Source organism: Anabas testudineus, chromosome 5, assembly GCF_900324465.2.
Source record: "Anabas testudineus chromosome 5, fAnaTes1.2, whole genome shotgun sequence".
In the NCBI taxonomy this organism is placed as follows: domain Eukaryota; kingdom Metazoa; phylum Chordata; class Actinopteri; order Anabantiformes; family Anabantidae; genus Anabas; species Anabas testudineus.
In genome coordinates, this window is record NC_046614.1 from 675,523 (window position 1) to 819,701 (window position 144,179).

Here is a 144,179-nt window from a genome sequence, read left to right on the forward strand (position 1 = left end):
ACACAGTGATCAGAAATAAAAGTATGAAATTGTTTTCTCATCTAAAATGATAAGGCCTGAATGACATCCCAAATGGATGGGTGAATCACCCACGTTAATTGCCTCCAGCAAGTCTAATACACATGTAAATTAAGTTTTGTAGTTCGTTTACAATTATTCCCAACCATTAAGCATCTGATCTGTCCGCTTGGTATTACAAAATGTATCATCGTCAGCCTGCTGCAATGTGAACATCATGGTGTTGTTGGGGGTGCAATTTGAATGGCACAGTTACCCGGATGGATTCTGCTGGAGACCAGTATGGTTGTTAGTTAGTTTCTTTTTTTAGATTAGGATTAAACAGGATTAAAATGTTAACACATGGCACAGTCTTGTCGTCCCTATGAAGTTTCTGGCAACTTCAGGAAGCACTCATAAAGTTGCAGTTTAAAATATGATGATATAGTGCATAGATCACTGAATTTTAGAGGTGCTGGGTGGAGCCAGGGAAACCGTTACATCCAATACACAACAATTGGAAAATACCTTTTTTAGCATTACTAACAAAAATAAATCTTCTTTATGATTAATATACGACCCTATAACATTTAGACAGCCTATATGAACTGAATATTTGAATTTGTTTATCCCATTCAGCTAAAAAGGAGTCGGACGGCTTTGTCTGCATAAATCTAGGAGTGCTTGAAGAAGGATGTTGGTGAGAATCCTCTCTGGGCCCAAAAGGAGCTTGTGGAGGCTTTGTGCCTCCATTTTGAATATGGTGTCTCTGCAATGAATCTGTGGTTTCCACATTTCTAGTTTGGTGCTAAGCTGCTGACTGTTGCTTCATATTATGTGTACAAATATGACCAACAGGACAAACAGTGGTACTGAATTTCTTTGGCAACTCCTCCCAAGAAAATAATTTGCTGTCATTGGTAGATGAATCCATTGTTGACGGTTGGTGAGAAAGGAGAAGCGAACAGTGGCTGACATTTTGTTTATGCACCTACTGATCCCGATGTCTTTGCTCCGCAAACACCAGGCATGCAATATTTGTCATTATTGTGAATTCAGCGAGTGAGGATGACATTTTTCTTGTGAGGTTGGTCTTGTCTTATGAGTTAAAAGCCTACATTATTATATAAATAGTTATTGACGTTATAGATTTGTCATCAGGATTTTTTCCCTGCAGTTGAATTCCACTGTGTACATGCTCCGACATTTTGCCAAATAAACACAATCCTGTCAATCATGACATGTAAATTTAATAAACATTCAAATTATTTCAGGTGTCAGACACATTACTTCATGAAGTGCAATGTGCAATCAGAAATAAAATGTAAAACTTCTAGCAGAATATGGTACATTGAATATAACCAATTACTCAGTGCCATGAGAAATAATCATTTTTGTCCCTTCCTCCCCTCCGAGCGACAGCAGGAGGTGAGGAGCCTGCTGAGCTGTCAGATGGGCAGCGAAGAAACAAACATGTTGTTGTGAGCTGTTGATGGAATATAACCATGCACCTAAACTGACATCTTTTAGACAAAAAGACCAAATTCTTAACTTTCCCCTTTTCAAAAGCAGGAGAAACACAGACACTACCAATTTACATGATCACACATCCGACTGAAAAAAGAAATACTGTTGTCCTATTAAGTCAAAGCTGTACTAATGAATTCTTTTATATGAACTCTGGCACAGATTATTCATGTAACGTGAAAGATGTCACTCATAGTATCAAATGCTCAGTGAACTTTGACTGTGAGCCTGTTTTGGTGTTACAGACAGTTTTCAGTGTTAAGTTTGAGGCTTGTTTCCAAATGTTCAAGAATAAACCTTTTTGTTGCTTTATGTTATAGCCCATGACATGAGGTGGATGCTTACCAACATAATACAGACTGTCCTTCTGTAAAATGCAAGCCCTGACATCATATGTGCCAACAGGTTATTACAAGGAACAGTAACATACTGCGGTTAGACACCTCTAGCGGCTCTCTAGTAATTATGGTACAAGCAAAGGAGAAAATTAGGTGACCTAGTACTTAGAGGGAGAGACTGCACGATGGGAGTAGGTCAGGGTGGATGGATGGGTCATAGAACATTTCCGCAGGAGACCTATTGTATGTTTGAATCCAGTGTGAAATTTTTTTTTTTTTTACCATGACAGTGCCCCAATGTTAACCACATTTATGGTGAATCTGTAATATTAAGAACATCTTTATTTGAACCCAAACCATTATATTTTTGCTAGTCATGTAGTCATGTACCTAACCCTAATGAGTTGTCTTCGTGCCTAAACCAAGCAAGTTGTTTGTGTTCCTTAGTGTTATCAATTGTAACTGTGCTTTGTGATAGTTTCCATGATGAGGAAAGGTTAGGACACCAGCTTCCATTTGGGTGCTATTTCAAGAGATGTCTGCTGCCATAGGGGTGCTATTTATCCTTACTTCTTGGGGTTAGATGAGACAGTAGAGAAAAACAACATTACAGTCATTAAGATTGGGGAACTTCTAATTATAACGTAATTATAAAATTACCTTCTTGGATAGATTACAGCTTTTCCTACAGAACACACAACTTTACAATAAAAACCATTCTTTCTCTTGCTCTGCTCTCACTGAAATATTGTGCACACTGACTGATGATTGTTATTCAGAACCACTTAGCATATGGCACTTAACAAATATTCCAGTTTTATCTCTATGAATACACTTTTCTACAGCTGCACTATTCAGTCCAACAGTCACATTACTGTTTAACTATAATGCAGACCTTATGTTCATGTAAAGCAGGTGTTTGATTCTTTTCCCTGTAATATAAGCATACACAACTTTAATAAGATCAGAGGAACATTTATACACTAGCTTGTGTAACAGGGTGGAAAATTAGAAACTAAATGATAACATATCATAACTAAATCACAAAGCTGTGATCTGACAAGTACGTAGTGCTGTGGTTCTTGCTATCATTTCTAAAGCCCTGTAATGTAACACTGATAGATAACCAGTAATAAGGGCAATAAAATGTAATGATTAGAAAAGTGTGTTGTCATTGCAGAGAGCAGCAGTTTACTTTAAATATTTGATGACTTGGAGCCGGGTTAGTGTAAAGAAATGATGAAGGGCAAATTTATGGTAGTCATTTTGTGGACTGCAGGGGTCCTCCTTATAGCCCCTTGCAGCAGTGGGAATGGTTGGATACAGCAATGACTTTTGACTTTTCACATTTTAAAAACGGAGGACACAGCAATATGTTTTACACGATAACTGCATGATAACAATAACCGAAATAAAAGGCAAGAAAATGGAGTTAGCAGACAGCTATAAATGTGTTGTTGATAGCAAACTATGCCTCAGAAAACTAAACAGGCAATCTGTACAGATGTTACAACAGCGCTCGGTTTTCCCACAGCAAATGATCTCATTTGATGTGGGTGATAAAAGATGACCTTGCTTCGTCAGAGTTTTGTTCAATATGTTTTGACATTTTTTTGTTGCAGGCTGAGTTGGCACGAGTGTGAGTGTGTGTAAATCAGACTGAAGAGGGGAAAAAAACAGCCAGCAGAGGTTAACTGTAAAATAGCAACAAGGCAGTGACATGTCATGTTGACAGTACAGTGTCTTCCCCCTGTCTTCGAATACTTGTTTAGGTGCCAGTTGAAAGAGTTTTAGAAGCTCTAGTAGCAGTAAAGTATGTTTTACAAAGTGCAATTTGTCCCCACTGGTCTGACCTGTTTGTATGAATGGCTCATGTTGTCTGTTTGGTGCATTACTTGTTCAGATGTCAGGTACTTGGTTTCTTTGAAATACCTTCTATTACTCTATTCTCTTCATTTGCTGATAGCTGGTAGTAACACTAAGTAGCACAATGACATTTAACTGCTCTAATTAGAAGCAGTTACATATGTGATTAGAGTTCTTGTTTGACATTAAAAACATGAGCCATGTTCAGTATGCTTTATTTTGCATTATGTATTGTTGGCTACAATGCCCTGAGGAGCAAAATATGTGCATTCCATAGAAAATAAGTGAAAATAAGATTAGTTCCTCAAACACACAAAGTACAATGTAGAGCAGTGGACAAAACTCACCTAACCTGAAACATACGAATGTGACTATGTGTTTTTGAGAAAATGGAGGAAATGTGGCGACACCTGCCGATCATGGCCAGGATTACATTTTTCCCAGGTCCACCACAACAATAAAACCACCAAGTGGATTTCATATTGTGGCTAATTGGTGTAAATGTATTTTACATTTCAACAAATAATTGCAGAGATGATAGACAGACCAATGTGTTGGACTGATCAACCAACTAACACTGCCATCACTACAGCCATTTCACTAGCAAGGAAAAGAAAGTGTCAAATTTGATGTTGTGCCATATTAATAACCACAATAATCTTTACCTAAAGCAGATAAAGTTTGGCACTATTTTTGTCACAGTTAATACCACTTATGTGTTCAGCAACAAATCTTTGAAAGCTTAGCTGTGATTATTTTTCCCTCAATCTATTTAAATTTTGCCAAAATGCTGCCAGTGGTGATAAGGGCTGAACTAAACTACATTAGGGCAGGCTCCTGTGCAGCAATACCATCTGTCTGTCTCTATCACTCTCACACACATTTCTTTCTCCTCCTCTTTACTGCACCAAGGTGCTCCTGTCTCTTTCTCTTTTCACTAACTTCTTCTTCCCTGAAAAGGCAGATGCCTGAAATCAATTGCATTCATTCAGGTTATATCAGCTCGAGTCAACACAACTGAATGGAATGGGGAGGGGGGGGGTGTGGCTGCACAGCTCACAACAGTCTAAACAGCTTCAATGTTTTAGTCATCAATAACACAGCAGACAGACATCAGGTACAATGAAGGGGCACAGAAAGTAAACATTACTGGTGAATCAGAGATAACAGTATGCTTCATACTCCTGAACAGCAAATCAGAACACTGTATGTACTATCAATCCCACTAGCGGCAGCTACTGTCCTATAAGTGAACCTGACTGCAGTTGCAGCAACATTTCAAACCAATAGCCAGGAGGAAAAATGTGCTACACTGTAACATGAAAATAAAGGTTTTGAGAACTCATAGTTGAATTTATTTCTGCTCAGAGAAACGGAGCTTTGACTGAAGCGACTTAAACAACTAAAGCAAGCTAAAAGGCAAATTTTAGCCTGTGGAAGAACCTTAAATGTTCTGACATTAGTCAAGTCTGCGATAGGTCACTGTTAAGGGGGAGGATGAAGGTATTATTTAATCAATAAACTAGTGTTTCATCCATCAATCTCTGGTTAATATTGATATTTTAGTTTCCCATGGAGTAGGAAAAAATGACGATGTCAATAACGCAGCTGCTCATGTGATATTGAATTATTTGACAATAGAGTAAAATATCCTAATCACAACGAGGCATGTAATTGTATCATACTAAATGAAGCGTGTTTGATTTAATTCAGAACACAGGTTCTTCCTGAAAGTGACGAGTGCTGCAGAAAACAAACTCCATTTTTCCTTTAAAATATTCATAGTCATAATGTATTGGCAAACACAAACAGCTGACGCAAGTGTTCGCTTGGAGATATTGGACTGGAAAGGGAGCAGCATCTTCCCCTTGCGGGAGGGAGAAATTCAATTGAAGGATTTGGAGAAAATCCTGTCGGGTGAACTGTGTCTGCTCCAGTTGCAAATGCAGTGTTCTCCAGCATCCTGTTGTTTCCCTGTGGGCGCAGTTGAAGCGTGTGTGTTAGTGTGTGTGCCTGTTTGTCAAAGGCTCTGAGGTGAGGGGGCGTGTTATAAAATCAAACTTTTAAGTTCCCAAAGCCTCAGAACTGGAAAGAGAAGTGAAAGTAGCAATGTGGAAATAAGTGCACAAGCCTTTTCTCTATTGCTGCATAGTAGGGACTGAATCAGTGACACAAAGCCATTATGTTAGCTTCTGTCATGGTTTAAACCTGACAGAAACCTTACCTTTAATATACTGCAAATGTGCAGCCTTAAAATCAACTCAGCAAGAACATTTACCTGACAAAAAATCCTCTTCACTTGAGGGTCCCAGTTAGCTCTAACTACAGTTACCCTGTTGGAAAGATCAGCTGATGGATATTCTGAAAAGCCCTTCACATCCATTGTGAACTCACACAGGTGTTTTCAATTATACTGCTTGATTAGACTTCTACTTATGCTACATTTATGTCATAATTACTGTAATTACCACTTTCCAACCTGTAAATACAGTTTAGTCAATAACCCAAGTTATAATGACTGGCAAAGTCAGATTTGTCCAAAGTCTGTCTTTAATGATATGTACATTTTTCATTTTACAGAATACAGAGAGCAAGTAAACCCAATTTTTACAAAAACGCAGTTCTGTTAAAAATAATTAAAAATCATATGTGTTATGATATGATATGTTATGATATGTTATGATATGTTATGTTATGATATGTTATGATATGTTATGTTATGATATGTTATATGTTATGATATGTTATGTTATGATATGTTATATGTTATGATATGTTATATGTTATGTTATGATATTATATGTTATGATATGTTATGATGTTATGTTATATGTTATGTTATGATACGTTATGTTATGATATTTTGTTATTTTATGATATGTCACGTTATGATTTGTTATGTTATGTTATATGTTATTATATTTTATGTTATGATATGTTATGAGATGTTATATTTTGTTATTTTATGATATGTTATGTTATTTTATGTTATGTTATTATATTTTATGTTATGATATGTTATGTTATGTTATATTTTGTTATTTTATGATATGTTATGTTATTTTATGTTATGTTATTATATTTTATGTTATGATATGTTATATTTTGTTATTTTATGATATGTTATGATATTTTATGTTATGATATTTTATGTTATATGTTATGATATTTTATGTTATGAGATGTTATGATATTTTATGAGAAGCTACTCACTGCACCAGTTAGGGTTATATAACTTGTTACAAGCTGAAAAATAATGACCCATGTAGTAATTATTCAGTGGGATGTTCTTACCTATTTGCCCAGTTAAATCCAGATGGTGACTTTTTTTTGGAACGAGCAGTTTTAGTAGAAAAAAAAAAAAGGTTTTTTAGCTGACTACACAGTTTTTATATTATTTTTATTTCTGTTAATTTTTTCCTTATTTCCTTTATTTATGACATGAAAGCATGAAATTTTCACAGAAATCAACATTTGCAAAAATCAGCAAAACAAAATGCTAATTAATGACCTTTCAAGATTCAGGATTCAAAAAACTTTATTAATCCCAGAGGGAAATTGTTTTGCCTCGTTATAGTTGTTCTCAACACAGACAGATAGAAAGAAAACCACAACCAGAAAGGATCCACACCAACATAAATACATACAGAATATGTAAGATGAATGAAAATAGGTCAATAATATAATATAATATAGTCCAGGGTGGAATGGCAACAGATATATGTCAAGAAATGGTCAGTTCATTAAGAGGGGGGAGGAATTGTAAAGACTGATGGCCACAGGCAGAAAGGACCTCCTGTGATGTTCTGTGGAGCACTTAATGTTGATCAGTCTTTGGCTGAATGTGCTCCTTCAGCAACACACTGTGTAGTGGGTGAGAGGGATTGTCCAGGATTGAGAGGAGTTTGGACAGCATCCTCCTCTCTCGCTCCTCTACACCTAGAACAGAGCCGGCCCACCTGATCAGTTTGTTCAGCCTGTTAGTGTCTGCCACCTTCATGTTGCTGCCCCAGCAGACCTCAGCATGGAAGATGAAACTGACTCATAGAACATCCACAGTATGGTGCTGCAGACGTTGAATGGACCTGAGCCTCCTCAGAAAGTCCATCCAGCTCTGACCCTGTTTGTACAGTGCTGCTGAGTTCTTAGTCCAGTCCAGTTTGTTGTCATTTCAATCAATTTAGGTCATGGTGGTACTAATTTATCATTTATTCCAATTTTATGATTTTCTACTATAATAGTACAAAAGTTCAAAGTCCTTACCAAATTTATGATCACATCTTATCTATTTTAATAGTGGACCTGAAAATAGTAATTATTTTGCTCCTGAAATGCTGACACGCGAAAGTAAGGCCGCAACAGAAGCAAAGGGAATAGGTAAGATCTTTGTTGTTTGTCTTAGGTTGAGAGGTTAGAGGTGAAAGGGATTTTGGAAAATGGATTCCCTCATGTACACGGTAGGAAAGAGCCAGCATTTGATATTCTTTATGGAATATTTAATAAAGCATTTACCTGTTCATCAGCTGCTTTACCTTTCTAAAAACTACAGAGCACTTGGACTAGAAGTATTAGCCTGAATAAAGAAACCTCCAGACCTAGTCTGAAAAGAATGCCTGATCTCCAAGGCACTGAGATAGCAACACATGCTCTTTTAATCTTTATCTTCTCACTTATCAATGTAGCGCAGACTGAGCAAGTCGTAGTTCTGCTACATTGTCTTTAGAACAAAATGATCTAGTGTCAGAAACCTTTCATTTAAAATCCTTACCTTGTGAAGTGAGAAATGCTTTTGAGCCCAGTGATCATCCCTGCTCCCACCAGTCATATCATAACATCATGTAATACTGCTAAGATGCACTGTGTGACACTTGTCCATCACAGCCTGCATTAGAGTTTTCAGCAGTTTGTGCTCCAGTAGCTCTTCTATGGGAAAGGACCGTGCGGGCGACCCTTTGCTCATGAATGAGCTCTGGGTGCCCATGACCCTGTGCCTGGTTCACTGCTTGTCCTTCAGTGGACCACTTTTGGTACAATATGTACTGACCACTGTACACACACCATAAAATCTGGCATTTTGGAGATACTCACACTTAGTCATCATCCTCAATCATCTGACCATCACAATTTGCACAAAGTCACTTAAATCATTGTATCTGTTTGCATATTATTCGCACTTCCAACACATCATATTCAAATTTTTCAGAATTGTTCACTTGTTTCTTATTATATTTCCCGTTGCCTGTCAGTGGTTTAATTCATCTGGCCCAGGTGCTTTACCACTGTTCATATCCCCTATGGCTTCTGATATGTCATTTATTGTTACTGTATCAATTTATCTTCCTCTGATAATGTCTGAAATTGCAATTTAAAAAGGAAGTAATTTTGAAAATCTTTATACAATAGTTTATAAAATGTTCTAAAGCTTTCATTTATCTTTATGGAATCAGTAGTCAGGTTAAGCGTGTCCGAATTTATACTCAGAATGGCTTTTTCAGCTTGCATCTTTTTTTATTCTCCAAGCCAAAAGTTTGAGAATTAAGCTTAATAATTCAACCATGATATTTTATCAACCACAACCTTCCTTTGTCCATTTTTACTTTCTTTTAGAGTGAGATATTGCCTATTTAATTGACAGCTCCGGTGACTAGTTTCTTTGTAAATTATGATTTCACATACAAAGCATTGTTAGAAACTGACATATCTAATATCTCATATATATCTTGTATCTGACATGTCTGTACTATAAGAAGAATAAGCTCTACAGAGTAAAAATGTGACATAAAAATAAATGCATCAGCAATGTACATAATAGTAAAAGTGACAAAGGTTGTTCTTACACATTAGTACTTGATACAGCTTGGTTTTATTATAATTTAGATTTTTACTCAAGTTTATTCATTTTCATTCATACTGAATTTGAATACTTTATTTATCACTAGTGAGGGCAGTAATCAAATCTTATAGATTCATAAAAACTTGGCTTAGCTCTGCTATGTCCAAACAGATGTTGAAACTGACAAAATGCTTATGGCCATGTTGCATCATGTGTTTTTAAGACAATAAAATCTAATCCAGGAAGTCCACTTTGAGTAACAGACCTTGCAGGCTTCTTCAGAAATACAAACAACACAGCTCAGCAGCCCAGAATGTTTTCACTAAAGCCCCATGTGATGGCTGCAGCATTCTCATTAAAATAATGAAGATGCTTTCATTTTCACAGCCCTAACATTAGTCTGAAAACAAGCAAATCCAAAGAACTGGGCTACTGCACTTGTCCAACCTAGCGACAGCATTCTGTTGCTGCCATTGAAGAGCTTCTTTCCAGTTTCTTATTCTGACTGTTTTGACTGCTTGAGAAACACTGACTGGCTTTGAAGACACTCAAAATGCCAAAAGATACTCAAACCTCCCCTTCAACAAACAGTGAGTGACAGTGCAGAAATCCTACAGATGTGCTGTAGCTCCATGAAAATCAGTGAAGGAAACGCCATTGGCAGTGTCACACACTCAGACAGGTGTACTCTGGCTGCCACCCAGTGGCTTAACTACAGCATCACTATTATTTCAAACATTATTGTGAAGACACTGTGAAGAAGAAGGAAACATTATAATATGGAAAACATTATATTTTGGGAAAATAGGTCTCTAAAACCTTGCCTGCTAAAAGGTTATGGGAACTTTCAGGGGAGACAGCACAGTCACTGAGTTTCTGTGTACACACTGTTCTTTGAATTTAACCTCATGACATCTGATGTAGATTTGTTTAAGAAAAGACTGATGTCCAACCAGAAGCCAGAAATCAGAGAGATATTTTACATTTAGGACTAAATACTAAAATCTGATCTGATTTAACACTGTAAAGAAAAAAAGAAAGAAATTGTCTCATTGGACTTAAAGCAATAGTTCATTTAGATATATATATATTTTTATATATGTGTGTGTGTTGCCGCTTTCTTGTCAAGAGTGCCAAACTCAACTTGCTTGACTGGTGGACTACTTTTTTGGTTGCCTGGCAACTGGTCTTGGCAAAGAAATAGTCCAGAACGAAACCCCCAGTACCATAGTGACTTTTCATTTTTAAAGCTGTATGGGTTTCTTGTATGGATTAATCAAAAAAGAATGCACTGAGCAAGTAAATGCAGTGACCTTTAAAGGTTCTAGTTCTAGTAGATTTCACCTTTCAACAAAGCCAGGGTAGTTTGCTTTTTCCAACCAATTAAGCTAATTTATGTTGGACCTACCATGATTTCAATACCTAATATGTTACATGATTTTAATACCCAAGATAGACCTGCCTGCTGACTAAGACAACAGGTTGAAACAAGACAATTGACTGAAGCAGAGCCCCCCTCCAGAAGTTTATCCCTTGCAGAGAGAATAAGCATTATTAATGATATTATGATTATTTATATATCTGGTTGTTTATTACTTACATCAGGCTCCCATGTTCTTGCAGATGTTGTTTTATTACAGACCTTCTGGCTTTCTTTATGCAGGGTGTATAATGAGGGAATTAATAAAACAGGTGCAGCCACACTACCAGACCCAGCTACTGCTAACAGTTCAGCAGATTCTAATGTAATGAGAATTAGTACTAACCGTACTTTTGCCAGTGAATGGTACCACATCAGAAACAGATTGCATAGCCTACTCTGAAAGATGATGCTGTGTGTGCCATACATCATCTTATGTAACATTTAGTAAAATACTTCAGAGGATGGAAATTTGCCTTACAAAAGGACAAGGGACTGTGCAGACCTGTATCTTTTTGAGAGCTTATGGTATACTGTTGTAGATTTGTTCTGTTGTGCAGCACTGTCCAGAGTGACACCCAGTGCTTTCAGCAGCCCATAGTAAATCCATACATCCATCATTTTGAATTAGCTCTGTCAACTCCTATTCTTAGGAAACCATAGAGTCTGTAGTTTGTGCTCCTAATAGACTTGTTGACCTTCATCAAGGACCTGCCCAACTCTGCAGCAGTGGAGCACATCACTGATGACTGTGCATTCAAAGATAAACAGTCCTATTCCATTAAAATGGGCCTTTGTGACTGACTGACTGACTGACTTTGTTTGCATTCAGATGGAACAGGCTTGCCAAACCATCTTGTGGTCATTGCTGGAAGCTACAAATTGAAATAGAGTTTTAAATATATCTCAGGGTTGTTAAGGTCCATTCAGAAATGGTTGCAATGCCATTTCTATACAGACCAGAAATGTATTGGGAAATTGTTATATACGTTTTATCTGCAGTCTCTAATTTGACAGAGAGATCATAATTTTGGCACAGCCCTGACTTTATTAATTATTTACTGGATGTAGACAAATACTGTTTTTCAGAACTGTTAATATCTTAATCAGAAACATCATCACCTAACCATAATTAGGTATAGGCTCAGGCCTGGTGATAAACACTGAAGAATAAAGCTAAAGGTTTTGTTTTTCCATCTAGCATCTCATGGGACCTCTCTAAAATCATGCTAACATTTGTCATAAAATGTGACCTGATCTTCATCTAAGTCAAGAGTATTAACAAATATACTGTGCCTAAAATAATAACACAACACTTTCATGTCTTTGTTGAAAACGACCATAAAAACCTCATAGTCCTAGTGGAAAAAGTTTAACCCATGGAATTAATAACTAGGTGATGTTTTATGACAAAGTAATGCAGAAAAACACTAAATTTCAAAAGGTTCACATCTCTCTTACCACTGTATGTAAACTGACACTTTGTAGACAGCTATCTAACTTAAGTCAATGTTGTTCTGGTGGAAGTAATATAAAATTACTGACACACACAAAAAATGGCAAAGTGTTACAGTACCTTGTGTGTCAGCATCCTGGTCTGTGGCATAAGAAAAGGGCATCTTGTATAGCCAGGAGATTACATGTTCATCTCCCTTCTTTTCTACCTACTGCTCTCACAAGGGATCTGTCTCCTATTTCACGTTATGTGTTCACATTATGTGTTCATTACTCATGTATGTGCAGGTTTCCACAATGAATTTGATTGAAACTGCACAATCCAAATGTTTCTTTTGCAAAATTGAGCCTCACAATAAACATATTCATAAAAATATATTGCATGTACAAGTAGAAATACAATGAAGAGTAATTTACCTAAATAAACATTTGGACAGTGTGTTAAAATGAAACTGAATGAATTATTGCTGGGTTGACAAGCACTTGCAAACACTGTCCTCTGCTGGGTACCTGGGGCAGGTACACTGCTATTCTTCCATTATATTATTATCTGTTATATGAGAGAGGTCACATTGATTTCAATATGGTTCAGATAATTCTATAGTGCTTTGGCTCTTTTGAACCCTTTTGCTATAAATCTCTTGAGTAAAGTCATAATTATCATGTGGTCAAATTCAAAACTCCTTTGAATTTGTTAACTACTTTCCCATCTTAGCCATTTGTATCACTTCATTTTTCTGCACCATCTGTTTGTGCAGTGCAGACTTGTGAAGAGCAAGTGAAAAAATAACATAAAAGAGGTGCTGTGGGTAGACGTTTAGCTTTGTTGTAGATTTGGGAATGTGGGAATAAAAATCAATGCAAATGTTTTTTTGGCAACAGTAAACAGTGCAATACACAAGTGCAATCACATGATAAAAGATGGAATAAGAAATAGAATTAGCTGCTCATTAAAAAGGGGTTTAGAGAAGAAAACTGTCAATCTAGCCACAGCGGTTGCAAGCCAGTGACTTCTGTGCCGGTCCCAAGCCCGGATAAATAGAGAAGGTTGCGTCAGGAAGGGCATCCGACGTAAAAATTGCCAATAACAACCATGCAAATCGTCCATAGGAGAAGAAAACTGTCAAAAGTTAAAAGCATTTCTCAATTTCCTCTATGTTACACGTCTTCATTTACAACAATATCTCACAAAGCATGTGCCACTTGTGCTCTGTCTACACTGAAGCCTAGTGTGTGGAAGTGTCAATAATATCTTGCTTCTTCTTCTATATTATTTTTTATTACAATAACCTACTCATTCCATAAAACACACAAACCTGGCAACTCTTAGACTTTACTAAGTTATTAAAATGAAAATTAAAACTGCCTGAGATCTATACATTTGCCCATTACCTGCCATTAATCCTGCACTGTAAAACCTGATAAGTTAATAGAACTCAAAAAATTAGTTGAAACTGATTACATAAGAAATTTTGACTTAACATAACTTGTTTTTATAAGTCCAAAAAACAAATGTTATCAAGTGAGTTCTACAATTAGTTTTAACTGATACTAACTTGACTTTGAAAGTTGTAAATACTGCTTTTTATTTTTTAAGTCCAGAATACACAACTAATTTAAGTAGAGTTTACTCTTATATATTGATTACATGTAACAAAAAATGATTAGTTGCTCAGTAATACATTTTTCAAGTAAAGCGAACATTATTAAGAGACACGCTTACAACGCAGAGTTTAAACTCAAGGCGATCAGTCACGCAGTAGAACACGGGAATAGACCAGCAGCGAGAGAATTTAACATTAATGAATCAATGGTGCGGAAGTGGAGGCAGCAAGAAGATGTCCTGCGCCAAGTAAAGAAGACTAAAAAGAGTTTCCGAGGGAACAAAGCGTGATGGCTACAGTTGGAGGACAAACTCGAACCGTGGGTTGTTGAACAACACGAACTACTGCTTCACAGCAACTGCCAAAAGACTACCAAGAAAAGCTGCACACTTTCCGCGCATACTGCAAAAACAAGATTACCGAATCCAGCCAGAGCACATCTTCAACATGGACGAGGTTCCACTCACCTTTGTGAACAGCACTGTGGATAAAACGGGAGCACATATGGTGAATGTTGGCACCACAGGGAATGAGAAGTCATCCTTCACTGTAGTTATCGCCTGCCAGGCAAAAGAAAACTTTCCAGCCGGCATCGTCATCAAAGCTAACTCGAAGGGATGGATGGATGAAGAAAAGATGAGTGAGTGGTTCAGAGAAATTTATGTGAAGAGAACGGGTGGCTTTTTTCACACAGCTCCGTCCCTATTGATCTACGACTCCATGCGCTCCCATATCACCGATGGTGTCAAAAAACAAGTGAAGCACACTAATTCAGTGCTCGCCGTCATTCCGGGTGGATGACAAAAGAACTCCAGCTGCTAGATATTGGTGTCAACAGGGCATTCAAAGCTAGACTGCGAACTGCATGGGAGCAGTGGATGACAGAAGGCGAACACAGGTTCACCAAGACGGGGAGACGGCGCCGGATGACATACGCCACTATCTGCCAGTGGATCGTAAATGTCTGGGCTGATATATCAGTTTCAACTGTGGTCCGAGCTTTCAGGAAGGGAGGAATTGTCACTGAACTGCCAACCAGCAGCGACACTGACTCGATTAATGACGACTTTGACGAGACGGAGCCGGGCATGTTGGATGCCGTATTCGCCCAACTGTTCAATTCGAACACTGAAGAAGACGAATTCAAGGGACTCGTGAATGAGGAATGAACTGATAAAGTGAGCTTTATGTGTTTCTTTTGTGTGTTTACAGCTTAACAAGGTTGGACAATTGTGAATATGGACATTAACGTTTGAACAACGTTGAGTTATTGCTATATTGTTATTGCTTTGCACTATGTCGACTGTTACTATATTATTATTGCACTAACGTTTGATTTACCGTAACACTATCAGTCAAGTCAAACATGCTTGACAAAATAGCATCATAAAACAGTGCAGGAAATACTTGTAAACACTTGTAATAAATATATGTGACCTATGGTGTCATGTCTTCTCTCTGTCTCTGTCGTTTCCTTTTCGAATAACCACTCGGAGCTGCAATGGTTTTTGGCGACAGCAGGTTTATTCAGCTACCTGTAGTTTCACAAGGGATTAAAAAGGCAGAATGGATCATGTGTTGTGGGCAATCTGCTCATGTGAGAGAATACCCATTCATAGTTCACAACTGTCGACAATGCGATCACATAGTGGACTATGTGTTTATGAAGAAGATAAAAATAAATAAACAAAAATTATCCTAACCTTACTACAGTAAAAATAAATTAATACAAAACAAAAACATACCTACAGTGTAGCTTACACTGGACTGTTACCTTTCTTATATTTTCGTTAGAATATGAAACACACACAAGGTACAGCTCCACTTAAAATATGTAACTGAGCCCGATAACAAATATAATCTTAACCACATTTTTACAATATCAACAATATCAAGCAACATACAATGACATACCTGTAGTTTCACAAGGGATTAAAAAGGCAGAATGGATCATGTGTTGTGGGCAATCTGCTCATGTGCCCTCCGTCTGTAGAGACAGCACCGTATAGTTAGCTAGCTAGCTAGCTTAGCCTAAAGCTTCGACATTTCGAGCTAAAACACACACAAAATGCTTTATAAACCAAACAAAATCACAGCGAACACAATTGTCAAGCCGCTATTATCAGACTCGTAGTGCTGGTAAAACTTTCATATACTTTTAATAAAGTTTACATACTTTGCCCACAGACACATTCACAAGCACGTTACCTCACGGGAAATCCTCCGCGCTGCTGAGGAATACCCATAATCCCTCACTCATCTACCACATGTAGGATCAAACTTTTACCAGCTGGTGGTGAATTGCCCCTTTTTAGCTGGATTTACCCAGCATTCATTTTAACTATGTTATATATATAAGTGTTACATATCAACCCACAGTGATCAACGTAATTACATACTATGGTTAACTTTTTCACATTTACTTAATTTAAAAATGATCAAATCATTAAAAAAAATACTTCAATTGCTTACTTATTTGGGTAGCTCAGATGCAGGGCATCAATGAGTGCCAAAAGCATTTCTTCTCTTGGGAAGTTAGGAAGGAAATACACTTTGGTCTTTTAATTTTAATGTTAGTATGGGGAGCTTGTTTGTCTGGATTGTTTCAACTCCTCTTGCCTGAAAAGTAAATGTAATCTTTTATCAAAGGTGGGAACACAAAGTTTGCACCTCCAAGTCATTTTACTGGTTTCAGTGTTTTGTACTGAAAATGCACACAGCTTACCTGATTGAAAACTCCACTAACAGGTGCTTCACTTTTAGCCTAAAGAGAGAGAATATAGAAAATTTAACGAAATTGAAATTTTAAAACTTTTCTCTGACACTACAGTAGAAACAATTGACCACAACACTCCACATCATAAAATATTTTTAAAAATCATATCACCAAATATGAAATGACTTATACAGAACAGACAGAAAAAGCTTAATGACTTTGATTTAACAACAACGCTAATTGTTTCGTTGATAAAGCTAACTGCTAGCTTTATATTGCCAAATATAAAGCTAGCGCGACACACAGCCTCCCAATAAATCATTTATTCTACACAATATAAAAGAATCAGCTAAAACACCGTTCACCTCTCATATACATACAAATGCTGAGACTACAAAAGTTGATGAATCAAGTGAGACGACGAAACGTTTCTTAACTCACCATAGAAGTGGCTCAGAGTCAGAGTCAGTGCCAGCTGCCTGTCTGACCCGGTCCGGCAGGACCTGGTGCTGCCTGTCTGAACCGGTCCGACAGGAGATGGTGCTGCCTGTCTGACCCGGTCCGGCAGGAGATGGTGCTGCCTGTCTGACCCGGTCCGGCAGGAGATGGTGCTGCCTGTCTGACCCGGTCCGGCAGGAGATGGAGCTGCCTGTCTGACCCGGTCCGGCAGGACCTGGTGCTGCCTGTCTGAACCGGTCCGACAGGAGATGGTGACACGCGCGTCTTAAAACAGACTACTCGAAAGTTAGAACGTAAATGGCGCCAAACTAAACTGTTAGTATTCCAGATAGCGTGGAAGGAGAGCATCCTGAACTATAAAAAAGCTCTTAGTGCAGCTAGATCAACGTATCTCTCCACTCTCATAGAAAACAACAAAAACAACCCTAGATTTTTATTTAATACAGTAGCCAAATTAACTAGAAAGAAAACTACTGCAGATATCTCCACAACAACGTTGTGCAGTAGTGAGGACTTCATGAACTTTTTCAATAACAAAATTGTAAATATAAGGCAGAAAATTCAAGCTTTAAAACCAGACAATTTAGTTGACGCAGGTGACGAGCTAACCTCAGCAGATCAGTACCTAGATTACTTTACTCCTCTTGAAGAGAATGAACTAATTTCACTCATCTCTTCTGCAAAATCTTCAACCTGTACATTAGACCCTATACCGACACACTTTCTAAAACAGATAGTGCCAGAAATAATAGAACCCCTGCTGACAATCATAAATTCCTCACTCAGCTGTGGGTATGTCCCAAAGTGTTTTAAATTAGCAGTTATTAAACCGCTAATCAAGAAACCTGATCTCGACCCTTGTCAGCTGTCAAATTACAGGCCGATATCAAACCTCCCCTTTATCTCAGAGATTCTCGAAAAGATAGTAGCTGGACAGCTATCCTCGTATCTTCATAGAAATAACATACATGAACTCTATCAGTCAGGATTTAGGCCTCATCACAGCACAGAGACGGCACTTGTTTAAGTAGTAAATGACCTCCTATTGGCCTCTGATCAGGGTAGTGTCTCTATGCTTGTGCTACTCGATCTCAGTGCAGCTTTCGACACCATTGACCATAGTATTCTCCTTCACAGACTAGAAAATGTTGTTGGAATTAGGGGAACGGCCCTCTCCTGGCTTAGGTCCTATTTGACTGATCGTTATCAGTATGTAGATCTAAATGGCGATTACTCCACATGCTCTCCAGTGGAGTTTGGTGTTCCACAGGGTTCAGTTTTAGGCCCCCTGCTTTTTTCCCTCTACATGCTTCCTCTGGGCAACATTATCCGTAAACATGGTATTAACTTTCATTGTTATGCTGACGACACACAGTTATATGTTTCATCAAAACCAGATGAGATCAAACTGCTTAATAAAGTTGAGCAATGTGTAAAGGATATACGAGACTGGATGCTAATTAACTTCCTTCTGCTAAATCCTGATAAGACAGAAGTACTAGTTATAGGATCATCTGCAGCTAGAAGCAAGATGTTAGACCACACCGTAACTCTAGATGGCCTTTCCGTTACATCTAGTGCAACAGTCAAAGACCTTGGTGTGATTCTAGATTCCAGTCTTTCATTTGAAGCTCATGTAGATAATACACCAGGACAGCTTTCTTTCACCTCAGAAATATTGCCAAGATAAGGAATATTTTGTCACTAAATGATGCAGAAAAATTAGTCCATGCTTTCATCACCTCTAGGTTGGACTACTGTAATGCCTTACTGTCTGGCTGTTCAACCAGGTGCATAAACAAGCTTCAGTTAGTTCAGAATGCAGCAGCGAGAGTCCTCACTCGAACCAGAAGATACGATCACATCACGCCTATCTTATCTACACTTCATTGGCTCCCCGTGAAATTTCGCATTGATTTTAAAATACTACTTTTGACATTTAAAGCATTAAATGGTCTTGCGCCGCATTATCTAAGTGAACTGCTAGTGTCTTATGATCCACCACGCCTACTTCGCTCAAAGGATGCTGGCTGCCTCTCAGTACCTCGTATCCTAAAAACTACAGCTGGGGGCAGAGCTTTTTCTTACAAAGCCCCAAAGTTATGGAATAGCCTTCCAAATAGCGTTCGGGACTCAGACACAGTCTCAGTGTTTAAGTCTAGGCTGAAAACCTACCTATTTAGTCAAGCATTTGAGTAAATAGATCTGGGAAGGACTCATGGACGTAGAGCATTATGGTGAACTGGTATGTTTAGATGCTGTCTTCCCAACTCTCACTGATCACTCGGGTTTGTTGATGGTGAAGTGTTTGGTTGCTCTACATCCCAGTGAGCCCTCATGTCTGTGTTTTCTTCTGAACCCACCCTTTTAGTTAGGCTGTCACAATTAGTCCTGCCGGAGTCCCTGCTGCACTACACTAAATATACATTCACCTCAAACTTTATCTGACTGTGAATACAACTAACTGCAATCTCTCCTCTTCTCTCTCTTTCCCTCTCCCTCTCTCTTTTCCCTCTTCCTGTCTCTCTGTCGAGCTACACGTCATTCCACCCTTTGCCCTCTGGACCTGTCTGACTCGTCCTGATGCCCAACTTCTGGCTGGAGATCTCGTCGCCTGGATCCACCGTTTGCCCTTTGGGATGCGTTTGGAGACTGGATTGGTCACAAGCTACTATGATGTCGGTCCCGGCCTCGGCGGACGTCGGAAGCTGTTTCTTGGAGGTCTCGACTCAACGCTCGATAGTCAAGGAATGGAACTAGTCTGCCTGCAATAACTAACTGGACTCCATATTAACTTAAAAGACTTTAACTGTTATACTGGACTGCTGCCTACACAGCATGTAATCACCCATATGAGGATGGGTTCCCTGTTGAGTCTGGTTCCTCTCAAGGTTTCTTCCTGTTGCCTTCTCAGGGAGTTTTTCTTGCCACTGTCGCCCTCGGCTTGCTCATCAGGGACAATCACATTATTATGACTCATACACATACACTGTTCATGTACTGTTCTTTGGTTGTGTAAAGCTGCTTTGTGACAATGTCAATTGTAAAAAGCGCTCTACAAATAAAATTGAATTGAGATGGTGCTGTCTGTCTGACCCGGTCCGGCAGGAGCTGGTGCTGCCTGTCTGACCCGGTCCGGCAGGAGATGGAGCTGTCTGTCTGAACCGGTCCGACAGGAGATGTTGCTGCCTGTTGACCCGTCCGGCAGGAGATGGAGCCTCTCTTGTCTGAACCGGTCAGACAGGGATGGTGCTGCCTGTCTGACCCGGTCCGGCAGGAGATGGAGCTGTCTGTCTGACCGGTCGACGGAGATGGTGCTGCTGTCTGACGGCAGGAGATGGCTGCCTGTCACCTCGGAAATGGGCGCCGTTCTCAGTTCCCTGTGCTGCTGTCGACCCTTCTTACCTGTCCCTGAAACGTTCTCAGTTCACTTTCTCCACAATGCGAGCAAACAACATGGCGGACTTTCGTGCGCACTTCGAGTTTGAACCGCGTGACCCCAGACAGAAATGGTCAGAACATTTGAGTTCAATTACTAAATTTACTCAAAGAATTTGATCAGTATAAACTTAAAAATAAAAAACAGTTAAAATAACTCAAAATATTAAAGGTAAATCAACTTTTTTAAAATTTTGAGGTAAAACTCAGATTATTTGACAAGCATTTACTGTTCAGTCTTACAGTGTGCACTGGATCACATTAGCAGCAAGCTAAGGAAGGTAGTTTGTGCTGATAGTGTGCGAGTGTCAATTCAGATTAACCAGACAAGCAGCTCAGGAGATCAGCCTGTTCCCCCTCAGAAACCTTAACAGCATGCTGCACCTCACCAAGTATACATTTTTAATAAGGTATGGTACAAGATGTTCTATGGGTCTGTGGTCATGACGAGGCTAAATACAATTCTAGCACCTCCCACCAATCTAGGATTTCGAACACAGCAGGCTTATGGAAAGCCAGTATGTGGTACAGGTTTTTATATTAATAAAGGCTTCCTCTCAGAGTTTAGTGTGTCGCAGACAGCCTCAGATTTGTTCTGTAATTCAGACTTAATTTTGTAAGCATGGCTCACAGATTTTAATAAATTTAGTAGAAGATGCTGCTTCCAGGCTTGTTTGCTGTCTCTTTGTCAGAGGCGACTGATTGTGGAGGTAGAGTGCATTTAGTAAATAAAATTAAATGTTTAGTAGTAGAAAATGCATTAATACCTGTCCTTTGGTATTTTGTTGTGCACATACATGCGTGTAAACATCTGATTAGAAACCTTGTTACACATATACTTGGCAGAGTTCATATACATATATCATGTCAGAGTCTGTAGACAATCAGTGTTTAACAGAAGAAATACACCTGGAGAAAGTTGCTAAATATAATTTGAAAAATCTCACCAGCCAACACTGAGCAATAGTTGTGCTGTGAGAATGGCTGAACATAAGATTGATCCCTGTAGAGAGACTTGACTAGAGTTAGGGTTAGCTTGGCAGGGTTAAAACTACATATACTTTGTGATAACTAGCATTGTGGCTGTGGAGAAAATGTTAAGTTGTTGGGGAGTTCAGCTCTTTCTGGACAGATGCTTGCACATGGCCTTTAGGAGTTTGAATTTTGCTGTTCAGATATTTTGTTAAATGCCACCCAAGTACAGGGTTCCCAGGGTTTTTGTTTGTTAATTGTAAAGAACATTTCTTTCGGTTATAACAACTTTAGGTTTCTCAGCCTCCCTTACAATATTCTTTCTTCATGTTGCTCATTCAATGCTCTCTACCACCCACGAGTACAGCAGGCATCTGCCTTCTAGATATCCAGAGAGTCCCTATTCCCATTGGTGGATGGTAGTAATTAGTGCCAGCTAGCCTAATCAGAGCTCCTGAAGAAAGCAGAGCCCTGAAGAAACCACAAAACCAGTTACCAGTTGTTGGATCAGTATTTTGTCTGAAGCCACAAATAATAAATATTCTACCGTGACAAAACAAAATGTAAAAGAAGGTGCAAACTGTTATGAACACCATTCTTGTCAGGAGAACTTGTAACAGTTACATTGCCTATAAACAGTATTCATCATTCGATGTTTCTTCCTTTTATTGATATTATAAATCATGGCCCCAAAAAGTTGGCGACTTTGACTAAATCATTTTAGAAAAATACCTCAATGTCAAAGTTTCTACAAAGTAATGTCAATTAAATAACAATATGTAAGGTGAAATCAGTGTTTGCATTAATTTTCACGCCCTTCAGGTCAGTATTTAGTAGATGCACTGTTGACTGAAATCACAGCATGAACTGGCCTAACCTGTCTCTTTGGTTGACCACTGCAGTATCTACACACTTATCTGGGTGTCCGCTTGTCAGACTTTCCAGCTGGTCTAAGAGAACTGTTAACTGAACTGAAACATATCATACTTAATACATAATTTACTGTCTTCTTGTGAAAAAGACAGTAAATTATGTTATTTATTACATATAAATACATACCATGAATTAAGAAACAAAGTAAAATAACCAAGCTAACTAGCCGACCCAAGTTAGTAACTATTTCCAACATCAACATCAATCAAAAGATGCTGAGCTATTTGATACAGTTCTGACTTGCCTAACCCATTATTAAATAGTTGATATTAATGACTCATTGTGAGTAAATGCTGTTGTTGTGTGTGTTACAAGAAAGATGACGCACACGGACTTCACTCTATGGCGTCTTCATCCAGAATTATATACCAAAACATAACAAACATAGAAGCAAGAATTTTCCACAATCTGTCTATTGACAGTACATTATACGTCAGGACACATCTGTCTCAGTTGCTCAAATTCTGTCCCATATACAGAAAATGTACATATAACCAGTCCACTAACTCTCATTATGCTTTTGTACAGTAGGAACCAAAAAAAGAAATACACAGAATATCATGTGAATTCGACAACATTCTTCTGTTAAATTTCCCTTTATCCTGGCAGTTATCCCATCTGGCCCTTCTGCCTTCCTAAAGTTCACATACTTTAAGATAAGTCTTACTTTATGTGCTGAGACACAGATAGTATGGCCTGTTTTGGCAGGGAGTGGGATAGCTCTATTATTCGTCACTTGTGTTTCAAGTGTTTTATAAAAAATGGTTAAAGCTCATCAGCCAAGGAGGCACTGATGTTTATAGATGTGTACGACTGCCTCTGTAACTTGTTATCTGCTGAATGCCTTGCCATACTCGTGCTGGATCTTTAATCTTTACCTTATATGGAGTTTTTACCTGCCTTTATTTAAGTTATATCTCGCTGTGCTGTACAGTACTCTATCACCTGATCACCTGGCTCTGTCACTGCCCTTCAGTTAGACCTTCATGGTATCCAGGGTTTCCTGTGAGAGCCGGTTCCCAAACTCATTTTTACGGAGACCAATGGTGCACAAGTGAGCGAGGTGGCAGCCCTTGCTGCACATTCCCCTGTCTTCTATCATCTTAATGAATTCCTGATCCCTCTGGAACAAAACCAGTGAACTCCAGGCTTATGTCAACTACCAGGGTGATTTTGGGGATGCATGTATATTGGCCCTGACAGAGACGTGGCTCAGAGAGAAGGACTGAGACTCCACTATGTCAGCTGATGTCTTTGTTGTACTTTTGCGCACAGGCAGATATGCTTTAACTTTGTTATGGGAGTCTTTAACTACTGCTCCTAAGACAATATATTCAGGAACTTTTATCAGTATGTACCTGCTCCAATTGATAGAGCAACATGCTAGACTGCTATTATGGCTCAATAAAAGAAGATTTTGAATATGTCTCTTGTCTGATGCCGAGCCCCGCAGATCACAACTACGTGCACCTTATGGCTACTAAAAAACAAGATTGACAATGTGAATAGAGGAAGCTCTGCTAAAACTTCAAGGCTGCCCGGAGAGCACTGTGTGGGATGAATTCATTGAATTATCCAGGGATATTGATGAACTAACAAATATGGAAAGTGCTGCTTCCAGAGTTAAACTCTCTGCAGAAGGAAATCAAATGTGAAATCCACAAGGCCAAACTGAAGATTGAACATACATTTGGCACAAAAAGCTTGGGCTCTGCCTGGAATAGTATCAGGACCATGGTTGGAAGGAAACAACTGCTTTAAAGAATAATCTGAGCAATTCTTTTCTTACAAGTCCTGTCTTTGAGGATTAACAGGCTGTGCAGATTTTGAAGCACTGCAAAGCTAGAGCAAGTCCGGATCCTGATGCCATCAAAAGCATAACCCTGAGGAATTGTGCTGAGCAGCTTGGTCACATTTTTACACACATTTCCGATTTGTCCCTCAGTCAGCAGAGGGTGCCAACTTTGTGAAAATGATTGACTGTGGTCCCTATTGCTAAGTTCTCCCATCCCAGGTCACTGAATGATTATAGGCCTGTAGCACTAACCTCACTGGTTATAAAATCATTTGAGAAATTAATTAGAAAGGATATATTAAGCCACACATGTCTGCTTTTGGACCCCTTGCAGTTAGCCAATAGAACTAATAGGAGGGTGCAGGATGCCATGATAACACTCCTTAACTACATCTATAAACACCTGGAGGGGAGTGGAAATCCTGCTAGACTGTAGATTTCTCCTCAGCATTTAACACCATCCAGGTCCACCTAATGAAGAAACTCAGTGAACTATTTGGTTTGGGCAGAAATTCTGTTGACTTTTCAACCTGTAGGACTCAGAGAGTGAGAGTGAATGGACACTTCTCAGACCAGACCACAGCATCAACTGGTTCATCACAGGGCTGTGTTCTCTCTCCTCTCTTATACATCTCATACACAAATGACTTTATCAGGTGTGAAAATTTGCAGACAACACAGTGATAGTCAGCCTGCTAAACAATGACGAGCCTTCTCATAGTCCTGTGGTGGATGAATTTTTAAAATGGTGCTCTGAATATTTCCTTGAGTTGAATGTAGCTAAAACTAAGGATACATATCAGGTTCTATCAGTACTGTAATAAATTGCCAGGCTGTGTCCTTAAATACCTGGGCACCGTAATTGACAGCAAACTGTCCTTTGAACAAAATATTACTATGCTGGGCAAGAAAAGTCAACAACATCTTTTTGGTCTACCAAGGCTTCAAAGTTTCAGGCTGACAGAACTCAGTTGGGTGGGAGATCCTCCCTCAAGTGGAGGAGTTTAAGTATCTTGGGGTCTTGTTCACGAGTGAGGGAAAAAGGGAGCATGAGATTGACAGACGGATTGGTGCATCGGCAGCAGTAATGCGGTCGGTGTACCGGTCCGTCGTGGTGAAAAAGGACCTGAGCCGAAAGGCAAAGCTCTCGATTTACCGGTCAGTCTACGTTCCTACCCTCACCTATGGTCATGAGCTTTGGGTCATGACTGAAAGGACAAGGTCGCGCATACAAGCGGCCGAAATGAGTTTCCTCCGTAGAGTGGCTGGGTGCACCCTTAGAGATAGGGTGAGGAGCTCAGTCACCCGGGAGGAGCTCGGAGTAGAGCCGCTGCTCCTCTGCATCAAGAGGGGCCAGTTGAGGTGGCTTGGGCATCTGTTTCGGATGCCCCCGGGACGCCTCGTAGGGGAGGTTTTCTGGTCATGTCCCACCGGGAGGAGGCCCCGGGGAAGACCCAGGACACGTTGGAGGGACTATGTCTCTCGGCTGGCCTGGGAACGCCTTGGTGTTCCCCCGGAAGAGCTGGAGGAGGTGTCTAGGGAGAGGGAAGTCTGGGCATCTCTGCTTAAGCTGCTCCCCCCGCGACCTGGCCCTAGATAAGCAGATGAGAATGAATGAAGAACTTGGATGATACAAAGTGTCCTTACATTTTCTTTTATCTGTAGGTTTAACTCGCTCAGTGTTAATCAGAAAAGTTCATTAAATGAGATGGTTAAAGTTAGTTTTAAAGTCATTGGAACTTCATCAAGCAGCCTGTCTGACCTCCATAGGAAGCAGCTGCTGAAAAAGTTCCATGTACCACCTTCTGGTTCTCTCTTTAGCAGGCCAGAGCCAGAACCAACAGATACAAACACTCTTTTCTACCCTCAGCAATCAGTATGAAGAACTAAGAGAGAATACGATACATTCCACTATGTACTTAATGCTGATTGTGTCTGTTTTCTCTGTGTCATGTGCTAGTGTGCTGTTACCAAAATAATTGCCCCCTGGGCAACTTGTTATTGACTGTTTGATTGATTGATTGTTCGAATCCCTTCACCCCTGCTATATGGAGGTTGTTGGTGGTGGTGTCGCTAATTATAGTTTTTGTTGTTTTGTTTTTGCTTTTTTTTTCTTTTTCAGCCAAACCTTTCTGAATAAGTTGCTTAATACACTAGTGGTTTTATTTTTAGTCAAGACATTCAAATTGTTGTAATGGCTACTTTGACTATACATACCAATTTGTGACATTATTTTATATTACATAGGTTTACAGTTGTAACTAAGTGCTGCAGTGGGACAACGCTTTGTATTGCATTGTGCTGTTAATAGGACTAAACTGACCAACTGTCCAAAAACCTCTCATGAAAACTCCCAGTCTGATGTTTTTTTCACTCTACTCAAACAGCAGTATGGTAGCAGCATATACAGATACTGCTCAACTTTTGCATACTGACAAACTCTGAAGTCTCTGTTCTTGCTCCATCCTCTCGGGCTCAGAACAAATTGTGAAGTTTTTGATTGAATTTATATGTTTTTAACAGAGCGGTCCGGTATATGGACATGTATGTAAAGGTCTAACAGTTTGTGGCTGCTGTAATTTACTTTTTTATTTACTGACTGTTACGTAATCCTGGGTCACATTCAAAGTTTGAAGCAATAAGTGTTATTATTTGAAAGTGTTTTGTTTAGTTTGTTTGTTTGCCGGGTTAGCCTGTTGAACGTAGTCAGTAATGCTAAACAGCTAACACGGTGAACATTAGCTTCTCTCAGACTGGAAGCAGTCCACGACGTTTCTGTGACAGTCGGGATGTCACAGAGACGTCATGTGAAACATTTAAAACTACATTCACAGGATTAGTAGGTTGGAGGGTGTTAAAATATCAAGTTTACATAACACTGTTATATCGAGCAGATCAGCAACAGACACTGACAGACACTGACAGACACTGACGGTACTCCTGGGACAGCACAGCAGCCCTGTGTTACTAATAAGAGTGAAGTTACACCAAAAAGGACAGAAACACTGTCTCAGTTTACTCTCATACTTTTTTTAAAATTCAGCAATAAGTGACAATTTTAATCCACATCAAACCACCTTTACTGCAGTACAGTACTGACAGACCACTGTAGTACTGTTACTACTGAGAACACTGCAGTACTGTTACTACTGAAAACACTCCAGTACTGTTACTACTGAGAACACTCCAGTACTGTTACTACTGAGAACACTGTAGTACTGTTACTACTGAGAACACTGCAGTACTGTTACTACTGAGAACACTGCAGTACTGTTACTACTGAAAACACTCCAGTACTGTTACTACTGAGAACAATGCAGTACTGTTACTACTGAAAACACTCCAGTACTGTTACTACTGAGAACACTGCAGTACTGTTACTACTGAAAACACTCCAGTACTGTTACTACTGAGAACACTGCAGTACTGTTACTACTGACAGAATGCAGTAGTACCGTTTTTACTGTATTCCTGTGTTTAATCTGAAAATGAAAACACTGGAGTAAACATCTCCTGTCCTGTACAGGACCTTATATAAGGTTTCAATAATTAGCTGTTGTAGTCTTGACTAGCTACTTAAAGTGTTGCTGTGAATTTTTCTGATGTCATATGTCACCTGGACCTTGAAGAGGAAGATCCAAGTGAAGTGGTTGTAAGGACGTCAACAGACATGTTGTGAGTTACTCAAATTCCTCCCAGATCATCAGCTGAAGGCTCTCTAATTCAGATTCAGGAGTCCCACAATATTTCCTCCCTCCTTAGTTCAATTTGTTATCTTTACTGTACTGTACAATGTTCACTGATCACAAGCAAAATCATCAGCTGAGTACCCTTCCTTCACAGACCAGAAGAATGCTGAGTGAAATCAATGAAGACTGAGCTGTTATATAAGTTTAATACTCCTTTATCTTTCATCAACAGCCCCTTTGTAGATTACATGTGATGTTTATTGTGATTTATTTATTGATTTATGTTGCTAAAATACAGTTTTAAAAGACTAGAACAGATGATCAGTTGTAATTATAGGATAGGCGTAACGATTAAGCCTTTTATGGGCTTTGGTCCTTTACCTTCAGCAATCCTACTGGACTTTGTGACATATTCAGAACAACTGAAATACAATAAAAATAAATATAAATTAATCTGAGTAGATTTTACTTATTTTCTCTGTCATTGTTTAGTGAAGCACACAAAGAAAATTAAAAATACCAACCAGTTATTTGTGTGTCTCATACAGAGGGTATGTGGATTATGGAGCACCGGTGGATCATTGATCATCTTTGAGAAACATGTTGTAGACCTGTCACCAAAAGACCTAAGAAAAAAATTAATTATTGTTAAATACTTTTTTATTTTAGGTCATGTAAAAATCTATCAAAGGTTTATCACCAACTCTTTTAGTCTTCAGTTCTTTACTATTATTGGTTCTGTGCATCCTTGAGTTATCAGTACTATATTTTTTACTGTCTTCTTCTTCTTCTTTCGGCTTTTCCCTTCAGGGGTCGCCACAGCAAATCATCCTTCTCCACCTCACTCTATCATGAACATCTTCTACCCTAACACTAGCCAACCTCATGTCCTCTGTTAAGACATCCATATATCTCCTCTTTGGCCGTCCTCTTGTCCTCCTGCCTGGCAGCTCCATCTCCAACATCCTTCTACCAATATAATCACTATCCCTCCTCTGAACATGTCCGAACCATCTCAGTCTGGCCTCTCTGACTTTGTCGCTAACACAGGCAACGTGAGCCGTCCCTCTGATGTACTCGTTCCTTATCCTGTCTAACCTGGTCACTCCTAAGGAGAACCTCAACATCTTCATCTCTGCTACCTCCATCTCAGCCTCTTGTCTCTTTCTCACTGCTACCGTCTCTAACCCATAGAGCAGAGCTGGTCTCACCACTGTCTTGTACACCTTTCCTTTGAGTCTTGCTGACACTCTTCTGTCACACAACACTCCTGACACTTTCCTCCACCCGCTCCAACCTGCCTGCACTCTCCTCTTCACCTCTTTTCCACACTCCCCATCACACTGAACTGTTGAACCCAAGTACTTAAACTCCTGCACCTTCTTCACCTCAGTCCCCTGTAACCTAACATTTCTACCTTGATCCCTCTCGTTCAGACACATGTATTCTGTCTTACTACGACTGACCTTCATTCCTCTTCTTTCCAGAGCAAACCTCCACCTTTCCAGCTGTTCCTCCACCTGCTCTCTACTCTCACTGCAAATCACAATGTCATCCGCAAACATCATTGTCCAGGGAGATTCCTGTCTGACCTCATCTGTCAGCCTGTCCATCAGCATAGCAAACAAGAAGGGACTCAAAGCTGATCCTTGGTGTAGTCCCACCTCCACCTTGAACTCCTCTGTCTGACCTACATCACATCTCACCACCGTCATACTTCTCTCATACATGTCCTGAACTACTCTGACGTACTTCTCTGCCACTCCCGACGACCTCATACAGTACCACAGCTCCTCCCTCGGCACCCTGTCATACGCCTTCTCTAAATCTACAAAGACACAATGCAGCTCCTTCTGACCATCTCTGTACTTTTCCATCAGCATCAGTGGTGCTCTTACGGGGCATGAAACCATACTGCTGCTCACAAATCTCCACCTTCTTCCTAAGCCTGGCTTCCTCTACTCTTTCCCACAGCTTCATTGTGTGGCTCATCAACTTTATTCCTCTGTAGTTGCTGCAGTTCTGCGTGTCACCCTTGTTCTTAAAGATCGGAACTAGAACGCTTCTCCTCCATTCCTCAGGCATCTTCTCACTCTCTAGAATCCTATTGAACAAACTGGTTAGAAACTCCACTGCTGTCTCTCCTAAGCACTTCCACACCTCCACAGGTACGTCATCAGGACCAACAGCCTTTCCACTCTTCATCCTTTTCAGAGCCTTCCTAACCTCATCCTTTCCAATCTCTTCTATTTCCTGCTCCACAACATCCACATCCTCCTCCCTTCTTTCCCTGTCATTTTCCTCGTTCATCAGCTCCTCAAAATACTCCTTCCAACTTTTCTGCACACTCTCCTGGTTTGTTAGCACCTTTCCATCTCTGTCCTTAATCACCCTTATCTGTTGCACATCCTTCCCATCTCTATCTCTCTGTCTGACTAGCCTGTACAAGTCCTTCTCTCCTTCCTTTGTGTCTAACCTGTCATACAGCTCATCGTAAGCTTTCTGTTTGGCCTTTGCCACCTCCCTCTTCACTCTACGCTGTGCTTCCTTGTACTCCTTCCTTCTAGCTAACTTCTTCCTCTGGACACATTCCTGTACTTCCTCATTCCACCACCAAGTGTCTTTACCTTCTTTCCTCTTTCCAGATGACACACCTAGCACATTCCTACCTGTTTCCCTGATAACCTCTGCTGTAGTTTCCCAGTCATCTGGAAGCTCATCCTGACCACCCAGAACCTGTCTCAACTTCTGTCTGAATTCCTCACAAGTTTCTTCATTCTTTAGCTTCCACCACTTGGTCTTCTTTTCTGTCTTCCCTCTCTTCTTCTTCCTGACCTCCAGAGTCATCTTACACACCACCATGCGGTGCTGTCTGGCTACACTCTCTCCTACCACCACTTTGCAGTCACTAACCTCTCTCAAATGACCTCGTCTACATAGGATGTAGTCCACCTGTGTACTCCTACCTCCACTTCTGTATCACTCTATGTTCCTCTCACTTCTGGAAGTAAGCGTTGACTACAGCCATTTCCATCCTCTTAGCAAAGTCCACCACCATCTGTCCTTCCAGATTCCTTTCCTTCACACCAAACCTGCCCATCACCTCCTCATCACCTCTGTTGCCCTCCCCAACATGCCCATTGAAGTCTGCTCCAACAACAACTCTCTGTCCTCTGGGGATACTCTCTATGACCTCATCAAACTCACTCCAGAATCTCTCCTTCTCTTCTAACTCACAGCCAACCTGTGGAGCATACCCACTGACTACATTCATCATCACCCCTTCAATTTCTAGCTTTATGCTCATCACCCTGTCTGAGACTCTTTTCACCTCTAGAACATTGTTCACAAACTCCCCCTTCAAGATCACTCCTACCCCATTTCTCTTCCTATCCACACCATGGTAGAACAGTTTGTATCCTCCTCCAATGCTACGTGCCTTGCTGCCCTTCCACCTTGTCTCCTAGACACACAGAACATCTACCTTCCTTCTCTCCATCATGTCTGCCAGCTCTCTGCCTTTCCCTGTCATTGTGCCAACGTTAAGAGTCCCTATTCTCAAATCTATGCTCTTGCCTTTTCCCTTCTCTCTCTGACCACGAACTCTCCTGCCTCCCCTCTTTCTTCGACCAACAGTAGTCAAATTTCCACCGGCACCCTGTAGGTTAACAGCATCGGTGGCGGTCGTTGTTAACCCGGGCCGCGACCGATCCGGTATGAAAGTCTTGTGGATGATTCGCATGGTTATTTTGGCAATTTTTACGCCGGATGCCCTTCCTGACGCAACCCTCTCTATTTATCCGGGCTTGGGACCGGCACAGAAATCACTGGCTTGCAACCCCTGTGGCTAGATTACTATATTTCTTACTGTAATTAATAATTTATGCATCTATGTCTAGGGTTTTCAAACCTGTTCCTCAAATACCCTCTGCCCTGCTAGTTTCCCTATTGTCTGCCCTCCCCACAGTTGATTACATGGATCAGGCATGTTCAGTCAATCCGAAGCGCGAAGAATACACCTGATCATCTATGGGCAGGGCAGGAGGTCCTTGAGGCCCAGTTACGATAACCCCTGGTCTGTGTTATTAGGTTGGGGGACAAAATGGTAACACTGTAAAGGGCACTACTAACCCTAACCCTGACTACTAGTGATGCCATTAAAAACTTGACAATATCTGTAAAATATGTGATGTGATTTCACATTTAGCTGATAAGTGTCATGCAATGTTATTTTTTATGTTATATTTCAATTATCACAAAGACATGAAAGATGGTTGTGGGATAAAACAGTTCAGGTGAGAGGAATTGGTGCTGCTGCATGTGCAAGTGTCATGATACATGAAATAGAGCCAAGTAAATTATAATGTTTTACACCAAATCTAAATGTCTCCCCCTCTTCCCCAGTGTGCCACTTCTTTTTAAGACAGCATGTGACAGGACAGAGCAATTTCACTGCTGCCGATTCCAGCATGAAGGAAGGTCACCAATGATTGTCCTAATTTCATACATGACACCCTTGTGGTGAAATGATTCTGTCCTGAATGAAAGTGTAAACAGGGCTAAAGTGTCCAATATATCATTCTTATGCCTATTTTTATGATCACACACTACACTGCTACTTCCTGTTGGTCCCACCTGTGTTCCCTTCACTTTACACCCTAATTACTTTTACCTGCACCTCGGGTGCTCTCAACCATGCCAGATTGTGCTCTACCTGTTTTGGACCTGTCTTGCCTGTGCGCGCTCACCCAGGCTCTGGATTCTCTACTAACAATATCAGTACAGTAGCAGCCTCTGGTTTTTCCCTGCCTCTGGTCTCTGGTCTCAACAATGGCAGATCATTTCCCCAGTGTTGCTCATGCTTTGAGATGACTATAAAAAAAACCATCAGCTGTGCAATGCAAAATCTATCTGACTGATGAGTCATTATTGCCAATTTACCATTCCATATGTGCTCAAGTCTTTTTTACTTCCTAATTAATTTTCTAATCTATAGCTTTAAGACGTCATTAGTGAAGAATAGTAAAGTAGAACATCTGCAGTAACACATGAAGTAAAGAGCAAAATAAAAAGTTATTGAGTGGTTGCATGTTTCTCACTTTATAATTAGATATTAGCAGTTAATTTGGTCTATTACAATTCACATCATAAAGTTTTATCAAAGAAAAGTATGAATTATATTCTAAGTAAAGTGATAAAATTCCTCATACAGATACAGATCAGATGGTGTCTTCTGTGGGAACAGGGGTTCGAGCTGGAAGACAAAGAGAACAGTGCTGTATCCAAATGAATAAACTGAATTCTACATTACAAACAAATCAAGTGTTTCAAGAAACTAAAGTGTTTGCAGATACATACAACTAAACATGTGCCAGTGCTGTGGGTGAGTGTGTGAACTTAACTCTCACTGCATGGCTGCAGATACAGCCATTTTAGAGCTGTAAAGTTAACCTCGCAACTGCTCTTAACTCGAGACGTGAGAGTTACAAACACAAGTACAGCAATCTGTCTCAAAATATATTCAATAAAACACAAATGAGTGCACAAAATACTTATACTTTGCATGCATACTAAAGGATATGCATTGGCTGCACATTTAACACTGCTATTCCAACTGATCTTTATGTGTGTTTTTGTTGTCTTTATGTTTCTTTGACTGTCACGCTGTTGCATTTAATCTGTGCTAATGGAATGACTAACGGGACCACTCATGTCACACCTGATATAAATATAGATCTAATGGAAAAATACTGAGGAAAGACAAGCACATGTACCACTGTATACTGTACTAGTACAGCACATGTGCATATAATTACATATATACTGTAGGTATTTATATCGAGGTATATGCATCCACCCATGCACATGTTCACATGTACAGACTTGATACAATAATGTACGCATGCATGGTACATACAGAATCATCTGAAACACGCCTAATACAGGCAGATTGCATTTACAGACACAGAAAAACATTTTCTATACTCTACTTAACACAGAATAACACATGCTTTCATAGCTCTTGCTGGTGTGTGACAATCCTGTCAACACTAGAGGCTGCTTGAGGAGGAGGAGGACAGTGGAGAGGAGGAGGCTTGTGCTATGCCGAGTAGCGATTGGCTGTTGTCATGCCAACGAAGGAGGGACAAAGTTAGAGATTGGTGGGGGAGGAGTCACAGGCTGATTATAAAACCCTCATGAGCAGCAGTTTCTTCTCTCCTGAGCTGTCTCCACTGTGTCTCTGTCTCTTTATTTAGTCTTTCCTGTTATCTGGCTACTGAGGCAGCTTGCAGCGCTCTGTGTGGAGGACGGAGGGAGGGTGGAAAGGTAAGCTGTCAGAAGGACTTGTTGACAGGTCGGTCCGTTTTCCTCCATCTCCCTGTCAAGCCATCTGTTCATCAGTGTGCCACAGCTGTCTGCATCCTGTGGATTTATCTTTGTGTGAGTGGCACCTGGGAAGGCGAGGGAAACCTGAGCGGAGAGGCAGCAGCCTGCACCCCCTACTTCATCTCTCCTGTGTGTGTAGATGACCTCTGCTCCTCTGTAAGTAGCTCTGCTGCTGCTATATGTAATAAAATTCTGAGGTTACTTCACAGTTCACAACATCAGATTGTGAGGTAAATGACATTATAGAAATGTACAAAATGAATATTTTCAATTAGTTTTCCTAATAACATTACATTATATAATGTACAGTAAACGCAACAGGTACTGAGGTGAGACGGCCTTATTTGAAAAGATTCATTTTGTGTGTGTGTGTGTGTGTGTGTGTCAACCACTGCAGTAATATCCTAGGACATCTGAGACCTATTCACTCATTCACCTCTGTCTCTTTGATGTGCATGTATTAACACGACAATGAAATAGTAGTCATTAAAGAAATAGGGCCGCTCAAATAAACACAGGTCCACCCATAATCCCTGTGCACACACAGTGCTGTTTATCTACAGTATAAGGGCCTGCAGGTGTAATTGGTTGTTTTGTGTGTGTGTGTGTGTGTGTGTGTGTGTGTGTGTGTGTGTGTGTGTGTGTGTGTGTGTGTGTGTTGACAGAGTACATACACAAAACTGGTTCCCTTTTCCATGTCACTGTCATGCATTGTTGACTCATGAAGAAGAGTTGAGGCTGCAGCCTTGCTGTACTGCTATCACAAAAACAGTTTGAACTTTGGGGAAGAAGTTGCACTTCTGTGTTAAAAGTGTTGCATATTTAATGTCTTCTGAATTTTTCTTTCTATTACAACATGCATTTTAATGCAGGAATGACATTTGATAATTTCACAGGCAGTTTCTTAAATCTCGATAACGCTGTGTTGTGAACAGTAAGTGTCTAACTAGGCATGGCATTTCATGCTTTCCTAACATGCCCAAACAGTCTATATGGGGTGACAGTATTCAAAGTGTTTGCAAGATTGTGTCAATTTTTACATTCCCAGTATCAAAACACAGGAGCAAATGTATAGGAGGAGGCTGGATTCAGACACATTAACACTGTGTATGCTCTGCAGCTCTGTCCTGCTTATTATAAGATTTACTTTGACATCAAACATCAGACTTGCTACCTACGATAGTGTTACGTTTAAAAAGCCCTCAATTAGTCTTCATCCTGAAATTGTTTTTAATTCATAAAAGTGAATGTGTTTACATACATATTTCAGTCAAAAAATAAAACTAAACGCTAAATGCAAGTAAAATGAGAACGATTTGAAACATTTTTTCTTCACAATGGTTGTTTCTGTGAGTAGCAGCAGCCCTTTTTTCTCTACCATGCTGCGGCTGAGGCACAATAGTAATGTTTACATAAGCAGCTTATTATTAAGTTCCTGATTCATCACACAGGCCCAGGCCCAGTCAGCCATGATAATGTGAAGATAGACCCTATCGTATTCAGCAATAGCCCTGCCACCGGCATTAAACACCACTCACAGATGAGCGAACGCATGCAAACATTTGGTCAAACACACCAAAGGACGGCAGTTTCACACAGTCAATCTGCTGTGGTATAACCTTGAAAAGGTTTCAATTAGCAAGCATCTCTTGTGAAAATACACACATGAGCTCTGTACCCTGACACTCTACGGTTTTACGTCTAAATTATACTACAGTGTCTGTATTGGGGTGGAGTCTGTTTCCTAAACTACCCAAAGATCACTCACATTAGAGACGGCATGCTGGCTCTGTCACTGTGTTTTAGTTTGTGAGGAGATTATAAACACAATATGTGGGCAAATGTGAATGTGGTATCTGCACCTTACTGATATTTGAAGATTCAATTCAAATAGACTGGTTACCCCAAATATTCTGCTCAGTTGTAACTGGACTTTGAGTTTGAATTTCACATCTGATCTAAATGCTTTTTTGGTTCTAGCTGACTGGTTGGAAGTCCCAGGTATTTGAAGTATGTGGAGTCACTAACACCTTGAGAGCCGCTGAGACGAGCTGTTGGTTGTTGTTGAGGGGAGGGATGTCAGAATTGCATTCAAAGTGATGGTGACTCCAGTTTAACATACATGGTTTCCTTGAAGTTTTTTAGAGGACAGGTAAAAGTTCATTTTCCTGTCAGTGTTGCCAATTTTCAGATACAAACACACAAATCTGTTGTGCCATGGCACGCTGTGTGCCCTGTGTGTTCCTGTTTACCCCAAATGGCATAATAGTGGAACACTCTAGTTGTTTTACACAAAAAGTATGTTTGTGTTCAATCCTAGCTGCGACCTCTGCTGTCTTAAAAACACTCGCAGCCCTCAGTCTTCTCTATGCTGCTGCTCTCTGCTAGTCTCTACTATAAGAAGTAGAAATCTCAGTAGGATTTTTATGTCCTCAGCTTTTATTTCTGCCCCACACAAATTCCATAGAAGTGATCAATAAATCTTGAATGGTCTAATGCCACAATTCAGTACTACATATAGATCACAGAGTGTTTCCATGTTTTAGCAATAATCTTTACCTTTTAATGTGTTTAGAACCAGTTCAGTAATTTGACCTAAACAAAACATTGCACACAACCATATTAGAATTTGTCAGCGTTGAGAGTAGAAACTGCTGTTAGATAGAAACTATTTTTGAATCTAGTAGTCGTAGTAGTTTTGATTTACAGCACAGAGATACTGTAAAATGTTGTCCTTGTGTGCATGAGCAGCAGTGACCTCCTCCATCTGGTGCCTCTGCTGCCAGGGGCTGCATTAAATTACTGAAAAAAGCCCTGAAGGACCTTAAGTGTTGCTGGGCATGCTCTTCTCATGCCCAGTACGCTTCAAGAGCTTCTTACAGGTGGGTGGGTGACGTGTTCACAGCTAAGCTAGCAAACAAATTTAAAATGATCCAGCCTATTTAAGGCAGCCAATACTTTATAGAGCTGAGTTGTTTTTTAAGGAACAGTGGACAAATACAAATGTTGTGACAGGCACTGTCTGGACAGAAGCTGTTTGATGATTGATTCAACACCATGAAGTCCAGGATTTGCTTCAGAGGGCAGGAGGGTGGTCAGTGTGTTCACTCTTAACTGCCATGCTCAGCAGTGTGTTTATGCACTTTGCATAATTGCACGCCTTGTTCTTCCAAGTTGTTAGTCTAGAGCTGCAGCTGTGATGGCTTATTAGAAGCTGGCTCGCACGCTGACACAGGCAGAAACCACCTTGGGAAATGTTTCACATGTTGTGTACGAGTGGTGTGATGTAGTGTTTGAGTCAGAGATGCTTCTGACAGACGCGTGACCATAAGCCAAATCCTGAGGGAAACATCCCAACAAACACTTAAATTAATAACAAACACCTATGTGACATAAAGCAATCTGACAGAAGTAAAGCTCTAAAACTTGCATGCACATTCCCACATTAACATTTAAACATACTGCTTGAAAACATTTTAACAAAATACAAAACTAGTCCTTTAGCTTCACTCTGAGGGGAGTAGTGCAACCCATTCTAAAATGTTGCTTAAAAGCTTCACCTCTGGTCTCGCTGAAGTAATTTCATGCTTGCAGTCACAACAACCAGTTGTCCATTAGAGTGATATCTCTGAAGATGATAACTGCCTGCATGGCTAATATCTCCTCTAAAGAAAACATTCCCTCCCACTCTGCTTCCCTAATTCTTCCTCTTTGATTCGCTTGCTCCTCTCTTTTAATTCATGAACCACTTTCCTCTCCTACACCTGCTTTCCTTATCTTCGGAGCATAAACTAGCTGTCTCTTGGCAGCTTTTTAAATTCAGTAGTTCCTCAATTTAAACATAGAAACATGTGTCACTGTCTGCCTCTGATGTTACTCTGACATCTGCATTTAGTGTATGCGTGTGCTTACATTTGTGTTTTAGTCAGTTTGGTTCAGGTGTTGACGACCTATACAGCAGAGATAGAAGACACACTGTTAACATAACAGAATGTGGGGTTACTGTGCAAATATGGAGACAATACTGTGCCATCTTTGTACCAGAGTGAGAACTATGTCCGAATTGTCAGCCGAGGTTCCATTCCCATTGAGTTTTGGGCTCTGCCAAAGTTGTGCCTTGACACCAACCTGTTTTTGCATTTTCACAGATAGATCTGTAGCTAAAAGTGTGAGGAATGTTACTTATAGCAATGAGTCCATGCTCTAAGTAAAGGATTTTAGTATTTAAAAAAGTAAAGTAAAGCTAAGATTGAGTTCAATGGTCAGACTGGTGTGACATCAGCAGTACCGCTGTGTTAAACTGCAAGAGGAAGCTGCAAGGTTCTTGACTTACCAGCAAAGTTGGGGGCTTCAGTCTGCAACTTAAATACATCATATTGGCAATTAATCCGTGTATGGGAGACACTAGGCACTATATATTCTGCAGAACAAAAAAATACCAACAATACCTATTATAGGTATGACTTTTAAAGTAAAGCTTATACTCACCGTCATTTTTTATACTGCATCTTATTAGCCTGTTTAAAGTGATCATACGCTAATCAATGAATCAGTTCTGTTACAGCTTGCTAAAGGAAAAAGGAGTAATGATAATGCAGTAATTGCAGTACTTACTTTCAATTCCTTAGCTTAAGCAGGCCAGTATCTATCTGACTGACAAATTACAGAATTACATCCAATTACTTTGACTCACAAATAATTGCTTGTGGGGGTGTTCTTTCAACCCATAGCTATTATTACGAGCTTCAGGCAGTGATCTAAAGAAAGCTTTGCTGTTGTTGTTTGTTTGTTTGATGTCTGGGCTCACATCTTGAAGGAACTTGAGGTAGACCAGGTGCTCCTTTGCACCAAAAGGTGCCAGCTGAGTTAGCTCAAATGCAGAATATCATGAAAGGTTTACATATCTCATGTGGCCTGGAAATATCTCAGCTTCCACGGGAAGAGCTCAAGGATGTGGCTTTGCAAACGCAGAAACGCTGGCGTATTGGTAAAATAATAGCACCTTTTGTTTGATCCCAAGTCTTCTGCGTACAGTAGATTGCGATACGCCTGCCCTCTGAAGTCACTACCGTTAATTTATGGTCTTTCTTTACGGCTCTCACAATGTTTGCAATGTTTCATTCCAAATTGTTGTACTGGATATGGTCAATGTTTGTGCGATGGCTCTGATTGATTTTACATCTTCTCTCAGCTTCACAATTGCTTGTTTTTCACCCATAGACAAATCTCTGGTCTTCGTGTTGGTTACACCTCTTTACTATAAATGCAGTCTAAACAGGCAAAACCCAAATCTGAACCTGAGCGTAGACATTCAGTAATATTTATTGTTTGAATAATCAATGTAATAGGACAGCAAAACACATCTATCAGTCATATGTTCCAATACTTTTGCTCACATGGAAAATTGGTGGGTTTGAACAAAAGGAGCTATCTTCTAAGTTGTGTATTGAAGTTGATCTTTTGTCTCATATTCATCTTTTAATATAAAGTGTTTTCAATCTACAGCAAAAACAAAGGATCTGACCTCACTGTTCCAATACTTTTGGATGGGAGTGTACATCGCCTTCAAAACATTACTGGTGACTGACCCGTTTGCTAGTTTTGCATTTTAGAAGTGATTTGCTCTAAAACATGGTTAATAGTGTCATGTACAACATGATCAACTAATATGGTCACAGATTCAGTTGCTTGCAGCAAAAAAGGAAAAACGCTGCTCGGACGGCTACTATGTGCAGCTGTACGGCAGGAAGGAGTTATTATAAAGTTCAAGTTGGAGGAAGACTGGGGCCTGGTTAATAATAATACATGCCTGGTTGGGTTATGCTACCACCTATCACGTTTTTCTGCTGCCTTCATCAAACTGCTTGCACATCGTAGTGATGCTTTTGATTCTCCCCAGTTCTAAAAAATAGCGTTATGTGTGAACAGTTAAAGCAGGGGTGTCAATTGTCAATTGACTGCAATAGTGCATGTTTTCCCATCTCTCCAGATTTGTAATGTTGGATCTTTTCATACTGTGTAAACACTAAATCTGGAGCAAGCAAAGCTTCATATTATAAACAAATGAGAAATTATAGTTGAAATAAAACACACATCAGTGGTATTTGCTTCTTATTAGGTCTGTATCTGTAGTCTTTCGAGTTTTTTTTTATTTTTTTTATGAAAATCTTTTTTCTCACAGGCCAAAAACAAAACAACCAAAAAATAATAAGAATTTACTTCAATCCTTCAACTATTAACAGTCCGTGCCTTGGAGTAGAAAAAGTGCATAAAGACAGCATCATTCAAACTCAGCTTGCTACACTCTGATTTACTCTGGTGCACATTGGATTCCTGGCTTCTCTTCTTAGACGTCTGGGGTTAGGCTCTGAGCTGAGGAAATCCTCAAGGTTGAGTTAAGGTGTTCATCAGTGAGACGAGTCCTGAGTGGTGTTTTGTTCATCTTCATCAACATAGATATGTGCTGCCGAACATAGAAAGCATTTGAGCAGCTTGGGCACAGAGGTGGGGTAATGTGTCGGGGAGGAAACATGGAAACCGTGCAGCACCCACAGAGTCCTACTTGGACTTGAGCACGTTACTACACTGGAGTTCAATCAGCTCCATTTGGAGGTTGGTTGTTGTGTTTTCCACGTCAACCACAAATGGATTACTGAGCAGTTCAAATCTGCATTTCTGGGCTTCAAAGTTGGCAAATCATCGGTAAACTCAGTGCGGAGTACGCTAAGTTTTTTAGCAAACTGTGCACTTGGCCTCTTTCATTTGGCCATTTTTGGGGAGATAGTGGATTAAGTTTGTCTGATGTGACTGGCTGCATAGATGCTAATGATTGTCAACAGAAAAGGAGGAGGAGCTTGACGGTTTTGACTGATAACAAACAAACAACAAACAAATAAAACATTCTGGCATTTGTAGTATTAGCGGTGTGTGTGCACTATATACTGAGGGGGGGCAGCTCTAATACACATTTGATATGATGTCATTTTCCTGGGTGCTATCAAATGAGCTTCTGAACTCTCTATTTGCTGTTTATTTGTGGCCTGTTACACAAACCATGGTGGGTGGCACGTTGTACAAACCATGGTGGCCTGTCATACAATAGACCAATGTGATGTTGACCCTAAGGGTGTTGTTATTCACCCACGGCCCTTGAATACAGAAGACCTACTGTTTACATGGGGGCAGGGAGTGACATGTAGACAGAAACTCAGAGAAAGACATAGGGCTTTACTGTTGCTTTCAATGCTGTTGTCAGTTTTGCTGCTAGTGACACCGTCATTATAAGAATTTCTCTTAAAGTAGTAGCAGAGAAAAAGTCTAAGAAGACGTGAAAAGAGTCAAGGACAGTAATAAAGTAAAGAAAAAGACAAGTTATGTAAGCAGAGAAAGGAGGGTGTGTGATGTATGGCCATATAACAAAGCAAAGTGATTGTTGTCTAGTCCAAGAACAGAACAGGATGGGGGGAAATAAAAGGTCGTCTTTTTTACAGATTCTGCTTGGAGACGAGACGAGGACATGACATTGTATTTCTAAAGAGAATGCTAGATATGGACAGAGGCTTAAGCAAGAGCTCAGGGTTGGTTTACTGTATCAAGGCTCGACTGTTTTGCCCAAAGCACTGCACAGAAACGTCAGGCTGAATGGATTATTACTTTCAGACAAGAGAAGGGTTGGAGGGACCTTCTGGACTGCATCTATCACTTAAACTACTCACACATGCTGGAGTAAATGCTTAAGCCAAGTCTCTATAGCATGCCCTTTTAAGAACAGTGTTCGGCAGTGTCACTGCAGCCGTTAGGAAGAGATGAGAAAGGACCGGCTCCAGTCTATCCCTTCTTTATAATGAATTAAAACGGACAGTTTTGTTTCCAGGAACAGACAGTTGAGAGAACCGTCACTGATCTGAAGTAGCTACATTTTTTGTGGACTAAACACAGATATGAACGTTCGGTATCTTAATACCTGTCAATACCTGTCATCATGTTTTTTTAGTTTGAATTTAACATAACATTCTCTCTAATTGCTTCCAGAGGACTGTAATAAATACATTGCAGTTTTCTTTAAAGCTATTTAAAGTTCAACAGATTAATATTAATTGTCATGATCATAGGTGTCCTACATTTTTATCTGCAGTGAACAACTGCTATATTAGAGAGAGTGGTGTTTAAAGCTTTAAAGGAATAATTTGACATTTTGAAAACCGTTTTTTGCCAGATAAAAGTGGATTTAGATGAGGAGGGCGACTTCACACAGAATGTGGTGCTTGAGCCAACAGACAGATTTTTTACGGACTTGACTGTCTAAGAAGGAGCATGCATGCTCAAGAGGCCTACCAGCACCTTGAAAGGTCACTTCCTTAACACTCGTATTATTGCTCCTATTCCTTCTACCTTATCCATAGGCTAAGCTAAGCTTGGTTGCTGAGCTCGGTAAACAGTTTCCTCATCTAACTCATGGCAAGAACACAAATGGTTGTATTTCCAATTATTCTTGATGTGAAAAGATTTAGCGTAGTCTATAGTTAATACAAATGTAAACCATATTTGGGACCATATTTGTAAGCTGAAGTTGTTAATTATTATAATAAATGTATTTATAGAGCACTTTTCTAAACATATGTTACAAAGTGCTTCACAAGACAGACCAGAAACACATGTAGCCCAACAAGATCAACTTGAGCAAGCACTAGGCAAACAGTGGAGAGGAAAAACTCCCCCTAGGGGAAGAAACCTCCAGCAGAACCAGGCTCAAGTTAAACGGCCATCTGCCTCGACCGGTTGGGGAGCAGGAAACAGTTATACAAACAAAACAATAATACAAACAACTACCACATCGGTCCTTGGGGAGACCAGTTCCAACGTAAAGACATTGTAATCTAATGGAGAGTCTTCCCAAGGACAGATTTGTTTTAGCTTACAGCTAAAACAAATCTGTCTTAGATAAATTACTCAAGTTGAACCCTTTATGACTTATTTCCCTTTTCAACAAACACACACTACTGACTTTGTAAGGCTACACTGGCTTCTTAACAGTACTGTACTTTAGCTAACTAATTACTATCAACTATGTTTTATTAATCTCAATACAGTTAAATAAATCTAATGAACGATACACTGATTTTTATCTTTACAACAAAGCTTTAGTTGATCCTGTTGGCCATTATAATCCTGCCCCCTGATGCAAGAAGTTCTTGCTTCTAGACCAGAGTTGGTGCCACTCTGAAGAACTATTTCAAAATTAAGCACCGGCTCTCAAGCAGTCTTGGACCTGGCATGGTGGAAAAGAGGTATCTAACAGCCATGGGACTATTTCAGGTTACCTACAGAAAACCTATGGCTGTAACTTGAAAATACTGTATGAATTCACTTGTACAAAGGCTCACATTAACTCCATTATATGTTTGGTGTTACTGTTGGAACGTTGCTGGATAATAGCAGCTAAAACTGAATTAGCTGAAATATGGACTAAACACACCAGCTATTTTAGCCACTCTGGTTTCTGTGAAGCAGCACAGTCACCACCATCATTCATCTCCTTTAGGGAAAATGTGTGTGTGTGTGTGTGTGTGTGTGTGTGTGTTAAACAAACCAAGCTCAGATTTTTTTTTCACTCCATATGAACTAGTGGAGCACACAGTAATGTAACCCCAGGCTCAAGGTCAGTTTTAGAGCATGTATTCATCACACACACATACAGATGTGTGTGCAGATGTTCTTCTCTTCCTCTGTCACTCACACACAAACACACACACACTCTCGGTATGTGAGAAGTGACAGAATTGAGCAAAAAAAAAGCTTGTGTAAGAATTGCCTCATTATTTGTTCTGAATTCGGTTCAGTTTAACGTGTCATTCGAACTGTGCTCTGCAGTTTGAAAAACTTGCTTCTTTCCATAAATCAGAGCTGTTAAACGCTGTTCTCAAGCCAAACATCAATAGACTAAGCAGAGGTCTTCTCACTTGCTTAGTTCTGAATAACTAAGGCCTTGAGCTTTGTTATGATGAGAAATGAAATTTGATTTCCAGTTATTGAACATGTTAACACTCTCTTGTCCATTTTGTCCACTATTTGCAAAATGTTTTACTGGATGTGTGAACTAGAACTTTTGATTACTTTAAATAAATATGTAAAGAATAGATTTTAGTTTCCATGGCTTTGCATTGCTGAAGTGTCTATTCACTCTAAGTGAAAGTGTTAGGAGCAGTGTGGCTGCTGTGCTAGACTTGTTTGATAAAAAAGGTTATGTAAAGAAATCCCTTATCACCTACACAAGTGGCTAATGGTTATTTTTAATGGGGCTGTGAAAATTAGACAGCAGCAACAGAGATCAGGAACTACAGTATTCCTTGTCTTCTCTCTGTGTCTCTCTGACTCGCGTGCACTTTGCAGAACCTCCTCCTTTCTATCATTTTGTTTGATTTAGGTTCTCTCTGTTGATCTGTCATTGCTCCCTCCCTCGTGACTCTCTGAGATCACAGCTTGTGTTGGCAGGCCGTCGGGCTGTCAGGAACAGGAAACTGCCATGCCAGGTTTCACTGGACAAACACGGCAGTCAGACGAAGCTGTGGTCTCACTGTTAGTGGGCTAATGGTGTGCCCTGATACTGTGCCAGACGTGCTTTTCACCAGCCTCTCGAGGTCATTCATTCATTGACTTTAAACAAATGCCTGAGGTTTTGAATCTGAATGTGTGAGTTAATCACTCATTTTGAATTCATTTTGTACAGTGGCTCAAAGCCTTCGCTGTATGCCTGTAACATCATGTACATGGATTGTTGAATGTGTGTCACAGTCATACTTTCTGATGACTGTGCCCACTGACCTGTAGAAAACAATTACGCCCATTTAAACAAGCTCACCATCAGCTGACCCCATTCTAAATGAGTACACATGAAGGGAGTTGTGTATATTCATTTAGCCAGAGTCCACATGGGTCAATGGACTAGTGACATATGGCTTTTTGCTGAATCAAACATATTACTCCTCAACTCCTAGAGGCAACTCTCACTGAGACACTCCAGTGACCAGGTTTGGTCACTGGCCAAAAGGAAATATTTTGTTAACATGTGGCAGCTTATACTTTTACCCCCTCCTCTCGCTGCAACTGTACAAGTTGGTCAGGGTGCTTGCATGCCCTTAAGTAACTGGGCTTTCTGTGGAAAATTGATTTCTTTAACATCATAAATAAAAATGTATTTTGTAACTATCAGCTTTATAAGAAACCTCTTCAGCGTGCCCATGCTGACCTCAGACCACCACAACATTAAAACCACCAGGTTGTCAGTAAACCCGTGTTTAATGAGAGAGGTCAAATTGGCTGAATTTGGTGATAAACAGGCTTCTGTATCGAGCTAATTTAACTTGCAGGTCTGGCAATAAAAACAGGCCAATGACTACGAACATTTGTGAAGCCTGTCGTTCAATTTTGTGGATGTTGCTAGATCAGAGGTTACAAGGAGCAGAGTGCAGGAGGAAGAGAGACAGAGATTCAGATTCAGTTTAGACTTGGTGTTGGACCTCTCTCTGTTACGCTGCTTAATTGTTAACATCCAGGTTAACAATTAATTCATTTTACTGTTTAATATATTTTCAATATATTCAATAGATTATTTCACTACATACACCTTTTAAATCATGTCTAAAAACCTTTTGCATAATGCACAACATTCAAATAAGAACATCTCTGCTCCTTGCTACGTAACATAGTGAAGTAAATAATTCCAGTTTCTAAATGATCTTTGTTCTGTAGAGACAACATATGTAGCTGTGAGCAGAATGACAGAGACAGAGGGGTTCACAGTTTGCAATGTCATAAATGACGACTGATAATTTGAACAAGTCAGCAATCTACAGTAAATTCCTCAAAAGTCCCACAGACTAGAATGACACCTGTGATCATGGTAACTGTACCCAGCAAAGAAGCTAGAAACAATCATGCTTAGAAGATAAAAATTAACTTGCATTTCTGGATTATGGTTGTATGCATCCACCAACCAATGAAGTTGGGGTTAGATACATGTTGGTTGGAATAGATAAAACAAATGAACAGACCTGTGCTGCAGTTCTGTGGAATGTCCAGTGTTGGCTACCATGTTGCAAGCTTTTATTTTTGCCCACCAGGTCTCTGTGCCAGTCACCATAACCTGAAAACTGCAGGTACAGACAGAGGTTACTCATTATTTATATATGTCGACAGGCCAACAATCCCAGCTAGAGCCCTGTTTCACTGTTCACTGTTAAGTACACTTGTAGAACATTTCATTATTAGAATTAAATGTTAAATCAGAATGACATTTGTGAAACCACAAACCAAAAAAACAGAAAGCCTCCCGAAGATGCATAAGAGCAGCCGGTAAAAACAAACAGAGATCAAAGAGGGACAGCGACAAAAAGCAAAAAAAGCAAAAAAAAAAAAAAAAAAAAAAAAAACAGGTAGAGAGGGTGCTGTAGCAACATGAAGTGCTTTTGTGTCCAGAGAGGATGAGCACAGCTACAGACAAATGGAGGTTTATTAGCACCTTGCATGTAGCAGATGCACTTGTGAGACAGAGTGTGTGTATAGACAGTCATACATACATAAGTCTCCTCTGTCAGAACCCATTTATCAGTGCATAAGTCAGAATTTCTCTTTATCTTTTTATACTGTTAACCATCTGGGTGTATTTCTTGTCCTGTGGCTCCTTCTTGGACCTAAACCGAAACAGGGAGTACATTTAGCTTTGTGCGCATCTTCCTATTTCTCAGTAGTCCAAATGGTGTAGCTCCTGTAGTGGCATGTGGTGTAGCCCGATAGTTTTGTAGGTACTCTGTTAGAGCTTGGTCTGTGCATTTTGTCAACTGTTTGCAAGCACTCTTTAAGTACCCTGTTGAACCTCTCAATGGCTCCGTTAGCTCTTGGATAGTATACACTAGAGCAAAGATGCTGTATCTCTCTCTCTCTCAGAAAAGAAGAAAAAGCATGCGAGGTGAACTGACATCCATTGTCAGAAACCAAGTAGGACGGATTACCCTCACGACTAAACACAGTGATCAGAAACTGAATGACTACTTCAGTAGTAACAGTAGGGGCAAATGCAACTTCAGGCCACTTACTGTAGTAGTCGGTGAGTGTAACTGCATAGCGGCAGTCCCATGTTTACATTTAATAATAATAATAATAATAATAATAATAATAATAATAATGTATACTTTATTGATCCCCTTGGGGAAATTCGTTTTAGACAGCTGCCAGACTGAGTTGGCACTACTACGGGGTTTCAGTAGTTTTTTCCAAGGACACTTCAGCTAGTAGCCAGGAGGAACCAGGAATCAAACCACTCACCCTGGGGTCCGTAGGTGACTGCTCTACCACCTGAGCTACTGTTTAGCAGACGCTTTTATCCAAAGCGACTTACAAGTTGGTACAAGGGTAGGCAGGGTAAGCATGAGGAGGTCTTGCCTAAGGACCCCTACTGGAGGTAGGCCACGGCTGGGATTTGAACCCCAGTCTCCCACATGGGAGAGGGTGATGTTACCACTACCACTACACTAACCAGCCGCCATGGTCCATGTTCAAAAGGACCTGTAATGTCAATTCCCACTTTTTCCCATGGTCCCTCAGGAAGATCCACTGGAGTGAGCGGTGCAGGTGATGTGTGTGCAGTTTTATCAGTATACTGGCATGGCACACATGAAGCTAGCATGTCATGTACACAGTGATCCATTTTTGGCCACCAGTACAGTTCATGGAGTCTCTGCTTTGTACGTACCAGTCCTTGGTGTCGTTCATGTGCCAGATTTATCACCTTGGATCTGAGTGAAACAGGAACAATCAAACGATCTGTGCCTCTCAAGATGAGTGAATCATCTATAGCCAGTTCATCTCTCACGTTGAAGTATGGTGCAAGTTCAGGTATCACGTTCTTTCTGCATGTTGGCCATCCCGTCTGAATCTGATGTCTCAGTTGTGCTAGTTCAGGGCATGGATCACAAGCGGCAGCAAATTCAGGCAAGGACATTGCGTGCAAAGATTCAGAAAAGATTGCAGCAACCATGTCTGGTACATCAGGAGTATCTTCTGTATGCTGCAGTCAGCTGTCACATTGTGTTTGCCTGGGCGGTAAGTGACATCATACGTAAAACAAAGCAGTTTAGCGGACCATCTGGCAATCCTTAGTCCAGCCTGACCAGTCCCTTTGGATGTGAGCAGCGATGTAAGTGCCTGGTGGTCAGTACGCAGCATGAAGTGTTGTCCCCACAGATAGGTTCTCCACTTTTCAACAGCCCAGACACATGCAAGTGCTTCACGTTCAACTGTTGGCTTGTACTCCTGGGAATCCAGACAGTATGATGGACATCATCTTTTGGAATGCTGAGGGAGCTGAAGCAAGGCCAAATGGTACACGGCAGAAACGGAAAAGGCCTTCAAGACTGATAAATGCAGTTATTTCACGGCTATATGGGTGGAGCAGCATCTGGTGGTATGCAGAGGCCAGGTCAATGGTAGAGAAAACAGTAGCTCCCCTGAGGTTGGTGAGCAGTTCATCCAAGTGTGGTAAGGGGTAGCAGTCACAGACATATGCAAGGCTTTCCTCCATCACGTCTGTGCGTAACAACGATGGGTGAGACCCATGGAGATGCAACAATGCGCCCTTATCTTGAAGATCTTTAAGTTGCTCAGTTACAGCTTGTCTTACTGAGAAAGGAAGTCTCCTTAGCTTTTGCTGTACTGGAATGGGATCTGGTTTCAGTTGTATTTTGTGCACAAATCCTCTTGCACATCCCACTTCCCGTACTCGAGCCTCTGAAGCACTTAGTGATGTTGTAGTTGACACTTGAGTTTACTCTGTTACCCTCAATGCACATACTGTATGTAGAGCAGTAAACATATCCAAACCAAGTAAAGCAGCACCTGATTCAACCACCATAAATGAGCAAGGAGCAGAATATGCATTGTGAGTCACTGTGACATGTAAACACCCTAGTACTGGAATTTTCTCTTTTGAGTATGTGCACAGGGAGACAGTAGGTTTAGCAAGTTCACATGTGGGAAAGTAGTCCAGGTAGGTCCTCACAGGAAGAATAGAAACAGATGATCCTGTATCCACAATTAGCTCCACATTATGAGAGTGTTCTTTTGCATCAACATGTAGAGTACACAGGATTTTATCCTGCACAGTGTCATTCATGTAAAGTCAGTTCAATTATCTGTATTTCACGAACCTCTTTCTTGGCAGATCGACAAACTTTGGCAGATTGTCCTATTTTTCCCACGAGTTGCATGTTGCACGGTTTATTAGCCATGTGATTGGTAGATCCACAGCGGTAGCAGGAGCAGGAGTAGCAGGTATTCACCAGCATTTGCAGCTGTAGCAGGAGTAGTCTTTGGTTTCTTTTCCCGCGACCTGATGTGTATGACCTTTAGTGGAGCAGGAGCCATAGCAGCGCTATCGGCAGTTACGGCGGCATCTCGTATTCCCGTCTTGATCTACAGGGCTAATGTAGGAGCTTTAGCAGTCTGTCTCGTATACGTGTATTGGCAACACGTTCTATACGTTGATCCCGAACCATCTGATCCTCCATTTTTCCAAACTCACAAGTAGCAGCAAGTTGACGTAGCACGGCCAGATAATCCTGAACAGTCTCATCAGGTCTCTGCGCCCTCTGACGAAATTTTTGTCGTTCTACAATCACGTTAACTTTGGGAACAAAGTGCTGTTTCAGTCCTTCCACGGCAGAAGCATAAGTATCACCTGTGTTCAACAAAGCATAAAACAGTCTATGTCCTTCCGTGCCAAGTGCATGTAGTAGAACAGCACGTTTCCTAGCATCAGGCCAGCTATCACCTGTAGCATCTATAACGAGCATGTAGTTCTCAAGCATGAAAGGTGCAGGTAAGGGTACGGAAACGGCCATCCTCATCGCCAAAATTTGGGATTATGTAGTAGACTAACTCCCTGGACATCGCTGTACTTTTACACTCCTTTATTCCCTCCACTTCTTACTTCTTCTCACAGAGACAGAACAGCACCTTTTCACACATACATTCGTAGCGCCCTCTTCAGGTTCTTATTTGTATATCAGGACACAACACTTTTGGACTAAAGCCACTCAAAGAGAGCCGCACCGTGCAGTGGCCTCTGCTGATCTGTAGGTTGCCAGGTTTGTGTGCGTTGCTCTAGAAATAATCTAATCATGTTTCAAAAGCAAATATTATACCAAGTCACATCTTTTATTAGTGTTAGTAAAGCAAGTTTCAAGTCCTCAAATTTACAACTCAGGTTTGGGTCGAGTCATATGACTACCTTTCCGTCTCCCACCTCTGCACTATGCTATGTAAAGTAACACTGCTTTAAAGATGTAAAAGTATGTACACAAACTGCCTACACAAAAATTAAATACAAAAAAATAATATAAAAAGGCAGAGGGAGTATCCAGTATATATGTACAAAAAACTATAATAATAATAATAATATTACAAAGACTTTGATCATTATGAGCATTTAAATCCCTGTCACTGATTCAAATGTAGCTCCACAGTTCCTCTTGCATGCTCAGACTATTTGGTATGCTAAGGGTTCTGTCCTCCCTCAAAGCCAATCACTTAGAAAAAAGACAGTGTTTTCAGTCGAAATAAAGTGACAAGTTATTAAATCACTGTGGTCATAACTTTGGTCTGAACTGTAAACAGGAAAGAATGTCTGCACACTCAGAGCAATTTTTCAGTGATGCCTGACAAATATTTGGAAATGAAGTTATTTCAGATATGCACATAGGCCCAGAGTTTTTACCGCACTCATGTAAGTTAGCAAGTAACAGTGGTTATTCTCTCATATTATTATTTATATTTGGAACATTTCACAGAAACTCTCATTCAGAGAAACAGAGACGTGCTCGGTGAAGTTTGGAGAAGCTTGGAAATCAACATGACCCTTGTTTTTTATGTGTTGTCAGGTGCTAAGCTCTCATTCATTTGTTGATGTTTCAGTGCTGCCTTTGTGTGTTAGGGCATTTCTCAGCAAGTTCAGCTGTACCTGCTAATGCTAGAATGCAAAAGTACAATGGTGACTGTGGTAGATATTATAGCCAGAAGGATTACAACTCCAATGTGAAGACTAAATGAATCTATTCTGCTAGTTTAAATGAGGACTTTAACCTGTTTTCTCTCCTGCAACAACTTGTAAAACACTGATGTTACCTTGTAGGGCACCACGGAAGTTTTTCATTATTTGCTCTAATTGTATTGCACTAATTTACTCGTCGTTCTGTTTTTATTTTTACTTGTATTAAGTTCTATGAGTGTGTGACGCCCCTGATTGTAAAAGGCCACTTGATGCACCTGTTGGTGTTAAGTTGGGTAATTGCTGGTGAAGAGCTAAAGGTCTAAATCATGAAGCTGAACTACAACTGTACATTGAAAATGGCAGAGTTAAAATGTTTGATAGAAGAAAACTCTTATTGGCAGGTGAATGAAGTAAGTCAATATAATATTGCAAAGACTTTACATGTGTATCATCATCCATGGTACGCTGGTTGGCTCGACTGACTGCCTTAACATGTAGTTTGGGTAATAGGTGACTCTGAATTTCCTATAGGTGTGAATGTGAGTGTGAATGTTTGTCTGTCTCTGTCTGAATGTCAGCCCTGTTATAGACCTGTCCAGTTTGTACCCTGGCTCCCACAGAATGGCAGCTGAAATTGGCTCCAGCAACCCGCAACCCTTAACAGGACAAGCCATTAGGATAATGGATGAATGGATCATCCACAGTACATAATAATGTGAACAGATTCAGAGACTCTGGGGAGTAAAGGCTATGGGCAGTTGCACCTTGCACCAAGGCAGTATTGCATGAGAAACTATCTTGCTATTATGATGAATATAGCCACACAGGTTTGGGAGTAAAGTAGAAAAATGTTGTCACTTAGCACAGTACACCACTGTATCCACAAATGAAACCTGATACTTTACCTGATATTATAAAAGGAGGATGGTAAGCATCAGTTCTGGGCAGAGGTTCTCTTGGTCCAAGCTTACGTCAGCTGCATGAGTGCAGTGGCTTGACTGGCCTGTCTACAGTCCAGATCTGTCTCCTATTAAAAAGGTACAACACAACAAAAAAATACAGCACAGTGTTAGTTAAAGAGATGCAGGAACAGGGTAAAGGTCATTTTTCTTTCACATCATACCCGTAAACCAGCCCTCCTCCTTAGAAAGATAACAACTGGTCAAATTGGGAAACAGATCCAGCACTATTACTCTACTTGCCTTCGTACTACACTACTTGTGTGCCTGTTTTCCTTTTCTTTCTTTAAACACCTATTTTCTTGAGTGGATTGTAATTATGTTTTTAGACCACAATGTCACAATTGTGTCGAGATATGGGGATGTCTGCCTTCTCTCTTTGCAGAGGAAAAACATGAGGCACAAACACACTGTCATTTTAGCCAGCATAGTAATATTGATTCCTCTCAGCACAGTCAGCCTCAACCCCTTAATGAGCTTTACATGTGCTAGCTCTGATTATTAACAGTAAAGGTATTTTGTTCATTATTGCCAAATCATGCCACGTGGCACTGAATCGTTGCTGTGTATGTCTGAAATATTATACAGTGGGTGAAACAACAGAGCAGTGGCGAGGTGTATTCAATCTTTAGAAATCCAAAGCTGAGGTCTGATTTGCTGCTTCAGCTGCTCATTGAACATCACCAATATGAATAGGTAATAGACAATCTGGCAGTGACCTTGCTCTTTTCTGCTACCAAGAGTGTTTCCATCTTCAACAGAGGCACATGAGCTGGATTTAAAATCTAAATACTTCCCTTTTTTCAGAATTAGAAATCATCCCTTTCTCTGCACTGATCTGGGATTATTTGCTTCCACTGTCACCTTCCGAGCTGCTTCCTTTCCTCCACTCGCAGTTCAATTTATTGCTGCCACCCACGCTTCTCTGGTACTGTGAATGCCTTCATTATTTTCTCTTAGCTCCTGGGGCTTTGTGCATATCTGACACCTCTATACATGTCTTCCATCTACAAAAATGAGAGGTCATAATGAGATTTGTGCCTTAATGTGATTTCATAATCGCTGGGAAACTTTTTCACTCAAACCACCTGTTTTCCTGATAATACTTAAGAGGATTTTGTGATTAAATTGAACTGTTCAGTAATTAAAGTGTTAAAATGTCATTCACAACTAAACCACAGCTATGCTGTAGATACAAAAAAACAAGTCTGCTGTCCTAATTCTAGTTTCAGAGTGGACCCAGGCCATGAAAACAGAAAACCTTTCCCCTCCAAACTCATGTTTTTCATTCATTTATTTTGTGTGATGACTTTTCAGAAATAATAAAAAAATTGTCCCTTTCATTTGTTCTGTGCAGACTTTGATGGGTTTCCATTTATTTTCACTGCTCTTTCATTAATTTGTATATTTAGACACAACATGCCTCAATTGGCATGTCATGTCAGTTTAGAGACCTAACACGAGGGTTTCCTTAGTGGAAACATTGACCACCCACTACTTTTGTAATTTGTGCAGTTTAAAGCCCAATAACAACTCCTCATGTTCCACACATCACATCCTTACAAGTGTGTTATAACATCACAATGAGACTGCATTGATGTCTATTGTTTTGTACTATCAGGGATTATGCATATAATAAAATTACATTGCTCTTCACTTTATGGTGTGTCTCAGAGGGTCACTGGCAGTTATTAGGGTTATGCTAATATGGTTGGGATTTATTACCATTAGATACACTGTGTGTATTTTGTGTGTGTTTGTAGACAGCTCTTCATGTGTATTCCTGCGTAAGTGTACATGGCATGTAGCTGATTGGGCTGAGGCAGCCAGCTGACCTACACTGTCCAGGTGCTGAAGCAGGCGGTGTAATCTGATAATACACAGAGATTTCTCAGACAGACAGTAATATCCTGATGGGTTGTTGAGGCCTAAAAATACCAGGAGGAAATGTAGAGACTTGCTGTAATTGAACCTACCAAAGACGTCTCTTAGCCTTTCACAATAATGAGCAGAAATGCACACACACACACACACACACACACACAAATCACAACAGTAAAGGAATCATGAAGACCCCATGACACCAGTCTCAGAGTCTCTGCACTGCAGCAGAAAGAGAAGAGAAGAAAAAGCTGAGTAAAAAACGCAGAGTGAGAAGTAACTAGTAAGGCTGCTTGTGAGAGAGAACGTATATTGATCAGCTGCTTTCCTGCTGCTTTCTGCCTCATTATCAGATGACTGTCTTTGGTCAAGTTGCACACAAAAACCCATCACAGCTGCACAACACACCCTGCGGCTTAGGCCATGTTGGCAGTGTACCAGGGAGTGTGTACACTTTCGTTTCTTTAATTTATGCAGAACTAAATGTTCTGTACATTATAAGATAAATTTTATTAATGTGTTGACTCAAGAACCTGTTAGAACTTTGGTCTAATGGAAGAATGTACACATGCATGCAATGAATGACACTAATGAATCAGATATTTGACTGTGTTTTTGGTAAGAGTCCATCTCTTCCTTTCTTCTTCCAGAGTCTGCTTCTCAGCATCATGAACAAGATGAAGAACTTTAAGAGGCGTTTCTCTCTATCTGTTCCTCGCACCGAGACCATCGAGGAGAACGAGTTCACCGAGCAGATCAACCAGCTCAACATTCGTCACACTCAGGGTAAAAGCTTCTCTCATCTGTTTCATCCTTTCCCAAATTTTAACTTAACAAAAACAATTGTAATCGGTGTTCGAGCCAGGCAGAATTTTGACACTGCACAGTTCTTCAAAATTCTAGAGGTTTAGCTGTTTTCAGAAATCCACTACAACCCTGAACCTATTTAGACATACACCCAAGTAGCTGGATGTGTGAAGAAGAACCAGTTATTAAATGGACTTTACCCTGACAGCTCCCTAGAAGAGTGTAATGTCCAATTGAGACCATGCGTGAATAGAGCAGCTCGCTGTTCACACAATTAAGTGGCTGTGCCGATGAGTTCCATCATGCTACTGGCACTGCATCATTGTAATGTTATCTTAAACTCTCTACAAAGGTGCCACCCTTCACCTAAATGAAATGGCCTTTTTCACCTAATGGTGAGAATACATCTCACAAGTTGACAGTACACCACCTCCCCAGCATCAATCAGCAGACGGAAGAAGCAGAGGAGCTTAATGAGTGGCTACTGAACATACTGTAGTACAGCATTTAGACCAGTGTAGCGTCAGGGGGAGAGTGAATAGCCTTTTGGGTGTAAGCTGACTACAGTGGCTAAAAGACATTTTATAACCAATAAAGTTATTAATTAAGTACATTTAAAGCCCTGAACCCTGAGCTTTTCTACTTCCTTGTGTCTTCTAGTCTCAGTGTGATTAAATAGCTTAAGTCTAATAATAGAGAACAAACAGCAATGTTGTTGTGGGTTTTAATACTGAATACAAAAGCTTTCCTTCCTTCCGTGTCTGTAGCAGACCCTCACAGATTAACCAGGGTTTTTCCAGATACGACTGGTACCACCATCAGTGCTGAGCCACAGAGGATCAGCAGGCTTCAAAGGGAAATTGTGGGGTGAACAGGGGCAGATAAGGCAAAGGAAGCAAATACATTCTGAATTAGTATAAGTGTCTCAGATTGATTGTGTTGAGTTTGACTGTAGAGATGGTTCAAAGAGAAGTGGATCATGTGGGATGGAAGGTCAGTTGAGGTGAAATGAAACTGCTGCACAGCCAGTATGAGGTAAGCGTGATGTACTGTAATCAAGTGGTTCTACCAGACCTACTTGGTTGGTACCACTCAAGTAATAAAACTCAGGAAAGTGAAGCTACTACCTCCTGTTTGAACATACAAGACACGGAGTAAGGCAGTGATTGAGCCGCCTGCTGGAGAGAAGCAGATGAATATGTAGTTATGGGGTTACTGTTTGCTCCTGTAGGTCAGGAGGAAACCAGACAGAGGAGGAAATGGATTAAACTAACAAGATACAGGGCAGTGAAGCAGAGCTGCTTCACATTTAACATAACACACGTAGTCAATTATCACGCTTGGCAAGAAAGCAAGAAATGATATATATGATATATATATGTATATACAGTATATACAGACATGAGCATGGTATCTGTTTTGTCAACTGGGTATACTGGAGATTATTAGAATTTATTTTTGTTTGCCTGTATTATAGTAGTAAAACAGGCATATTGCCTTCCAATCAAGCACTTGGACAAGTTGTGTGATTCATTTACTGGATTAACTCACAGTAGCTGTGAGGCTCACTATTTCATGCCCACTTCTTGATCATCATGAAGATTGTGGATTTATCCAGGACTGAGCAAATGTTACCCATCAAATATCTATTCTCATAGTTTAACCTGTTCAGTCATCCATAAATTTGTTTCTTACATTTAAAAACAAGAGTAGCTGGATCAGACTAATACAAAGTCTCAGATCACTGAGCGGGATCACTAATTAGCATCCTCCAAGGATGCATGTACACACAAAAGACATTAACACAATAATACAAACATATACAGTATATATTACCATGAGTCCAGTCCCATAGTTTACTTTTATTCAGCTTGATACAAAGTTCTCAGAGCATCAAAAGTATGCGTGTGTCAGTAGAAGGATTGCCTGACTAACTACTAATATTCCACATTAGGCAGAATCCCCATATTCACTTTCCACATATTACTCAGTATATGAGCTCCCATATGAACGTGTCAGTGTTATGTTGACAGTAATCAACACTTTGAATAGAGCATTTATTTGATGAGCACCAAAACCCAACTGTCTGCAAACAATTTGGTACAAGGGTGAATCCTGTTAAATATAATTCAGCTGCTTTAATTTAGAATTTACTTACAGAGCCACAGAGCATTTATTACCAAGCTGGTGTTGATTGGTTGTTGTCCAAGGCACATTTCAATTTGCTTTTACAGGAATAGCACAATTAGCCGCTATTCCCCTCAACCTAATGAGCAGGGTTTAACTTTGGTTGACCTCAATAAAATATGAAACTAAGTTGAAGAAACATGTTTCTTTCCATGTATGTGAGCTAGCTCTTCATACCTTTGCTGGAGCCTTGCTTTATTTCTTATGTAGCCGGTCTGCACTGACACTTCGTCTCTGGGCCAAAAAATAACCTGCGTTGTGTTGTGAATATATGAAAACACAGACGACTGCTGTCTTGCCAACTGGAAGCAGATTTATTCCCTCTCACCGAGGCTCGGTATAAAATAAAATAAAAACAGTACAGCAACTTCGTTTGATCGGTCTGTCACAGGCACACCTTTAAAAAAGACACACAAACCGGTACTGACGCTAAAACAATAATAGCACCATTTGTTACCGTCGAAATACAGGTATAGAACCATCATTTAACGTTAACACGCTTTAGCGTAATAACTTGAGCACCCCCATAAACTCACCCACTAGAATCTCTGACAGGTCAGAGGTCACAGGAATAAAATCAATTCGGAAAATAAAAATTCCCTCAAAATAAAAATCACATTTACTATGCACATAATACATACACGGAGAAACTAATAACATAGTCCAGAAACAATGGATGGATACTGGTGAAATATAAAACACATCAATACACCTGCTACACACAGCAATATGAGTGCATGACCATTAGCAGTAAAATGTGTACTGGCCAAGTCCCATTGGAAAAAATGATATGTCATCAGTCTTTGTTGTACTCTGTGTTAAGCAGCAAATGTAACATGACAAATATAGCAGGAATTACATTAGACTTTCTAATCTTCAGCATTTTAGTTTTGTGAGTATGTTTGTGTACTGACATTAGCATTTAGGTCCTCTGTTAAAGACGCTCCAGTGCATTTTACACAGGTACTGGCACCGCAGTATCGGAGGAGCTTTTGGTCCTCCATCCTGTTACCTCGTACACACACCCTCTTGATGAGTACTAGATTTCCTGCATCCTCCCTGACCCTTTCTTTCTCTCGCTGTAACTGCAGTTGCAGATGGAGATGCTACAAAAACATCATGTGGCGTACCATATTGGATTGTCCTTTTCCCAACAAGATGTCTAGCAGGCATCCATCCATATTTCGCAGCAATCAGGCCCAGTTTGTGCATGTCTGTGTTCATTTCAGGCTCGCCTTTACTGACCCTAATTAGAATCAGGAGATCAAAGGAACACTGTAGCTGTGATATTCAAATGACTAGCAAACAGGTTGCCATTTCATCCTGCCAGTCCATTCAGACTGTCAATCAATCGACACAAAGTGGACTGTCAGGAGCTTCTCTGTTGTTCTATTTTTAAAAAAAGCTGTTAAAATCATGCATTGTATGATCTGAAAGCCATCTTGGCCTCTCTCTGTTTGCCTGCTTTACCCTTTTACTATCACTGATGCACCAGCAGCCTGGTATCAGCGTAATAAGCGTGTGTGTTAAATTACTGAATTTCCTGCTCTATGAGAGAGGCCATAGGTCAAACAATTCATGTTTGTCTATGTCTATGAAGAGTTATATGAGACTTCCTACTTAACTCCAGGGCCCATTCATCTTGTTAGCCATTGTCTCCATGGAAACAAGGAGTTAAAGCTCTTGTAACTTCTTGTAACACCCAAATGTGCACGCCCGGAGGCCTGCTTAATACATGGAGACACATGTCCACTTTCCACACCCCGTGTGGAGATCAAACTGCAGCTGAAACCTCACAGGAGGGAGCGTTCAAAGGACACCAATCAGACATCAAACATGGAGGTACAGTATACGTTGAGGATCAAAGTGCATCCCATCACATTGGCACGATACAGTGCTGGAGTGCGTACAGTGTAAGTGTCTGTCATGTTTGCTCACAGCTATAACTATGATCTCCTCTGTAGTCTTGATGAGAACAGTCCATTTTGTTGTTGTGTACAGACAAGTATGCTTGTCTTTGTTTAGTGGAGATACACTGACATTAGCACGTGCTCTTGGTTGGTGATAAATAACTGCCTTGTTTTTGTGCTTTTATTCACTTTATTCAACAATAAACCTGACTTTTGCACTGGAGATGGATATGCTAGATGTGTGTTACTGAAAAGGAGGAGAAGTCTGATTCATTCTTCAACTCTCTTCACTCTGTTCTGCTTCTTATTACAGACAGAAACATGTATCGCTCTTTGATGTATCCACTTTGTTCATCAGCAGTTTGCCAATTTTGTCCACTGATGGGTGCTGGGGGGGAATACAGCTGAATACTGCTGTCTGTTTCTGAGTGACTGGATGTGTATTTTTTCACTGTCAGGTCTGACTCCAGACAGGCTGGGTCCACCATCTCATGATGCCAGTCCAGTGAGCCCTGAACCAACCACACCGGGAGCTCATTCTCCATCCCACCTCCACTACCACAGCAAGGCCCAACACAGACGTTTCTCTATGGAGGTAAGTAACAGTGGTTCAAAGATCAGAGCACATGAGGATATACTGTAGGTAATAGAACACAGGAGAATTAAACAGGTGAAGTGTTCGCATAGTATGTGTAAGTGTTCACACTGTATTGCCCACTAAGCACTGATGGTATAAGGTACAGGTTCAAGTTCTTATTAAAATAATTAGTCAGGCTGATATAGGTATCAAGAGTAGCACAACTAGTTTGTTCTCCTGCTTAAATTCTTCATCAGGAGCAAAGGAGCAATTTCTCTGTTTGCGCCTCTGCCAGCTCAAGATGAAGGAATGAGTCACCTTGGAATCTTTTAACCCTCCCCCAGGTTTTTATTGGAAATGTGAAAAAGTTCACACTTCCACCTTTTCAGAGAAAGTCCCCACGGAGTGAGTGTGATTCTCTCCGAGACTCCACACTCAACTCATCTCTATAGTACATAGGTAGGAGGTTTCACTTTTGACTGGTCCCAGAATTCGGTAAGTGTGAACATTCATGTAATGTGTCGTTCTCACCTTCAGCCTTACAAGAGGACCAGTCAGTCAAAACAATATAAAGCACTTGTGATGGCAGATAGAGCAAAAAGTCTGATCGGGCTACTCAGTTCCCAGATCGTCATCATATTTGCAGTTGAGGCAATTAACAGTGTAGAGCAAATTACTAATTTAACATGCAAAAAACATAATTCAAATCCATTCATACTCTCTGCTTGCTGTAGGATACTCTCACTCACACTTCTATTTATACTGCAATATGGGATGCGTACGCAGATAAACTCACTAAAAAACAAGAAGGCAGCTCTATACAGTAAGGTGAAGAAGAAGAAGAAGAAGAAGAACGACCAACAGTTTGACTGTACAATATAAAAAATTAAATACACACATATCAGTGATGTGGAAATAACCGAGACCTACGATGCATAAAACAAGCGTCTAGTTTGCCTGATTAGGATGTGCACAGTGTGTGCGCTGGCATTGTGCAGTTTGCGAAATGCACCTCTGCTTTACTGGCAGTTACATAAAAAAATCCAATAATAGCATTTTGTTGTTCTTATTAATTAGAGCAGCATGTGATGTTAAACATGAGAGTATCACTATCTTGCTGACTTATATCATATACCTTCTTTATGGCTTGTATCTGCAGCTACAGTAAGAAGGATAATGATAATGAAATGAAATCTGAAATCTGCACATTGGTGCATTAAGGAAACAACTCAACTACCACAATCAACTCAGTTTTTATTTAAGAAGTTCATAGACTGATTTGTCTGACTCTGTGGCTCACATGTTTTGGTGGGGTCCTCCCTGGTGATTAAAAGATGTAGCCTTAAAGGCATGTTACGCAACATAAACCAGGGAAAGAGATCTATTGAAGTTGCCATTGATGGTTTTTCATTTATTTACAAAGCCTTCCTGACTGATTTATTCATGATTAATTCAGTTATAGGCTGGATAATCAAGAGTAGCTGCCACTCAAAGCTCATTTGTTTCCTCTGTGCCCTGCAGTGTCTCCACAGGCCACATACTGAAAGCAAAACAGGGCAGCAGCAACTGTGTCTACAGAAGATGTGTTCAGGCACACGAGTGTGGCTCATATGTTTTTGGCAGCAGTCAGTCACCCTCTACATAACATTTGTAGTTTTGCAGGTTACTCTTCTAACAGGAGTGAGAAATGTAGGCGGCTGTGTTCATTAAAGCAAAAGAAGGTCTGTTCTGTCAGACACCTGTGAGATGGATGAATGAAAAACATGGCTGAAAAAAACTAAATGCCTGCTTTTAAATTGTCTCCTTTTATGCTTTCAGCAGTTCAGCTTTTCGTATTCGATGGAGCATTTTTCTAAATAATTTATCATCAAGTTATTATGAAATGATACCCCTTTAACAAATGATGCCTAATTACATTAATGTAACATTAGTAGTCAGATTAGTAGTAGTAGTAAAACATAATAAGCCACTAGTTGAGGGAAACTGGGTTAATTTCTGAAAATGGTTTCATTTAGTGTATTGATGATAATGAAAAGTCAGCTTGCAGCCATGATTTTGATTATGTTTGTGCCAAAGATTTCTAGTCTAAAACAGTGACTAAACTCCACTGCACCTGTGGGGAAACAGTGGTATGTCATAAACCTTGGTGTTCGTTGATCTCTTGCAGGATGTCAGTAAGCGCATGTCTCTGCCTATGGACATCCGTCTGCCTCCAGAGTTTCTCAAAAAACTGCAACTGGAGAGTGAAAACGCCCCACTGTGCAAGCCTCCCAGTCGCATGTCTCGACGGGCGTCGCTGGTAGGTGCTCTATCCTACTGTATACTGTATTAGCTACTGTATAATACTGGATGTTAGAATCCATATATAAAACTAACTGCTCTGTTCGGCTCCCATAGCTGCCATCCAGTGTATTTACTAGATTCGTCTTGGACCTGGAGTGTGTCAGCTACTGTTTCTCCATTTAATCCCTGCATAATTTACTTTTTATTTTTTATTAATTAATGTTTACAAGTATGATCATTTTACTGTTCTAGTTGGACAAGAGAATCAGAAACATATGACAGATTTCTTCTTCTATTTCCCTTTAGTCTGACATTGGCTTTGGGAAGCTGGAGACATACGTGAAGCTCGGCAAACTGGGCGAGGTACATTACTAAGGACTTCATACACGTTTACAGGCAGCTGTCACACAGTCCAGCGAGGGATTCGTTTCCATCTACTACACCCACTGCTGCAGCCTCTGAGCAATAACTTGAGGCTAGAGTGAACTTTATTGAACAAGAGTAAAATAAGTCTCTGGTGTTGTCTGTGTAGTCGTTATTAGACTTATTAGACTTTCTGTGAGTCTCAGGAGGGATCAGAGCCTTTAGCAACAGGTACAGAACATCTATAGTGGATTTGTTTATGTGTATCACCACAGTATACCCATGGGGTTCATGATCCTTCTTCTCAAATCTACATTCACACTGTGTTCAGATGTGTTGCACTGAAGATGGCACGAGACCACTGATGCATGTGAAACCCACACCATTAATCTGAAAATCGTTTGTTGCCTTAAGGTGGAAGGAACGATGTGTGGCAGAAGCGTTCTGCATTAGGTCAGTCACAAGGCTCGGCAGCCGATAACATCAGTGGGGGATCGACAAGAGCTGCTATTATGGCCAGTGCTTCATGAAGCCATAGTTTGGTTTATATGCAGTGGAACAGTGATTTCAGTGTGGCCATTACAAAAGTATCTATTGTACTGCTTTTGCGTAATGTCTGCAACAAATCTTCAGCCAGAAATAGCTGGTCTACACTTGAAACACAAATCCAGCATATACTGTATGAAAGGTAATCATGACTGAGCAAGACAAGTTCTAACGGTCAGCACTTTAAACCCCAATAATCAGATCCTGAGAAAATAAATATGCATTTAATTAATGGATTAAATCAAAGCCTGTCTGAGATGCTCGCATTACTTTGAAGTAATACTTTGATGCTGCTGGTGGGTGATAGCGGTTAAAACTTGTAGCCTCTTTCAGTCAGCTGCAATTAATTATCTGTTGAGCTTTATGCTTATGTGCTACTGTAGAGATAATGACTAGAAAGTAAACAGGCGGCGACAGTAAACACATTCCAATCAAATTACCTTCGTTACTCTGTTCCTATTAATAGTGAAAAGGCATATCTGCTGATGTATGAGTTTGTAGAAAGCAGTGTTATCAGAATGTCATGTTTGTGTGTGTGTGTGTGTGTGTGTGTGTGTGTGTGTGTGTGTGTGTGTGTGTGTGTGTAGGGGACATATGCCACAGTATTCAAAGGGCGAAGCAAATTAACAGAGAACCTAGTGGCACTGAAGGAGATTCGGCTGGAACACGAAGAGGGAGCACCGTGTACTGCTATCAGAGAAGGTACACACAGCAACAGACACACACACACACACACACACACACACACACACACACACACACACATCTAGGTGACATTCTCATAGCACACGCACTCTTCACTTAAGATTGAGGGCAAAGAGTGCTGCCCTCCGGTGGAGAGGAATTCTACTTCAAGGCCAATCGTTACCAATATGAAGTGAGTATTAAAAAAATAATATATGGCTATTATGAATTGACCTCTTATATAACATATTGTTTGAATTGACAGAGAAGGGCGTGTACATCGCATGGATAAAAGCACATGTTCAGACAGTTTCTGCTGGAAGGCGTTCACAGTGTTGGATGTTCACAGGAACAGTGACAGAGCCACTTTTGTCAAGAACAGAGAGGGAAAAAGAGCTCTGAAGTTCAGACTGGTTTATTTCTCACCTCACCACAGCTGGCCAGTCAGGGCGTGAAGTGTGTGTGAATACTGGATTGTCAGTTCTGTGCGGTGACAGACATGTTCAGACACAGAGCTCCTTTTCGGATGTCACAAGAATGTGGCTATTTGAGCATTCGACAAGCAGCAATACATGATGGAACATGCTGCCTACATAAACCTCCTTCTGTCTTCAAAATTAAACTCAGAGACACGCCATGCTTTGTGAATGATACATTTTAATTGGACATAACAGCGCAACTCAACGTCCCTTTGTCCTCCCAGTGTCTCTGCTGAAGAACCTGAAACACGCCAACATCGTCACGCTGCACGACATCATCCACACCGACCGCTGCCTCACTCTAGTGTTCGAGTATCTAGTGAGTACATGTAGCATGCAGGCATTCAGAAGGTACTGACCCCAGTTGGAATCTGGATAAGTTCAAGTGTGTGTATGAACACTACAGCTGTTTTGTCTTCCAGGACAGTGATCTTAAACAGTACTTGGACAACTGCGGCAATCTCATGAGCATGCATAATGTCAAGGTGAGTCAAACACCTAAAAAAAAGACTCATTAGCAGATGCATCAAATACAAAGAACACTGCTGACCGCATACCCAAGACAGACAGGGTTAAAACATCCACAATCACCCGTATAAGCTACAAATTTGATTCAAATGCAGTTCATCATTTATTCTGTGTTTCTTTCAGTGAATTATTAATCGATTACATATATTCTATATAATTCCTGGTCACTTTCCCACAGATCTTCATGTTTCAGCTGCTGCGTGGTCTGTCTTACTGTCACAAGAGGAAAATCCTTCACAGAGACCTAAAGCCTCAGAACTTGCTCATCAACGACAAGGGCGAGCTGAAACTGGCCGACTTCGGTAGGAAAACTGCACGCGGATAGTTTGAGGACATCCAAACATGCAAATGTGGCAGTGCTGATGGCAACTCAAACGCTTGGGAATTAGATAGCATCCTTTCTGCCTTTCCAATTATATTTTACTGCCACTCAGAGATCTCCTGTCTTGATTACTTTAGCACCTTTACTTTGTGTATCCTAGCAACTGTGTCCCTCTCTCAGAGTTTTCTCAATTTTGTGCTGGAAGTTGGTGCTGTCGATAAACCCACCAACATACCCCGACTATATTTCAGTCCAGAAATAAGACTGCTCAACTACAGCATTCACGCATTTCATTCCTGGGTGACACTGATCTGTCGGGCACTTTATGACAACACAGTGGGCCCCTGGGTACAGAGATACAGAGATATAAAAGGGCCCCCACTCCTTCCTCAGAAGAGCAGGAGCATCTGATTGAAAGAGACGTTTTGTCTCTTTGTTGTTGTCTGTTGTGTGTCTTTGATTTCTGTCAGTGAGAAACCAGATTTCCATACTTGGGGGGTGGGGGCTAAATAACTAGCTAGATTTCTCTCTGGAGAGTTCAGACTTGTCTGCCATGTTAATGCATAGCCAGGTTTCTAATCTTCTTTTTCTAATTTGCTTGCTTCTCTTTCACTCCAATCACTTTCTGCTCCCACACACACAATGAAAAAGGAAAAACTAGAATTCCTACCTTATTCTAATCGGCATACCCATGAGTCTCATTGAGCATTTGTAAGATATAAAAATTCCTTTCGGGCATTTGAGACATCACAGTGTGTAAGATTTATTGACATCTAGTAAGTCTGAAGAATGCAACCACTTCAAAATCGTCACCAGTATCCTCCACTCCTGCCTTTCCAAGTGTAAGAGATCCTTCGGTGTTTAAATGCTAAATTCTCTTTTTAAAGTCAGTGTCCGTTCTGGGCTACCATAGAAATATGGTGCAGACCTGGAAGCGCATTCCTATTCCCGTGTGCAGATATAAGAATTCTACTGTTGCTGGCATGTTATAAATCCTTAAACCTTGTTTTGAACAGGTCTGGCGAGGGCCAAATCTGTCCCCACTAAGACCTACTCCAATGAAGTGGTAACTCTGTGGTATCGCCCCCCTGACGTGCTGCTGGGCTCCACAGAATACTCTACGCCAATCGACATGTGGTGAGTAGTACATGGATATTTGATCATCAGTAGTCTGTTAGTACGTGTCCCAGCTGTAATACATGGAAGATCATAATGAAGTAAACACTATTGGGTCATTTATTACCTTAGAAGTATAAGCGAGGCTTGAAACCTAATAAGAAATAACAAGTATCGCATTTACATACACTCTTACTTTGACTTAAGACTGCAGAGCCCTACACTGCAAAGTTTGTAAAAGTACACTTTAAAATGTACTTTTACAAATGTACTTTTATTTTGAGCATATTAATCCACCAGATGGAAAAAAATCATTATCAACAATGTGAAGTGGGGAAATGAAGACTGGGTGGGTGCAAACTAACACAGTAACACAAGAAACATTTCTTTGTCAAAGCAAATAATGATTTAGTTTGAAGTTTTTTGCTTCTCTCCATCTGCCTGATGTAGTTTCTTCCCTATTTATTAGTCCCTAAGTGAACTGGCTACCATCTCATAACTTTTCTCCAGTAACAGATTTCATGTGACTGAATGTCCAACTGAGACGAGATGGTTTAAAAAAGACCCCCACCCCCCCCCCCCTTCAAAAAATGTGTTCTGCTTACCATTACTTCACTTGGATGTTCGGACTTTACTGTGCACAATCTTTCATGTGCACAGTTTGACAGCAGAAGGCTGTTTTCACATCCATCTGCTGAAGGAGGAGAGTTTCTCTGTGCTGAAACAGTGTGATATCACAGTTTAATTGCGGAAACCTGCAGCTGTATTTGAACTGGAAAGTTGAAATTTCCCAGTTGTCAGTTTGAAATTTTAACTGGAACACTCTCTGAAGTCTTCAGACTCAGAAAGTCGGACCAGCCTTACTGCTCACTGCACATCCACAGTGTGAATACTGTAGTAACATACTGTTTAATAGCAGTTCTAGCTTATCTGTGTCCAAATACATTGTACATACAGGACACACACTATTGTGCATTGTTCCAAAGTGATATTGCTAATATTACAATATAATATATTGCTAATAACAACTGTAGATTCTTCAACGTGGGAGAAGCAGCACACATCATTTTCCTCTGTGGGAAAAATGAGATAACAATACAATAGGCATTGTTATATTATTAATATTATTAATACAAATGACTAATGAGTAATCAGTGAGAAGGTGAATTTGTTCTAGTATTTCTAAACACATTTTCTTTACAGTTCAAAACATTTGACGTGATTCCCCGGATCCCCGAAACACTTGTTCCACCCTTGGTACTGAGTTACCCAGTGATTTTGTAAATTAGGTAGATATCTGAGCTCGAAGATCGTCCAGGATTTCCATGAATCATGCATATCTATTAAAATCCCCCAGGTTATTAGCAGAAATATGAGTCACTAGTCACACAATGGCGCGTAATTCATCTGCATTCACTTTCTGTGTGTTTTTGCTCATTAGCAGTTTGTCATGGTGAGAAAACCCGCACAGCTCCAGTAAATCACTGAGGATTAAATGTGGCTGTCTAGCAACACGACAGACTGTTATGAGCTCACCTAACTAGAAATCCATCATGAGACCACAGGGCGCCTCTTCGTCACACCGTCCTGGATGGAACAAAAGGCTGCACTGTGCCCACTCACGCCAACCATGTTTGCACATCACCACGGCTCTTTGAAGTGTCTGTTTGTTGTACAGGGTACAGAGTTTCAAAATGTTGAAGAAATCTTCATCTCCTCCTTTTTCTTCCAGGGGCGTGGGCTGCATCCTGTATGAGATGGCAACAGGTCGTCCCATGTTTCCTGGTGCCACTGTAAAGGAAGAGCTACATCTAATTTTCAGGCTTCTTGGTAAGAAAACTGCTTAATATGTTACAGGCCAGATTCAAATCTATTAATACTGTATATGTTGGGAGAACTACAGTGATAGAGCACGTCCTTCCCCTGTGCTTTGTCTTTCAGGCACTCCAACAGAAGACACTTGGCCTGGTATCAGCAGCAATGAGGAGTTTAGGTCCTACCTCTTTCCTCAATACAGACCTCAAGCTCTCATCAACCATGTGCCCAGGTAACACCTGTTCTTACGTTATGCTGCCTATCTGGTTAATTATCTGCAGTAAAAAGAAAAAACAAAAAAAAAAAAGGACATAAAATTGTTGAATTAGAGGCTTTTTAGTTAAAAACCAAAAGTAATGGAGTAATGGCATTACTTCAGTCAAAACCTAGGCCCATAGGTATTTGTACAATGACACAGTTTATTATCAGTTTAACATACGTGTGCTCAAAAACCTAATAACTGTAAATGAATCATTACTTTGCTTTGATTATCAGTAATACTGTAGCACGTAACATTTCCCTGAATATTGAACGTTTCACCTTCATCTTCATCAGGTTGGACACAGAGGGGATTGACCTTCTGTCTGCTCTGTTGCTGGTATGAGACAGCTGCTCGATGACCTTCACACACCTGGATATGCGACAGAATTACACAGCGATTCCAGACACAGTCTAACGAGAGGCTTTTCTGTTCTGATTGCAGTACGACACCAGAAGCAGAATCTCCTCTGAAGCGGCTCTACGGCACCCTTACTTCCTGAGTCTGGGGGATAACATACACAATTTGGCAGACAGTAAGACAGACACACAGACATGTCTCACTATACAAGTGAGCGCACACTCATTGATATAATGTATTCCGTAGCCCCGTACTGTTGCGTAAGCCATGTTAATCTACTCTGTACTGATTTTTAATGTATCACCACACTAAACATTACCCTAACCCCAACCTAACCCTTCTCATTGTGAGAACCGGATAAAATGTCCTCACTTTTTCAAGAGGTCCTCAGTTCAATGGTTAAAAATGAACACACACACACACACACACACACACACACACACACACACACACACACACACACAATCTGACCAAACTGTAAGAAGCTGTCATGTCTATGTGAGGTCCACAATGTCCACAGCGCTGCTGCTGCTGCTGCTGCTGCCGCTGTCGCTGTCGCTCTGCTAAATCTTCCTCAGCACTGGCCTTTCTAAAGAACATTGTTGAGAACAGTGTTTTCTGAGTCAGGTTGCCCAGTTCTCACCAAAAACTACACAGTGCTAGCTCAGGAAAAAAGGTCACAGAACACAATTTAAAAACGCTCTGGTTGTAACGGGAACAGCTCAGTTCAGCACTTCTATGTATGTTTATTTGCATTATTTGTTTTTTTTTTATTATTTTCCACCATATTTCATTAAAGATGTCTGTCTTAGTTTAAATGTATAATACTAGTATTTTAGTAATATACTGTAGATCCCATATTCAATATGTTCAGTAAATGTTCAGTAAACAGTTTAAGATGCTGTAGTTGAGGATAACACCACCTTCCACACAGGCTGCATTCACTTTGTTATGAAGTAGCAGTGAAGCTTTCAGTGTCACGAACATAATTAAATATATTAACAAAAGGTGTAGCAGCTTGTTTAGGCCACGGCTGCACTCTAGCAATACTTAATGCTGTTTAATGGCACAGAAAAAAAAAGTAGGCACACACGTTATAGAATTATAAAACGTGACCTACACATTTCAAATATGGACTTGTTAAACTAAATCATAGTAGACAGTACACACACAGTCCTTTACATTTACATTTAGTCATTTGGCAGACGCTTCCCAAACCAACTTGTGAGGTACAAGGTTTTATATGTCTCCTTTTTTTCTTGTCCTTGTCCACTCTCCTTTATTTTAGCCGGCTCAGTGTTTTCACTCAGAGAGGTGCAGCTGCAGAAAGACCCAGGCCACCGCAGCTCAGTGTTTCAGCCTTTAGGTGAGTTACCTACAACACAACCTCACATAACAACCTGACTTCATTACAACTTTATTTGCTCTATTCACCATGGTAACAACTTATTTCCTCACATAGTGAGCAGCTACAGTATAAAAGTAATGTACATGGAATATGTTCTGTAATCCTGTGCACATGTTGTGTGGATGCACATTATCTGTTTAGTTTTAGATCACGTACAGGTGGATTCAATTGATCTATAAGGATAACTCTGGCATAGAAACTCTTAAAACTGGAAGTTTCCTGAAGTGTCTTGAATGAAACTGGAGTAAATACAACTTTGTTTTGCTCCTGACCACAACAGCTGAAATGTGTCTGCATATGTAATTAGTGAAACTCTGCAGGAAGCCAGCGGGCTGAGTTTGACACAAATAACAACACAGAAGTCTCAAAGAAACTAAGAAGAAAATGGAAACGAAAAAGGAGTTATCTAGTTTTTACTTTTAATGGGTAAAAGTCTTAGGGGAAAGTGTGGGTCACTGCATGTGTTTAAACTTTAGCTTCTTAAGAAAGAAGAATCACATCTCTAAAATAATGCTACGTCAATTGTTCTGTCCTCAGGTCGAGGAAAGAACCGCAGACAGAGCATCTTCTAGAGGATGCTCAGAGGTGGAACAGATCCACACAGAGAAGAGGAGCTGTCGTTTCAGTCCACAGCACAAAGACCAACACAGCTCAGCACATTCACACAGCTGCAGGCTCACACTAATGCACGTGCATCCACTCATTTTCACGGCAGCTGACCGTGGAGATACACAGGGTTTCTACACTGACTGCTTACTCATTGCTCCTAAACGTACCGCACTTCAAATGACTCAGTTGAGATACACACTCCCTTCCTGCTCCCACACACACACACACACACACACACACACACACACACACACACACACACACACACACACACACACACACACACATTCATATTTCCTCACATTTTGCACAATCTGTGACACTGAACATGTAACTATGCCCTTGTTGCACCATAGACACTAGCGATTTAAGTATCCTGCCAACACACACATACACACACTTATATTTCCCAACCCCCCCCCAAAAAACAGGCCCATGAATAAACTGCTCTGCTCTGTTTGACTTATACAGTACACAAGCTTATAGCACTTCCACTGAGAGCACACCCAGTGCTTTAATAATCTAAGGTAGCTACCACCGTACCGTAGCTATGTCTGAGTACTTCTGGGACAAAGCACTGAAGGGTTGTCTTTTGGATGGAGGTCACACCGGTTTAGTATCATTTATCAGAGATCAGTTTCAGTTTCAAGTTTTGCATAATGTTTCATTTATCTCTCAACCAAAACACCAAAATGTAGCTTAAACATCCAATCTTTGATTTCGTTATATCATCTAATAGTGCCTCCAAATCCCCAAAAGTGGCATTCTGATTTGTAGGTACCGTAGATACTGGGGTCGTCAGTTTGCCCAGGAATCATAATCTATTTGTTCAGTTTACTGCTGAGCTGCTCTGTATGTTACTTTTATTTCCTACTATGAAAGTTTTTTTCTTTATTTGTACTGTGCTCTTTGAATAGTCACATTTAAACATTAAATTGAATTTAATGTTTAATTAATACTGGAATTTGCAGAGTCCCTCCATTCACCCACTGTCACAAAAAAACAGTAATAGCTAAAGCCCTGGAGGCTAATAGGCACTTGTCAATAAACTCAGGCCTGAAAGACTTAAAGTTCGTACATAATCAGCTGACATGTTGAAATAGTAGCAACAAACAGTTCATTTTCCGTAGCTCTGCTCACATTTAACCACCTACCATGAAACTTGACTTTGTTGTGAATAGAAAACTTTAATGGATTCATGTCGACACACTTGCCTTGCCACAGCACCTCTCATGTTTCAACTCACTGTTGGGTATGGTTCCATACAGTGTTACTGACTCTCACTCCCGTTTCGGAAGTTGCCTTAGTAAACTGTGCATGATCTTTGAGCTCGTGAAGAATCTATATTTGTTCTAGTGTAACCAATGTGTTTAGAAGCTTTGTCTATAACTAACTCTCTGAGTGTACTGTATGTATTTCTTGGTCTCTTATTTGCACAAACCAGAAGTGTCCTCTGAAGCCTGCTCCCTTCCCTGTGTGTCTTGCTTACATGGTTGCAAAGTTGAACCCTGTATTGTACCAAAACCCCTCAACCCTAGACCAGTAAAGTGGGAGAAGTTGTCCTACGTACAAGTGCTTTCTCATAGCACTTCACTCTCAGTAGGAGTCACTAATACCCCTCATGTTTTGCACAGCTCTGTTGGACCTATTGCCAGGGAGCAGCTTTAGACAGTAGCTTTAGGTTTTACAATAGTCAGTGTATAAAATACATACTGTAAATGTACAGTCTTCTGACAGATACGAAGGTACGAATACGTTTCTAATCTTCCTTTGTGTTCTGTACAGTTCCTTTGTGACCCTTTGGTTATGGTTATGCTTCTACTATAAATGATGAAATGATCTACAGACAGAAGTGCGATGACTAAACTAAACTCTTCCTGAATCTGCCCTGACTCCCTCTCCATCCTACCCTTCATTGTCCAGCAGAAAAGGGCATGCTTAGGGCACAGATACCAATGTAAGCCAACTTTAAGGGGTGGGAGCCACATTAATGACCTGCGGTGTGTGTGAGTGTGTGTGTATGTGATTAATCTGTTAAATTAATAGTGCAATATGAAAAAGACACTCAAAGTCTGTGGAAAAAAATAGTGGCTTCCTATCACCATCATTCTTCCAGGTCAGCAGGCGTTTAGTTGAGGAGTTGCATGTGAAGATTTATTCGTTTACTTGTTTCTTGAGATTTACTTTTACGTTGACCAAACATGTTTTAAAATGTTCAATATCCTTTTTATATAATCAGAATTCCAATCTCGTCATAGGATATCCAGAAATGCTAAGTCAACAGCAACTGGACAAAGACAATTTGTCTTTCATTTAAAAGGTTTCCTGACTTGTGGGGAGTCCAGGATCAAGCATTCTTCAAATGAACTAGATTCTCAGTCGTCCTGGTGAGGTTATCTGGAAGTTGAGTCATGGCAACTGGACTTCCTTGTTGTTGGGTCAAAACCACCCTTAAGGATAAATCCAAGTTCGTTAACAACTTCTTCATACTGAAGAAGCTAGAGTAGTGTTTTGGTTTAATAAAATAGTTCATAGTCCAGTTGCCATGACTCAAATGTCCGTACCAACCATCTAATCAGAACTATCTTTGTCTTAAGGGCCACCAAAGTTAACAATTACAGCCGGCCATCTACACTATGTCTCTAATTAGATTCTCTGGATTGAAATCCAGGTGAAATACCTACAGTCACAGATACAGGATGAATGCGATAAGGCGACTGTGGAGAGGCATCTCCTGCACTCTAAAGGATAATGGACATTAACTAGTCAAGATGCCATCCTGATGTGCTTTCACAGAGGTATTCACACACTGACTCATGTGACTAACAACCCTGACTAGTTGCCTAAGTGAGTGTTGGATAATAAACAGTTATGTATTATTATAATATTAGTTTGAACGGCACTTGAGAATGTGTTAAACAGCCAGCTATCATAGAGAGAAGGAAGATCCAATAATCATTATGGCAAATTTAACAGATGGTTTCAGACTCTCTCTCCCTGAAGGAGGACAGACAGGCTCTAAAACAGTGGTGGGCTGTACTGGGAAGCTTCCAGCTATGAATGCTCTCAACCGTGTGATCGTGATCAGGGTGATCCTGAAAAGGAGAGGAGCCTTCTCAACGAACCATCTCTAGATAAATAAAGGCACGAAAGAAAAACTGTAGATGTGTGAATAGTGTTTCATGTGAAAAGCGACAGCGTTCTGCCCCTTCTCACCATCTCACCTCTGTGCAGGTGACCAGTCAGTGCACAAAGTAGGTGTGAATGTTTCCCTGTGTGCTGTCAAAGTCTAGAAGTCATACAAACCGCACCCCCATTTCTCACGGCTGTCTTTTTAAAGACCATAAAAAAAAGGCCATAAAACACCACGAGACAATAAAGCAGGAAGGAAGGACAATGGCGTCACAGCTACTGTAAAGGCTGCATGACAACTGTCATGCCCTTTCGTGACCTGTGTAAAAGAGTCGGTACACAGATGATGGGCTGTGCTGAGGAGCTTAGTGACTCTCACATGACCGGCATGTTGCCAAATGATCTCCAGATGAACATAGCAGCTCTCAGTGTGGGAACAATCCTGAAGAGATTCAAATCCTGGACTCCCAACCAGTCAGTCTTTGATTCAGCAGTAAGTGAAGCTGATAGAAGAGTAATGCTGTGACCATAAAAACCTCTGTTCACCCGTCAATGAACATCAAGTCAAGGTAATGAGAGCGAGAGGAGAGAAATTCAGGGCAAACGTGCAGGGAATTCAGAGGGATGTATAACTGTGGATGTTCCATTTCCAAAACCTGCCCCTTCCTTTCCTCAGTGGCAGAAGTATTACTGTGTGTTTAGTTGTGGTAAATGAAGCTATTTTATATACCGTAATGAAAAAGTAATAATATATATATATATATATGTATTTTAACAGATGTTTCATCTTTCCCAGTGAGTTTTATGCCGTTAATTAAACAATAGAGCACTGTATTTAAAATACAATTTAAAAAAAGACAACAAAAAAAAAAACCTGCACATGATGTCTAAATGTTTTATAAAAGATGAGTTTAGATTTTGTATAAGATGTGATATTTTGTGTGACTTGTCTACACTGTTCTAAAATGAGAAATTGAATGTACTATGACTGCCAAAAGGCATAAAATTCATTGAATGATTCATTCAATAAATCAATTCTGGAACACATTCACATTTTCAGTGTTTTTTTTTACCTTACAAAGGTCAATAAGCCGTGATGAGTGGATTCATCTTGAAGAATTGAATAAAAAGGCAACAGAGCAATAACACTGATGAACAGAAGGTGGTGCTGCTGTTACAGATATATTCAATTAATGATCAGTCAATTATCACAGTTACCCACTGTAACTGAATCTGTAATATATTACAAAGTTACTTTATGCTCGTTTCAGTGTACAGGACCAACGGTGTGTTAATACTTATTAAAACATGGGTTTTAATAAAGGTACAGTCAATATGTGACACATTCAGTTTACAGTGGGTAATAAATATGAGTCTATTTATTTCCCATAAACTTTCCATTACACTGACACTAAGATAACTTTTTTAACACTATCTGTTTTCGACTATCTGGCCTCATCAGTTGTTATGAGCTATCTGTAATACCTGTGTCTATCTGGTGTGTCTATACTGTAATCATGACATCACATAGAAATAACTTGTTCTTATTGATAAGAACATTTTATAGTTATAACTCCAAAAATTATCGAGTATATACTGATTCCTGTGGGGTCATTTTCATTTGAAATTGTACTTAATACTTTTCTTACAGAACCAAAACAGATGAGGTGATGAAGGGTTTAGCAGAAAAATCTTTTGAATTGTCTTCTGTCAATATCCAAGAGGTAAGCTGGTGTGTTCAACGGGGCAGTGAGTCCACTCTGGGTGTCAGCTGAGGTTTTCTGGATCTACAGCATGAAATGTATTTTATTCTGAGACACACTACAAAGTGTGAGTGTCTCTTCTGTCTGTCCCTGGTGTCTTTGAGCGACCTCTGCTGGTGAGATCAGGTTTCACTACACACAGGTGTGTGCAATCACTACTTACTGGTTACTGCGCTGTGTGTGTGTGTGTGTGTGTGTGTGTGTGTGTGTGTGTGTGTGTGTGTGTGTGTGTGTGTGTGGACTGTCCACTCTGTCCACTCTGTCTCAGTGTCTGCATGTGATCCCAGACTGACTCCATGATGTGGACATCGGGACTCTGTGGGACTCAACCCGTCTGCTCCTGGCCTCCGTGTTTCCGGGTTCGTTTTCCTTCTGAGTCTAGTTCTTTATTTTAAAAGAGACAAAAACCGATCCGGAACCAGTGTGAAACAGGGCGGGACCTCGGAGCTGCAGCCAATCAGCGCCCCGTCCGTCAGTGTCTAACAGGCACTCAGCTGGAGAGACGGAATCAGTCCGGAGCTGTGTTTACTTTCCTGTCTGGCACTTTGTCTTCGTGTGTAATCCAGCTCCACAGTTCGAGTGTAAATGAGCAGCTGGCAGCTCCCTGGAGTTCAAGCTCCCCTGAAGGACCATCATGAAGCTGCTGGAGGAGCGGATCTGGAGCCTGTTTCAACGCCACTGGCGGCAAACTCTCACCTACTGGAGCGTGTTCTTCAGCTTCGGCCTGTGCATCGCGTTTCTGGGTCCCACCATCCTGGACCTGAGGTGTCAGACCCAGTCCACCCTGCAGCAGATCACCTGGGTGTTCTTCTCGCAGCAGTTCTTCCTGATGGTGGGCAGCAGTCTGGGAGGACTCTTTAAGAAAACGTGAGTTAACACAGAAACTGAACCTGGTCAGGCTGTAGACTGAGAGTATATTCAGGGGCCAGGGCGCATTAACAAACCCTAACACATGTCTGGTAGGTATCTCACACGTCCAGCTGTAGAACATACCAGTGGATTTCCATTTGCTTCATGAATCAGATTAATACGGACTCAGTCAAGTCTGGCTCTGCTTTTTCTTTATTCACTTCTATTTTTCACAATGAGAAGGACGTACAGGTCCATACAGTCTGTGTTCACATAGCACACGTAACTTATTTCCTCGCTTGGTAAAGTTACTTCATGCTCGTTTCAGGATCATGACCAACGGTGTGTTAATACTTCAACTTGGGTTTTAATAAAGTTACAGGAAGAAAAGAAAGAATCACAGATTTCCAACTGTTGTTATTAGTTCTACACATAAAGTGGAAACAATCCTGTCTTTCCGTCTAGTATTCCCAGGTTCAGTGGAAAAATGTTTCTTCTGTATGATGGGAAACCTCCATCTGCTTGTATGGTTCATTAGACACAAGACCAGAGCTGCGTGCCCACTTGTTGTTCAACCAGGGCTGTAGGCGTTTGTACCTACTGTTGTGGAGATCCAGGTCGAGATCTTTGCTAATTTAACATCCATCGATTTTTATTAGACAATCATTTTGGGAGATACAACTCAGAGATAATGAAACTGAACCTGTTCAGAGTTTGGTTGGTGGCTACAGTCCTGCTGCTCAAGTTTCAAATGTCCATTTGAAAGGCAAATTTGTTCCATTCAAATGTGACACAGTAAATTAATCGTCCTGATGATGACTGATTGGTGCTTGATGTTTTTATACCGGTTTCACACTGTTGAACATTCCCTTTGAGAAACCAGCAGTGATCTAGTACAAGGTTAAAAGGAGAGTGGAAAGCTGGCAGCAAAAAACGAGAATAGAAGGTGAAGATAAGTTGGAGGTGTACCAAGGCTTGAGGGCTGTGATAAAGCTACTGGGTAAATAAAGGTTAGAGAGGCACCAGAGCATCAAGGTGACTCTGCTGCAGTAACAACAACCTGGAAATCCCCTGTGTAAGCTGCTCTGCGGTGAATCGTACTGTTGGTTTGTTTAAGAATGTGGTTGACAATAAGTTGAATACGTCTGAATACATAGCATAACGTGTCGCCTGTCTTCTCCAGACTCCTGTCTTCCCTGTCCGCCCTCTTCTCCTGCACTCTCATCATCTCTCTCGTGTTTGCCATCATACCGCTGTGTCATCATGTGGTACTGCTGTCCATCGCCATGGCGCTCGCCGGCAAAGCCATGGGCGTGATCGACACCATCGCCAACCTGCAGCTGGTGAAGCTCTACCAGAAGGACTCGGCCATCTTCCTGCAGGTCAGGGAAGGGGAAACGAGAGCTGCAAGCGTGTGTGTGTGTGGCTAACATATCTCCCACTGTATAATCTTCTACCTTGGTGTTTCTCTCCAGGCCCTGCATTTCTTCACAGGCCTGGGAGCGCTGGTCAGTCCCCTGGTCGCTGACCCTTTCCTGGCAGAGGGAAACTGTGTGCTCGGCGCCAACTGGACCGTCAACTCGTCCTCTTCGTCAGACCTGCAGCACCTCCGTAGCAGCCTGGTCGGTCAAGGAGCGCCGCTACACAACATCTCCCAGTATCCTCTGCACACAGAAGGCGTCGTCATCACCAAGGTGTCCTACGCTTTCTGGATCATGGCTGTTATCAATGTGAGTTAATGTTAGGACTACGTGTTATGCTAGGTTAAGTTATTCTTCTTTTTTACTGTAGATTAGTGTGGATGGGATAATGACAGCAGCTCTTGTAGCTTCAGGTTAGACATAAAACCAGGTGTGGCTGTGTGATTTGAATGAGACTACAGATAATATTATCCTGAAATAAAGCCAGGAGACAGATTAATGTTTACCTTGTGCTGTTGTTTGCCTTCATTTTCTTGCCAAATAAGTGTGACTAACCTGTTTTTGTTTTTTATCAAATGGAATTACAGGCAGCACAGAAACTGTCATTAATTAGTTTCAAAGAATCTAGTTCACATGCAGAAATCTAAACTGCAGGTTGCTGAGTAGCCGGCACGCACAACCCCATATCTCAAGAACATGTAGTGCACACGTCAGTGCACACGTAAGTGCCTGCAAATCCTTATGCACATTTTATCTGTGTTTTTCTTTCAGAGTGTGAAGCATATTTCAGTAGAGAGTAGAGCAGAGCACAGGAAACGGCACTTTCAGTACTGGTTTCTGTCGACTGAGCCCCTTTTCAAATGATTTCTTGTTAATAGGGGTGAAATTAAAATCTGTGCTTTTTATCCAAAGCCTTGGACTTACAAGGGTGGGCAGGGTAAACGTGAGGAGGTCCTGCCTTAGGACCCCTCCTGGAGGTAGGCTACATCAGATTGAACCCCAGTCTCCCACATGGAAGGTGGTGATCTTACCACTACACCAACCAGCCGCTACAGCCCACATAGGCTGTGTTCACATTCATTGGGGATCATATCATTTCGTTGACTTGAATCATCAGTCTTTCACTCTAAAGGCTTACATTCCGTTTACACTTGGGGCGTGTGGCTATTATTACCAGCTTATAATACAGTCCAACTAAAGCAGCTGTTTTCATAGTAACATTGAAAGCCAACGCGTATAATTACATTTGACTATTATCTAAACACCACCGTGGATTTAGCTGGTGATACTGACTGAGGTTTAGACCCGTGGGCCGACAAGAAAAAACCAAACTCTGCTGCAGCAGTTGTGTCATTAGGATCTGCAGAAGAATTGGCCAAAAATGTTTTTTTTCTTAACTATATAAGTGTCTCATGACGAGGTTCTTCTGCACATCACAGTCATCCAAATGGAATTAAACTACACAAGGACATTTCCAACAATTGTGCTCTTGTTCTCATTAGATTTTTCTGAATTATTTGCACAACTTTCCACCTAAACAGAAATAAAAAATAAAATAAAAAAAATAAAAAATCTCAGTAGCTGTATTTTTCTGGTTGTGGTTGATCTGTTTTAAGCAGAGGGTGAAATAAGACCGTGTGGATTCTACTTTTATGAGAAACAGAACAGCTGATGTTAATAGGATTCAAGATTCAAAAAATGGACACAACAAGAGAGAGAGAAACAACTGCAACAAGCTGTCGCTCAACCTGTGCACCAGTCATTGTTCATGGTTGACAATAGTCTCTTTGTGTGTGTGTCCTGACAGCTCCCTGTGCCTGCAGTAGTGCTCGCATTGATGTACCATGAGAGACTGCTGCCTTGCTGCAGGAACAGTCCACGTCTGCTGGACAGGGACTCTGTGTCTAGCAGGAGTTCTGCTGGGGACAGTGGCCACGGTAATGTGTGTGTGTGTGTGTGTGTGTGTGTGTGTGTGTGTGTGTGTGTGTGTGTGTGTGAGACCATGCCAAACCACTCAGTATCCTTGTCTCTCCAGGTCATGGCAATGTGTTTTTTTGCTGTAACCTTGCCAAACTCCGGGGTCGCCCGGCTACTTTCTTCATCATCCATGCTCTGGGCGGAGCCATCCTCTTCATAACTGATGGGATAATAGTAAGAAATCCTACTTATCCTAATAAAACACTTTAAATAGTTTCTTTTAAAGAATTGTAGACTAGTTACTGCAAATTGTATCAAACGTCCTCCTCCTCAGCAATAATTCATCCCACTTGAATATCCGACATATATTTGTAATAATGTGAACTGCACTGTGGGAGAATATGGATATTTCTATTATCCATAAACCGGATTAAAGACAGTCCTTTAAGCTACAGAACCTACCGTAGTAATCTACTAATAGCTGCCTGTTTTTTAGCAAATACAATGCAAGCATGGACTGCTACTGGCTAATTCAGCCTACTTTCAATGGTGCGAGTTTCTATTTAGATTTTTCACTATGATGCCTTCCTGCTGTTGTTCTGTTCTGCAGGGCTCCTACGCAGGATTCGTCTACACCTACGCTGTCTCCCCTCCTCTGCTGATGGGGCACAAGACTGCTGGCTGTCTGGACAGTATATTCTGGGCATCCATCACAGCAGGAAGACTGGCCTCCATCTACCTGTCCTACAGATACACTGCACCAAGGCTGCTCACCTTCAGTTTGGTATGTGCTACACATGCATGTAAAAGTACAAATCCCCCATAAAATGGGTTTGATATAGAGTAATGACAGGCAGGCGACAGGTGAACATCAGAGGTCACGTACAGTGTTCTTTCACACTACATTGTGACAGACTGACTAACAATTTCTAGTAAATCAATAGCATTCATGCGCAGCTGTCGTACAACAGCTCAAACTAAATATTTGACCTGGGTGGAAATGCACATAACAGGATTAGATTGGATCATTGGGAGGATGATTATTGTCTAACAAGGAGGCCAGGCAGCAGAATCATAAAATAAAATATACTGTGTCGTCATCCTCAGCACTTTAAGAAGCTGTAACTGAATTTACAGTAGCCCGTGATCACCTGTCGACTGTTACTCTGAATGAACAGAAGGTTGGGAGGGGTTGGATGCTGGTGGACTCAGGATGTTTCTGGTTTGTCTGTCAGGGTTCAGCAACACATGACACCATGTATGTCTTGTAGGGACATTGGTGAGGTGGACTGAGAGGTCCATTGAATTCTACTAAGTACAGTAGTAAAGAGAAAACACTGCACCACGTAAAGCACATATCTGAAATGTATTTCTCTTTCTTTATTCTGACTGAGTTTAAATGTTAAGATCTGTAGTTGTGTCACCATCACAGCTTGGTTCAGGCTGTGATGGTGCGAAAACCAAGACCGAAACCAAGACACGAGACATTGCATTCCAGATCTGCAACACGACCCCTCTCCTTCCCAGCCAACCCTCTGCCAACCTGTTTGACACGTCCCAAATCCCTCACGGTGGAGTCTCTGGCACATTAACACTCCCTGACACTCCTAAATTCAATACAGTATCCTGGAAATTGGATATTTCATTGTGTAAGAGTACCTATGACTTTTCTTTATGCCCAGACCTGGGTTGTGAGGCATTCAGACATACAGTACATGGTTTGTTTTTATGTGCCAGTCTGCATCAAGATGTAGGGAATTATTATTATTATTATTATTATTATTATTATTGTTATTATTATTAGAAAAAAGGTGAAAAAAGTGGAATGTCATTAAATTCATCCTGTCTGTTGTTTAAAACAGGACAGCCAATTAAAATGACATCTTTTAGTAGATTTTCTTTATGAATGTTGTTTTCATTTCAAACTAATGAAAGTTATTTGCTTTGAGTTCCTCTTTAAGTAATTTCAACATGCGACATGTTCCAAACTGAATTCTGTTGTATCCCCAGCTACCATCTGCAACAGTTAGATGCTGGGTTTGCACGTCGTGGCCACCGTACCGTAAATTACAGGTGCTCAGCTGGGAGAGGGTTGGGCTGAAAAGCGAAAGGTCTGTGAGGTGATGCCGGATTTTGATAGTGGAACGTCAGACTTTTTTGTGGACACAGTTTCACAATGATCCGAGGACAAAATCATGTTATTGCTCCTTTGTTCTCCACGTGGATAAACTGAAGACAGGAAACATCACTTGCTTTGACAGTTCTGCATCTAAGAAACGGAACCAAATAACATTTGAGAAAAGACGTATGTAATGATTTGCATGTCTCTCAGGTGGGAGTCATACTGGTGCAGTGCCTGTTGATGATCTTCTACACCAGCACCTTGTTTCTCTTCATCGGTACTTGTATGTTGGGACTGTGCATCAGCAGCGTGTTTCCCTCCATGTTGGCCTTTACAGAAGACGTTCTAGACTACAAAGGTGAGGAACCAACTTTATTTAAATCGACATTATGCACAAATAAATGAGTCTCAGCTCATCCACCACTGAAAGATGACCAAATCATCAATGAATAAATGCTGAACAAAATAAATATGTGTAGTAGTGACACAAGAAGTGTTTATTTTATTTAAATAGTTAGAATTGTTATTCTATATTTATTTATTTGTCTGTCAGTGTGATTAGAACCATATACATGAATTCATATGACCTATTATAATTGTTTAAATGATTTTTGTAGGCAGTCATTTAGAAACATGTGCTAATACAAATTTTTGCAATAGGTAATCCTCCCTCACTCATTAATCTAACTGATCTTGTTATCACAGTTTATATAGTTTATGAATAAATAATACATGAAATAAACAAGAGGCTGAGATGGAGGTAGCAGAGACGAAGATGTTGAGGTTCTCCTTAGGAGTGACCAGGTTAGACAGAATAAGGAACGAGTACATCAGAGGGACGGCTCACGTTGCCTGTGTTAGCGACAAAGTCAGAGAGGCCAGACTGAGATGGTTCATAGGAGACATGTTCAGAGGAGGGATAGTGAGTATATTGGTAGAAGGATGTTGGAGATGGAGCTGCCAGGCAGGAGGACAAGAGGACGACCAAGGAGGAGATATATGGATGTTATAACAGAGGACATGAGGTTGGCTAGTGTTAGGGTAGAAGATGCTCATGATAGAGTGAGGTGGAGAAGGATGATTCGCTGTGGCGACCCCTAATGGGAAAAGCCGAAAGAGAAGAAGATGAATAAATAATACATCTATTATATAAGTCAAAGCTTTTATTTTATTATTTAACATAGAAAACAGCACTCATTGATACACTTGCTGCTGTATTTATTTGTGAATGAGTCGTCTTAGTTGTGTCTCTTGTGTGTTGAAGGGTGTGCCACAACTGTCCTGGTGACCAGCGCCAGCACAGGAGAGATGATTCTTCAGCTGCTTGTTGGATTGGTAAGAAGTTGTTCATGACTTTGTGAGACATACGTGCTTTTATTTGTGGAGAACTCTACAGACTCGGGGTCCTGTACCACGAAGGTACCTTGAAGAACTGAAACATTGGGATGACAGAACTGGAACAGAATAAGAAGCTGTAGAAACGAGTATTGATCTAAAACACGGGATGTTGCATGTTTTTGATCACACTCAACCATTTTGTCTCTGTCACTGACTCCATTCTACTGATTGGTCAGAATTTGGGCTGTTGAAAGGTTTTGATTTGCTCTTCTGATGTGAACCTGCTCCAGAGCAATTTAGCAGGGCAGCATATTACCATGGTGATCTGTTCTGGTTAAAAGGAAGCCAGCTTCATGGTACATGTCCCAGCTGTGGACTGAAGCTGAAACGATGCCATTACCAACGTCACTGTGTTGTGCATGTGTGTGTATATCTCTTCCTGCAGGTGATCCACAGTCAGGGCAGTTACTCTTTCCTATTGACTTCTACAATATCATCTTTCATTGGCCTCTGTCTGTTCCTGCTGCTCCTCTATGTCCAACGCATCCACAGGAAGTGTCAATCAGGTAAACGCACACATCAAACAAATCAGCGAAGAGGCTGCACAACCGTTGTCGTTACGACGTCACATCACATGACTTAATTTGACTTGGAAATGACTTGACTTGGGCTCTGGGGTGCATACACACCAAACCCGAACAGGTGGAGGAGGCGTGAGGCCAGCAGCACAAACGTGTCAGTGCAGCCACAGTGAATCAGTGTGACAGTAATGTGACTAGAATCATGTTGTCCCAAAAGAGAGAGGGGGGGGGAGCGGTGTTAGATTCACAGCGTTAACAGTGAACAGTTCCTTATGTTAATGACCAGTGACCTGTGTGTGTGAGAGACTACGCTCACATGTCACATGTTAGGCTCAGTCCTTGAACTGGCTTTTATGTTAATGAACAGTTCTTCTTTGTGTGTCAACCACATGAGTGGACTTTACTGCTGCTGCTTGTTTTCAGGGCATTCTGCCTTCAGTTTAGTTTTCAGCATTAGGACGTACAGAGTTATGAATTATATTAATAATTTATCCTGATGTCTTGACTTTATTGCTGACTCATGGAAGCTTTTGTAGATCTGGCTGAGAGCCGTGAATGGCTGTCATTCACCACAGGTGTTTTCCGGGGCCTTTTGACCTCATCAGTGTTTTGTGTGTGTGTGTTTTAGGACTAGCACAACAGTTGATTGCTGATTTGGCCGTGCTTAATCTTTTTTATATCTCTCTGATGGATTTGTTTGGGATGTTCAGCCTAATGAAGGATGCTGGTCTTTTTGAGATTTGAAGCTCTCTCTTATTTCTGTTTGGAGAAAGCTTGAGTAAAGATACATCATCATCTGTTCACATCATCTCTCCGATTTAAGATACAAGGACAACATACCATTAAGGGACATGATGAGACATTTATATCTATCAGTCCCTCCCACTGGCCTTATCCTGTCATGAACACTTGTGCGGCTGGATAGCGTAGTGGTAACATCGACTACTGCAACATCGAAGACCGGTGTGCGAATCCCAACTGTGGTCTACCTCTAGTAGGGGTCCTTAAGCAACCTACCCTGCCTTTGCCAAATGATTACATGTTAATGTAAAATTTAGATCCTGGTTTGTGAGAATATTTCTAGTGGCCATTGTACAGACAATATCCCTTGATAAAGATCTGAAGATCTAAATGTCCCCCATTCAGTCCTGGGTTTTGTCACCAGAAGGGCTGCCACTGTGTGCACACAGGCAGAGGCAGGATTACTACTAACGAAGGGATTTGCGTGGGGTCTGTGTTTGAACTAATTTGACAATAGTTATTAATTCTATGTACCATATTCATTTTTAAACATAAATGTAAATATCGTTAAATCGTCATTTACTTCTCAGACTCCTCTAAAGACACAGACCTGAAAGAGAAGCCGTAGACTGGAGCTTCCTCATCTGAGGATCTGTGACAGACCAGAGGACACAGAGAGGACAATGGAACAGGAGCATCAACGGGACAACTAACGTTCCTACATCTTGCTCGGGGTCGGGACAGAAGCTTTATCTTCTGCAGCTGGACTGTCTGACCGTGATAGAGGTCTACTCTGCAACCCTGATGATCAAACTGTTCAATGGATGACCAGTGGTTGACCTAATTCTCTGGCACAATCATCTCTTGCATCACGTTATAACTGTGTTGTAGCTTGATTCAAATGATAATCCCATGATCAAGTATTGCCTTGTCAGTATGAATGTAGAGCTAAAAGTGTTAAAATATGACTCAGCGGTCTGGAAAAAGTGGTTTCCTGGTTTGTTGATGGTCAAACAGTAGCACGTCTCATGTTTAGTTAGAGATCTTTTATTATTGGTCTCACCTACAGTTTATCTTCCATTATTAACACTTCCTCTACACCTCTCGCACATCAATACGCCACTTAAGACAAGTAGCTTGTAAACATCTGAAAAAGCATCAAACAAATAGAGAACTGGACAGAACAAAGCCAAAAACGGTGTGTTATTTCTGTTTAAAACAAAATTTTACATTTCAAGGTAAGTTGAGGGTAAAAGCATCATCCAAGGACACAAAGGAAGAAAAAAGTAAACGACAAGTCCAAGAAGATTTGATGGAGGAGACTTTTAAATGGGCTGTGAGATCATTTTTCAGCTATTTTATAGTTTTTTATATTAAAAGTACTGCAAAAATGCGAAATAAGCAACCAATTCTACTGGGCTCGATTAAATTCAAATAAATACGGTGTGGTAGTGCCTAATTAAAAAGTTTCATCAATCATTTGATATATACCATATAAGATTAGATTTTACTCTGTTTTGTCATATAAAATAAGTGCATAATTGTATCCTCCCTTTGGGAAAATATACATTTCGCAGTAAACAAACATCAACAACGTCATCAAAGAGTCATAGAAAAGCGACAAAATCCAATACTACAGGAACCCCGAAAAATTGTTCGAACGTGCAAACGTTCCATCACAACATCTGCATTTACAATAGCAACACTATATCAAAACACTTCAAATATAAAACATAGATTCCGATTTCTCCCCATAAGGCTTTGAATCCCAAAAATAGCCAACGCCACCACTTGGTGAGGAGGTGGTGGTGGTGGTGGAAATAGACGAGAGGAAACACATGCACAATAGAACAATAGATCAGAGAACCTAAAATAGCAGACTACTAACTGGCCATTACAAAAATAGTAATTAATCTTCAAATTCTATTGGTGTTACAGGAAAATCAAGGGAGATTACACACAAAAAAAGAAACAGGGTTTATATATATATATATATATATATATATATATAGATATATATATATATGCTTATTTACCTTCTGAGTATAACATAAACATATATAAGCAAACTGGAAAGAGACCAACTCTTACAACATGGCCTGAATCAATTTACATGCTATGCATATTAACCCCATGTTGCCGTTTATATGTACAATAATGCATCCTGAAGAACTACTGCAGTACACTGAAGGTGCTGCAGTATGTTCTGTAAGCTGTGACACACCAAGCTGCAGTGCACGCACACACACACACACACACACACACACACACACACACACAACATCCCTGGGAAGTTTTCCTCTAAACTTCTGGGGCTCTGGTTTGGTCTATTCAAAGATATGGTATAAAAACAAACAGGAACATTGTCTCCTAAGTTTTCAATGATAGAACTCCATCCGTGTTTGGGAGGCAAACTTGGGCTTGGCTGTGGTAAGGCACCGTATATTGATGTGATGGACTGCAAGCAGAGGGGCCAAATGATGAGTACAAGTGAGCTCCCAGCTGGGAGATATGCTGGTCATCCATCCCTGGGTTTGAAAGTGACACATGTAAACACACACTAGCCTGTAATGAGTGTGATGTACAACAGCCATGTTTTAAAGCACAGCAAGGTGGGATCTACCTACCGAGTCTGTGTCTTATCTCTGACTTATGGCTTTAAAATCATTTACAAACAGGTGTAAACCTTTGATGGCTGGAAATCTATAGAGGAGAAAAAGAAGGTGCTTAAATGCTGCAGAACATTTCTAGTCCCCAGGATTAAAGGTTGATGGGTTTCAGATGGCTAAGGCGAAGCAAAGGCAAAGGTCACGGCTAGACTGTTCAACTGTCTAGTTAATAAGATTCAGAGGTTCGGACTGAGCTCAAAAGAACTGCACTGATACTGCAAGCAACACGATAAAAAAGCCCATTCATTTACAGGAAAGACAACTGAGATGACAATCAATATAGCTATCAGCTGTGACAAACGAGTCGATCTGCTTTTCTCCCCAAAGCTTAGATGGTCAGACTGATACCACTCTCACATACTGTAAAGATGGAGCTCGAGCCACCAGTTCATAGCATAGCTTAGTGTTTACCCCTGTGATTAGACTGGAAAAGGGAGGAACTGCTGACATACAGCTCACTACTGCAGCAATTGCATTAAAGAGGCATTTTTATATTTCACTGTCACGATGATGGGTGTCCAAAGTTCTAGAACGTGCGCTTCCATATGCATGTTTACATCTGTAAACATTGTAAAGAGCTTTTTGAGGGTCGCTGAGACTTCTTCTAGGCCCCTTCCAAAAACACTAAGCTATGATTAGGAATACAACCATCATCAGTCCCTACACGGACCACCATCTCTGAACATAGTACACCGTTACACCAAACACATCGGATTAGCAGTTTTTTCACTGCTCTGCTTGAGGCTCTGTTGCACTATGTGTTTGGAGAACAACAGGCACTGGTAAGCACATTTTGTTACCGTGGGACAGGGCCATGCCAGCTACTTCTTCATTTCCAATCTCTGTGCTAAGCTAAGCCACCACCTGGCCCAGCATTTACCATAAAGATATGAGAGTGGTACTGATCATCTCTAACTACTGGCAAGAAAGCGAGGGAGTGTGTTCGCAAATATGTTCGACTATTTTAACCCCCCCCCAATCTGAAAAACTTCAAATAAACATTGCTTACAGATTATGGCTTCACTTTCTTTAATTCCCGCCTCAAAGCGTACTGGCTGGAGGTAGGCCAGGCAACATTGGCTTTCAGGACTTATCTACTGAATATACCCACATTAGAACTGTTCGAGGCATTCATGGCTCGCCTCAGATTATGGCCACAATAAGACACACAAGAAAAAAGTCCCGCTGGGCATGGCTATAGTTTGTCATCATTTCAGAGCAGCTGAGGCAAGGCTTGAACTTGAAGCTCGAGTTGAGAGCTAGGTAGAAGAGAAAAGAGTAGCAGGTAAACATGCAGGTTAAGAGGTTAAAGTGCTACCCTTCAACAAGAATGAACATTAGGGACAGAGCATAAAAAGAAGCAGAGCCATTGTGAGCAGAGGAGAAAACTATGTAGGAGCTGATGAGAGAAAGTGTCTTTTTTTGGCAGTAAAACAGTTGCACATGATAAGGAAACTCTATAAAAGGAAAAGACTGTGATATCTGCAATCCCACTGGTCTGTGTCCAAGTGCACAGCAGATTGTGGCTGCTCAGGGTCTAATCCATATGCATCGACTGTTGCCATGGAAATCCCTCCCTCTTTCGAATTGTTGTGACTGAGGATCCAAAAAGCCAGACAAAATAAATCCATGCATAGAGGCAGTGGCATCAGCGTCTACGAGTACACAACAGATGCCTCAGGGTGCACATGCTATGAAACAAACTGAACGTGTTGTCCATCAGATCCTCCCTCCACACAGCAGGCTGTAGTGTGAATTGCATGGCAGTGTACATTACAGCACCAGAGTGATGGGTAATGGTGAGGACTGAGCTCCCACGTGATTGTCCAGGATGTGGGAGCAAAGTAAGGAGCTGTCTGTGGGGGGGGGATTGATCCTATGTCTTCTGAGGGTCTGGTGAGATGGGGCCAGGGGTGTTGGTCCCGTCCATACTGTGTATAGGGATCTGGAACTGGGGGGTGAGGACTGTTGGAAACTAGAGCAGAACAGAGAGGAAAGAGTTCAGGTGTTTTACACAAAAACAGACTCACAGGTGCAGAGACAAAGTAAATATCCTTTCTATAGTGACCTGGAATAGGTGGGCTCCCTGACGCCGTGTGGCTGGGCTGAGTGGAGCAACAGGACTGAGTGTGCTCCAGAAGTGGATGTTGGACAGCAGTGGACTGGGAGTCAGCAACAGAGTGGGAGTCTGAGCAGAAAAACAAACAAGTCAGTGTCATTGAATGCAGACACATTAATTCTTCAGAGCTGAATCAAGAGCCTAGACCATTGTGAGCATTTCCTGTACACTTGTGTGTGAAAAACTCAAGGTGAATCTGAGTGGATCATGTGGAATTTGGAGCTAAAAGACTTTGAGGAGCAGGTACTTTGACATAACACAGAAAATAAATAGAGAAGATGTGGGAGGACATGATGTCCGACCACTGAGTACACACAGATATAGAGTGCACCTATAGCTTCATGTTGATCAGCTTAACGTTACCAAAAAAAAAAAAGTATATAAAAATCTTTAAATTCATGATCTAAAATCATACACAGAAACTTAAACCACACTAATTGAAATATAAACATTAAATAAGGCAAATTGCAACCAAAGTACTTTTTTGTGTTAGCTTTTGATTGCTGATATGTGTTTATGCTTCTTTTCCTCCTTTGCTTTGTTTTCATCAGTTTTCATTTGCTGATCCTGTTTTTACATGGCTTAATGGCCATTGGCCAACTAGCATATGACTGACAGCTTGTATCTAGGCAACATTTAGAACAAAATCGGCTGGTGCCATACGTTGCTCCGACTTGTGGTGTGGTGAAATATAGCTTCATGGGATACTAAGTAATTAACAGGCTTTTTTCCCTTGGTATAGCCTCAGTTAAGTTGTACTCGGCTCTGTCTTAGAAAACTTTGTTCCATGGTGTACTAATGTAATAAAGTCATTGTTTGGAGTTAATAGGTTTATATAGCAGGACATCATTCCATTCATTTTGATTGTCTTACTATTGCTGAAGCACTTACCAGTATCACAGAATGATATATGCAGTTCATCATCAGTTAGTTAAATGTAATCACAGGCAGGTTTTGCAGCACTGTCCCAGAATTCTTTGCACTACATGCCAGAAAATAAAAACTATCCATATTTGCATAGCACTGCTAAATATTTCCTGTGCTTGCCAGTAAGACTGACCTTATCAGGCATTAGCTACAATTCTCCTGACATGACTTGTAACTTTGTGTGCAATGTGCAACGTTATATAATCATCAGAGCAAAAACTACCCATTCAACCAACAAGCTCCTTATTATAATCTCTCACTTGTTTACACTACATCCTAGTCTATTGCTGGTTCATCTAATATCACATTAAGTACTTTCCTTATGGCTTTGATGAAGTCACTTTTCATGAGCAGTTCAATTAAACACAGGCTTCACATAGCTAACTGATAACCAGCCTCATGGTATTGGTTTTCCAGGCAAACTGCTTTTCAGTTTTCCAGGGTCATTATTCAATTGGCAAAGGCAATTCAATATGTGAAATTTGAAAATGCATTCTGCAATTGGCAATTCAATTCTCAATTTTTTTGAATGGAAAGTTGGTGTCTTTATTCAAATGGCAACTCATTTTGCATTTGGTAATTTGGTAATTGTAAATTCAATATAAAATACCCCTTCAGCCCTCACTTTCTCTGATTAGATGTTTTTAAAACAGCTAAACCAGTAGCACTTCATTTTGCCGTGGATATTTGGTCTCTTTATTGGAATGTGAGAGTGAAACAGCACCGCCAGTCTAATGCATTTTCATTAACTTGTTACCATCCTCTCTTCATGTGTCAAAACTCAAGTGAAAATGCAATCATCAGTCATTTCTCTCATCAAGGCAGGTCCACACCTGCATCCGCCCCCACTCTGCCCTCTGATTGGCTAACTCTAACCCTAAGCTAAACAAACCTAACCAATGGGGGTAACAACCACAATCAATAAAGAGTATTGCATCACACATCTCTACTGTCATTCCACTCTTCCCTTGTATTACTGAATATATCATAACTTGCAAACTTGTATCACTATCAAGAGTTCTGGTTCATATTTGTTCACTCAATCTGTTGTAATGTGATGTAAACATTCTGTTTACAGCTACATAGTTATTAGAGCATGCTCTTACCTGTAGCACTGCTGGTGTGAGAGAGGCAGTAGGTAGAGAGGGGCTGCAGAGGTTCATGGGGGAGAAGTCAGACGTGGTGACCAGCAGAGCTGGAGGACTAATCTGCAGGACTTTTGGTGGCTTACGCGTCTTTCCTGAGCTCTGAATGCTAATTGTTGTGGAGCTGCTCACAGAAGATGAACTGGTTTCAGTGTCCACCAAACTGGTCTCATCTCCAGGCAGGCTGATACCACAGTCCACCTTTTGGACAAAGAGGTTTCATTTATTTAAAGTTCATTTAATCACTTTTGACGTACTCATCTCTCATAACAGAGTCAATGCACCTGAAACATAATGTCAGGTATAATTAGAGCTACCATCCAAAGGTTTTTCTGTTGCCGATCACTCTGAGTGATATCGGAAATAAAAGTGACTAAGTAATTCAGTACTGGTTGTTCTAATTGTAACACTGGCTGATAAATGAACAGCAGCATATATTAAGCAACTACACATAATATATAATTGTTCTGATGACATTCTTGTTCTTGTAAAGCTTTTTTTTATTATTGTTTAGTTATTTAAGCAGCACTGTTTAACATGTTTCCATGCACAGTATACTAGCCTTCTCTTGTTGCTGAGTGTTTGTGGCCTCTGGCGCCTGAGCATCTGTAGGCTGAGATGATCCAGACTCAATGTCGCTGTCAATCACCAGCTCCTGGGAGGAGTCGGGCACTAAGCTTGGTGTTGGGCTGGTCGAGGGCAAGTCTGATAAACTAAAAGCTGGTTCTGATGGGCGGATGTGTTCAAACGAGTAGACAGACTGGGGCGGCAGGGAGGAGTGTGTGCTGATTTCTTCGGCCCTCTGGTGTGGAGCTTGCAGAGGTTCCAAATGGTTAGGCATCAGAGTGGGCTCTATGGCAACCTGAGGAGGAGGTACTGGTGATGGCTTTGGAGGGGTGTTTCCAAACTTGATGACCGATGACAAAGCAGTTGGCTGTTGTGGCTGGGGTGATGCTTCCTGGCTCTGGCCTAGGACAGTGAGACCTCTCTTGTCAGCCATCTTTTCTGCTGGATTCTCTAATTTAATGGACTTGAAGAGCTGGCGTCCATTTTGTAGCGAGTTCAATGTGAAGGAGGTGTACAAGCCAGAGTGGATGTAGTCGTTACGGTTTGACTGCTTTGTGCCAGAGCCCAGAGCCACAGTACTACCTCCTCCTTTGGCCCTGTCACCAGACTCACCCTCCTGTAGGATGCTGTCTCTTCTTGTTACAGGAGGGATGCCTCCAACACCAATATCCCCTCCATCTGTTCTGTTAGCGGCATCTCCTTTCAAAATGTCAGGATAGGACACAAAGCGATACACAAACTTCTGGCCATTCACCTTCTTTATGATGTTCTGTAAGACACAGAAAACCAAATGCACAACAAACCATGTTACTTTTGTTACTTCACACTGTTGGTGAAAAAGCTACACCACTACTGTCTAAGCCAGAAGCACACAGTGAGAGTGAGAGAAGACTTCCCTCTACTAAAAAGGTACTGGGAGCAAAAAATAGAAAAGTGAAACCACAGAAAACCCTTGTGAGTGGGACAGCTCTGTCCTTCCTGTCTGTACCAAACTAGCCGCCACTAAAGCTGCAGCCAAACATACCAGAGCAGCCCTGCCCAGAACGCCCACAGGATCAGGCTGTGCTTCTGACAAACCGCAAGCAGAGAGAGACAGACAGCAATGCCACTAACCAGGACTTCAGCCATTCTGAGATGCAATTAAGTAGTATTTTGCTATCTGCTGGTGCACCTATCTAGCTGTGCATTATAATTTGCTGCAGTGGTACCACATGATAACTTAATAATTGTTACTGAGAAAGGGTACGAGAGGAGGATTATTCCCTCTGTACATCACACTACTCGTTGCAGTCTGTATCTGGAGTGAGATGATGCAGAGCCAAACCACAGTGTGAGATGACTGACTGCACCAGCATAGTTTGTGACAAAGTGTACATTTTCAGCTGCTGTAAGAAGCACAAATGATGCTCTGCCTTCTTGATAGTGGAGCCTATGGAGTTCTATTTGTATCATAATCATTGCCACAGTTTTCAGTGTGTTCATTATAGTGTCTGTTAAAACCGTAACGCTTAATGGTTTTGGTTACAGTTGGAAAATCAATTCAGGAGTAAAAAACAACACAAAATAAAATTAAGGAACACATGAATTCTCTACAATGTACTGTGGTCAATCCAACAGCCAGGGGCATGTTTTTCCAAGCTTGAGGGATGACATATTATTTTAGTTGTGGTCAAGTCTAATTCATATTGTCTGCATCTCTGTTTCTGCAACAGTGTCCATGATGTAAATTTTGTCACCTTCCTGGTGCGTGAGGGTTAGGATGGACTTTGTATATATGCTGTCTGTGTGCCCAAACATTTGTGTCTGCAGTGCCAGACAACAAACTCTATGCTCATTTCATATATTAAACATATGTAAAGTTTATTTCAGTTTCCTTAAAACTGTTCCTGAGAAGTGGTTACACACTTTATGTGGTTCAGTCAAATAGCACAAACAAAGGAGCTCTTCTTCTCACTGTTGCTAATGTGCAGGATTTGTCCTAATGTTTCGTAATATGCATGTGTAAAAGCTGGTCCTGTGTGTATCTGCAATTGTACTATGAATAGAATGAGAGTGTCCATTGGAGGGTAAACAGAAAGCATGAGCTGTCCTTTAGGACTTATGTTTAGTGTCTACTGTCTACTATGATATTGTAATGCTCAAGTTTAGTTGGATTTCTTCAATCTAGGATAATGAGCTGCTATCTTTACCTTATCATAGTAATATCTAAGAGCCCTGCTGAGTTTGTCGTAGTTCATATTTGGCTTGTTCTTGCGGGCTCCCCACAGCCGAGCCACCTCCTCCGCCTGCAGCAGTTTGAACTCCCCTTCCTCATTGGTCCAGCAGATCAGCTGCTCATTACTGGAATCCAACAGAAGCTGGAGAAGGAACTGCCACAGCGTGACAGAGTTGTCCATGTCTCTCACTGGAAAAAAAAAAAAGAATAAATAAATAAATAAAAAATAAGTGACGAGAAAAATGTTTAGGCTCATCAACTGCATACATGCTGCTCACAGTGTAACATTGTGTCCCATTATCCCACAGAATATCAGCTGGGGCATAATACTGTGGGTCAGCTCACTTTATTCTGACAGTACAAAGTGCTGCAACATGATTCTTGTCTTTGCTGCAACTCACCACCTTCAGTCAACCAAATAATTGGTGCTCCAGAAAACAGCATATGTATTAATAGCAGAAAACAGACACAAGATGCAGATTGCACAAAAACTGTTATTTTTACCTGATGGTCGTCCAAAATGAGTGCTGGGCAAAAATCTTGTGTAATATTTATCTAACAGCCAAAGAAATAGGCTGTTTTGCAGCACCCTGTGCACCATCTGGTGCGAACACTATTCCCTCATGTGGTCTCCACATTCCAGGATGATAATGCCTCTGTACACCCTGCTGAATAAAGCCAAGTGTGGTTTCATTAACAGCTGGATAAAGTCAAACACCATCCAGGCAAATCCCTCCATGGGGATTTCTGCTGCATGAAGTGAAAAGTGAATTTTCACCTTTTGCATCCCACTGTGAGCTGAAGTGAGCATGAAGAATTAAAGTATAGTCATCCTCTCTCTGGAGTTAAGGGCAACAGTGACAGCTTTCTAAAAAGTTTGAGGCTGTTCAAAAGGTAAAGTGTGGCTCTACTGTTGTTAAAATATTGTCATACAGCTACACATGATGTCCAACCGCTCATGTTAAGCCACTTACTGAGGAACAAGATAATTACATTTTTCTGTTAAAAACACCTCTCAGATGTGTCACGATAATGTGGCTACAGACTCAATTCTTAGGGCCAGACATCTTGTTTATAAAAAAATGACATGCCACAGTGTATACGTAATCATATAAATGAGCAATCATATAAATAAGGAACATACACTGAGGAAAAATGTTCACCAAACAAGAGTATAAATTATTAGTGATTAACCTACTGTTGATCATTGACTAGGGCTGCTACTGTGGCAAATGAAAAACAGAAACAATTTGAACAAACAGTCACAGCAGGGTCATTGCTCAGTTGCTGTATTTTGGTGAGTGGAGACAAACAAAGAAATATTAAATCCCAAAGCTTGGGAGTATGCAGGAAAAACTGGTTAAAAATAATAAAACATTCATTAATAATAATTCATTAATGCCCTTGGGGAAACTTTTGTCCACAGGCAGACACATTTAAACACCAAGCATTTGGGGTTTGCAACACTATAACATGTGGCTAGAAACTGGGACTGGAACCACCAACCCTGGAGTTTGGAGATGACTGCCCTACTGGCTAAGGTTAAGGTCTGTTCAGATTAAAAATAGGTGAAAAAAGGAAACAGGCTTCCCCTTACCTGACAGAATCTTAATACATCGTTCAAAGCGAGTTGACACAAACACTGAACAACATTTATTCAACTTTATTCACCCTATAACGTACATAGCAAGACCAGCATACCTGTTGTGCTAAAACCTTCAATCAGACAAAACTTGTTTGGGTTTTTAAAACTGCTCGCTGGACATTTTGAGCTATCATTATGGGCCCTGTGATAGACCTCCTATAAACCAAATTCTGAATCAATTATTCAAGAACATAATTGATAGTATAATGAGAATTGTTAGTTCCAGTATCATCAACACAGAATGTATTACTCTTGGATATTTAGCACTTTTTAAACGTCTTATTCATGCCTGTATTTATCTATATTCAGCTACATTCCATTTTTAAGAACTAAACTAGAAACTACGTGATTACAGTCTAGGTATTTCATTATCCAAGAGCTATTGTCTGTCTTTGTCTTGAAAAATAAACACCAACCAAGTGATGATGAACGTATTTTTATTCCATTGCGCTAGTTGACTTGTTGAGGGGCTTTGCTGCAGTCTTTGCAGGTTTTCAGTATGATAACCTATGCCAAAAGTAAAGGCCCTAAACACCAGTGGGACACCCACACAGGTGTTTTCACTTTGGCTCTCAGGTTTGTGTGGGCATGTACTCAACATGTTGAACTGACACTTACCTCACTTGTTGTTGCACCTTTCAGATTGGGACACTGAATTATTTTAGGTATGTGGTGTTTTGGAAATTCTGCAGACTCCCAGGATTACTGCTCCCATCTTCGATTTGAAAAAAAAAAAATGTGATCACCCAAACCAAGTTAAACACCTTTCTTATCTATTGAGTATTATTCCCTAAAGCAATTTACAGCACAGAACATGTTCTGCAGATCATAGATGTGTGAGTTAATACTGTAAGTGACAATGAGAGAGAGCCCAAAAGTGTGATCAGTGTAGGTATAGATGTACAGTGTGGGTGGATATTACAGAAACCTGAAACAACTATCAAGTGTCTCAGAGAGCAGGCCACTCTTTGTCTTTAGAACAGCTTCAGTGCTCCTTCTCCTGCTGTCTCTGTTAATCCTGAAACTCTGTATTTGAACATGAGAGGAGGAAAATTATTTCCCAATAGAAGGTTCATTGGTGTTTAGAAAGATGGTTGAGGCAGTCATGAACAAAGAAGTCTTCATTTAGCTTTATGGTAAATGCTCAGACCTTAATTCTACCTCATTTTTGCATTAGTCCTGCTGTATTTGTGTTACCAAGACAAATGTGTGCTTCTATTAGGCATTTTTCACTGCTTACTGGGTGTTGAGTGAGAGTATCTGCAACATGTTTGTGGCCGTCTTTAGATACAGACCAATCCATTCCATCTGAATACATTTGAAAGTAAAATAAAAAAAATTAACCTTTAAGATTTGCATTACCTCTGCTGTGCTCTTTCATAATTTTGAGATCACTATGGCTTCAGTTCAGCTGATGTCTGACACCTCCTACTGGAATACAGGCCGTTTCCAAGGGATCCCCAGAGTTCGCTGTCCTTTGTTTTTCTCTATCTAATAAAAGGTCTATCCCATTTTCTTGATGTTTGCCTGCAGCGCACACTGCCAAGTGTGCTTTGGCAGTTTGCTTTCCTCTTCTTCCTTTGCGGGTTCCATATCAAAGCTCATCTGGTGATGTCTGATACTGATTTTTGTAGCATGTGCCTAATCTATCTCTATCTACTCCTTACAATTTTCTCTTCTGCTGCTAGTTGTTGAGTCCTCATTGACAGATCATTACTGTTAATCTTATTTGGTCAGTGGATCTTAAAATTTTTCTTAGGCAGCTGTTATTGAAGGTTTGCACCTAATTCATTTTGAATAAAGCACCAGGTGTATAGCTTTGTATTTTTCCTGTAGATATCAAGTCCTACTTGTGATGAGGCTTGCCCCGCATTTAGTAGCTTACCATTTGATGATAGCTGTGGACAGCAGTGCAAATTTATCTGCAAAGTGTAAAACATCCTGTTGTGTCCACAAAGTCACTAAGGATTAGTATCATTTAAAATTTCCTATACTGCTAACTTTACAAAATCTACTTTCTTTTAACAGCATCATGTTTCTTTCCTGCTAAACACAAAGAAACTCTTAATTTTATTAAAATAATTCATTGGTTGTTTTTTTTTTTGCATATTTGATGCTTTTCTTTCATTAAAAGTTAAAACAAATATAAAAACACTGCAAATCCCATATACAAATCCCAAAGATGCTATTACTTATGACAAAAAAGCATAAAATATGAATCTTTAAGAACTGGCAAATGTTTATCACAAAATATCTCTAACTAATGTTGTGTAATGTGGGCCTGCAACTAAAGATTTCAATCTTGATTAATGAACTAGTTTAGAATCAGAAAACATGAAAAAACTACTCGCTCAAAATGTACTAAAACCCAAGGTATATCATATTTTGTCTGACCATCAGTACATAACCACAAGACATCTAGTTTACTCTTAAAGAAGACAAAACCAAATCATTTCTTGTATAAATGACAAAAATGACTGCAGCTCTTTTGTAAAGACTGAGGCACTACAATGAAGTTTGAATTATACAAATAAAGATGTATGATGATCTCTGATGTTGAATACAATAAGTGCTGCAATTCCCAACAAACACATAACACAAATATATTATATTGCAGGGTATCCCCTCAGGAAACTGGTTACTAGTAGCTTGTACCAAGGTATCAAACAGGGACTGAACAAGCAGATTCCAGCTAAATGTACCCCAATCTATTGCACCTCCCCCATCAGCTTTTGCAGTCATAATGATGAATCTTAAACTCAGACCAGATAATCTTTCGTCAGTTGTCTACAGACTGCTTCTTAGCCCACTGCAAACACCTTTGCAGACCTCCTCTAAGTGGCTGTCTGCTCATGTAACTAGATGAAGGGTTACATTTTGCGGCGCAAGCCTTCTAACATCACCAGTGCTCCTCTATGAATGGCTGCCTCCCACATCGCAGATGTTGTGATGAGATGTCTTGTGTTCTGATCCAGTTATAGAAAACCATTTGAGATTGACGCTATTGTAAAGGCCCATCAACTCCAGTTGTCTTGGTGATAAAAAAAACAGCCCTCCTGTCATCCTCAATCTCTTTTTTTATTCAAAGTTTGTTAGACAAAGCTTAGAGCCCACTCTCTATAATCCGATCCAGCTGTGCACGCAGACACACACACACATTTACCCATTGGCACCATACAAAAGTCCCATCTCCCATTGTAGGCTTTCTGGCCTTCACAAGCCAGCTACTAAGGTTTTTTCGTACCATCTTGAAGTGGCACACAAAAAATGCACTGTCAACAAGTTGAAATACATCCTGATATAACTCCCTATGTGTTTTTGTTTTTTTTTGCTATTTTGTCCACTCCATGTCTCAGGCTGGCTTTGACTTGTGCTGTGTGGCTTGTCAGTATCTGTCAACGCTTGTGTGTGTGTGTGTGTGTGTGTAATCTTCTTATTGGGACGAGTAAATCTGCCCTGACTCATCCAGACCTGCTGGGCTGGAGACACACCCCCCCACACACAATCTGTCCCGAACAGTTTTGTTAAAACTGCTGAAAATAGGACATAAGTGCTGCCAGGGAGGAAAGATTACCGGTGAACGTTATGTAACCCAACGTCTGACATGATCTGCAAACGTTATCTACGGAGCACCGAGATAACGAGGTCACATCAACCATAAACCTCGATCATAAGGTTTTCATCATGCGCAGTAACTCGGAGTGAAGGGACTGCTTCTACTGTCACAGAGCCCGACACCCACACAGACGACAATAAAAGACCACTTGTTGATGAATAATGTTAGTTTCCTTACAGCCAGTACGGGCTACCCGGGAATTTAAAGTTGCAGGGTGTGAGCTGACATGTTGATGTGGTGTTAGCATGTGTGTCGAAGCAGCCGAGGACACAAACAAACCAATCAAAGCGTTTTCATTCCTCTGCTAGCTGTAAGTTAGCTAACGTAGCTTCACGTTAGCCTGCCTGCTAAGATTACCTCGCTCGCAGCGCCCGAAGGATTTCCGAGTCGTCGAGCCGCGTCGAAATATTCCCAAACCATTGCTGGAACGTTTTCTATACAGTCCTAACTCAAGAAACAAGTTTCAAAGTGACTGTCAAGCAAATACCTAAACATAAAATACATTAAACTGCGTTTGGCGTCTACTGACGATATATCCTCTCAACAGGAAATAATGTGGCATTCACTGTCCCTCGTACACTCGATACTATCGGATTGTTTTCCAGCTAGGGCGTTCGCTGGAAGACATAAAATAAACTTAGGTTTGTTTGCAGGCGGAGCTATTTAAGATAGAAATTATGCAAAATATGGCTAAGATAGTTGAAAGTAACAAAAGGTGTTCAATTATGCATTTAATTCATATTTTCAGAGTATTAAAAACGTGACGACTAAAATGGAACATTTAGATAAAAATACGTTAATATTAAAAGGAAAATTCTTTACGTATTCGGCCCTATTTTACTTGATAATTCGATTTGCTTGTTTTTAACTGAAACGTTTCATCTTAGCATCTCTTGCCAGCAAAGATCCCCACGTTTGTATAAGTCGGTCAAAATTCCGATGCTCACCGAAGCCCAAAAAGGTGTCACCGTAGACTGAGATCACTTCCTCTCTTCTTCTCTGGTCATGGTTTAATGTTGTGTTGTTACTACGGAGCCTCTTAAGGGTCACAGCAGTCACATTTAACCAGCACTGAAGAGCACGGATTGACTGATTGAGACAAACTACAGCTCCAGATGATTCTGATAGTCCACAAAGTCATTTTGGTCAAAAACTATATGAATCTCTCAGTAGAGCTAGGCAGAGAGGTGGTGGACAATACAGTACACCGGCCTCATCCAGGGACAGCTGGGTTCAGCTCCAGCATCCCGGTGACCCACAGTTCACTGTAGCTGCAGGTGATCTGCCACTCTGGCTGAACCTCCACTGAGTAATTCATTTAGTGTTTAGCCATCATCAGCTGTTCAAGCAGCCTCGTTAACTGTGTCCATCTTACTAATCAGGTTACATATATGTTAATACACTGTTATGGTGAAGTATACAGGTGGTACCGGGGATGCTGGAGCTGATCCCTGTAGATCCCTAATTAGATGGACTTGAACTATGTCTGCGGATCAGACTAATGAATCTGTATGATCCAAACAGTAAGTCCAGTCAGGTTATGTTAATACACTGTCACTGCTGGTACAAAACAATTGATATTGGGGGATAACACAGACTTTTTGGCATATTAGGAGATGCATTTATTGATAATTGCTCCTCTCAAAAGAGCTCTAGTAGGATACACAGGTGCTCGGCCACTCCACATATAGATGTTTAACCATCAAGAACTAGCAGGTGCAGTCAGGAGCATATGAACACGTCTGTAGTCACAATCCACAGGACCGTTTCAGATCTGAGATCTACAGGGACCTGCAGTCTGTACACCCCTTACAGCTCCAGCTGGATGTGTTATTCACTGTAGCTGCAGGTGATCTGCCTCTCTGTTTGACTCTATTGAGAGGTTCATAGAGTGTTTATTCACACTGAGCAAATACAGTATACGTTTTCAGCTTTACTGTGTGTTTTTGTTCAATTACTTCTATAATTAGCTATTTACAGTATTCAAGATTTACTTGTGCATTCAGGCAGATGTTGATGAAATATTAAACCAAGGAAAGAAACTATTCACTCCACAAGGAAAATCTAACAAAAGCCATGAATCTGATTTTGAATTTGATGTTTAGGACTTCAAGCTAAATCCTCTTCCCAAGCATGTCTCCACGTTGAAATGATTAATGATACTGTCAAACCCCCAGTTTTATGGTTCTACACAGCAACTCAACCCAAACCAGTGATGACTGAAGACTCTGATGATGATTCTGGCTGCAAATATTATGTCTCCTGAGCCTGACTTAGTTCCAAGTGCCAGCTGTCAGCAGGATTCGCCAGATGAACCACACGACTCCCTTCCAGAAGTGCTCATCGTCTCTGAAGAAACCATTACTGAGTCTGCAGTAGCCAGAGAAAAGTCATGCAGTAAGCCGATTTGTCAATGATTTTTGTGTGTGGATACCAGCTACGCTGTCAGAAGTCCTAGAAGCTGATACCTCTGACCCTGAGATCATATTTGGTGCACAGGAAATAAAGATGATGATTCTCTCAGTGACTTGCTCATCGATCAATCTGCCGTTTTTCCTCAAAGCTCCCCTTGCCTGAAATAACTTTAGCCTTACATCAAACAGAAGCAATAGAGGCATTTTCTGAGCCCGACCATATGAACAAAAATTTAAGTTAGATGTCTACTTCCTGGCATTCAACAATAGTTTTATGAACAGTGTAGCCAGGGTAGCCTACTGACTGTGTAACTACGCACATCAGAGCCTGTGAATATGCAGAGTTTGAACGAATCAGCTGCTTTTTTAGAAAAGGAGGCAGCGTTGCCCTTTGTCTCACTCCAGCCCCAGTTGCAGCATGTCTCTGGAGACAATAGTCTATGGTGAACTTTTAAAGAAATGTTTAATTTCTTGGCTATATCTTGTAGGGAAAAGCCTTTTATTTTCAGGACAAGTATAGATTGGTAGGTTCCTAAAAAACTTTCATCATGTTACCAAAGTGAAAAATCATGAATCTTACACACGTCATCCAAAACTATACATACTGTTTATGCGCCAGTATGCAGCTTTCCGTTAATGTGCCATACTACATCCATGTATGAAGCTTCCTTCACCTGCATAATGGCAAATTTGTGCCATTTTCAGTACCCAGGTCAGCCTGAGGACACCCTGCAGTGTGTGTCACAGTGCTTATGAAGTAGTCTGTAATTACCTCGGGATCCCTGTTGATGTTGTATGCCTCATACACTATATCCATCAGAGATCCTAATCATTTGCAATGCCATACTGCTATAGTTTAAATCTTTACAACACGCATCTGCTATTGGACTGTCAGGCTCATCAAAGTTCCACTCTTTCTAGATTAAAAATTGATTGATTGAATTTGAATAGCACACACATGTAACCAACGATAGCCTTGAAGACAACCACTGCCAGCTATTTCCTCATCCACAAAACAAGCGCTTTCTTTTAAATCTGTGTGACTCTTTCTTGCAGTTTCTTGCACAATCTGGCTTTTGATAATTTGGTGCTGATGTGCTAGAAGATTAAATATTTTTTTATTTTTGAATTCACATGATGTTCCACATTTGTTAGATCAACATACGTGGTGTTCTTCTTCTTGTGTTACCACTTTACTTCCCTAATATTATAAAATGTTTGTCCTAAAATAATGACTTGTAATATTATATCTTCATAAATATAAAGAAAATTGCAATTATACAACTTAATTGTACCATTTTTTTTTTTTATTAAGGCAGATTGCTGTTAACTACTGTGTTTTCAGTTTAACCACCAAGTGGCAGCATATCACAGCAGTGTCATAGTGCCATCAACCAGACCTCAGCAAATGTTAATCTAATTTACTATAAACATTAGTGTTCTTATCTATTGTGAACCCAGAGTAAACACACAGCTTAACTCTGCTTAATCACACCTTACTTCATACAGATCATACATTTAAACATACTGGATTCATACAATTCAGATGGTAATTTTGCGAGCACTATGTTCCATCACCCACAATTAAAAAAACATATGAGAGCAGCTGCAATATCTAGCGGGACTCATTCAGAGGAGTCAATTAGAATACAGTAATAGTCCTGCTATGATTCTGACACTCAGCCAAAAAACATTAGCACTATTCATGTCTTAATGTGACGCAGTCAACGACCAGAGAGTGATTATTTTTGGAGTGGTTTTACAGGATTGACTTGCTGGTTGAGCAATTCATCACAGCAGGAGAGATAGATACTGATACTGTGCTGAAGATTGACATTTAGTCAATCTTTATTGTGTGTTTGTCATGTGTTACTTTACTACGGGGTGGCTGTGGCTTAATAGGTGGAGCAGTTGTCTGCTAATCATAGGATCGGTGGTTTGATTCCCGTCTGCTACGTCACATGCCAAAATGTCCTTGGGTAAGATTCTGAACCCCTAGTTGCCCCCGGTGAGTCAGATCAGCTGCATAGCAGCTCTGCCATCAGTGTGTGAGTGAATGAATGAGACGCAGTGTAAAGTGCTTGGAGTACCAGTTAGGTAGAAAAGCACTATATAAGTACAGAACATTTACATACTAGACATTTTACTTTGGAATCCAACACTACTTAACTGCAGTACATGATTTAAGAAGAATGATCAAATATAATGTAAGTTCAAAAACGATCCTTAACAATTTTCAGTCACTGTCATGCTATTCAATGTGCCTTACCATATTCACAATGTAATGTTTTGTTTGTATTTAAAAATATACATTATCACCCAATGAAGCTGTTATGGCTGAATATGTTAACAAACTATTAACTGTCTACATATCTTGTTGACAAGACGTGTAATGATTAGTCAAAATTAAACGGCAACTATTTGACAAACGTTTTTGTCATTTCCCATCCTGCTAATTAAAAATCTGAGTATGTTTTCATTCACACTTTAATGTCACATCAAATCAAATGCATGAAAGTAACAGCACTGAACTACTCTATGCATTAACTTAGAACAACACACACGTTAGTGTCTGGTCTTTAGCTTTAGGAGGAGGACGTTAAACAGCTTTTTAAAGGCACCACTGTTCCTCTTTAAAGACTCTGCCCTATAGTAACCTCCGCTCACAACAGTTGTCTGCTACTCTTATTACATTACAGCCTGTGGCCACATTTCATTTCTAAAACAGAAACTTCCTTCTCTGCTCTGCTCTCCTGTTCTGCCCTGTTCCGCTCATAAAACGTTCTCTTCAGGCGCCTGCCTCAGCTACAGCTCACAAATCAAAACAGCATGACGAGAATCAGATGAGCGGCTTTCTCTGAATGCATTGTCCCAGATTAGTGACTCTGTAAAAGAGCAGAGCAGGAAAGGAGGCAGCGATGATTTCTGCTTTGAAGACAGTCCCAGTTTGCGCTGGGCGCTCGCTCCCTGCCAAACACAACTGGAAAACCACACATTCCAACCTGATATGCGTGGAGATAGAGCTGCAGCTTCCTTTGCTTGCTTGAGTATCGAACTATGAGATATTGCATCATACTGCAGCAGTATGATCAGCAACGGAAAGTGATGACAGGACTGAAAGCTGTCTGCAGCACATTTTATCTAGAGACTCTGGAGTGGCCTTGATGTGGGTATCCTGCCACTCATTCTGTGCTGTAATCCCAGCTGTCACATGCTGCAGGAAATTCAGAATGGTGTCATTTCAATCAAATAGTCTGTGGGTAAAGAAGCAGAGAGGCAGTGACGATGAACACAGGCTGTTAACCTCAGCTATAATGACAACTACTCGTGCAAATATACCAGATGTGCTCTATAAACTACATGTGATGTGTAAATAGACGACATGTTCGCCAGACTCTCTGATATTTAGCATGTTGTTGAACTCTGTGTCAAGTGACTAAAGTAGCAAACAACAGACTGTTTTACAGCTCCTGTACCTGGAGGAGACGTACAGTAGAAATACGTAAGGACACTGTAATTGTGCTCATTGTTTGGCCACTTGAGGGTGGTGGAGGGGAAATCAACAAGGAAAAGGAAAAGAGTAACGAAAATCAACCCTCATACAGTCCTTCATTTCTCTTTGCATAAGATCTTTTATAAGATTTACTGTCTTTAGCTTTAGCTTTATGTGACACTTCGGCTCTAGCTCATAAGCTAGCCACTAATTCATATGGTGCCAAAAAGAACTATCTGCTGATACTGGACATGATGTCGATGGAGGAGGTTACATTGGTTAAGATATGAATCGCAAAACTGAAAAAAGCTGAATAAGGTTGAGTGGCACTGTAGAGCTCGGCTGTAAAATGTCTCGAACGATGGGAACACAAGTGGATAGTTGAGACACAACATCCCTCACACCTGTCTGTATGCACGCATCTCCAAGGTGTGGAGCAGACCAGGAGAAGGAAGCATCAGACAAAAAGAGAAGTGTGGTCTTAGACCTCCTCTGCAAGTGGTCAAGGTGGTCAGATCGAAAGGTGTTTTTTAGACTTGTATGTGGTGCTGTCCACATGTGATCCAAATCCCTGGGAAATGGGCTCCTAATGGTTTTTATCTTATCCTATTAGCAGAAATGTAACTGATAATGTAAGAACAATGGTGAGCTCAGCCTTAAGTACACTACTTGAGTAAAAGCACTTTCCACTACTAGTGTGACCTGTAGTTAATGTTGAGTAGTCATTTACTATGACATTCCTAAACTACAGCATATTAATCCACATGATAATGGTGTATTGTGTTAAACATGACATATTTTCACATTATTTCTGTAACGGTTACATTTCCCCACAGCTGCTCCGTGCCTTCATGACACATTCACATCACTTTTTAAGCATCCTTGAAATAACAACGAAGCAAAGCATTTATCATTTTCATTTTTGTTTTTGCTGTTTATTTCTGCAAATAGGAAAATAGCATTTCTGGTATTTAAAAAAACAAAAACAAACAAACAAACAAACAAACAAAAAAAACAGCCTGTGTTCGACCACAAACACCGACAGGATTGAGACACAACAAGAGAGTGAGAGAGAAAGAGAATTGAATGATTATTACAGGATACAGGTCCTTATGTAGGTCAGTAGAAGCAGCCTGGGGAGGCTCAGACACAAAGACAGCACTGGTTCAGACAGATAAACCTGTCTGCCCGTCTGTCTGCCTTTAAATGGGTTTCTGTATTACTAAGCGTGGTCGTTTTCCCACGAATGAAACCAGGTGCATCTATGATGCTAATAAGACAAAGATACGCGGCCGATTGCTGTGCACTGCTACATGCAGAGGTGCTCTGCTTTTGAGTTTATCTGAAAGCACTAATGCTGCTTGCGTTAGGTTCAGTTTGCCAGTGGCCTAGGCTTTGTAGCAGTTGAGTGTCCGCTGGCTCTACAGAGTCAATCCAGTTATGTGAAGCTTTCAGCTGTACAGTCTGTTCGTCGTAGGTTGACAACTACCCGAGTGTTGATGATCCAAGAACAGATAATAATGGCTGCACAATGCCGTGCGATTTTAACTTCCTTAAAAAATGTTTGTTTTTGGCATTTTATGGTTCCAATACATTTTGAGGAACTGCCAATAAGAGCACAACAACTGTTTCTCACTATCCACTTACACAAGTGCACTTGAGACCAGCAGACTCAGCTTCAAATGGTCTGTCAGCGATACAGCGGGACTCTTAAATCCCAGACCGTAATCGGTCTGACATTCCACAGATTGATCATGCTACAATCAAACCAACAGAAGAGACCAAAAACCTCTCCAGAAAGACTGAATAGCTTAATGCACTGACTGAAAATCCGTGGATAATAAAAACCCCATCTATTTAAAGGCTACAAGCTGTACACACTATTTTGTTCTTTATGTTTACACATTATATTGAGTATGCTAATACATATCATTGAATAACTGGTAGCTGCCTTTCCAGCTGTTTAAACTATTAGCTTTTCTTGCTGCTATAATCAACAGAAACAGGTGTTTACAGTAATGCTACTGTAAATACTACAGAGCAGTGTCTAATGTCACTTTTGCACCATTGAGCCAGGGTTCAACATGGAGGCCAAGAAGTTTCTAGGCCTCATAAGTTGGCAGCGTAACCATTTTTTTCTAAAAAGACAATTTTAAAGAACAAAGGACTGTCACGCACCAAGAGGTGTTGTTTTCATGCTCTTACAGGGCTGGAACAGGGATTTCTGGTTTGGCAACCCCCAGTTCAGATCACAGTTAAATAAGAGCAGTCATATGATAAGAGTACAACAGTAGGATCAAGTGAGGTTTTGTGATATGGACAAAGGCAATAGATACAAATTAGGGTATTGGAGGTCTGAGAAAAGGCATACAGGTAAACACATGAAGGGTTACGATTGGACAAATGCAATAAAGGCCAGGTGTGGAAGTTTAGGAGAATTTTTCAGCTCTGCTAAATTGTGAGGCAAAACCACAAGTTTAATACAACTGAATCAACGTGTCAGCATTCACTCACCACATCAAGAGTCATAGTGTTCATTCAGAGTAAACTGTAACTCTGAAATTGGAAATACTTGATTTAATCAGGATTTCACAGAGATGGCTATCGCGCTGTGCCACGTGAATCTTGTTCCTTACAAGATTAGGACACGTGACATATATGTGACGCCTAAAAGTAAATTTTCACTTTAACAACATGATACAAAGACGTTGGGCAGCTTAATCTGTTTGGACCCTCATGTTTGGCTTTGAGCAAGAGGGGCGAATTAAAAGATTGTGTGATTACAAATGCTCTCATTATTACATTGCTTGGTGCCAGACTGCTGTATGGTAACAGGAGGGAGCAGTGGCTGCAGTAAGTGCCTTTCTGTAAGACTGTCTCTTGTTATGTGTTTAGTTTTTTCTGTGTGTGCGTGTGTGTGTGTGAAGGCCAGGAAACTTTAAGCTTAGTCTTTTCCTGAGGTGGCTGTTAGCTCAGTTTGAGATGAGCTGCTCAGAGGAAACAGTGAAAGCAGGGAGGAGAGAAAGGAAGGAAATGATGAGGTGGAACAGCAGCCAGCTCTCAAGATTCTACTGAAAGTTCTGCTTGTGAAGCACCAAAAATCCTGAGGGAGGGAGACTCAGACCCCTGCACTTCCTGCCAAGTCAAAGTAGCAAGCCAGGCCAGGCAGGGAGTGTGGCTGGTAGTAGGGCAGGGTTTAGGCCAGCTTAAGTGTTGTCACATAGTGGCTCTGATAATCCTGCTGGGCCTGGAGCTGCGGTGGACCTTTGTGTGTTTGGATAAGTGGTCACTGCGGGCGAACTTCTTCTCACACAGGGAGCACTCGTAAGGCTTGATGCCGGAGTGAGAGCGGCGGTGACGAGACAGTTCGTCAGACCGGGAGAACCTAATGACACAAGAAGAAGAACACAGCTGCAGAGGGAATTCAAATGAAGACTTTTTTTTCCAGATTATTCTACTGACTTTATCCCTTCAGGGATGAAATGTTCAAGTCCCCTGCATGAGTTTGATGATTACTGTAAGTAAAAATGTTCTGGGCTTCTTGCTTTTGGAGAACTGCCAACCTAAACAACCTAAACAAATCCACCATTCCCTTCAGTTACATCTTAGTAACAATGGCCCTGTAGAATTCATGAAGACAGAACCTTTGCAAAAACTCCAGCCACTGGGGGAAGAGTCGATCCAACTACATTATCACGTAAAACACAATTATGAAATCAAAGTAGATGTAACATAATATGAAGTTAATATGAAGCTGGTCAGAGCCACACCAGCTCACCGTGAGAACATGGACGCATGAACAACAGCTGAAAGACAACGATACATTCAGCTGTGCTTTTGTTATTTTAGGTTCTTATTACTTGGTTGGTGAGGAAATGTTCACAGGATGGAAAAAAAACAATGTTTTCAATCAGACACCAAGGAGGAGGAGAAGGAGACTAAAAATAGCTGGTTTCACTAGGACCCAGTGAAACCAGCTATTTCCAGCTAAATGCTAAATGTTGTTCTAGTGATGTGACTAGAACAACATTTCGCACCCTTTTGCATCAACCAGTGGTCTTCAATCCACAAATTAGAACCTGCTGTTGAACCTGGTGCATTACTGTAGTACATACCTCCAGCCACACTCAGGCCAGCTGCACATGTAGGGTTTCTCTCCCGTATGCCGGCGGAAGTGAGCTTTCAGATGGCTGCTTTTGGTGTACATCTTGCCACAGCCTGGGTGGGAGCATTTATGTACCCTCTCTGTTGGCGGCACTCTTGTTACGCGGGGGCCCACCGACTTCAACAGACCGCTGGCCTGAGCGCCGCCCCCCGCCACACCTGTGATCTCTAGAGTCCTCATTGTGATGGGCAGCGGGGCGATCTTCACATACTTCTGGTCAGCTGACTTGGTCTCGCCACTGTTTAGTGATAGCAAGGCGGTGGGGGTGGAGGGTAACTGGTGGGTCAGCAGGGTGAGATTTTGTCCTGTAGCACCCTGGAGCCCCATGACGAGATGAGTGAGCCAAATATTATTTTGGGCTCCAGGAGCAGAGCCCGCTGCGGCCTGAGGCTGGGCCAGAGGCAGAGTCTGGAGCTGGAGAACCAGAGGAGTGCCCAGGACCATTGGGGGGGTTAAGGTGGTTGATGAGGGGCTTACTTGGGAAGAAGGGGAATGGTCAGCCGGGCTGGGGCTGTTTGGCTCCATCTGAGGGGAGTTTGTGCTGGAAGTGCGATGGGAGGCAGCAGTCCCTGGGTCACTGCAAGTCTGTGAAGACGAGGCTGTGGGGACAGTGCAGGATGGAGAGGCAGAGGAGCGGCATGGCAGAGCAGATACTTCCTCTATTGGGGCCAGTAGCTCCTCTTTGACCAATTCCATCTTTTCTCTCAAAAACTCCTCTATGTCCTCCAGCGTTGGGGAGAATGGGGAAGAAGGATGAAAGGGGAATTCTGGCAGCAGAAGATCCTGACTAACAGGTTCCTCTTCTCCGGCTGCTCCTAGAAAAATATGTAGACGGGCCTCGTCATCGTCATCTTCTTCCTCCTCCTCCTCCTCATCTTCCTCCTCTCCAAGGCTGGAGCTGTGCAGAGCTCCTGGCTCGCCGGCCTCTGGGCTATCGCAGGAGGCGGAACTTCCCCCCTCGCTGCAGACACCGTCCCCCAGGCCAATGGAGAACAGACTGCTGTTGTCCCTGAACAGGTCGTTCTCCAAACTCAGCGTTCTGCTGCTGAGCGACACCATTGATCCAGGCCAAACACTGAAGAGAGGATGTTGAGGAAACTCTATCCAGAAGAGGAATCACAAAAACCTGCAAATTAAAAGAAGGTAGAGGTTTATGACATGCCTATGATGAAAAGTAAGTAGCCACTTTCATGTACAGTGTAAAAAAACACAGTTTATCCCACACATGCAAATGGTTTGCTAAATTCTCAGATACTTTTTTTTTAGCCTTTTTCCTGCTTAAAGCTAAAGTATATCCCTTATTTTGAAAATCTTTAGTAGAAATACTCTCCTTAACATATTCTAAAGTGGAGGTGTTGATGATGCCTCCTGTGACACAGAAACACTGAACTACCTGATAGTGCACAAAAATGTTTTCTAAAGGTGAGGCTTACCTTTCAAACCAATCAGAGGACCTCTATGTACAGTAAGTTTTGTAGTTCCTTTTTTATTATAAGGTCATAACGACAAATACACAAAGGACTTTTAGTGTACTAGTAACACCACCTCCCATGTGGGAGACTGGGGTTCAAATCCCAGCTGTGGCTACCTCCAGTAGGGGTCCTTAGGCAAGACCTCCTCACGCTGCCCTGCCTGCCATTGTACTGACTTGTAAGTCGCTTTGGATAAAAGCGTCTGCTAAATGACTAAAATGTAAATGGACTGTAAAGAGAGAACCAGAATTTGAGCAAAGCATCAAGGGGAAGGGCCGGGAGACGTAGAGATGCATGCTACTACTAGCTAAAGTTACAAATTTTAGCTTTTATTTTAGTGTATGACCTTTAATCATTTGCACAACTAGCAACAAAATGTTTGCCGGACGTTCTCTGCATCCCTATTTCAAACCATAAACTAGGGCTTGGTGATAGATATGGCTAAAGGTACAATATTAATAAGCAAATCTGGCAATAATGATTAAGAGTTAATAATGGAATATAATCCATCAAAATGATCGTTTTTTACAACAAATACAATTATTATTTTCTTACCATCATCTCACACCTCTGCTTTAAATCGATAAACAATAATAGTGAGCTAATGTTCAGCCCTACTACAGATCCACATTTTAGAGAAGTTTTTCTACATTACATATGTTTGGATCTTCTTTATCAAGAACATTTTAACATGTAGACAAGACAGGAAGAGTTCAAACCACCAATCCTTGGATTTATGACCAAGTAACCCATGGCCCAATTAATCTGTTTGGGGAGAAATTTGCTGCTCAACCCTTATAGATGCACCTCAAAGCTCCTTTTAAGTCCACTGCAACTACACTCAAATGATATGTAATATGTATTAGTTTGTCATCTGGACATTATTTATGCATTTGTGTGTGGACAATATAAACTGAATGAAATCTTTACTTTTCTTTGGAGGTGGAGAACTGTCCATTTTGCTAAGTTGGTAACCTAGCCTTGAACCTTGTTTCCCCAGAATTACACATGACCCCATCATTTTGACATTAGATATCGGGCCTCTTTAAAGGGGCTATCTTCAGGTCCCAGAGGTGGTAGAAAATGTATAAGAGACATTTTTTTTATTTGATCAATTTCTAGTATGTAATACATGTATTCTGATGCAACATTGACATTTTCTTGCAGGTGTACCCCCTGGAACCTATCTAGGACCCCTAACAGGGCCGCAGACCCCCCCCACCACCACCACATACAGGGCTTACAGTGGAGAGATCCCTCCCTGTTTGTGTACAGGAAGCCTGTTGTTGCTGTCAGTGCGTCAGGCACATGTTGCAGCAGGGCAGAGCAGTAACAAGGCGCTGGGTAAACACGGGCCACACTGACGCGCCCATAACCATATGTCGAGGAAAAGTCCCCCCGAGCACACAGCGTGCAGTGAAGCGACGATGAAACGGCGCTCTGACTCTTTTTGTACAGCAGGGGCGGTCGTTAGATGGTAATCCGCCACAAGACGACTGTGTGTGCACAGGAATGCTCGACTCTCAAGTTCGGCTGGGTCAAAAAAATCTTCTATTTCTACCGCTCCGTGTCTCCGGAGGAAACGCGCAGGAGAATCCCGGATATTCGACCCGACCTACCGTGTGGACTCCGGAGGAGGCTCGGTGGAGAGACGCGGGGCCGTCGATGGTTTGTACTGTTTCTCTGCTCCTTGTCCCCCGTCGTGTTACGGGATCACACTCACATCCCGTCCTTGCCACGGGTCCATGTTGGCATTCCTTTTCCCAGAGTCACGTGACGGCGTCGCTGCACAACTCGGAGGCACGGGTCTTATTCCGCGTCCCCGATTGGCCGAGCCCCGCGGAGGCTCGCCCTAAACGTAGCGCTTTGATTGGCTGCCGCTCGATAAATTCTGACTGCCATGTGTTGATGGAGGAATCCCACTAGCAGAGACCCAGGATGAGTGAAATATCCAAGCTTGGCCTCATCTGATGAGCTCATCCTGCCTTATTCCGTAGCACGTCTGCCAAACTAGAATAAAAAGGTGCAGCCAAGTCGTGTCAGGTGGAGATATCTGGGAGAAAGGCTCTGTGACAGTATTGTTTAATAGACCGCATGTGTCGATCTCAGAGTTACTGATTAAACATGGACAAAAAGAGGGAGATTACTAACCCATGGGATCCTCCAGATGGAAATGTCAGAACAACTGATGCAACATCAGACCTGCGTGTTTTGCACAGTTTGCACCAGCTGATGCGTCTTCATTGATGTTCAGTGATGGCAGGAACATGTTAAAAACTAAAATAAAAATACACAGCAAAAAGTGAGACTGTGTAATGCATGTCTTTTAATTTTCTGTGTTAATCAAGAAAATACATCAACTACAAAACATTCAGTGTTATTAATGTTACTCCACCAGGTTAACATATCACAGAGGCACAAGATACACCAAGACCGTCAGTGTGTTGAAGGAGTGCTATCGCAGGTCCCTTTTACCTGCTGCCACCACAATCCACAATCTCTATTGCTTCCAGCAAACTCAAATAACCCAATTAATCACAGACTGATTTGCCTGATTGCATAGCTTTATAGCACTAATGTCTTTGTTGCCTGAATGAACTTTATTCTTGCACAATATCACTTATGCACACACTTTATTATCTATCTCATCTGAGTCATACATATTATTATTATTATAGTTTTTATCATTTTTGAATTTATTTTACTATATTCTAGATGAATTCTGGTACTATTCTCATATCTGGTTATTTGCTCTGCTGTCTCTTACCTGAATTTTCCCCTAATAGAGATCAATAAAATATTATCTTATCTTAGTTTTGTTCTGTTTTCCAGCCCAGATAATAAAGTCCATTCATGCTTCTGATGCATTGTAACCTCCATTATATTTGATGCCAGTTAGATCACGCTTGCTACACGCTTACATGCCTTTTGTGAACTTATCGCAGCAGATCATTACCACAGATCTGGATTAACCTGCTTTTGGGCCAAACGAGTACACTGTATGCAGGTTGTTAAAATCCAAATTTCTCTCAGAATATGAATCATGTGAGCATATCAGGTGAAAATATATAAAGCTATGCTGACAAAGAAAAATAATCAGTGTTGGAGAGAAACTGATTACATGTAATCCAGTTATAAAATAAATGCAAGTGAAATCAGTTGAAATCTTAAAAGGACTGGAAGGTTACTTCACAGTAGAAAGGTTTTTTTTTTAGCAGTGGTAAAAATGCTGAGAACAATAAAATGTTCAGTGTCAAACCTGAGGAAAGCTCCGCAGGCAGTTTGATATTAATCAGTGTTGAGTACTGTTGTGAGCTTTACACTGTCAGGTTTATACCATCTGAACCAGTTAAAAACATTTACCCAATCTGTGTAACGTTACCTCTCACCTTCGTGAAGATATTAAGATCTGTTACATTTCAATAATAACCTTCCCAACACAGGAAATTCTACTTATAGTGAAATAAAATGTCATCACTTTATCTGAAGCCCCTCTAAAATATTAAAAGGAAAGTGCAAAATATGTTACCTATTGTTTTTATGATATTTTATGATATACCTTGAGATATAGATTTTAGATCATTGTTTGCATGAACTCTAAAAGCGCAGTCTATCTAAATGTATGGAAAGTAAGAGCTTAAACCTGTGGAGAACAATATTTTGTATCTGATGGCCAATGATAATATGTTACTTTACAATCCTCTCCGAGAATATCGGAACAACAAGGCTTATTTAATTAGCCAAAAGCATTGAGGTTTAACATCAAAAGTCTGATGTAAGACCGTTTTTATTGTGAGTGGGCTAAAGTACTGGAATTTGTGGCTGGCAGGTGTTTCTTGTCGCTGGTGTGTGTCAGTCAACAAATAACTCTATGCTTGGTTTAGCCATAGCTTTTTTATTTACTTGTGAAGACCAGAGAGCTGTCAATGTGAGAAAAGCCCATTTGAATCTGAAATAGAGGGAAAGTCCAACAGAAGCACTGCACAAACACTTGGTATAGCCAGTAAACCAAGTTGGAATGTGCTGAAAAAGAAAGAAACCACTGGTGCACTGAGCAACATACACAGTCAAGGTAATGCTGATGATCAAAACATGAGAGTTGTAAAGATAAGAACTAAACAAAACAAGAGTCTTTATTGATGATAAATACATTTCTACATTATACGTTAAACAAATTAAATATAGATCCAAATGAACAAATAAGACAAGAAACGTTTTAAAGACAAAGTAGAAACAGAACAAAATAAAGCTAGTGGGATAACAGCCAAACTATACCAGAAGGAAAAGGTGTTTTCAACTGGTCAAGTCAATCACTGGAAGAGCAGATTGAAGGGAGAAAGCCCCAAAACCAATTCATGTGAGTGAAGGGGGCTACAGAAAACACAAAAAAAGTGAAAAGAAGAAGGACTGGAAGTGTTAACGACCGGCAGGCTCCATACATTTACTGCAAACAGGGGATGTGAAAGTTTCATTGACTTTAATTTATTTTGTCTGTTCCTGTACTTTTGCTCACATGTGGGGGATACGTGACCCTCTGACCTCCTGTGATCAGAGGCTCACTGTATCCACACTGAAACATACAGTGGCAAGAAAAAGTATGGGCACCTTTTGGAATTTCGTGGTTTTCTGCATGAATTGGTCATAACATGTGCTCTGATCTTCATCTAAGTCACAACAATACAAAAACACAGTCTGCTGAAAATAATAGTACACAAACATATGTTTTCATGTAAAACATGGCGGAGGGAGCATCATGGTTTGGGGCTGCTTTGCTGCCTCAGGGCCTGGATGGATTGTTTTCATCGATGGAAAAGTTAATTCCAGAGTTTATCAAGACAATTTGCAGGAAAACGTAAGACCATCTGTCCGCCAACTGAAGCTCCACAGAGGATGGGTGATGCAACAGGACAATGATCCAAAGCATACAAGTAATTCAACAAAAGAATAGCTTCAACAGAACAAAATACACCTTCTGGAGTGGCCTAGTCAGAGTCCTGACCTCAACCCGATTGAAATGCTGTGGTATGACCTTAACAGAGCCATTCACTGAAACAGTTTTGTGAAGAGGAGTGGTCTAAAATTACTCCAGATCATTGTGCAGGTCTGATCTGCAACTACAGGAAACGTTTGGTTGAGGTTATTGCTGCCAAAGAAGGGTCAACCAGTTATTAAGTCCAAAGGTTCACATACTTTTTCTACCCTGCACTGTGAATGTTTTCATGTTATGTTCAATACAATCATGAAAACATAACATAACATAAAATGTTTGTGTACTATTATTTTCAGCAGACTGTGTTTTTGTACTGTTGTGAGTTAGATGAAGATCGGAGCACATTTTATGACCAATTCATGCAAAACTCCACGTAATCCCAAAGGGTTCACATACTTTTTCTTGCCACTGTAGCTCTTTGTCTATTACACCTTCTACATCAAACATATTTCCAACAATAAGTCATTGCTACATTCATTCGGGGACATTAGTATAGTGGCCCTGAACAAACAATGTCCTTGTGTGTACCTTATTTACATAACTAGTTCCAAGGTGAACTTTGAAACGCTCAAAGGTGATTTATAAAATCTTTATCATCTTGGGCTTCATGTGCTGTGGGTGCTGGTCTGTTTGTAGTGGTGCAAAGAGGCCCTCTGGTGGTCCTGCAGCACACAAACACTCAGACTCCAAATAGCCAATCGTCACATCAAAATAAGATGAGATAGTGAGTGAAATAATAAAAAATGACGCTTTTATGTACCTGCCACAAATGTATTATTATTAATTTAAACATAGCACAGACCAGTAATATAATTCTCTCAATAATGTTGAAACCTTAAAGCTCTGACTTGCATGCTTCAAAGGCTCCCTGTGGAGATTTTGACCTCTATTGGCACTATGGAGCTGTTTTCTTTGAGTGGCTCCATGTGCATTGTGGGTAACAGGATGTGCAGTCCTGTCTGTGGTTTCGCACTAGTCTTCTTATCAGCAGTGGTAGCAACCTAGAAATAAGTGCAGCAATGTGCCAGAAAAGGACACAGAAGAGGAAGAAGAGTGTGACGACGGATGCAGACAGTTCAGCAGATGCATGTACCATACTGGTGTAAAATCAGCTTAGTTAGCAGGGTTTCATAAGAGAGGAAATGCAAATGAATGAAGACTTCAAACATACCCCATCATTTCGAATGAGGCTACATATGTAATGTGACATAAATTGTAAAGGTGGCAAAGACATAGTCTGGTGATGTAGAACATTAGTAACACAGAGCTCGTTTTCAAAAGATATGTCCGTGACTGACGTGGCTCAGTAATCGAAGTGGAATCAGCAGACACCTGATCGATGAGGTAGTTTTATTTAGAAAATTGATTTCTTTTTCTTCTATTTCTCTTTTGTTTCCGTTTGCTTCACTTAGTTACCACCTCCTGGATGTAAGTGATACTGCAGAAGCCAAACAGAGCATGTCACGATTCCAGTGTGGTTTCTTAGCAACACTACACAGCAGGATATTACTCCCCATCACTCCCGATGCAAGAAAAAAAAAGTCGTCTTATACATGATCATTGAGTCTGTTTTCTTGTACTCACAGAAACGGCTCATTCTTACATGTTACTACTGGCCTTCAGTAAATGCTGCATTTGACATGTGGCTCGTTTCTTGAATTAGGAATGAACATACAACACAATGCTTAAAGGGCTGGTTTATGTGCCATATGCCTGACATGTACCCAAACCTCTGGAAACCCCAGGAGAGAGCAGTAACTCCTCTCACATGAGATCTCTGTCACCCAGGATGCACTTCTTTTGCAACCACTTTAGCCCCTGCACAGCAGAGGGTTTACTGTTGCGTTTCTGCGGCAGTTGTTCGAGATGGAGACGTGGTCAGGGTTGGAGGTCAGTGTGGCTGTAGATGACCCTTGTGGAGCAGAGAAATGCCAGGACACTGAAGCAGCAGGCAGAGGCCATGTAAGCCCTCACACTTTTAGCCAGCTGCACTACTGACCCGAGGCACATTGCAGGCAGCACCTGCAGCAAATACAGAATTCCATTTTGAACTTGAACCATTCAGAACCACTTGTATAAATATACAAATATGCTATAATGCTATGCTGTGATATACTATACTATACTATAGTATGCTATATTCTATCATACTCTACTATAGTATACTATACTATACTATACTATGCTATGCTATACTATGCTATGCTATGCTATACTATACTATGCTATACTATACTATGCTATACTGTACTATACTATACTATACTGTACTATACTATACTATGCTATACTATACTATGCTATACTGTACTATACTATGCTATACTATACTATGCTATACTGTACTATACTATACTATACTATACTGTACTATACTATGCTATACTGTACTATACTATACTATACTGTACTATACTATGCTATGCTATACTATGCTATGCTATGCTATACTATACTATACTATGCTATACTATACTATGCTATACTGTACTATACTATGCTATACTGTACTATACTATGCTATACTGTACTATAGTATGCTATATTCTATCATACTTTACTATAGTATACTATACTATACTATACTATGCTATGCTATACTATGCTATGCTATACTATACTATACTATACTATACTATACTATACTATACTATACTATACTATACTGTACTATACTATACTATGCTATACTATACTATGCTATACTGTACTATACTATGCTATACTATACTATGCTATACTGTACTATACTATACTATACTATACTGTACTATACTATGCTATACTGTACTATACTATACTATACTGTACTATACTATGCTATGTTATACTATACTATGCTATGCTATAGTATACTATACTACACTATACTATACTATGCTATACTGTACTATACTATACTATACTATAAAAATAAAAGCCAATATAATAATAATTGTCAAAACAAAACAATCAATATAAGTCTGTACTAATACTAGACAATACAATAAAAGGAAGAAAAAGATCAATAATCACACTGTACGATTAATAACTATTGCTAATATAACAATAGCTTCCAATGTCACATAACTGGTAAACGTTATTGTGTGAAGAAGCACACTGGTGATCTTAGGGACAACACAAAACCTGAACACCACTCAAAACAGCTGTGGTGGATGACAGAAGAATGCTTTCCCTGGTGATGAAAAACCTATTTACAACATTTGATCTGAGCAAACATTTAAATAAAGTTGTCAGTCTGCACTTAATACATAATTAATCTATATAATTAATTTAGTAAATTAGTTGGTTGTATATAAAACTGCAAACTGACATCCTGGCTTGTAATAGCTTCCATGTTGCTGCCAACTGGAGCTATAGATCGTAAACCCAAAGATGCCCCAGACTGAGATTAGCAGGTTTTAGTCTAACGGCTCAAGTCCCGAACACATTTAGAGCTACAGATACATACCCACAGCTCGATATGTCAGTGTTTCATCACCTTGTATTTTTTAGGCGCACTGGGGCAGAGGTGACTCACACAATCTCTGACACACTTTTAGGCAAACAACAGGCATCTCGTTGGAAGTCTGCTGTTGGGCAATGGCTACACAGCTACATGACTCCAAGGGACTGTAGGTCTCAAGTTAAAAGTCACCTGACCTGTCAGTTGTATGTGGACTGCAATAAATCACTCAATCACTACAGTGGAATTTGTGCCTTATTATTATGATTTCGCTGACTACACATTCGTATAAATTATATTCATATTTAAATCAGCTTCATGTGTGATGTCATTTTTTTCACCCAACCCTTACTTGTGAAAACAGGTAGGCGCTCTCCAGTATAGCCATGTCATAACACATCCCTCTTTGGGAGACCGGTGTGCAGTCTGTTTCATCTTCATCATTTCCACCTACAAGCAGCGATACATGGGGTGACCCATCAGAGAAGTCCTCCTCAGATGACATCTCCTCCTCTGTGTGGCCACAGGAATAGACAGTGAGCGCCGCTGGGTTGTCGCTTGTACTGAGCAAACAAGTTCTTGGTTTAGATGAGGTGAAAAAAACCTAAAGGAGAAAAGCATGAAAGATTTGCAAAGAGTAAAAATAGTTCAAATCAATCCACACTATCCACTGAGCTTCACATAGCCCTTCCTGCTCTACTATGCTCTGCTGTGCTCCATCACAAACTAAGATCTTACACTTTTTACTACTAAAACTAAGGTGTTTGGCTTACACCTCGGCTTTGTTTTGTTTTTATTTTTCTCAACCATGACACAAAACCGTGGATGTATGTTACGGTTTTGGTCTCTGTTTCGGATTTTTAGATTGGTTTTTAGAGGCGAGCCTCGTTCAAAGAGTACACATTCTTTTTTTAATATCTAAGAATCAGCGTGAGAACTCGCTTGAGCTGTGTCTAGTCCTCTCTGGACCTTCTCAATAAAATAGGGTTTTATGCATAATACTGAGGTGTGTGCTTCAGAGACTAACTCACCTGTTTGTTCAAGTGATACTGACACAGCAGTGTGTATGGCAGCACCTGAAGGACACAAAGTGTATATCCTGTCATAGCCACCATGACGGTGACAGTTGTCACACTGTCTGAGACACTCATGACTGCGGTAGTGAGCACCAGCAGAACTCCACTGCTAATATACACCACCCTCGCTCCCAGCAGGGCAATCCAGCGTTCCATTATCAGGGAGCACAGCACTGACACCACAAACTGCAGGAAGAGTCCCAGGCTGCCAATACGCACACCTATAAAGACAGAAATGTGTTCAAGACAAAATGATTTCACTGATTGCATTAAACTGAAAGGGGTAGAGCCAAAGAAGCACTTACCCTACCTTCATTATATTGTTTCCTTTCCTCTGACTCGGGCTTTGCCCATGGCACTCCCTGGTACAATCCCTTCCCCATAAAGTCAACAAAGAAGAGCATAACACTCATCAACGCCATCCAGCTACATAACTCCGCCACAAAGAGTCTCCATATGACCGTTGGCACCTGCACGCATCCTGCATACAGGCGAGGTAACAGTGACGTACACGCTGATGCACACTGGCCCAGTGCAACACAGAAATTCAGAGGCTGGGGCAGGGACCAGTGAGAGCAGGATCCACTGCCGCTCCAGCTCTTTAAAGGCCGATGAACAACAGTCTCTCTCCCTCCTCCTCCAGTCTCCTCTGGTATAAAGGCGGTGGTTAGGAGGCAGCAGAGGAAAAGGAAGGTGAGCAGGGCATAAACGAAGGCCCCCTGCCCTCCAAGATATGTTGCTATGGGTATGTGCTTCCAGTCCACAGCAGGGAGCAAGAACCTAAATGCAGAGATCGAGATAGTTAAAGAGCATCCTCGTCAGTGTTCCAGTCCATCATTTTGGTACATTTTGGCTAATATGGTGACTGCAAGAAAACCAAAAGATGACTAAAAAGTAACAAAAATGACTACGAAGCCAAAAATGCGCTCAATAAAACCCTAATGAACCATGGATGAAGACTTTTAGTCTTATCTCAATCTGCAGTACTCCGCTAGACTAGTGGCCTGTCCAGAATGCGCCCGACTTTTGACCAGACAGTTGGGACAGGCTCCAGCACCTGCATAATTCTCAGCAGGATTGATGGTTTAGGTAATACATGGAAAATGTTTCACTAAACACCCACCTTCTGAGGGAAAGGTTTGCCTCTTTAGCTGCTACAAGCTTGACTGTGGTGACTACTTAGTCTTTAACTATGTCCTTAGATCAAGTGTCTCTGGCCAGTTAGTGCACAAGCTTTTGTGACTCTTTGTTTGTCTTGCATGTGAGCAAATGATGAAATTATCATGACTGACCCTTTTCACATTTCTGATTCACATTTCTACATTGTTTTATATATTGTCATTCATTTGCCACAATGTTACAATAGAAGCAAGAAGCCACTTGAAGCAAAGGGGCGAACAATGTGTTCTTAATCTCCTGTAAGAGTCCAATAAATAGTTAAACTTGTATTCAACACTTTCAATGTTTTCTGAGATTTTATAAGATTTTATAGATTAAGTGATAGTGCAAAGAATTACTAGTTGCAGCCCTTGTGTCAGTTTCATGTGTCTCTTTCTGTCTACCCCCCCACCCCCCACCCTCATCCCTGTATCTGCTCACCAATAAAAAGCCATGCCTGCCATAAATGGCTAACATGTAAGTTCAACACACTGGTGATCAGGGCACAGGAAGACAGAATAAAGAGTGAGAGAGCGTCCGAGTGGATACTGAGTGTGTGCAGATTCATGTTACAGTATAACTGAAATACGTGGAGCCAGTGTGAGACATAACTAGTGAGGTTTTTGAGGGTCTTACCCGAGGCACCCCCCCAGGCTCATCATCATTGAATTAACTGAGAACGCTCTGCTGTTCTCGTCCTTGCCTGGGAACAGGTCTGACAGCAGGGCCACCAGCAGGGTGAGACAGGCCTGAAGGATCAACACAAGGTTTAGTTACATTTACATTTAGTCAACTGGCAGACGCTTTTATCTACAGCAACCTCCCAGTGAGGTACAAGGTACAGGTAGTTGACACCCAGTGTAGCCAGGAACTCAATAAAAAACTGCACTTGTGCAATTACAGGGTTTCTTGTCCGTGGACACCTTCTTTGTTATGGAAGGTAAGTTAATGTCCCATTTATGATCCTTATGATCCACAGTGGTGCTGCTGATGGTGAGGAGAGAGAGGGACACGGGCCTCTCTGAGAAATCTAATGTCAGCTCTGCCGACCAGAGAGTATTTTAGCTCTGGGCTGTCATGGCTGCACCAGGATGTTAGCCATGCCATGTTACTAGTGGGCAGCACAAACGTGAATCTTCAATGTTCTACTTTTATGAAGTAAATATGGAAGAAATTATTTTTGTTATATTTACAAATGTATCACTGAATTCTTGTTTTGTGTGTGGTTTGTCATGGAAAGCTCTGTTCTTTGATTAACCTTGACCTTGTTGTGTGTACTAATGATAATAATTGATACTATTAAACCCAATGAGGAAATCCTTGTGACAAGAAGCTGCATTTTTTTTGCTAAGGCTTAGAGTTGTGTCCAGATGGGCAGTAGGACCGAGAATTGAACTACATATCTTGGGGTTCACGGACAACTGTGCGAGCGACTGACCCACTCCCACTCCTACTGAAAGGTAGCTCACCTGCCCACAGAACTCCAACAGACACACAGCTGCAGCCTGCAGGGCAGCTTCCAGCCAGTGATGGTGCTGTGGGGACATCAGCAGAGCCAGACGTCGGGCCTGAGGCATGATTTGCAGGCCTAATAAAACGCCCAGGCTCAGCATCCAGATAAAAGGGCGTCGCTGACCGAAACGGCTATGATGTGAATCACTGGCTGAGCCGATCATTGGTATAAAAATCATGCCAAGAACTGGACCTATTGCTGGCAAAATAAGAGAAACCTGTTAATTTAGTTCCATTGATGTGGAGGAATAGGCAGGTAAAACAATGAAGAGGTGAGAGCTGATTATGTATGTAAGACACTGCCTATTTACCCACACACCCACTGGCTCATTCATACTTCCTGTGGACGGTGGCATGAAATCCTGTGCGTGCTGTCATTACAGCATTGAGACCAGTATGAAGGTTCCACACAGGTCTGGTTCATGGCAACTGTTTTTTGAAGCTCTGCATCAGACTAGCTCATGCCTCCTTCTTGGTGATTGGCTCACTGGTTAGAAGAAGCTCTGGAGGTTTGTGATTTTGCAAAGATGCAGAGAAGGAAGTGGGTGGGACCATGTTAGGGACCAAATAAGGGTGTTTGGGTTTCTGCAGAAGACAGCAACCAGTTCTACATCTTCTCTCCAGTCTCCAGTTCCCCAATTTGAAAATGGAAACAACGTGAACAAACTTCACGCTGGAAGCAGTTGGCATCGGGGTCAATTCTGACACCAGGACAATGATGTAACAGTGAAAATCACTTAAACATCATCTTATCCTGTACTTTAATGGTCAAAATAAATAGGAAAATCGGTTTCTATCCGTTGCAGTGTTGATTCCTGACCATAAACATCCCACCCAGTAGACATAGTTTACTCACCAAGCACCATAGTCATGTAGCATTCCTCCATGCCAGCCTGCAGCAGCAGAGGTGGAATGTAGACAGCTACGGTAGCCATGCACGCCTCCAGGCCACAGGATAACATGTTCACCAGGAACAACTTCCACACACTACCTTGGAACATGTTTCCTAACTGTATCTTTCCTTAGTAATCTCTGCTTCCTTTTGGCTTTACTTTTTGTTTTTCAATCTTAGACGTAATAATATTGCTGCTGTCAACAGCGTATTGTCCTGAAGTATATAAAACCACTTCCTGGAGGAGTCCTTAAATTTCCTTGTTATTATTAATTAATGATTGACATAATTTAGTGTTAGTCTGTATGAATTTCTGTTAATCTGGACATCTTCATCAGTCAGTGTGGGGCTCATCTTGTACACATGAAGCAGAAAAAAACACAGTCTGGTCCGCAGTAAATATACAGGGTCTGAGAGAGGGTATGAGACAAGAAGAGAAAAAGCACCTTTATCATTATAATCAAATCGATTTCACCACTTTTAAAGATTGAACAAAAAAAAAAAAACGGCCATATGGGCAGTTGCCTAGGTCGCCATCTGCTGGAGGGTGCGCTGCTGCAAGGCCTCAAATAAATAAATTAATAAATTAATTAAATAAATGAAATAATAGTAACAATGTGCACTTTGCAGTGTGGAAGAGGGGGCATAGACGAGCTATCAGTGGCATCTCAGGTAGCGGTTCCATGTTGTTGTTCTCCTATTGTCAGCATGAGAAAACCGTCCAAACCCTAAAGCAGGAAAAGAGTCCAGGTCTGTCGTCTTTTCTAACATTAATAGATGTTGACTGACTTTTCATTTGTACTAGCTAGAGGCTATATTATGTATTTAAATGTGCTCTACATACTGGACTGGACAGATATTTGTAGAAGCCTCTAGAAGCTGCTGGAGAGGGGCTTTCACTCACATCCTCACCACCACTAAGTCCAGCCAGTAATTAGTGGGCTCTGATAGCACTGCTAAGTATGTTGTTGTTAGTCATCAATATAATAATATTATTTCCATTATTACTGAATGTTTTAACATTTAAATTTGTTACTAATGAGAGTAAATGAAGATCATAGCCAAATAAAATAAGACTATTTCATATGAAGTAGAATGACACAACAGACTTAATGCAGTGAGTACATAGTAATATAGCATCAGATACTTCATAGGTCCATACAGATTCCAACCTGCAGATCCGAGAACCAACCCAGGGCCTTTGCAATTGTCGGTGGTGTTAATGTCATCATGATTGTGCTTGCACTGTGATCAGATCTCAGTATTTGCAGTAGTTAGGAAGAACAGACAGACTTGGAAAGCACGACTACAATTGGGCATCATAACGTTTAAATTGCAAGTATTGCTACTACTACTGCCACGTTTGCAACTTACTGTTTCTTAGGCACTCAGGGATAGGTAAATGATCTTTCCAGTTTCCACGTTGTTTCTTAAAGCAAACTTTTTTTTTGGCTAATGTGCTGACTGTCTTTCTTGCTGGGAGTTACATGAGAACACTGGATGAGTAAAATTGATGTGCTAGATATGAAGCTACTGACATGATATGGAAGAATTAGAATTAGCACTAGTTCCATATGGTGGTTGTCCATTAAGTTGCTCTCATCCATTGCTGCTTCTAAAATTGCCTAACTTGCCTAAATTAGTCAACTTGCTAAGTTACATTAGGAAAGTGTAACTAGGTGACTACGTTAGACTGTAATTGTGTGCTCTATGTATTGTGATGTTTTGCTTAGTGAAATTAAATGCAGAGTGTACTATAGTTTTAAAATATGAATCAACTTGTATTAGGCATTAAAAGGATTTGACCTATTTTGAACTACTGGTGATGGTGGTTTTGTTTCCTGTCTGAAACCTGTTATTCTTCTATAACCATAATATCTGCGATTATTTCTAACCAGTAGGATCAGAGTGATCAGAATCTCATCAAATCAAGATTTCAGGTTGATGTGAATGGTTTTTCTGTTTAAATATGATGACATCAATGCAGAATTGGCAACAAGCACTTTTATGACTGCAGTTTTTGTCTAATCCATACAAAATGTAAAACCTTAATTCACAACTTGGTGTTTTAGTTTAGTTCAGTTTAGTTTTTTTTGCTTGGCTGACATTGTCTGTCTGATGGTAACTATAACCAAGACTGATGTGAATACCTGGTGGAGTGCCGGCGTACTTAGGGTTTATATAAGTGCGCACCTAGGTCTTCTTCTGCTTTTACTTTTTGGATGACAAATACACACTACTTCCTCCTGCTGTGTAGAGAGTTTTTCCTCTCTGTGTTTGGCCTTGATAAAGATGCACCAGTCTGTCTCAGTCACCTCTACTTTCTCTAATGTCTGCTTGGTGTATCATGGTCATTAATGGAAATGGGTCACCTGTAGGCATTAATGACTCACTGCATTTTGGATTTCTCTTGTCAATAACAAATGGCCTGATCCCTGTCTCAGTCCATTACATGCACTTAACAGCAGTTGCTTGATTCTCAGGAAAATTAACAGCACCTTTAAGGATTCAGACGAAAGCAGCTGGGATTTGAGGCGTGTTCAGAGGAGTGAATACAAACGGTGTTAGTCCTGAGAATTAACAGTTCCTTCTCATGTCAGTTTTCATTTTAGTATATACAAACAGTAATAATCACACAGATATTTCTAAAAATACAGGTACTTTATTACCTTTACCCAAATGACTTTCATCAGTTGTTGTTGTCTTTTATCTAACACCTATGTATCTGGTTCAGTCACTCATTAAACAAGAAACTCCTGTTGTGTTAAACATTCGTTCACAGACACACTAGTAATAAACTTCACGGATGCTTCACTTGCCTCCCAAAAGTCCTTCGATCTCTCCTCAAGGAACAAAAAAGGGTTTGAAATGCCAGCAGCAGTTCACCCAAGTCTAAATACAACCTCCCCTTGCGTCTCAGCAGCAGGTGGGAATAAGTGTGTGAGAGTGTGTGCATGCGTGTGTGTGCGTGTCCGTTACAGACACCTCCTGTGAGGAAATGACTGTGACAGGACAAACACCCCTGCCGACAGGTGTGTAGATGGCTCACATTGTGATCAGACACTGGGGAGTGAAGGACCGGTTTAACCACCAGCTACCACGCTGTGGAACCTGGGGGCGGATCTGCTGTTTCATTGTGGCATGTCAATCATCCTATGACTGGTTATTGGCTCATACATGGTACCATGGACGCTTCAAAAGATCAGGCCCCGAGTAAAGATCACCGGGGGCTGGTTATAGCCCCCGGGCTGGTTATAGCTAACACTGTAACACTGTATTATTAAATGCTATTATACTAATAATGTAAACCTGATGTCTATTCTTCTGTTGCCTTGTGCACTGCTCACATTTTTATTTCTTAGTCTCTGTCCACTTAGTCTGGTTATTGGGCCTAGAAGAAAACGTAGTGTATACCTGCATTAACCTGCTCATACCACGCAGTTCTATCTTTCCATCCTGTGTTATTTGATGTATCCCCATTCATCGATATATTTGTGTACTATTTCTTTTTCTCCAGTTATAACATTTCCACATTCATGAATATAGGAAAACTGTTTTACTGGCCAGACTTGTCAAGCAGCAGCAGTGTGTGTGTTGACAGAGAAAACAACCTGAGGACTGATTAGTGAGTTTATATTTGTTTTCATTTTAATAAATTGGTATTGTGGAAAGTAAGAGAGAGGAGCTTTGAGATGGATTAGGGTGATAGTGGGGCCTTCTGTGGTGTAAAATGACTTCATTCTAGCTGCATGTTCTTCTTATGCTACTTCAAATTTTAGAATTTCTTCCTCAAGTGTGAAACATTTGGAATTTTTGTTGTGATGTCACATTAAACATGAAATCAGAATGAACCACCCTACCTGGTGCTACACTCAGATATATTAAGATGTGCTTTAAACACAATTATTTAAATTGCTTTAAAACAAACACGGCTGTAAACTTTACTTGTTTCCGTTACTTGTATATCCATCCAAAAGCTAAGATAAATGGCATTTTCCATAAAAAATGAAATGGAGACACCATCCTACCGTTTTGTAACATGCCGTTGGGGTCAGTCAGTCAGTCAGCAGGTTCTTCCCCTTCACATTCAGAATCAGACTCCACTCATAGAACAATATACAGTTACTACAGTCTTATGTAGCTTAATGAGCACTTCCAGCTGCAGCAGGTAAAGATGCAGAGTAAAACACTTTACATCATTGATTACAGAGTATTCTGATTGGCTGTGGGGGAACTTAAGGACCACACCCCCAGCTAATCACAGTAGGAGATCATGAATAATACATATTTTATGTTAATAGCTAGCAAGGAGAGTCCGCCCCTTTCTGCACCTCTCCACAATCATCAGGTTTTACTGTACTTCCTGTACAACATGGGCGTTTCTAACAGATCAGGGGCTGAGACAGGACACTTGGGGTGACTCCTGGTTTTTGAAGGGAGTTAGTTAATGGCTTTGATGGTGAGGTTACATCTACATCTAAAAAAAACACAGTATTCTTCACATAATCAACAAATCTTTTTGCACGATGTACAGCCGATCTTTTATGCTCATCATTTCTCTTTCCACATTATTTCTGTTCACTGTGTCTGTCTGTGGTTGACGGGCCACCTACAGAACATTAATTTGATCAGCTGAATAACAGCGAATTAAAATTGAGGCAATCAGAGGAAACACAAAATACAAGTTTTAAGTGATAAATTGTTGGAATATGTCAGAGCCGATGTCTGCTAGGTCTAAAATATATGTTCAATCTGAGTAGGGTTACAAAGCTTTTCATAAAAACACTGTTGTGGTGAGAAGGTGCTCCCTTCTTTAAGGTGCCATAGCCTTTCTACGCTGAACTGAAAGCCATCCAAAAGGCGGTCCGTTTTACACGGGTAGCGGCAGCCCCTAATTTTTGGTGTGACATCTAACAGGATGTGGTAGATGAACTGTGATGGGCTTTTGCTAGTTTTGTACATGATTTGGACATCCAGTGAGCACAGGTTCCTACAGCAATGTGTTGTTGATGAGAAGCTGGTGGAAATATGGAGACTTGGACTGCAACCTACAGCTCTGAGGCAGGAGGAAGTTTCTGAATAAAGGTGAGACTTACATCACTGGCCTTCTGATTAAGCATAATACACAACTGGTTTTAACTTTGTCACTAAAAAAACGGACAACTTTCTTCCTCTGCTTTCCTCCTCCACCCATTTGCATGAAGCAAGCAGTTCTTAGAAAGACTCCCCATTTTTCCAGCATAGAGTTACGTCTGATCACGTTCAAATCAAGCCCAATGTGTACAGTTTGTCAGCTGGACTTCTCCTTCAGTGTAACAACTCTAGAGTAGTAGTAGTAGTAGTAGTAGTAGTAGTAGTAGTAGTAGTACTAACAGTAGCTGTAGATCTACAATAAGAGACACTATAAACAAATAAACAATAGTGAATCTTCCCATTTGTGGCCAACCATCAAAGAATGAGTCCACGAGCATAGGGACAATTTATCCAGGAAGTCACAAAAGATTCATGGAAAAACATCTTAAGAAATACAATCATCAATAAAGGTCATTCATAGGAGATAGCTTGGTGAGGGAAAAACCACTCCTGACCTAAAAGAACACAAGGCTCGTCTGAATCCTGCCACAACGAACCCAAATAACCCTAAAACCTCGTAGGAGAATGTTTTATGGACTGATGAGTCAAAATTTGGACTGTTTGGAAGAGGTGCATCAAGCATATGTGTGGCAGTGTAATTGTGTTGTAGGAATGCTTTGCTGCTTCAGGGTAACGAAGACACAACTGAGGGAAACATGGAGTTTGCTCTCTAGCAGAGGAACCTGAAGGAGAACATCAGGTCACCAGTCTGTGAGGTGAAGCTCAAGCTCTGCTGAGTTATGCAGCAATTAGCCCAAGTGTAAGAGTAAACTGGACACTGGATCAGTTAAAAGCAATGAAATGAAAGTTTTGCAGTGGCCTTGTCAAAGTCCAGACCTGAACTGCCTCTCAGCCTCTGGAGTGAATACATTTTAACACTGGTCAGATGGTTGATTCACTTCAGCTTGTTGTGTTTTATACTAAAGGTTGCTGAGCCTTCTTGAATCTCATTTCATTTCCTGTCTTCTTGTTCCAATAGTTGTATCCAGTTATTTTTGTGCAAAATCTACATTTGTAACTTTCACTGTGCTTTATTGTGTTTGCTGGTTTCATTCAAATATTTACTGAGTGATCAGTATTTGTGAAGAGGAGGAAACTGTTTTACTGGCCAGACCTGTCAAGGAGCAGCAGCGTGTGTGTTGACAAGAGAACACGACCGTGGGCCTGTACCACCAAGTGAGGATTAGTGAGTTATCTCCTGGGCTTAACTCAGATTTTATGGCACCATGAAGCTCACTCACCTTTGACCTGGTTAGTTTACCATGGTGACCAGTGCTCGCAGGGTCAGTTCCAGCTTCACCACTTCTCAGTACAATCACTTGTAAGATAGATGAATCATACTTACAGGATCCAGGCATGGACAAAAACAATAACATTGTAGAGAATAATTGATATTTTTATAGCTTCCAGTGTTGCTGCTGTGGTCTCTCTCTATATGTCAGCCCTGTGATAGACTGGCGACCTTTAGGGTGTACTCCGCCTCTCGCCCAACCACAGCGGGGAATTGGCTTCAGCAGGAAAAGCAGATAGGATGCATGGATGTTCTAGTAGGTTTAGCAGCTTCTTAACTGTTGCAATCAGAGAATTTGTGAGGTGTTTCTATTGGATGTATTATCCACGCTACAGAACACCATAGTTAGCTCTGTGTACTACGTGTGTTTGACAAGGGCGGATGCAGAAACAGACATAGCCTGAAGGCAGAGAAGAGGTGTTAACTGGTCAAGTGACACTGCAGACTTTTGCAAAGACAAACAGTAACTGGCTGATTCCTTCACACTATTACTGTGTTGGAAAAAAGATCAACAGCTGTCCTTTCTGAAAGCTATTACTTTGAAATATGTATTTGTATTTAATAATAATACATTCGATTTATGGGTGCCTTTCTTGACACTCACCAGTCATTAAAAAAATTACAATGCCGAATTATATTCAAAAGTGAACGAGACCATACAGTGCAGATAACATTAAATAAAAGAGTTACAAGTGGATAATAAAATACCAAAGAAAAAACAAATATTAACTAAACATGGACAACAGTTGCAGCATCAACCTTTGTTATGTTACTGTTATTTACGTGGTTATCTGAGCAGGTTTACCACTCACCCTAATCATTCTGTGCTATTGTCACTTAAAAACATAGTTCAATTCAGTTTTATTTGTATAGCACCAAATCACAACAGAATCATCATCTCAAGGTACTTTACAGTGTTTGAGGTTTAAGATCTTACAAATATAACTGTATACAGAATTACAGGTGCTGGTCATATAATTAGAATATCATCAAAAAGTTGATTTGGAATTTTTGAATTCTGTTCAAAAAGTGAAACCTGTATAATATATTCATGCATTACACACAGACAGGGTTTATTTCTTTAAATTTTGATGATTAGAACTGACAACTAATGAAAAACCCCAAATTCAGTATCTCAGAAAATTAGAATATTACTTAAGATCAATACAAAGAGACTTGGCACCTGCACACAGTGCCAAATCTACCAGTACCTGGTTTAAGGACCATGGTGTCCCTGTTCTTAACTGGCCAGCAAACTCGCCTGACCTTAACCCCATAGGAAATCTATGGGATATTGTGAAGAGGAAGATGTGATATGCCAGACCCAACAATGAAGAAGAGCTAAAGGCCACTATCAGAGCAACCTGGGCTCTCATAACACGCCGCACTGCTGCAGTAATTCAGGAAAAAGGAGCCCCAACTAAAGTATTGAGTGCTGTACATGCTCATACTTTTCATGTTCATACTTTTCAGTTGGCCAAGATTTCCAAAAATCCTTTCTTTGTATTGGTCAAATTTTCTGAGATACTGAATTTGGGTTTTTAATTAGTTGTCAGTTCTAATCATCAAAATACAAAAAATAAACACTTGAAGTATATGAGTCTGTGTGTGATGCATGAATATAATACACAAGTTTCACTTTTTTAACAGAATTAGTGAAATAAATCAACTTTTTGATGATATTCTAATTACACGAACAGCTCCTGCATATAGAAAACCAAAGAACCCCACTTAAACAGCACTAGGCAACAGTGGAGAGGAAAAACTCTCCATCAGAACCAGGCTCAGGGTGGGCGGTCATCTGCCTCGACTGGTTAAAGTGAGTGGAAAGAGGAGAGAGAAAAGAACAGCAGGCAACAAAAGACAACAACAAGCAAGAAAACACTGGATCAGTAGGACCAGCAACTGGACTCTGGAGATATACAGCTCCAAGGAGGAGGATACCTGCAGAGGAGAACAGAGAGGAACAGGGAGACAGAGAGGAGAGAGAAGACACAAAGTTAATTACATGAAATGGTAGAATTTGAATGGATAGAGGAGAAAGGAGAGAGGAGAGGAGCTCAGTGTATCAGTAGAGGTCCCCCAGCAGACTAACCTATATCAGCATAACTAAGAGATGGTTCAGAGTCACCTGATCCATCTCTAACTATAAGATTTATAAAAAAGGAAAGTTTTAAGTCTAGTCCTAAATGTGGAGAGGGTGTCTGCCTCCAGAACCTGAACTGGGAGCTGGTTCCACAGGAGAGGGGCTTGGTAGCTAAAGGCTCTGCCTCCCATTCTCCATTTGGAAACTCTAGGAACCACAAGTAAACCTGCAGTCTGAGAACGGAGAGTTCTGCTTGGAACATATGGAACTATGAGGTCTTTAAGATAAGATGGAGCCTGATTATTAAGGGATTTATAAGTGAGGAGAAGAATTCTAGATTTTACTGGGAGCCAATGGAGAGAAGCTAACGCAAGAGAAGTAGTGTATTTGTTAGTTTAACATTTGTTTTATTCCTATTGTCAGACACCGGGGGGAACACATGACGTGCAGTAGTTCTTAAAATGCATCAAGTTATTGTCTTTCTAATCCCTCCACTGCCCACATTTATGAAGGGGTAAAGTATTCAGGAATGAGATTCGTAACAAAAAACAATATATAATATTCCTAATAATTCATATTAGGGGATTAAAAAGATGTAGTCATATTTTGTGTTAAGTAACTGAAAGTGGTCCCTTAACAAGTTTGCTTCTGTCCCGTTGTTAAATTCAGCTAGTTAAATATTAACAGTATTCTAACAACAAAAAAAGGAACCGCGTCCTGTCGTGCATAGGAACATGAAGAATCTGTTTATGAAGTCAGAGACATGCGTTCTAGTACTCTCTGGTTCCCACGCTATTAAGTTGTGGCCTCTACAAAGCAACACCTCAGTAAGTTGCAGCAACTTCAGTGGTCTGAATGTCACCGGGGGACTCTACTTCCACCCCCAGCCTCAAAAAGGCAAACACCCAACAACAACAACAAACAATATTGGAATATTTGTGTCTTGTAAAAGTACTCGTTAGGTGTGTTTGTCTTTTTGCAGAGGACCTACCCTGAGGTGCAGCCTACAGAGTGTGCTAGCTTAATGACTCAAACTCAAATTCAAACTGCCTCAGGTCTGCAGGTCGGACTGAGCTCTTTCAGCAGCACCTCTCGCCGGGTCCCGTCATCTGTTAGCACCAAGGAGACAGTTTACAAATCCATCATCCCCATTTCTGGAGAGGTGGCGGAGGGATACAGATCTCCCAGGGTGAGTGGTTCGATTCCCAGTTCCTCCTGGCTACTTGGTGAGGTGTCCTTGGAAACCCCGTAGTCTAGTGCTGACATACCGTCTAGCAGCTGTCCACCCACAATTTCCCCAAGGGGATCAATAAAGTATTCATTCATCTACTTACTGTATCTTAATAGATCTATTAGTAGTTCAGAATTTAAATGTGAAAGTTCTGCTTCTGCTAATGTTTTAGTTAGTAATGAAATAAACGTTTGTTTTTTACTCACCCCAGCAAATAAAACAATGTGTAATATGTTCCATTGTCCTTTAAGACATTTTATTCACATATGTAATATATATTCTAGATTCATTAAACTCACATTGAAATCTTTTAATTACATTTTTCTGTTTAATTTTAATGACTACAGGGTTTAGAGATTATGAAAATCAAAAAACATTATCACAATGTTGAAGTATTTATTACAAGTTTGATTAAAATATTGTTCCTTCAGTGTAAATACTGTGCATCTATGTAGTTCGGTGCATGAAACCAAAATTATGGGGAAGACCAATGAGGAGATGCGTGTCAGCATCTACAATAGATCATCTCTGAAAGAGCTCGCTGTTTGCAAGGTGCTGTATCAAAGAATATTCATGGAAAGTTGACTGGAAGGGGAACGTGTGGTAGGAAAAGGTGCCCAAACAAAATGGATGACCTCTGTCTAAAGGAGATTGTCAAGCAAAGCCTCCGTGTCTTCAGGAAATGGGCTACAGCTGTTGCATTCCTAGTGCCAAGTCACTCTTGAACCATCAAGTTCACCATCAGAAGCATTTTACCGAAGCTAAAGAGAAGAAGAATTGATTAATTGGACGGTAGCTCAGAGGTGCATAGTCCTCTTGAGAGGAAAGAATTTAGCATTTCGTCTGAAAATGCAGGTCCAGAGTCTGGAGGCACAGAGAGATGATTCAGGGCCGTGTCATCTGCTGGAGCTTGTTGCATTTTTTCAAGTGCAAAGTCAATGCGGCATTTTAGAGCAATTCATGCTTCCGTCTGCTGACAGATTTCATGGAGTTTCAGATTTCCTTTTCCAGCAGGACATAGCTACCACTCACTGGATTACTGTGCTGGACTTTCCAGTGAACCCCACAGAGGATCTATGTGGTACTGTCAAAAGAAAGACGAGCTGCAGGCTACTGTCTCCACACCACAGGCCGACTGCCTCTCTGACACACCGCACGGATGCAGTGACTTATGCTCAATAAGTCCTGATCGAGTATTGAGCGTATATATGAACAAGCTTTACAGAATCTTTTTCATATTATATTCTAATATTTTAAGATGCTGTATTACTGATTTTTAAGCTAAAATAATAAATAATTTGTTTAGTTAGTCCACTGACATTTTTACATCTGATGATGAGGTATAGAACCAACATAACATCCAAATACTATGGATCAAGTTTAAAACACATTTTAGCCAGTAAGTTAATTTGAAAATGGCAGAACGTGAGTGTGTGGATGTTCTTTAAATGTAGGCAACTAAACACAGGCGTCCATGTTTCGCTAGTTTTTTCCCCAGCGTCAGTGTCGGCAGCATATCTGTAACCCATTCATCAGATCACATCACACTGCACATACAAACACAGAGCACTGCTCATCACCTGGCGCAGCATCTTCCCACTCGCCACCCGTACACCACACAGAGCTTAACGTCACAAAACAAGTAGTTAAATCCGTATAAAAAGTAGGTTGCCTTTATTAGAAGCTGGGAAACCAAAACATTATCAACATCGTCGTTAATACTTTTTTTGTAAGACCACAATATTTCCATCACCAGCATCATCATCGCTTCGCACTTTTTCCACAACATGCAAAAGATTCAAGAGTTCAGCGTTCCTTTTCCACACTGTTGACAAAAAGCTTCTCCACTTGGTCTCCTGTAGGAATCACATCTTGGCTTACATTTACATTGCCAGTACAACTGAAGGTAGATAGAAAAGAAACAAACAAAAAACAATACAGAAGAAATTCTGAATGGATGAAAGTGGAGAAATTCATAGCCTTATGCCATGTGCCTCCTGTGGGATGATGGACAGGGACCTCATTCAAGCCCTCAGCACTGTGAACTACAAACGGTATCTGATCCTACTGCAAACAGAGCTGTGAGAGCTTAACGTCAGTAGAAACAAACTTTTTTTTTCTTATCGTATCCAATTGCCTTAAAATGACAGTAAGGATTGGGTGCCAATTTAGGACCTGAATGTAGAAAAGCACAACAACCTGCTAATAAGGACGTCGTAAAACAATTGAATGTGCTTCTGAACCAAAAACTAGGTTCGAGTGTGTCCCGTTTCCATCCAGGACTGGTTTCTATTGCAGCCTTGGGATGAATCCGAGTTCCTCCTGAACATCATCTAATATATGAGGTTTTATTCCCAAGATCACAATAGCTGTTTTGTTTTTTTTTCCTTTTTTTGCTTTGACATCAAACACTACTAATCTCAAAAAAGGACAATCTAACAAGTGCTGCACCTGATCTCCGAGTCACTAGTTTCGAGATCGTTTATGGCTTTGGATGGTCTGCTGATCGTACGAGTTGTTGATTTGTTCTAAGCTTAATTTGCCGCGTGTAGCGAAGACCTAAAACGTGAGGACAGATTACATTCTCAGGCCTCCAAGTGATCTCAGAGCCACTACTGAAAATCAACTGAAAATTTAAGGCATTAACAGACAAATGAATGTCGAACATGTACTGAGCTGCTCGCTTCATCGCCTCGATCTTTTTTGGAGCCTCAGTAATCTAGAATTCTGAATTTAAAAATGCGTCCGCTAGTGAGAGATGGGCAACGAAAAGCTAAGAAAAAAGTGGACATGGATACCAACAGTAACCATTAAGCAGATGGGACTGGGGGCAGAAAAGGAGAAGCCAAAGAATGAAAGGAGAGGAATAAAGGAGGGAGGGAGGGATGGCTGGTCCAACCAGCCATCAGGCAGAACAGATTGGATAGGGTCGACTTTTTTCTTTAAAATCAAGATACATTTTATTTCTTTTCTTAAAAAACAAACATTACAAAAAAAATCTGAATAGAGAATTAGAACAATGAACCAACAGGAAAAAAAACAAAAAAAAAAACAACATTCATTTTTTAACTGTTGAAAAAACAAAACAAAAAACACCTCTTTTTGCATTTCTTAAAAATAAAAGAACAAAATAAAAGATTTCCAGGTGCCTGGCACAAGGGGTTGAATGTTGAGAAGATGCTGTAGCCATGCAAAAGAGGTGGGGGGTGGGGGTGTTTATTGTATGTAGCATGGTGCATCGTCAAAAAGCCCTACATACAACAACAGAAACTGTTTTCACACAGGCCCAAAGGAAAGAAAAACCCCAGGAGCGGACGAGTTTAAACAAACACAGACAAACACGCGCGCTTGCTTGAAACGTGTGATAGTGGCAGTCGGGCACGTGGCAAACAGCTCGGCGGTGATCCACTCCTCTGCCAGCAACACTAACTGTTTGAGCTATGAAGCAGCAGCTACAAGTGGAATACTTTTCAAAATGATGCGACCCCCCCTCCCCACACAAACACACTCGCACACACAGCTACACAAAAGTTCAGAGCACCCACAGTCTGAATGAAGCTGGGTAACTTGAAAAATAATTAAAAGAACATGTATCTTTAACAGAAAGGGACTGCTCTGCCCTGTTAAAACATGCTTCTGGTTTAAAAGCACAAAGTACCAGAGAGAGGGTTAAAGCATCAGCTCTGCGCCTGTCGACCTCACGTCGCTTTCTAAATACAGTGCTTCAGCTACTGATACTGGCAGCTTAGGCAGACAACACTCCCAGTAATATCAGCAAAGTAGACCAAAAAGAAAACGTAAACTGTGCCTAGTTATGTCCGATGATGGAAAATCCCAATGGGGGTGGGGGAGGGGGGGGCACACTAACACAAGTGAAGTGGTTAGTTCACACTCTGAGACAGATGCTCAGCAGCACTGAGCTCTTGGAAAAGAATTTTTGCACTAGGGAAACAGAGACAGGAGGGTGGGAGAAGCTTAAGAGGTTTAAAAAAAAAAAAACAACAACTTCTTAGAAACGCTGAAAGCTTGCATGTGTTAGTCGGAGAGGGAAGCAAAACAGGAAACAGCATGGCGAGTACAAACCATTGAGCCAGGCCACCATTAGAAGGGAGGGCAAAAAAAACCAAAACTTAATGCAGAGCAACAAAAGAAAACAAAAACAGCGAGAAGAGACAGAGAGAGAGAGAGAGACAGACATGGAGGATGGCCTTCAAACAGGTACCACCTCCTAGTCTTCTCCAGACGGTGCTTCCTCTTCTGAGCCATCCTCCTCATCTTCTTCATCCTCCTCCTCCTCTCCTCCGGCAGCCTCCTTCGTCGTTTTGAGGGCAGGGGACGTCTCTTTCTTCTCTGCCTCTGCCTCCTCCTCTTCTTCCTCTAGGGGGCTCTCGGGTTCCTCCTCCTCCTCCTCCTCTTTGGGTGAGCTCTTCTCCAGGGCCTTGGTGCTGGGGCGCCCCTTTCCCTTTCCTTTCATTGGGCTGGGGGTCACTGTAGGGTGGGGAAACACCATCACTGATCATCACATTCTACTTCAGTCCTACTTGTGACTTGTTTTATAGAATTAAATTTTTGAATAAAAGTTTTTATTTTATATTTTTATATGAAATACATCGTCTGATGCTGCAGCTACGCGTCTCACCTGTGGCCTTTAGTCTGGGTTTGGGACTCTTCTTCTCCTTCTTGTCCGGCCGCCCCCGTCGAATCACCTTCTTGCTGCTTCTTTTCTTGGAGTGACCATAGTCGCTGTCATCATCGTCCTCCACCATAAAGTCTTCATCACTGCCAGACTCATCAGCTGCACATAGAAATGGAGTGCCTAAGTATTTTCTGACATACACACTCTTCCAGAACTCTAGCATCAGGCAGAGGGAAGGGCAAGTTCAAATTAAAAACATCAGTTTGTTTGGTGTCATTTTGCTGTATCAGCTTCAGCTCTACATACGGTCCATGTAGGATTCCTCCTGGTCTTCGTGCTCCTCGTCCTCGCTGCCACCATCACCCAGCAGAATCTCCCTCTGTTTGGACACAGCCTTGGAAGCTGCCTGACGCACGGTACGCTTTCGACTTACTTCCCTCTCGTCATCACTGTCATCTGCACAACAAGACGCATGTGGTTCTTCAGTGATTCATCCCATGCCAAGTTATTTTTTATCTTGAAAGTAAAGTAAAACAGTAGAACTCTAATAGCACCAACAGCAGGGCACACTGAGCTGTTTACAAGTCACCAATTTAAGCTTACGTGTGGTTGTGCTAACTAAATTGTTACTTATACTTCTAGTATGGAAATAAACTAACTAATGTGTAACTCTGCTAGCTTTAATGATAAATTATTTGGCGGTCGCTATTTGTTCATCTTTGAGCTAAAAAATATACAGTATTTATATATATAAAAAAAAAAAAAGCACTGGGCCTGAAACACACTCCAGCTGCCTTCACTGCCTCTTACCTCTGATAACACTAACAAATAGAAATACATATGTTGCATTAACAGTGTGTGTAACACCATATTATTATTAACAACTAAAGACTATTTTAATTCCGAATCTCTTTGATTATGTGACATAATATTGATTGAATATAAACCTTTATAATTTATGAACTGCATAAATGGGTATAAAGCCACAGCCTTGCTCAGTCTCCTTTAGTAAGGAATATAGGACCTGAGCTTTAGAACATGAATTTGCAAATTGAACTAAAATATGGCTACCACTACCCAGAATGCAATGCACTTTGACCTTGTTGCCCATCTTCTATGACTAAACTTTTTATTTTTATATTGTTGTATTTTATTGTTTTTATAATAAACCCAGCCTCTTGTATTTACATTTTTGTGTTTAAAAATTATTTAAATCATATTTTCTGTTTGTCGTATTCCAGACTTTTTCCTCCTGTGACTTGGTTAAACGGTGTCAGCATGTAATCGGCTTCAATTGTTCCAGGAAACTCTGCTGCCATCCTTTACAGCAGGGGTTTCAAACTCGTGGCCCGATCATTTGTGGCCCCCGCCTTCATATGAAAGTTTAATGTTAGTGCGGCCCTCGAGTTTTATATGTATTACAGTGTTGTGTGCAGAGCTGAACGAACCAACCAATCACGGTGGGGTATATGGGTCTCGGGGGCGGGACATCGGCCGGGCTTAATCCAATCAGAGAAACATTTCTCAATGAGTGACAGCAGCGTTGCCATGGAGAGTTTTCAGCCTGACTGCGGCCTCGTTTCTATGAAGCTCATGTGGACATTCGTCCCAGTGCTGCGTTCACAACACTTCGAAAAATAGTTTTTTAAAGTTGCTGCCCAGCGGGACATTATAAATCAAAGTGATGCGTTCGCGGTGGGTTCAAAGAAAAGTAAGGAACTCAGTGCAGCCTAATATAGTCTGCAGTCACAGAGCGATGTTCAGAAGAAGGTTAAAGGTTAAAGAACTGTTAATACAGACATTTGAATCCGAATACAGCAGATATAGAAACCACATTTAGTCGCTGACTAGAGGAATGTCATTATTATTATTTTCATTATTATTATTATTATTATTATATTCTTTATATCTTTTTTATTTATTTAAAAAAAAAATAAAATAAAGAGATTTGAGAAGATAGGATTTTTTTTTTAAACAAAGCTTTTCTTGAGGAAAACCTGATGCGGCCCAGCCTCACCCAGACTATGCTTCCCGTGGCCCCCAGGTAAACTCTGTAAAGACCCCTGCTTTACAGTTTCATCACAATACATGATTTGTATATCTAAATATATTTTTTTAAATAAACAATAGATTTAAGTTATCTTTTTCTTTCCTCTCTTCCTACTCGCAGCAGTCATGCTTTTAATTAGTGGATGTAGTTTATTCTTGGGAGTAAACCGAAGCAGTATATTGGATTACGAAGCCTTTTAACAACGGGACATACACCACCATGATGTGTCCATAAGACCGTAGAGGTCCGCAGTAGAGCAATTCTTGTGAGCCGTTTTATTCTGTGCAGGACATTTCAAGTTTCATGCTCCACAGTAAACCATCGTCAACTTAGTGCCTATAGATATTAATATTAATTTCTACACCGAGGAGTCACAAATATTAGGAAAGTTGTTTTGAAATCAACTAAAGACTGTAGCGATCACCCAGACCCAGCAGCTAAAAAACAAAGTCTGCATGCCTTCAGGGGAAAAAGGGCTCAGACATACATAATGATAATATTGTTTAGACCATCACTGGGTTAGTAGATTAATCAGAAAAGATGAAATGCTGTCAAGATCTTTCAGACTCAGCTCAGCAGATGACAGTGATTGACTGATCAGTCTGCTCTATCGTACCTTCCATTCACGGTAATAAATCACTGCTGCCTGTCACAGTGTTGGGGAATGTTGAAGCCAAACGACACAATCGGTCAATATCGACGCAACATGTGAGTAGAATACACTGAGCACGTCTGGGAGCTATTATGCCAACACACAGTTAAAGTAAGGTGAGTTTTTAGTTACATATGTAATGCGCTAATATTAATTTTAATGGCACAAACAACTGTTCATCACTGCCTGAACTGGCAAAACATCCTGGACTCTCAGAATAATCCCACAGCTACAAAACAACCTGCTGAACAACTTGATGTCATACAACTTACAACTTGTTCTCTTATTGGAGAACAAACTCCCTGTGCTGTGTATATTGTAGTTCCATAAAGTATTTGTAACATTAAACAAACATGGATGCCCCAGGCTCCCTACAGTGGCTTGGTTTATAAGTTAATCCATATAACCTAGCTTGTCTAACATCACTGAAAACAAAACTAAACGTAGCCTAGAAATACATATTTTCACCTGGAAATATCTGCACAGCTGGGAAGTCCTGGATATGCCACCAGTAAAATGTATCAGTACTCAGTGTAGGAGCTGTTGTTTATACAGGTAATCTCTTTTGTGTTGATGTTCATCAAGCTTTAACAAGACTCTCCACTGCATGGCACTGTCTGGCAGACTGTCTGAGCAGATTTAGTTCAAGATGGTTTTAGCATGAGCCTCAGACAGTTAAATTGAAACCAGACAGTTTCCACAAAACAAGTGTCTGATGCAGTGTTCATCTACATGACTCCCATGGTGACTATACAAAGGTTGTTTTAACCTCTGCAGCCCTTATGCCCCGTCACAAAACGTCACACAGCTCCCTCTGGAGACACAAACGGCTCAATGAATTTTTCCCCACATACATGATAGTACTTTTAATGACTTGTAAAAGACGTTAATGTGCAATTAGTTAAACCGTCTTTAAGCAGCTGAAAACCTCTGAAACAGGTCAACCACAATTCAAGGCTTAGGATTGAATTCTAATAAAATCTACTACACACACCACAAATACAGACCTTCAGTTCAGTTTCATGTGGAATTTATCTACCGAGTTGAAACATAATCAGATCAGTGTGTAGAAGGAAGGAACACGATCATTACCTGCAGCTCGTTTTCTCTTCGGTCCCCTCTTGCCTGGTTTCTCCACCTTGGCTTTCTTTCCCTTTTTCCCTCTTTTCTCTTCATAATCGCTTCCTCCATCTTCATCTTCTTCCTCTCCAAAGTCATTGTCTTCCTCATCACTGCCAAAATCATCTGCAGCAGCGAGGCAAAGGTCAGTGAGTCGTTTCTACAGCGTTCAGTCTCCACTAATCAAACTCCAGCTGTTACCAGCCTACTCATCTCAATCAGAGAACAGACAGACACTTACCTGCTGAATCATTTTTGGATTTAGAGAGCTTTTCGTCCGAGTCCTCACTAGGGGGAAAGAGCAAGAAAGAAGAGTCTTAGTGTCTACAGTAAGAATAACCAGGAAGACTAAGAACAATGTACAGATTCTTTTGGATTTCACTGAGGAGTTTGTCTTTAATTTGTATAAATAAATTCATGGACAGTGAGTCAGTGTCCCTCCTGGATTGTTAATCATTGGAAGTGGTAAGTATTTTTGTTAGTCGTTTCTGGGATGAAGCTCCTAAATCTATAACATTTACAGCATAAAATCTCTCAGATTTGGCTCCCATTTGTTTGCATGCTTGTCTGCCAACAAGCTTGTTAAACCTCATGATCATCATAGAAGTGCTTTCTGTGACTGGAGAATAACCCTACATTAAAAAAAGGCAGTTTCTTGTAACAATATGTCAAAGCACAACCCCTATGTTAAGGTGCAGGACAGTCTATGCCACTATAAGTTACAACCATAACAGTTCTGCTATTGTTGGCTGGCTAACAACCACTTCGCGGTTGAGCAAAGCGTGCTGCATTTTTGCCATGTCTAATATTCATCAATTCTCACCCACTGTGATGGCAGACATTTCAAATGATATAAACACGTATCCATTTAGATGTGGTCAGAAGACACTTTGTACAAACTGGTATGTTTCAAGCATACCCCTTGACAATACATTAGGTTCAAAATGGACCTTATGTTGGGCACATTTGAAAAACGAACCATGTGAAAAGAGAGTGAATCAAATGACCTGTTTACATCTATGGTCAGCATGCAGAGCTGAGATATATCAATTATAAGTGCTGTTATGGATTTCCAGTAAAGTTCATATGTAACATGTGACGGCATCCACAAACACTAGCAATTTCAAAGAGGCAGCACAAGTCCCACCCATGATGAATCAAATGCAGCTTGCTTCCCTCGCCCACAGTCTCCACCAGCGGATTTTTTTTCTCTGTTCCAGCCCGCCCACCATCCCAGCTCTGCCAGACAAACTGCTACAGCACACCTGGCTGTCCCCCCTCTAAAACATGGACTGGACTAACTACCTTTCTTCTCTCTCATTCTGTGCTGCACAGGCCCTACTATCTCCTGTTGTCTTAGTGCCTACTATGCCCATATGTCTCAGGAGGGTCTTCATTTCTCTCCTGCTCACACAACCCAAGTCTCTCTGCATTTGTATGTTGATGTAAAGTCCCTTTCTATGGGATGTATTGATTTATATTGCTGTCAGTGTGTCTTGCATTCAGGAAAACAACTATATAATGCACAAAATAATCACAAGTAGAAGATAAACATGATACAGGAAGCTGTAAGTCATACTAATCTGCACTGAGGGGCTCACCTGTCATCCTGTGAGTTCTTTGAGCGCTTGTGCTTGGGCTCCCGAGGGGCTGTGTGCACCTTCTTGGGCTTATCATCACCATACTCCTCATCTACAGAAAAAAGACAAGATTTCAATTTCAGTTTTTTTACTCACGCATTTACACCCAAAGACACGTTCTCATCACTGCCATCATGTTTTTGTCCCATCTCTCTGCTTTTCAGTAGTAGTATTTTAAGGATATGTGAAAACCACAACAAAAACAGAGAAGGTTAAAGGACTAGTGGACACCCCTGAATAACTGGAGCTTCCATCCTGACAGCTGGACTAATTATCTATTGGACAACTACAGACCAAACTGCTACTCAATGAGAAAGATTTATTGATTTGTTTCAATAACTTTGGCACCATATCAGGTTAACTTCCAAGATCAGTAAATCCAACAGTCATTTTA

The 144,179-nt window shown here is 40.8% G+C and overlaps 6 protein-coding genes across 9 annotated transcripts in view; 2 read left to right on the forward strand and 4 right to left on the reverse strand.

Annotated features, from left to right (window-relative positions):
• Positions 1-34,276: 34,276 nt before the first annotated feature.
• On the forward strand, positions 34,277-74,690 carry cdk18 (cyclin dependent kinase 18). Its single transcript, XM_026344570.1, has 16 exons — positions 34,277-34,585; positions 54,961-55,096; positions 59,673-59,809; positions 61,959-62,090; positions 62,381-62,437; positions 63,571-63,685; positions 64,371-64,465; positions 64,569-64,631; positions 64,853-64,976; positions 66,013-66,133; positions 67,845-67,942; positions 68,054-68,159; positions 68,483-68,525; positions 68,631-68,721; positions 69,835-69,912; positions 70,492-74,690. The coding sequence occupies exons 2-16, from the start codon at positions 54,979-54,981 to the stop codon at positions 70,524-70,526; spliced, it is 1,413 nt and encodes a 470-aa protein (XP_026200355.1). The 5' UTR covers positions 34,277-34,585; positions 54,961-54,978; the 3' UTR covers positions 70,527-74,690.
• Positions 74,691-75,719: 1,029 nt separating this feature from the next.
• mfsd4aa (major facilitator superfamily domain containing 4Aa) lies at positions 75,720-87,131 on the forward strand. The gene is made up of 10 exons (XM_026344563.1): positions 75,720-76,325; positions 77,491-77,689; positions 77,783-78,037; positions 79,536-79,665; positions 79,764-79,879; positions 80,256-80,429; positions 81,978-82,125; positions 83,032-83,102; positions 83,551-83,671; positions 85,018-87,131. The coding sequence occupies exons 1-10, from the start codon at positions 76,093-76,095 to the stop codon at positions 85,053-85,055; spliced, it is 1,485 nt and encodes a 494-aa protein (XP_026200348.1). The 5' UTR covers positions 75,720-76,092; the 3' UTR covers positions 85,056-87,131.
• elk4 (ETS transcription factor ELK4) lies at positions 85,454-99,879 on the reverse strand. 2 transcript variants are annotated; one of them, XM_026344566.1, is made up of 7 exons: positions 99,688-99,879; positions 96,333-96,429; positions 94,044-94,258; positions 91,850-92,623; positions 91,249-91,488; positions 89,165-89,284; positions 85,454-89,071 (listed from the first exon to the last, which is right to left on the reverse strand). In XM_026344566.1, the coding sequence occupies exons 3-7, from the start codon at positions 94,248-94,250 to the stop codon at positions 88,973-88,975; spliced, it is 1,440 nt and encodes a 479-aa protein (XP_026200351.1). In that variant the 5' UTR covers positions 94,251-94,258; positions 96,333-96,429; positions 99,688-99,879; the 3' UTR covers positions 85,454-88,972. The 2 variants fall into 2 exon arrangements, with proteins under 2 accessions (XP_026200351.1, XP_026200350.1); XM_026344565.1 differs by lacking the exon at positions 96,333-96,429.
• Positions 99,880-108,062: 8,183 nt separating this feature from the next.
• Positions 108,063-113,923, reverse strand: si:ch211-117k10.3 (Krueppel-like factor 15). 3 transcript variants are annotated; one of them, XM_026344567.1, is made up of 4 exons: positions 113,642-113,922; positions 112,494-113,151; positions 109,353-110,528; positions 108,063-108,622 (listed from the first exon to the last, which is right to left on the reverse strand). In XM_026344567.1, exons 3-4 carry the CDS (start codon positions 110,459-110,461, stop codon positions 108,454-108,456), a joined length of 1,278 nt encoding a protein of 425 aa, XP_026200352.1. In that variant the 5' UTR covers positions 110,462-110,528; positions 112,494-113,151; positions 113,642-113,922; the 3' UTR covers positions 108,063-108,453. The 3 variants fall into 3 exon arrangements, with proteins under 3 accessions (XP_026200352.1, XP_026200353.1, XP_026200354.1); XM_026344568.1 differs by having other exon boundaries at positions 112,494-112,884; positions 113,026-113,922; XM_026344569.1 differs by having other exon boundaries at positions 113,026-113,923.
• Positions 113,924-116,524: 2,601 nt separating this feature from the next.
• On the reverse strand, positions 116,525-124,181 carry LOC113151687 (solute carrier family 45 member 3). Its single transcript, XM_026344562.1, has 7 exons — positions 123,912-124,181; positions 123,013-123,254; positions 122,180-122,292; positions 120,696-121,165; positions 120,341-120,606; positions 119,662-119,913; positions 116,525-117,886 (listed from the first exon to the last, which is right to left on the reverse strand). The coding sequence occupies exons 1-7, from the start codon at positions 124,054-124,056 to the stop codon at positions 117,743-117,745; spliced, it is 1,632 nt and encodes a 543-aa protein (XP_026200347.1). The 5' UTR covers positions 124,057-124,181; the 3' UTR covers positions 116,525-117,742.
• An 11,164-nt stretch (positions 124,182-135,345) lies between these two features.
• nucks1a (nuclear casein kinase and cyclin-dependent kinase substrate 1a) overlaps positions 135,346-144,179 on the reverse strand; it is a 13,094-nt gene continuing 4,260 nt past the window's right edge. Inside the window, exons 3-8 of the mRNA XM_026344571.2 lie at positions 143,747-143,837; positions 142,387-142,433; positions 142,119-142,271; positions 138,631-138,780; positions 138,328-138,483; positions 135,346-138,176 (exon numbers count right to left, since the gene is read on the reverse strand). Of these exons, the coding sequence (XP_026200356.2) occupies positions 137,917-138,176; positions 138,328-138,483; positions 138,631-138,780; positions 142,119-142,271; positions 142,387-142,433; positions 143,747-143,837 (857 nt within the window). The 3' untranslated portion in view covers positions 135,346-137,916. The remainder of the gene's footprint in view (positions 138,177-138,327; positions 138,484-138,630; positions 138,781-142,118; positions 142,272-142,386; positions 142,434-143,746; positions 143,838-144,179) is intronic.

What these genes read in the sequence shown, in the direction of transcription:
- cdk18 (XM_026344570.1), top strand. Translation starts at nt 54,979, where the DNA reads ATGAACAAGATGAAGAACTTTAAGAGGCGTTTCTCTCTATCTGTTCCT. An exon ending in TCTACGCCAATCGACATGTG is followed by an intron (nt 66,134 to 67,844) that starts GTGAGTAGTACA and finishes TTTTTCTTCCAG; the next exon opens with GGGCGTGGGCTGCATCCTGT. An exon ending in TTCTGTCTGCTCTGTTGCTG is followed by an intron (nt 68,526 to 68,630) that starts GTATGAGACAGC and finishes TTCTGATTGCAG; the next exon opens with TACGACACCAGAAGCAGAAT.
- mfsd4aa (XM_026344563.1), top strand. Translation starts at nt 76,093, where the DNA reads ATGAAGCTGCTGGAGGAGCGGATCTGGAGCCTGTTTCAACGCCACTGG. An exon ending in ACTCGGCCATCTTCCTGCAG is followed by an intron (nt 77,690 to 77,782) that starts GTCAGGGAAGGG and finishes GTTTCTCTCCAG; the next exon opens with GCCCTGCATTTCTTCACAGG. An exon ending in GGATCATGGCTGTTATCAAT is followed by an intron (nt 78,038 to 79,535) that starts GTGAGTTAATGT and finishes GTGTCCTGACAG; the next exon opens with CTCCCTGTGCCTGCAGTAGT.
- elk4 (XM_026344565.1), bottom strand. Translation starts at nt 94,250, where the DNA reads ATGGACAACTCTGTCACGCTGTGGCAGTTCCTTCTCCAGCTTCTGTTG. An exon ending in TTAGATATTACTATGATAAG is followed by an intron (nt 92,624 to 94,043) that starts GTAAAGATAGCA and finishes TGTGTCTTACAG; the next exon opens with AACATCATAAAGAAGGTGAA. An exon ending in TCACACCAGCAGTGCTACAG is followed by an intron (nt 89,285 to 91,248) that starts GTAAGAGCATGC and finishes TTTTCTGCTCAG; the next exon opens with ACTCCCACTCTGTTGCTGAC.
- si:ch211-117k10.3 (XM_026344569.1), bottom strand. Translation starts at nt 110,461, where the DNA reads ATGGTGTCGCTCAGCAGCAGAACGCTGAGTTTGGAGAACGACCTGTTC. An exon ending in TGGCCTGAGTGTGGCTGGAG is followed by an intron (nt 108,623 to 109,352) that starts GTATGTACTACA and finishes TTGTGTCATTAG; the next exon opens with GTTCTCCCGGTCTGACGAAC.
- LOC113151687 (XM_026344562.1), bottom strand. Translation starts at nt 124,056, where the DNA reads ATGTTCCAAGGTAGTGTGTGGAAGTTGTTCCTGGTGAACATGTTATCC. An exon ending in TGTTGGAGTTCTGTGGGCAG is followed by an intron (nt 122,293 to 123,012) that starts GTGAGCTACCTT and finishes TTGATCCTTCAG; the next exon opens with GCCTGTCTCACCCTGCTGGT. An exon ending in AGCCTGGGGGGGTGCCTCGG is followed by an intron (nt 121,166 to 122,179) that starts GTAAGACCCTCA and finishes CTCTGCATTTAG; the next exon opens with GTTCTTGCTCCCTGCTGTGG.